At 45.9% G+C, this 132,460-nt stretch overlaps 3 protein-coding genes across 3 annotated transcripts; all 3 read left to right on the top strand.

The window, feature by feature from the left end:
- Positions 1-11,512: 11,512 nt before the first annotated feature.
- Positions 11,513-23,969, top strand: LOC120913136 (three prime repair exonuclease 2-like). The gene is made up of 2 exons (XM_040322858.1): positions 11,513-11,617; positions 22,892-23,969. Exon 2 carries the CDS (start codon positions 22,901-22,903, stop codon positions 23,564-23,566), a length of 666 nt encoding a protein of 221 aa, XP_040178792.1. The 5' UTR covers positions 11,513-11,617; positions 22,892-22,900; the 3' UTR covers positions 23,567-23,969.
- Positions 23,970-45,983: 22,014 nt separating this feature from the next.
- LOC120913134 (three prime repair exonuclease 2-like) lies at positions 45,984-59,239 on the top strand. Its single transcript, XM_040322857.1, has 2 exons — positions 45,984-46,099; positions 58,394-59,239. The coding sequence occupies exon 2, from the start codon at positions 58,403-58,405 to the stop codon at positions 59,063-59,065; it is 663 nt and encodes a 220-aa protein (XP_040178791.1). The 5' UTR covers positions 45,984-46,099; positions 58,394-58,402; the 3' UTR covers positions 59,066-59,239.
- A 15,609-nt stretch (positions 59,240-74,848) lies between these two features.
- Positions 74,849-131,706, top strand: ALAS2 (5'-aminolevulinate synthase 2). Its single transcript, XM_040322856.1, has 11 exons — positions 74,849-74,928; positions 94,134-94,329; positions 97,715-97,882; positions 104,303-104,437; positions 107,290-107,512; positions 107,859-108,043; positions 108,982-109,161; positions 116,032-116,196; positions 122,706-122,974; positions 127,206-127,368; positions 130,971-131,706. The coding sequence occupies exons 2-11, from the start codon at positions 94,152-94,154 to the stop codon at positions 131,132-131,134; spliced, it is 1,830 nt and encodes a 609-aa protein (XP_040178790.1). The 5' UTR covers positions 74,849-74,928; positions 94,134-94,151; the 3' UTR covers positions 131,135-131,706.
- The last annotated feature ends 754 nt before the right edge of the window (positions 131,707-132,460 follow it).

Here is a 132,460-nt window from a genome sequence, read left to right as displayed (position 1 = left end):
TGATTGGCAGCAATCATGGGCACTGATTAGCAGCACTGATGGGCACTGGTTGGCAGCATTGGTGGGCACTGATTAGCAGCAATGATGGGCACTGATTGGCAACACTGGTGGGCACTGGTAGCAATGATGGCTGGGAACTGACTGGCAGGACTGATTTGCAGCACTGGTAGGTGGCACTGATTGGCAGCAATGATGGGCACTGATTGCCAGCACTGGTGGACGCTGGCAGCAATGATGGACACTGATTGCCAGCACTGGTGGACGCTACCAGCAATAATAGGCACTGATTGCCAGCAAAGATGGGCACTGGCAGCAATGATGGGCACTGATTGGCAGCACTGATTAGCAGCACTGATGGGCACTGGTTGGCAGCATTGGTGGGCACTGATTAGCAGCAATGATGGGCACTGATTAGCAGCAATGATGGGCACTGATTGGCAGCACTGGTGGGTACCGATTGGCAGCAATGATGGGCACTGATTAGCAGCAATGATGGGCACTGATTGGCAGCACTGGTGGGTACCGATTGGCAGCACTGGTGGGTACCGATTGGCAGCACTGGTGGGACTGCACGGATTATCAGTGCTGATGTACCTTTTACACAAGTCGGTTATCGTCTCTCTTCTCCCTTCCTTGCGCTATCAGCATGAGGAAAGGAATGCTGATAACCGACAATTGCGCGGTCGTGCGACGCTGTACCCAAATAAAACTTGCGTTCTTTTTTCCCACAAATAGAGCTTTCTTTTGGTGGTATCTGATCACCTCCGAGGTTTTTATCTTTTGCGCTATAAACAAAAAAAACTAAACTTAAAAATATATATTTTTTGTTTACTTTCTGCTATAAAACCAATCCAATAAAAAAATGGTAAAAATTTAATTTTTTTATAAATTTAGGCCAATTTGTATTCTGCTACATAATTTTAGGGGGGAAAAAATTACCAATAAGCCTATTTTGATCGGTTTGCTCAAAATGTATAACGTCAACAAACTATGAGATATATACTGGAATTCTTATTTATTTATTTTTTTACACTAGTAATGGCGGTGATCAGCAGCTAAAAGCGGGACTGCGATATCGCGGCAAAAAATCTGACACCAACTGTCACGTTGCAGGAGCCAGTGACCCTAATACAGTGATCGGCGCAAAAAATATGCACAGTCACTGTACTAATGACACTGGCTGGGGTGATCAGCGGCTTATAGCATGACTGTGATATCGCGGCAGACAATCTGACACTAACTGTCACTTTGTGGAAACCTGTGACACTAATATAGAGATCGGTGCTAAAAATATGCACTGTCACTGTACTAAAGACACTGGGCCAGATTCTTGTACATCCGCGTAAAATTGTGCGGGCGTAATGTATCTGATTTACGTTACGCCTCCGCAACTTACACGGGCAAGTGCTGAATTCTCAAAGCACTTGCTCCGTAAGTTGCGGCGGCGTAGCGAAAAACGGCCGGCCTAAGCCCACCTAATTCAAATTTGGATCAGGGGGGCGTGTTTTATGTAAATGTACTGTGACCCGACGTGATTGACGTTTTTCCCCGAACGGCGCATGCGCCGTCCGTGGAATTTCCCAGTGTGCATTGCTCCAAAGTACGCCGCAAGGACGTCATTGGTTTCGACGTGAACGTAAATGACGTGCAGCCCCATTCACGGACGACTTACGCAAATGACGTAACTTTTTCAAATTTCGACGCGGGAACGATGGCCATACTTAACATTGTTACGCCGCACTTACGCCACCATATAGCAGGGGCAACTATACGCCGGGACAAGCCTAACGTAAACGGCGTAACTTTACTGCGTCGGCCGGGCGAATTCGCGTATCTAGCGAATTTGCACACTCGACGCGGAATTCGACGGAAGCGCCACCTAGCGGCCAGCGTAAATATGCAGTTACGATCCGACGGTGTAACACAAGAGGGACACCTTCGCGTTTTAACTCACTGAGGGCCAGATTCTCATACATTTACGTTGCTCCTGGGCAGCGTAACGTATGTGATTTACGTTACACCGCCGCAGGTTTACAGGTTTACATCCTGATTCTCAGAACACTTACCTGCAAACTTGCGGCGGTGTATCGTTAAATCGCTCGGCGCAAGCCCGCCCAATTCAAATGGGGCGGGCACCATTTAAATTAGGCGCGCTCCCGCGCCGAGCGTACTGCGCATGCTCCGTCGGGTAAATTACCTGACGTGCATTGCGCTAAATGACGTCGCCCCGACGTCATTTGCTTAGACATTTTTCCGTAAATGGCGTCCAGCGCCATTCACGGACGTCTTACGCAAACTACGTAATTTTTTTTAAATTCGACGCGGGAACGACGGCCATACTTAACATTGGTTGCCCCTCATAATAGCAGGGGGCAACCTTACGCGTCGCGTACGCTACGGAAACGGCGTAAATTCTCAGGCGTCGACCGCGCGTATGTTCGGGAATCTCGCGTACTTACCTCATTTGCATAGACGACGGGGGAAAACTACGATGCGACACCTAGCAGCGGGAAAAAAAATTGCTTTTAAGATCTGACAGCGTAAGAGCCTTACGCATGTCAGATCTAATGGGTATCTATGCGTAACTGATTCTAAGAATTAGTCGCATAGATACCCGGGGCCAGATGAGGAGTTACGACGGCGCAAATGGTGTTGCGCTGTCGTAACGCCTTTGAGAATCTGGGCCTTAGTCTTCTTCAGGGAGGGTTTGAACGACGAATAAAAGGTAAACCCGCAAGGTCGGACTTCGTCAGGGAGTGCTTTTGAACAGTAGTGATGGTGGTGAGACGGGCTTTAAACATGCTTGGGATAAACATAAATCTATAGTCAGACAACGAGGTTAATTAACCACTTGCCCACCGGCCACTTACACCCCCCTTACTGCCCAGGCCATTTTTCATCTTTCAGCGCTGTAGCACTTAGAATGACAATTGCGCGGCCATACAACACTGTACCCAAACACGTTTTTTTTTATCGATTTCTTCACACAAATAGAGCTTTCTTTTGGTGATATTTAATCACTGCTGGGATTTTTATTTAAAAAAAAAGACCAAAAATTCAGAAAAAAATATGTTTTTTACTTAGTTTCTGTCAGTACATTTTGTAACTAAGTAATTTTTCGGGTTCACTGATGTTTGCTCATGAGGCGGCACTGATGGGCACTGATAGGCTGAGCTGGTGGGCATTGATGAGGTGGCACTTATGGGCACTGATGAGGTGGCACTTATGGGCACTGATTAGGTGGCACCAGGGGCGGACTGACCATTCGGGCACTGCCCGAGGGCCCCATGCCACTTGGGGCTCCCATCAGAGTTGCCAGCCTCAGTAAAACCAGGGACAGTATGTAATAATCAGTTTTTTTTTTTAAATCCCAAGATTATAGCTGCTCCGCCTCTCCAGTACCTTCAGTGTGTGTATGTGTATTCTGTGTGTGTGTATACTGTGTGTATATTGTGTGTCTGTGTGTGTATACTGTATGAGTGTGTGTGTATAATGTGTATGTATACTGTGTGGCCCATAATCTATTGCCTGGGGGCCCCATAATCTCCTATTGCCAGGGGGCCCCATGAGTTGTCAGCCCACCCCTGGGTGGCACTGATGTGGAGGCACTAATCTGCTGCACTTATGCGCACTGATAGGTGGCACTGATATGTGGCACTGGTGGGCACTGTTAGGCGGCACTGGTGGGCACTAACAGAGGGTACTGGTGGGCACTGAAAGGCGGCATGGATAGGCGGTACTGATGGGCAATGATGGGTGGCACTGATGGGCATTGATTGACAGCAGTGCTGGGGATTAATGGGCAGCACTGATAGGTGTCACTGATAGCCAGCACTGACTGGAATTGCTAATGGGTACTGATTGCTGGCACTTGTGGGCAGTGGTGGGCACTGATTGGTGCCACTGGTGGGCACTGATTTCTGGCACTGGTAAGCAATGATGGGCACTGATTGCTGGCACTGGTAAGCAATGGTAGGCACTGATTGGTGACACTGGTAAGCAATGGTGGGCACTGATTGCTGGCACTGGTAAGCAATGGTGGGTACTGATTGGTGACACTGGTAAGCAATGGTGGGCACTGATTGGTGACACTGGTAAGCAATGGTGGGCATTGATTGGTGACACTGGTAAGCAATGGTGGGCACTGATTGCTGGCACTGGTAAGCAATGGTGGGCACTGATTGCTGGCACTGGTAAGCAATGGTGGGCACTGATTGCTGGCACTGGTAAGCAATGGTGGGCACTGATTGGTGACACTGGTAAGCAATGGTGGGCATTGATTGGTGACACTGGTAAGCAATGGTGGGCACTGATTGCTGGCACTGGCACTGACACTTACATTTTTATACTGTTCCCTGTCATGGAGAACGAGTGTAAACAAACCTCTCCCCGTGCTTCCAATGTGGCTGTCACTGATCCCTTTGTTAGGGAACGACGATCAGTGACGTCACACGCCAAGCCACGCCCCCCACACAGTAAGAATCACTCCCTTAGGTCACACTTAACCCCTTCAACGCCCCCTACAGGTTAACCCCCTTGACTGCCAGTGTAATTTTCACAATAATCAGTGCATTTTTATAGCACTGCTCGCTGTAAAAATGACAATGGTCCCAAAATAGTGTCAAAAGTGTCCGATGTGTCCGCCATAATGTCGCAGTCATGATAAAAATCGCTGATCGCCGCCATTACTAGTAAAAAAATAAATAATAAAAGTGCCATAAAACTATCCCCTATTTTGTAGACGCTATAAATTTTGCGCAAGCCAATCAATAAACGCTTATTGTGATTTTTTTTTACCAAAAATATGTAGAAGAATACGTATCGGCCTAAACTGAGGGAAAAAAAAATGTTTTATATATATTTTGGGGATATTTGTTGTAGCAAAAAGTAAAACATTTTGGGGTAGAATCAGATAGATTTGCGGATCTTTAGATCCGCGTAAATCTATCTGATTTACGTTCCGCCGGCGCAAATTTGAGAGGCTAGTGCAGTATTCACAAAGCACTTACCTCCAAACTTGCGCCGGCAGATCGTAACTCCCCCGGCGTAATTCAAATTCCGCGGCTAGGGGGAGTGTACAATTTAAATCAGGCGCGTCCCCGCGCCGATTTAACTGCGCATGCGCCGCCGACGAAATTTCCCAGTGCGCATGCTCCAAATGACGTCGCTAGGACGTCATTGGTTTCGGCGTGAACGTAAATTACGGCCATCCGTATTCGCGACCGACTTACGCAAATGAGGTAAAAATTCAAAACTCGGCGCGGGAACGACGTCCATACTTAACATTGGCTGCGCCTCCTAATAGCAGGAGCAACGTTACGACAAAACCGACTTACGCAAACGACGTAAAAAACTACCGCCGGGCGCACGTACGTTTGTGAATCGGTGTAAGTATGCAATTTGCATACTCTACGCTGACAACTACGGGAGCGCCACCTAGCGGCCAGCGTCAGAATGCACCCTGAGATACGACGGCGTAAGAGACTTATGCCAGTCGTACAGAAAGTAGATACGCCGGCGCAACTTAGCAATTACACGGCGTATCTATAGATAGGCCGGCGTAATTGCTCTCTGAATCTACCCCATTGAATTTTTTTCAAAATTTCGCTCTATTTTTGTTTATAGCGCAAAAAATAAAAACCGCAGAGGTGATCAAATGCCACCAAAAGAAAGCTCTATTTATGGGAAAAAGAGGACGCCAATTTTGTTTGGGAGCCACGTCGCACGAAGCGACGCAGTGCCGATTCGCAAAAAGGGGACCGGACCTTTAGCAACAAAATGGTCTGGGGCTTAAGTGGTTAATGTGAAAGATGATGTTATGCCACGAGAATCGTGATCTATCTTCGAAGCAAAAAAATTGTGATTCTAATTTTAACGAGAATCGTGCAGCTCTACCCAATAATGTGGCCAGTGAGTGTATATTATGTTCATGTGAATGAGCCCATTGGCCCAGATTCTCGAAGGCGTTACGACGGCGCAACACCATTAGCGCCGTCGTAACTCCTCATCTGGCCCCGGGTATCTATGCGACTGATTCTTAGAATCAGTTGCGCATAGGTACCCCTTAGATCTGACAAGCGTAAGGCTGTTACGCTGTCAGATCTTAAAAGTAATTTTTTTTCCCGCCGCTAGGTGTCGCATCGTCGCTTTTCCCCGTCGTCTATGCAAATGAGGTAAGTACGGCGATTCCCGAACATACGCGAGGTCGACGCAGCGAATTAACGTCGTTTGCCTAGCGTACCCGACACGTAAGGTTGCCCCTGCTATTAGCAGGGGCAACCAATGTTAACTATGGCCGTCGTTCCCGCGTCGAATTGAATCAAAATTACGTCGTTTGCGTAAGACGTCCGTGAATGGCGCTGGACGCCATTTACGTATACATCTAGGCAAATGAAGTCGGGGCGACGTCATTTAGCGCAATGCACGTCGGGTAACTTACCCCGACGGAGCATGCGCAGTACGCTCGGCGCGGGAGCGCGCCTAATTTAAATGGTGCCCGCCCCATTTGAATTGGGCGGGCTTGCGCCGAGCAATCTAACGATACACCGCCGCAAGTTTACAGGTAAGTGTCCTGAGAATCAGGATTTAAACCTGTAGACCTGCGGCGGTGTAACGTAGAGCTCATACATTACGCTGCCCAGGAGCAGCGCTAATGTATGAGAATCTGGGCCATTATGTCCTAAATTCCATGTGGCTCACTGTAAACATGGGTTGGTCTGTTGGGACGCGGTGTGTCATGACTCTCTGTTTACAACTAAATGCAAAGAAGTTTTGCATATATTATGCAATTTTCAGTTAATTAGGTTCCTTGTTTTGGAAATACAATAAGTCAGTCATTGCGAAAGTGACTGATCCCTCCGCCGAGGTGTTGTCAGTGAATCACCTCCATAGCGTTCATCCCAGAACCTTCTCACCAACCACAACCATGGGTGTGCCTTTTATGTAGATTGCAGTTTACGACACTTGTGTCCCATACACTATCATTAGGAAGAATTAAAGGTAAACATTCTGCTTGTGTCCTTACTTCAGCTTTTTAATTACATTTTTCTCCGCCAACCTCATCAGGTAAAAATTCTAAATCCACCAAGACAGAGGGCCAGTTTCACGTAGCGCAGCGGATCTATAGATCCGCTCGTTCTACGTGAATTAAGATCCGCTCCCGCAAGTTTAGGAGGCAAGTGGCTAATTCACAAACAACTTACCTCCAAACTTGCGACGGCGGATCCTAAATCCCCCGGCGGAATTCAAATTCCGCGGCTAGGGGAGTGTACTATTTAAATCAGGCGCGTTCCCGCGCCAATTTAAATGCGCAGGCGCCGTCCGGGGAATTTCCCGGCGTGCATTGCTCCCACTGACGTCACTAGGACATCAGTGGTTGCGACGTGAGCGGGACATGCGACGCGCGTGTTCGTGAATCGGCGTACGCAAACGACGTAGGAAAATTAAAATTCAACGCGGGAACGCCGGCTATACTTAACATTGGCTGCGCCTGATAAAAGAAGGGGTAAGTATACGACGGAAAACCGCTACGGAAACAACGTAAGAACACTGCGACGGGCCCGCGTACATTCGTGAATTTGCGTATCTCGCTGATTTACATATTATTTATCGTAAATCAGCGGGAACGCCCCCGGCGCCATCCGACAGTGTAACACATTGTAACACTGTCGGATCTAGCCCTATCTATGCGTATCTGATTCTATGAATCAGGCGCATAGATAGGATCAGTGTAAGTCAGAGATACGATGGTGTATCAGGAGATACACCGTCGTATCTCTTTGTGAATCTGGCCCAAAGAATTAGCCCTCGTGTTGAGCCACCCACCCCCAATATTGCAGCAGATAGATCGGACACATTTGGGGCAGTTCCACAGAGATCTGCACCCGCGCAGCGTATCAGAGATACGCTACGCCGCCGTACCTTACCTGGCTTTAGTTCGAATCCAGGAAGATTTTGCGCCGTAAGTTACGGCGGCGTAGTGTATTTCTGGTGGCGGAATTCAAATTGGCGATTAGGGGGCGTGTTTCATTTAAATGAAGCGCGTCCCCACGCCGAATGAACTGCGCATGCTCCGTTTCTAAATTTCCCGCCGTGCATTGTGCTAAATGACGTCGCAACAATGTCATTTTTTTTAACTTAGACGTGAATTACGTCCATCCCGATTCACGGACGACTTACGCAAAAAAAAAATATTCAAATTTCGACGCGGGAACGACGGCCATACTTAACATGGCAAATCTAACTATACGCCGCAAAAAAGCAGCTTTAACTATACGTCGCAAAAAGCCGACTAGAGATGATGTAAGAGAATGCGACGGCCGCGCGTACGTTCGTGGATGGTCGGAAATAGCTAATTTGCATACCCAACGTGGAAAACGACGCGAACTCCACCCAGCGGACGCCGAAGTATTGCATCTACGATCCGAAGGCGTACGCCTGTCGGATCTAACCCAGATGCCGTCGTATCTTGGTTTGAGAATTCAAACTAAAGATACGACGCGGGAAATTTGAAAGTACGCCAGCGTATCAGTAGATACTCCGGCGTACTTTCTCTGTGGATCTGCCCCATTTGACACTATTTTGGGACCATTCACATTTATACAGCGAACAGTGCTATAAATATGCACCGATTACTGCATAAATGTGACTTGCAGGGAAGGGGTTAAGACTAGAGGGCGATCAAAGGGTTAAATGTGTGCCCTAGGGAGTTATTCTTACTGTGGGGGGAGGGGGACTGACTGGGGGAGGTGACCGATCTGTGTCCCTCTGTACAAGGGACAAACCATCGGTCTCCTCTCCCTGACAGGATTTGGATCTGTGGAGTCCTAAGATTGGCCAGGGAGGAGAAGCAGGAAGACATTAGCGAATATTAATTTGCTAATGTCACACAAGTGGGTGGGCTCAGGGCACAGCGAGTCCATCCTTTTGAGGCCAATTAGAGCCTCAAGCTCTATTCATGTGCTTAAAAACATTGAAATCCATGTGTCCGATGTCGTGCATGTAGATTAGGGACTGGGCGCATGGATTATGGGGGCAGTGCCTCTGTGCCCCTAATGGCCAGACCACCACTGGTCCCAATACTTTTGACAATATAGTGTATGATAGAACTGATTGAAAAATAAACAACAAAGTGTTGTATGATGGAAAAGAATAAAATAAAAAAATATGTATGTAAAGATTAGACATGTGCACACTGAAATATTTTGTTTTGGAATTTTGTTTCGTCCGAAAAATACATTTATTTACTTACTCCCGAAATTTGTTTTTATTTATTTTGTTTCGTTAAAAAATGCATTCGTCCGAAAATCCGAATTAATTAAGGTTGAATCTGTCATTGAAGACTTATGGTGTCTGTCGAAATGCTCTAAGAAGATTCGATGGAGCAGCTAAACTGTACGACGCCGCGATCTTACATTTCTGGTCAAATGTTCCGCCTACAAGCTATAGAAGAATTCTAATGTATGACTAGTGTAGCACTACCCCCGAAGGAGCTGCTGGTTTGTTTTGGGCGGCATGTTACCTCGTGTTTCTTCGATGTCTAGGGGTGTTTGGTGAAAGTTGTAGTAACGGAATGTCCACCACAGGTGTCTTTTTCTGTGTCTTTTTCTGTGTCTAAAGATAAAGGGCCGGATTCAGCAAGAATTTACGCCGGCGTATCTATAGATACGCCGCGTAAATTTAAAGCTGCGCCGCCGTATCTTCTTTCTGTATTCAGAAAGCAAGATACGCCGAAATTAGGCTAAGATCCGACTGGCGTAAGTCTCTTACGCCGTCGTATCTTAGGGTGCATATTTACACTGGCCGATAGGTGGCGCTTCCGTCGTTTTCGGCGTAGAATATGCAAATGACCTAGATACGCCGATTCACAAACGTACACGCGCCCGGCGGAATTTTTTTACGTCGTTTGCGTAAGGCTTTTCCGGCGTAACGTTGCTCCTGCTTCTATGAGGCGTACGCAATGTTAAGTATGGACGTCGTTCCCGCGTCGAATTTTGAATTTTTGACGTCATTTGCGTAAGTCGTTCGCGAATAGGGCTTTGCGTAAATTACGTCCACGTCGAAAGCATTGACGATTTGCGGCGGAATTTCGAGCATGCGCACTGGGAGTCTTTCACGAACGGCGCATGCGTCATTTAAGTGGGGTCATGTTTTATTTACATAAAACACGCCCACCTCTAGCAAATTTAAATTTGTCGCGCTTACGCCTTCTGATTCATTCTACGCCGCCGCAACTTACGGAGCAAGTGCTTTGTGAATACTGCACTTGCCCGTGTAAGTTGCGGCGGCGTAGCGTAAATAACATACGCTACGCCCGCACACACTTACGGCGGGCTACTTGAATCTAGCCCAGTCTATATAAAAAAGTCCCAACAGTCCACAGAGGATCTGTGCTTAGTTCTCCAAGATGTTTGGAACAACCTACCTGCCGAATTCCTCGAAAAACTGTGTGCAAGTCTACCTAGAAGATCTGATGCTGGTTTGAAGGCAAAAGGGTGGTCACACCAAATATTGATTGGATTTGGATTTCTCTTCTGTTCACTGAGGGCCAGATTCAGAGAAGAGACACGACGGCGTATCTCCTGATACGCCGTCGTATCTCTGAGATACGATTGTCGTATCTATGCGACTGATTCATAGAATCAGTTACACATAGATAGCCCTAAGATCCGACAGGTGTAACTTGTGTTACACCGTCGGATCTTAGGCTGCAATTCTAGGCCGACCGCTAGGTGGCGAGGCCATTGCGGTCGTCGTAGAATATGCAAATGACTAGTTACGGCGATTCACGAACGTCCGCGATGCCCGTCGATCTAAATTTACGTTGTTTCCGTAGCGATATGCGTCGTAAAGTTAAGGCTGCCTCCTAGGTGGTCTACCAATGTTAAGTATGGCCGTCGTTCCCGCGTTGAAATTTTAAATTTCACGTCGTTTGCGTAAGTCGTCCGTGAATGGCGCTGGATGCCATTTACGTTAACGTCAAACCAATGAAGTTCCTTGCGATGCAATGCACGTCGGGTAATTTGACGGACGGAGCATGCGCAGTACGCTCGGCGCGGGAACGCGCCTAATTTAAATGGTGCCCGCCCCATTTGAATTAGGCGGGGCTTGCGCCGAGCGGATTTACGTTACACCGCCGCAAGTTTACAGGTAAGTGCTTTGTGAATCAGGCACTTACGCTGTAAACCTGCGGCGGTGTAACGGAAATGGGATACGTTACGCCGCCGCTGCGCAACGTAATTCTTTCTGAATCTGGCCCATAATTTCTATTTTGTTGATAAAAATAAACTATTAACACTTCTATTTTTTAAAGCAACTTTAGCATCTTCACACCTGCCTAAAACTTTTGCACATTTGTGTCTATACGAAAACACTCCACGTCCTAAGGAAATGAAACTGAAATTGCATGATATAAAACAGAAACTGATTTAATCTCAGATCACGAGAGGCTCCTACTGCTTGTGCGTCCCGTCCAGAGGGCGTGATCATGAGGCTGTGCTGTGCTCCGTCCTATAGGGACAATGGGAGGGAGTGACTCACTCGCTTTATAAAGCTGTCCCAACATGTTCGAGGAAGGACCACAGCTACTGAACCGTCGTATCAAAAACAGTCATATCAGGTATGTCTATGAAGATGTATGTATGTAACCTGTGCGTGATCTGTGTGTTGTATTGTTTGTAGTCTAATATACAGTAATATATATATATATATATATATATATATATATATATATATATATATATATATATATATATATATATATATTTATATATATATATATTTATATATACCAGTAAATTACAAAAGTGAGGACACCCCTCACATATCGGGAAAAAAAAATATTCTATCTTTTCATGTGACAACACTGAAGAAATGACACTTTGCTACAATGTAAAGTAGCGAGTGTACATCTGTTTAACCCTTTCATGACTAATCCTATTTCTGACATTTGGTGTTTACAAGTTAAAATCTGTATTTTTTGCTAGAAAATTACTTAGAACCCCCAAACATTATATCGTTTTTTTTATAGCAGAGAATCTAGAGAATAAAATGGCGATTGTTGCAATATTTTTTTGTCACGCGGTATTTGTGCAGCGGTGTTTTAAACGCAACTTTTTGGGAAAAATTAACTATGGATTTAAAAAAAAAATGAAAAAGTAAAGTTAGCCCAATTTAAAAAAATAAAAAAAAGTTAGCCCAATTTTTTCGTATAATGTAAAAGATGATGTTAAGCCGCGTAAATGGATACCAAACATGTCACGCTTTATAATTGCACGCACTCGTGGAATGGCGACAAACTACGATACCTAAAAATCTGCATAGGCGACGCTTTAAACTTTTTTTTACGGTTACTAGGTTAGAGTTACAGAGGAGGTCTAGTGGTAGAATTATTGCTCTCGCTCTGACGATCGCGGCGATACCTCACATGTGTGATTTGAACACTGTTTACATATGCGGGCTCCACTTCCATATGCATCTTCTTTGCTGCGTGAGCTCGCGGGGAGAGGGGCACTTTAAATTTTTTTTTTTCCTTATTTTTTTTTTTTTTTTTATAATATAAAATTCTATTTTTAAAAAAATTTAAATTTTGATCACTTTTAATGCTGTCACAAGGAATGTAAACATCCCTTGTGACAGTGATAGGTGGTGACAGGTACGCTTTATGGAGGGATCGGGGGTCTAAAAGACCCCCGATCCCTCCTTTGCACTTCAAAGTATTCAGATCGCCGAAAACGGCGATTCTGAATACTGTGTATTTTTTTAAATTCGGTGCCATTGGCAGCTGAGTAACCCGGAAGTGACGTCATGACGTCGCTTCCGTGTTTACATTGAGGAGACTGGATGTAAGCCGTTTACAGCTTTGTTCTAGTCTGGGGCTAGGCACTGGAGGTGGCGGATTGAAGATCGGGTCTCCCGGTGAGACGGGAGGCCGGTCAGAGCGGCGGGAGGCGGGGGGGGGGGGGTGGCTACCCCTCCCACTCCTCCGGTATAACAACTGCTCTAAACAACGGTACTGGGATGATGCCTGCAGCTGCGGGCATCATCTCGGTATAACCCCCGAAAGCCGAGGACGCATATATGCGTACGCTCGGCTGGGAAATGGAAAACAGTGTAAATTTGCTGTCCTCTCAAAATAACTCAATGTCTAAACCTCTGGCAACAAAAGTGAGTACACCCCTAAGTGAAAATGTCCAAATTGGGCCCAAAGTGTCAATATTTTGTGTGGCCACCATTATTTTCCAGCACTGCCTTAACCCTCTTGGGCATGGAGTTCACCAGAGCTTCACAGGTTGCCACTGAAGTCCTCTTCCCCTCCTCCATGATGACATCACAGAGCTGGTTGTCGGCGTGAGGAAAAAAAACAAAACGATTACCGAGCTTTGTTTACATCATGTGATCAGCTGTCATTGGCTGACAGATGATCACGTGGTAAGGGGCCGGGACGCATGGATCTGGTGTACCACAGCAAGCTTTTGGAAACAATCAGACTTCATCACTTCCTGTTTGCTAAATGATCTATTGGTAACCGTTCACTGTTGACTCTAGCCTGATCTAGAATGTATACAGAGTAGCTGATGTTTAGTCATGTGTTCCTATATAGACAATGACACTGTGCTTCGGGTGAAGAATAGAAAACCTGCATTGTTTTCCGTGTATTGTACATGGTTCATTAGGCTCTGTGTAAAAGTTACAACATCAGGTCAGGTTACAATTCATTTCTGTGACCCCACTAGGAAGATTTTCCATCAAGTATTGCCCCTGTGACCCCACTAGAAAGATATTGCCCCTGTGACCCCAGGACAAGAAATGGAAACAAATAGGTGTCAATGTGACAAGAAAAATGCAAAAACAAACAGTTATATCCTACTAAGTCATCAGCTCTCACTATCAATCAGATCTTCTTTCCAGATGTAAAGAACATTTTTGATTCTCCTGGAAAGAAAATTGAATGTTCTCAGGCTATATTCTCTGCAATTTGAATGTGGGAATGCAGAAAATACAGCATTATGGCCACTAGATGGCATAGAGGAGCATATGTATTTCCTATGATCGTCAGCACCAGCTAGTGGCCATAATGCAGTATTTCCTGTTTTCTCTCAATCGAATTGCAGAGACTATAGCCTGAGAGCATCCCATTTTGCCAAATCCGCACAGAATGAATTGACACACAGCTTCAAGAGCTAGACAAACAACTATATGGATTATTTTTTTATTTTTTTTTATGAACACACTTTTAAGTATTTTTAGCTGGATTCAGGTAGAGTTAGGTCGGCCTATCAGTAGATACGCCGACCTAACTCGCAATCTGCGCTGACCTATGTTTAAGTGTATTCTCAAACAGAGATACACCTAAACCTATCTAAGATAGGACGGCTTGCGCCGTCCTATCTTAGGGTGCAATATTTAGGCTGGCCGCTAGGTGGCGCTTCCATTGCGGTCGGCGTAGAATATGTAAATCACTAGATACGCCGATTCACGAACGTACGCCAGCCCGACGCAGTACAGATACGCCGTTTACGTAACGCATTATCAGGCCTAAAGTTATTCCATCAATGAGTTGGAATAGTAATGTTAAAGTATGGACGCTGTTCCCGCTTCGAAATTCGAAAATTTTACGTTGTTTGCGTAAGTTGTCCGTGAATAGGGATTTACGTAGTTTACGTACACGGCAAAATCAATAGGCCGTGCGGCGGACTTAGCCGCAATGCACACTGGGAAATGTAGGCGCACGGCGCATGCGCAGTTCCAAAAAAACGTCAATCACGTTGGGTCAAGCCTAATTATCATAAAACACGCCCCCTCAGCCGAATTTGAATTAGGCGCGCTTGCGCCCGCCGCATTTACGCTACGCCGCCGTAACTTAGCAGGCAAGTACTTTGTGAATCATGTACTTGCCTAGCTAACTTACGGCGGCGTAGTGTAAACACGCTAAGCTACGCCGCCGCAAAGTTAGGAAACCCTATGTGAATCCAGCTATTTAAGTTTAATATTACCTCAAACCTCCCTTGCAGTTTTACACTTGTCCTTGAACCAACAAGATCTTAGCTCAGGGGTGCCCAACCTTTTGAAGCGCAAGGGCCACTTAAGTACCTTGGTAACCAGTCGCGGGCCACAATGAGCAGAGCGGGCGGATGAAGGGTTGCGACTACTCTATAGGCCCTCCGATCCACCCAAATGTAAGGGGACAAATTCCTGTCTGTTTTTCGGATTGGAGGTAGGTGGGGGTAAACGGACATCTGTCGCTCTATAGAGGTGAATTGAAGGTCCCATTTGGTCGGGCTGATCCTGTGAAAAGGGCCTAATGCCGCGTACACACGATCGGAATCACAACGGAATTCCATTGGAAAAATATAGAACATGTTCTATATCTAAAGTCCGATGGAATTCATCGGAATTTCCGATGAAAAAACTCTGATGGGGCTACACACGATCGGAAAATCCGATGGAAAAAGTCCATCTGACTTTTTCCGTCGGGCATAAGACTGCTTTCACACTGATGTGCTACGGTTTACCCGCACCCACTGCGTCTACCCTGCGGGTTAGCTGAACTTTGCCATAGTCTCCGCCTGTGGAGAAAGCATCGGCTTATGGTGCCCTGCTCCGCAGCCGCTTTCTTCCTGAACCTGCGATCTGGGCTTGCCAACCCGCCATTCCAGAGCAGGAGGTCGTGGGCCACATCAGAGGGCTCCGCGGGCCACAGGTTGGCCACCCCTGTCTTAGCTCTATGGCAGGGGGTCTCAAACTGGTGCCCCTCCAGCTGTTTGCGAAACTACAAGTCCCATCATGCCTCTGCCTGTGGGAGTCATGCTTGTAACTGTGATGCCTAGTACACACGATCGGTTTTCCTGTCGGGAAAACTGCCGTGTTTTCCTTTGGCCGGGAAAACCGGCCGTGTCTATGCTCCTTAGCAGTTTTCCCAACAGGAAAACTGCGGTTTAAACAATGGCCCGGATTCAGGTAGAGCGCATGCTCCGTCGGGAAACTTTCCCGACGTGCATTGCGGCAAATGAGGTCGCAAGGACGTCATTTGCTTTAAAGTGAACTTGAATGGCGTCCAGCGCCATTCACGAATCACTTACGCAAATTACGTAAAAATCGAACGTCGCAACGCGGGAACGTCTGGTATACTTTAGCATTGGCTGCCCCTGCTATTAGAAGGGGCAGCCTTAGGCTAAACACACCGTACGGAAACAACGTAAATTGCGTACGCAGGGCTCGCGCAACATTGTGAATCGGTGTTAGTATGCAATTTGCATACTATACACTGAGCACAATGGGAGCGCCCCCTAGCGGCCATCGCAAGAATGCAGCCTAAGATATGCGTGGCATAAGAGCCTTATGCCACGCAGATTTTAGGCTGCAGTCGTTGTTACGATGTTCCTGAATCAGGAGCATTCGTAACGCCGGAGCAAGTAAGCAATTGCGCTGTGTAACCTATGGTTACGCAGGCGCAATTGCTTCTTGAATCCGGGCCAATAAGAACATGTCTCTTTTTTCTCACCGCGGATCGCAGCGTTTTTTCCCCCGCAGTTTTCCTATGGGAAACACTGCTAGGGAGCATACACACCGCCGGTTTTCCGCACCAAAGCTCTCCTGGCAGTTTTCCTGTCGGGAAAACCGGCCGTGTGTACAGGGGAAAAGGGACCGAACTGGTTCTCGGTTTTCCCGATGGTCTTTTGATCGTTGGGAAAACCGATCGTGTGTACTAGGCATCAGCCTTGCAATGCCTCATGGGACTTGTAGTTTTGCAACAGCAGGAGAGCCGACACTTTGAGACCCCTGATCTATGGTCTCCTTAGCTAAAGGGTGAACTCTTTATAGGATTAAATGGAGATTACAGGAAACCTACGCAGGGTTTTAGATCCATAGAATAACGACAGCAGAAACGGAAGTGGTCCATCAAGTCTGCCTTTTTTTTCATTTATGTTTTAGTTTTTTTAACATTGTCTGGATACAGCTCTACGTTTTACTACCCAACAAAGAAGATTTTTTCAAACTTGATAATTATTGTTTACTTATTTTTAACCTTTATTGTAAGGCTGCCAAACCCATTATCAACATAACGCAACTATTAATAGATTTTACGAGGTGATGACTTGCATAAGTAAGCTTAGAATATTTTTTTTTGGGGGGGGGGATTATTTACTCTTTAAACACTTTAAAATATACTACGTCATTCGATGTTTGTACATGGTAAAAAATCCTTAGAACTTTGGCAGTTACAATGGTTTTAACTAGGGTTGCACCGATACTGGTACCGATGGCAATACTAGGCATTTGCACGGTTATCGGTACTCGTGCAAATGCACCAGTACCCGAAACCAATACCTACTGGCTCAGTTCTTTCAGCTGTCAGCTGGATTTTCCGGATAACCGCGGAAATGAAGAAATGAATGCAGGCAATTATTGGTTGTTAAGCAGCGGGCCCGCCGTGTCCTTCACAACCAATGACATTTCATCTGTCCATGGGATTCCCCTCCCTGCTGCCTCCTCCCCTCCCGCCAGCTGTCACTCCCCTGTCCTAAAGCACAGAGAGCAGCACCATCTAAGTGCAATATGACTGCAATTTCATGTATAAAAGCAATTTCCGCATAAATGATCATGTTCATACGCTCTACTCTCGGGGTGGTAGCTGCTGGTGTGTCGGTGGCCAGAGGTCCCAACGCTTCCTGGTAAACTCAGAGACACTCGGGTGCACTGATGACGTCACTTTGAAGCCACCAGCGCCTCTGGCCACTGACACACTAGCAGCTCCCACTCGAGAGTACAGCAGATGAGCAACACATTCATCATTTATGCTGGAATTGTTTTTAACCACTTTCTGCCTGGCCTATAGCAGATTGACGGCCGGGAAGTGGTTCTGTTATCCTGACATGGCGGCACAGCTGCTAAAAAGTGCCCATAAGCTGCCAGTCAGTGCCCCATAAAAAAATGTATGACAGTGCCCATCACAGTGCCAATAAGTGCCAATATCAGTGCCAGTCTGTGCCCATCACAGTGCCCAGCAGTAAAACCTCCCAGTACCTCATCATCAGTGCTGCCCATCAGTGCCAATCAGTGCCTCCTGTCAGTGCCCATCACAGTCGCCTGTCAGTGCTCATGACAGACGCTAGTCAGTGCCGCCTATCAGTGCCCATCAGTGCTGCATATCAGTGCTGCCTATTGGTGCCCATCAGTGTTGCATATCAGTGCCACCTATCAGTGCCCATCAATTCTACATATCAGTGTCTCCTCATCAGTGCCCATCAGTGAAAGACAAAACAACATTTTATAACCGAAAAAAAAGAAAAAACATTTTTTTTTAGTTTGTTTAGCATAAAATAAAGACCCGAGTGGTGATCAAATACCACCAAAAGAAAACTCTATTTGTGGGAACAAAATGATAACAATTTCGTTTGTGTACAGTGTAGGACGACCATACAATTGTCATTCAAAGTGCGACAGCGCTGAAAGCTGAAAATTGTCCTGGGCAGGAAGGGGCGGAAGTGCCTGGCATTGAAGTGCTTAACCTTGTGAGTGTATTTCTTACCGGTTATATATTAAATTGCGGTCATACTGCACTTAGATGGTGCTGCTCTCTCTGTCCTTTGTGTTCCCCGACTACCTTCTAGCTACCCACCTTGACCTCACTTATCCTCCTACTTCCCCCCAGCTTGGATGGTGGATGGACATTTTATGGTTACACAATCTGGTCACATTGCTATAATCTTTTTATTTGGACTATAAACAGGAGGATTTATGAATAAATGGTTGTGGAACGAATCATTTGAGTTTCCATTATTTCTTATGGGAAAATTTTCTTTGATATACAAGTGCTTTGGATTACAAACATGTTTCCAGAACTAATTATGCTCACAATCCAAAGCTTTTCTGTAGAAGTTTGAGGGAGTCGTGACACATGGTAAGGGACACAGGTATCCAATACTGCATGTAATATTGCAGGCCAATAAAAAACGGCAGAGTCTGCAGAGCTGGAAAGAAGTAGAGGTAGAACCGCCACAAAGATGAGTAATGCCGCGTACACACGATCATTTTTCGGGTTGTAAAAAACAAATAGGTAGATTCAGAGACAATAGCTTAACTTTGCGGCGGCGTAGCTTACCCTGTTTAGGCTACGACGCCGTAAGTTAGCTAGGCAAGTACATGGGGGCAAATCCTCAAAAAACCTGCCTAACTTAACTTTTAGCAGTTAAGTTACACTGGCGGAAAATTTCTACCTAAGTGCCCGATCCACAAAGCACTTACCTAGAAATATTCGGCTGTGTAACTTAAGTGCCTCCGTCGCAAGGCGGTCTTCTCATCCAGGGGGGGATGACAATTTAAATGAGGCGCGCTCCCGCGCCGGACGTTCTGCGCATGCGTGTGACGTCATTTTTCCCGAAGGGCAGCGCGCGAAATTATGTTACGTCGGGCTTTGTGGATTGCGACGGGACAATAAAGTTGCGTCGGGAAAAAAAAAAGTTACGCGGCGAAAAATAAAATTTGAAATTTAAAAAAAAAACGCGGCGATCGAAAAAAAGGTATGTTTTTACAAGGTGTTACTAGTTTACACCTTGTAAAAGCATCCCTAATTTTACGCATGCAAAACGTAACTTACGCAGAAAACACAAAGCTAAAAAGCTTTGTGGATCTGCCTAAGTCCTCATTTGCATACGCAAAGCGGCATTTCGACTCAAAATGCCCCCAGCGGCGGATGCGGTACTGCATCCTAAGATCCGACAGTGTAAGTCTATTACAGATGTCGGATCTTCTGCCTATCTTTGGAAAACTGATTCTGAGGATCAGTTCCAAAGATAGGCACAGGGATACGCAGGCTGAACAGCAGTTCCGCCTGCGTATCCCTTTTGAGGATTTGGCCCATGATTCTCAATGTACTTGCCTGCTAAGTTACGTCGGCGTAGCCTAAAGCGGGCGGGCGTAAGGGCGCCGAATTCAAATGTGTGGAAGGGGGCGTGTTTAATGTTAATCAGGCTTGACCTTACATTTTTTACAATTTTTTGTTACTGCGCATGCGCCGGGCGCCTACATTTCCCAGTGTGCATTGCGGCTAAGTACGCCGCACGGGCCTATTGATTTTGACGTGGACGTAAACCCCGATTCACGGACGACTTACGCAAACGACGTAAAAAATTCGAATTTCGACGCGGGAACGGCGGCCATACTTGACATTACTATTCCAACTAGGGCCTAGCTCTAACTTTACGTGGCCTATCTCTTACGTAAACGGCGTAAAAGTACTGCGTCGGCCCGGCATACGTTCGTGAATCGGCGTATATCCTCATTTACATATTCTACGCCGACCGCAATGGAAGCGCCATCTAGCGGCCATCCAAAATATTGCAATCTAAGATAGGACGGCGCAAGCCGTCGTATCTTAGATATGTTTAAGCGTATCTCTGTTTGAGCATACGCTTAAACATAAGTCGGCGTAGATTCTGAGTTAGGTCGCTTATCTACTGATACGCCGGCCTAACTCTTTCTGAATCTACCTAAAAGTTTTTTAAAAATGTCATTTAAAACGATCGTGTGTGGGCTTCAGAACATTTTTCGGGGTTCAGAAAAACAACAATTTTTTTTTCGAAAATGCTCTCTTTTTTTCACGACGTTTTAAACTATGTAGTTTTTCAGGTTGTAAAAAATGGTCGTGTGTACGCGGCATACGATCTCTTATTTTACATGGATTTTTTGTCTTGCTTTTTTTGTAAGCTGTGCAGTCCACTTTAAAATTAAAGAGCCACTATACATTTTATTCTTCAGCTAGGTACCTTAGCTAAAACATGCTTTGAATGGTTGTGGGTTGTATTCTGCTACTTTAAAATAAAGAGTATTCCCACCCCACAATTTTATATTTTCAAAATGCTTTCAGTATTGATAAGCTTCTAGAACCCTTACACACTTATCAGTGTTGGTGCAGTTCTTTTCTGTTTTTTATTGACAAGGAAGATCAATAGACTATTGCCCATTATCTTGTCCTACGTCATAGGCTGGGGTTCCCTTCTCCACCCTCTGTGTCACCTATTACAGGGTTTGACAAATTTGCTTGGAATCTAGGAGCCAGCTAAAAAAGTTAGGAGCCAGAAAACGCACCCCGTCCCGACGAGCTCGCGCGCAGAAGCGAACACATATGTGAGCAGCACCCGCATATGTAAACGGTGTTCAAACCACACGTGAGGTATCGCCGCGATTGGTAGAGCGAGAGCAATAATTCTAGCCCTAGACTTCCGCTGTAACTCAAAACATGCAACCTGTAGATTTTTTTAAACGTCGCCTATGAAGATTTTAAAGGGTAAAAGTTTGTCGGCATTCCACGAGCGGACGCAATTTTGAAGCGTGACATGTTGGGTATGAATTTACTCGGCGTAACATTATCTTTCATTGTCAGCTTTGTGAAAACGAGCTGGAACTAGGTAGGAAGATTTCTTTACAAGTAGGGGCTGTGAAGGAAAAGGAGGGGGGCTGTTTGTATACAGGGAGGGACTAGAGGTTTGCGTGTTTACAGATTTGTGTATGTGTGACATATATATATATATACACAGGTGGGGGCTGACAAATATACAGGTGTGAGGGGGGCTGGCATATATACAGGTGTGTGGGGGGCTGACATATATACAGGTGTGGGGGGTCTGGTGGGGATGACATATATACAGGTGTGAAGGGGACTGGCATATATACAGGTGTGTGTGTGTGTGGGGGGCTGTCACATATATACAGGTGTGAGGGGGCTGGCATATATACAGGTGTGTGGGGGGCTGACATATATACAGGTGTGGGGGGTCTGGTGGGGATGACATATATATAGGTGTGAAGGGGGCTGGCATATATACAGGTGTGTGTGGGGGGGGGGCTGACACATATATACAGGTGTGAGGGGGCTGGCATATATACAGGTGTGGGGGGCTCACATATATACAGGTGTGTGGGGGGCTGACTTATATACAGGTGTAGGGGGGTCTGGTGGGGCTGACATATATACAGGTGTGATGGGGGCTGGCATATAAACAAGTGTGTGTGTGGGGGGGCGCTGACACATATATACAGGTGTGTGTGGGGGGGGGGGGGGCTCAAACAGGGCTGTCTTAATGAGAGGGCACACCTGGGCACTGGGGCCCTAGCTGCATGGGGGGCCCCTGCACTTTCCCCAAAGCAGCTGGTCCTTGAGCCCACGCTGCCCCGTAATTGGGGGCCCCATGATGGCACTGAGAGTGATAGATACACAGGGGAAGCAGTCTGCCTCCTACCTACTTGGTGTCTGTTTACCTGCATTGTCATCATTGTAGGGGCCCCAGAGCATTACTTTGCCCAGGGGCCCGTGATGCTATAAAGACGGCCCTGGGCTCACATATATACAGGTGTGAGGGGGCTGGCATATATACAGGTTTGGGGGGCTGACATATATACAGGTGGGGCTTACATATATACAGGTATGAGGGGAGGGCTGACATATATACAGGTGTGGGGGTGCTGACATATATACAGGATTGAGGGGGCTGACATATATACAGGATTGAGGGGGCTGACATATATACAGGATTAAGGGAAGCTAACATATATACAATATTGAGGGGGGGGGGCTGAGTGCGTACAGGTGAGGTGGCCAGTGTGGGGATTTGGTGCGATGGTCTGTGGGCAAGCCCTAGGGAATGGAATAGGGGGTCGGGGGTGGTTGAGGAAGGCCTAAAGCTGTGTATGTTGCCCAAATTTTTCTGATGGCTGCCCTGTGGAATGATGTCACTACCTTAGTTAACAGGCAACATTTTCTTATTAATTAATTCAAAGGAGCCCCTGGCTGCAGAAAGAAAGGCCCCAACAATAAGGGACACTTGCGTAATGCACGTTATTGTGTACCTTTGTGCTGTCAATTTTATTAATCCTGTCAAAATTCTTTCTCTAGGACACCGTAATGGGCAGCTTGGTGAAAACATTCATTTTCCTAGACCTGGAAGCTACTGGCCTTCATGGAGATCATCCCAAAATCACAGAGCTTTGCCTGGTGGCTGTCCATGTGTCTTCACTGAAGAATCCAACAACCAATGACTCAGGGGAGATCCAGCTACCTCGAGTGTTGGACAAGCTTTGCCTTTGCGTAGATCCAGGAAAGCCCCTCACTCCAAAAGCCTCTGAAATCACTGGTCTGGACAATGAGCTACTGAGATCCTGTGAGAAGGAAACATTTGATGAGAGCCTCATCAACACCGTCATCCAGTTTATAAACCGTCAGGCTCAGCCAGTTTGTCTGGTGGCCCACAATGGCTTTAACTACGACTTTCCCCTACTGAAGACTGAGCTTCATCAACAAGATCATGACCTCTCCAGCTCCATCTTGTGTGTGGATTCTCTTCAAGCCTTCCGGTATCTGCATAATGAAGAGAAACCGAAGTCAGAGAATGTCAAAGGGCAGTTTTCCCTAATAGAAATTCACCGACAGTTCTTCGGCAGGGAGCCCAACTTTTCCCATTACGCAGAAGGGGATGTGCTGACCCTAATTCTTGCCTTCATTTGCAAAGCAGACCGTCTTCTGGAGGTAGCCAATTACAAGCGATGGGGAGACGTCCAACCAATGTACTAATGGCTTACCTTGTTTAAAGGACCACATTGCCACTAATTTACTCTCCCTTAATTATGTGATTCCATCCATGTTCTAGACTTTTCCCCCTTCCACTAGTGTGAGATTTGTGCTTAAAGTGGACCTATATTTTAGAAGTGAAAACCTGATTGATTGAAAAATTAACTGTGGCTAAGCTGTACATTTTGCCTTGAATGTCCCCAGAGTCAATGCCTATCCTGATGTGTGACTGTGCCTGGGCACATCTGCTCCTGTAGTCCCAAAGTAGCATGCATATCTTCAGTGTGCGATCATCTCAGGCATATCCCACCCTCTTGCCATACCATTTGTGACGGATCTCGGATACCCCAGGTGGGCACATCCGCCAGACCTGTGTCTCCTGTCCTCCAAACGCACCCGCAGCCTGCAGATTCGCCATAACCAGCCCTTAACCCCTCAATCGTGAGACAAGCCACACAGGTGTTGAGGGTTAAACATGCAGAGAATAAACTATTTATTAAATACAAAACATACACTTTTACACACAGTTAGGGACACTCCCCTTAGGCTTGTCATAGAGGGGAGGGGGTAGGGGACAAGAAAGAACCAATGGGAACGGAACACTTGTACATTGAAACAGACTACAGTTAAACATAAAGGGGTGGATTCAGGTAGGGGCGCGCAATGAAACGGCGGCGCAGCATATCGTATTTACGCTACGCCGCCGTAACATACAGGAGAAAGTGCTGTTTTTACGAAGCACTTGCTCCGTAAGTTGTGGCGGCGTAGCGTAAATGGGGCCGGCGTAAGCGCGCGGAATTCAAACGTGGAAGGGGGGGCGTGTTTTATGTAAATGTTTGATGCGCCGTCCGTGTACATATCCCAGTGTGCATTGCTTCCAAGTACGGCGCAACGACGTATTGGTTTCGACAGTAAATTACGTCCAGCCCCATTCACGAACGACTTACGCAAACGACGTAAAAAATTCAAATTTCGAAGCGGGAACGACGTCCATACTTAACATTGGCTGCGCCTCCTAATAGCAGGAACAACCTTACGCCGAAAAAGCCTAACGTAAACGACGTAAATACATTGCGATGGGCGTACGTACGTTTGTGAATCGGCGTATCTAGGAAATTAGCATATTCTACGCCGACAACAACGGAAGCGCCCCTATCGGCCAAAGTGATATTGCACACAATTCTACTCCGCCGCAATCAAGTTACGTCGGTGGAGGAAGCCTATTTTTACAGCATAACTGCCTTTGTGAATCGGCGTAACGAAACGCCGACGCAGATTTGAAATTACGGCGGCGTATCTGGGGATACGCCGCCGTAACAGGTACCTGAATCTACCCCAAAGGGATTATGGTAAGCAGGCAGCCTCTCAATACACATCCCCTGCGGAGAGATGTCTCCAGTCCAGACCATTGTCTATGTGCCATTTACCAACACAATTAGACACAGCAACAAGAGGAGGGGGGGGGGGGGGGGGGAGAAGGGATGTAGCATTACATTACATTATCTCAATGCCAGCTTGTCCCCAGGCCTTCAGTCTCTTCTGGGCCATAATCTGTGGGTAGGAGGCCCGCCCAAAGTCCCTTCCAAAACACACAGTGAGGCCTCGTACACAAGACCGAGAAACTCGACGGGTTAGGCTTGTCGAGGAACTCGACAAGCTTGCTTTGCGTACACACAGTCAAACCAAAATCTCCTTGTTCTCAAACGCGGTGACATACAACGGCAGGGGAAGTTCGATTCCACTGGCTAAACCCTTGGGGCTGCTTTTGCTAATTTCATGTGTTTGCGTGTTAAATAAAAGTTTGGTAAGAGACATTTGCACTTTTCAGTCTGTTACAGCTTTAAAAATGTGTTATCTCCATTACAAATGCTACTTTTACTCCCGTCTCATACTTTAATCTGAGCGAGCGCGGGTTTCTTAGCATACAGACGTCCGAGTTTCTCGTTGAAAACCAGCCCGACCAGAAACTCGACGAGCCAAATCAGACTCCCGTTGAGAAAATAGAGAACATGCTCTCTTTTTGGCTCGTCGAAGTTCTCGACAATTTCCTTGACGAAAATGTACACACGACCGGTTTCCTCGGCAAAAAAATATCTACCAGCAAGTTTCTTGCTGGTTTTTGCAGAGAAACTCGGTCGTGTGTACGAGGCCTGACAGTGGGTCCTGTCACACCATTCAAACAGCAGTCTTCAGTTTATCAGATCACAAGTCCTGACACAAAGAAGCAAAAAAACCTTGCCTCTGCCAAAATGGGTGCCTGCACATTTTTTTTTGTTTTTTTTTAACCATTAACCACTTAAGGACCGGACCAATATGCTGCTAAATGACCCAAGGGGTTTTTACAATTCGGCACTGCGTCGCTTTAACAGACAATTGCGCGGTCGTGCGACGTGGCTCCCAAACAAAATTGGCGTCCTTTTTTCCCCACAAATAGAGCTTTCTTTTGATGATATTTGATCACCTCTGCGGTTTTTATTTTTTGCGCTATAAACAAAAATAGAGCGACAATTTTGAAAAAAATGCAATATTTTTTACTTTTTGCTATAATAAATATCCCCCAAAAACATATATAATTTTTTTTTTCCTCAGTTTAGGCCGATATGTATTCTTCTACCTATTTTTGGTAAAAAAAAAATTGCAATAATCGTTTATCGGTTGGTTTGCGCAAAATTTATAAATTTACAAAATAGGGGATAGTTTTATTGCATTTTTATTATTTTTTTTTTTTTTACTAATAATGGCGGCGATGAGCGTTTTTTTTCGTGACTGCGTCATTATGGCGGACACTTCGGACAATTTTGACACATTTTTGGGACAATTGTCATTTTCACAGCAAAAAATGCATTTGAATTGCAGTTTGGGAGTTAACCACAGGGGGCGCTGTAGGAGTTAGGAGTGTAGGAGTGTGTGTTTACAACTGTAGGGGGGTGTGGCTGTAGGACTGACATCATCGATCGAGTCTCCCTATAAAAGGGATCACTCGATCGATGCAGCCGCCACAGTGAAGCACGGGGAAGCCGTGTTTACATACGGCTCTCCCCGTTCTTCAGCTCATGGGAGCGATCGCGACGGAGCGGCTATAAACGAAGAGCCGCGCCGTCGTCCCTGATCGCTCCCCGCGGGAATCCGACCTCCGCATGTAGCGGGGGGGGGGTCCCGATCGGACCCCCGACCCGCGGAAAGGCAGGGACATACAGGTACGCCAATGTGCCTGTACGTGCCATTCTGCCGACGTATATCTACATGCGGCGGTCGGGAAGCGGTTAAATGTGTTTTTAAATTATGGCTTGGCTAACTGTTTGCAATTTGCCTGGCCACATAAATTTGCCTGGATCAACATCAATTGCCCCACACGATCGGAATTTCCGAGAACGGATTTTGTTGTCGGAAAAATTTGAGAACCAGCTCTAAAAAATTTTGTTGTCAGTAATTCCGACATAAAATATCCAATGGAGCCTACACACGGTTGGAATTTCCGACCAAAAGCACCCATCGAACACTCGTTGTCGAAAAATTCCGAGCGTGTGTACACGGCATTAGAGTATGCAGTTTATTACAGCTACCGGAGTCATCTTGTAAATTCTAGTCATCTTGTAAATTATAATTTAGGGCTGCAACTTATGATTATTTTCATTGTTATTATTATTCATAATTGTTTTGATTAAATCGGATAATAACCTTAACAAAAGTGTGGTGTATAATTTAGTTAATATGTAAAGTTTAAAATAAAAGGAAATGTATTCTAAAATATCTCTATGCAGTGGTAAATATAAATAAATATAAATACCCAGTGGTAACATACAAAAATTATATAAATACATTTATAATATAATAATTATAAATAACCAACTATATGGTTAGGGAGCAAAATCTCGAATCCACTCTGAGAATAACAGACAGAAGAGAAATATACTGAGCTAGATTCAGATAGATCAGCGGATCTTTAGATCCGTCAAATCTATCCGATTTAAGATCCGCCGCCGGAAGTTTTAGTGGCAAGTGGGTAATTCACTAAACTCTTACCTCCAAACTTGCGGCAGTGTATCTTAAATCCCCTGGCGGGATTCAAATTCCGCGGCTAGGGGGAGTGTAGCATTTAAATCAGGCGCGTCCTCGCGCCGATTTAAATGCGCATGCGCCGTCCGCGAATTTTCCCGGCGTGCATTGCTCCCAATGACGTCGCTAGGACGTCAGTGGTTTCGGCGTGAGCGTAATTTGCGACGAGCGGTTTTGTGAATCGGCGTACGCAAACGACGTAAAAAAAAAATTTGACGCTGGAACGACGGCTATACTTAACATTGGCTGCGCCTCATAGAAGCGGGGGTGAGTATACGCCGGGAAAACCACTACGTAAACGTCGTAAACAACACTGCGTCGGGCCCGCGTACGTTCGTTAATTGGCGTATCTCGCTGATTTACATATTTCTCAGCGTAAATCAGCGAGAACGCCCCCAGCGGCCATTTTTAAATTGCAGTTAAGATCCGACGGTGTAACACAGTTACACCTGTCGGATCTTAGGCATATCTATGCGTAACTGATTCTATGGGCCAGATTCACAAAGAGATACGACGGTGTATCTACAGATACACCATCGTATCTCTGACTTACACTGGTCCTATCTATGCGCCTGATTCATAGAATCAGATGCGCATAGATAGGGCTAAGATCTGACAGTGTTACACTGTGTTACACTGTCGGATCTTTTTTTCAATTTAAAAATGGCGCCGGGGGCGTTCCCGCTGATTTACGATAAATAATATGTAAATCAGCGAGATACGCAAATTCACGAACGTACGCGGACCCGTCGCAGTGTTCTTACGTCGTTTCCGTAGCGGTTTTCTTTTATCAGGTGCAGCCAATGTTAAGTATAGCCGGCGTTCCCGCGTCGAATTTGAATTTTCCTACGTCGTTTGCGTACGCCGATTCACGAACACGCGCGTCGCAAGTCCCGCTCACCTCGCAACCACTGACGTCCTAGTGACGTCAGTGGGAGCAATGCACGCCGGGAAATTCCCCGGACGACGCATGCGCATTTAAATCGGCGCGGGAACGCGCCTGATTTAAATATGACACTCCCCTAGCCGCGGAATTTGAATTCCGCTGGGGGATTTAGGATCCGCCGTCGCAAGTTTGGAGGTAAGTGGTTTGTGAATTAGCCACTTGCCTCCTAAACTTGCGGGAGCGGATCTTAATTCACGTAGAACGAGCGGATCTATAGATCCGCTGATCTACGTGAATCTGGCCCTTATGATTCAGTCGCATAGATACGACCGGCCTAAGTCAGAGATACGACGGTGTATCAGGAGATACACGTCGTATCTCTATGTGAATCTGGCCCACTGTCAAGTCAAAATCTCGTTGTTCTAAAACGTACGACGGCAGTATAAAGGGGAAGTTCGATTCTACTGGCGCCACCCTTTGGGCTGCTTTTGCTAATCTCGTGTTACTGCGTGTTAGTTAATGTTTGGTGAGAGATTTTAATTGCTGTGCCCTTGGGTGGCAATCAACACCCTTAATAAATATAGTGCCACATCCTTAGTAAATGTTTAAGAGATATGGTAGAAAAGATGGACTTTGTAGGCACTACTTAGCAATGTAAAAAAAAATATTTTTAATAATCTATAAATATAATACACTTCAAGGATGCCAAATGCATCCAAGAAAATATATAAAACACTTAATAAAATACAAATGTCAAAATATAAGACCAGGTGAGACAACCACGGGTATACACTTAGATTGTTGTTAACTCTGTCGCCAACCAGATATGACGCATAAGGTTGATGTGGCCCGCGTCGGCACCGTCAAAGTCTTGACATATGTGAAAGTTGCTCAAATGTTGCTCAACAAGTTTCGCGGATCGTAGCCGCTTCCTCAGGAGCTTTTGAACTACAACATAGAAAAAATAACATGTAAAGACAGAAATTATATTAAGACATATGCTAATGACAGATCCACAATGTTGTGATCATGAAACAGCACTGGGTAATTAGTAAGGTACACTCACCAATCTTAGTGGTGTTTTTGAAGAATATCCACCGTGATCGCATGCTTAGCCAGCATAGGAAGCTATTGTTCCATAACACCCGGCCGGGTGAGAGAAGATGGATTGTTGCAAAGCCCAATGCTACCCGATGTACCCCCTTGTGCACCAGCTGAACCAATCCCAGGCCACAGTGCACTGATGCTGTGCCAAATGGAAGCAATTAAGCACCAGTCCACACTTATTAATCTGAAGTTTCAAGGTGTCTGCCTGTGTTTTGTTTGAAAGATCAACAACACGTCAGCCTGTGATAGCAAGTGGGTGTGGAACCCTTTTTGTAATATAAGTACTACTACTCAGAACTGGACATTTGCTACACTTGAGGTTGTTTTTTGCACTTATGGATCATCTCACAATTTGTTTTTTATTTTGGTTTCTTATTGATACCCTTCTGAGTGTGTATATTTGGTATCAAAATGAGCAGATAATCACTCTATTATAAGGGGTTCATTTATACAGTGGAACCTCAGTTTGCGAGTAACGCGGTTAACGAGCGTTTCGCAATACGAGCGCTGTATTTAAAAAAAAAAAACTAACTCTGTTTGTAAGTGTTGTCTCGCAAAAACGAGCAGGATTTAGGCCAAAGCGGTGTGCAGTACCGCATTTGGCCTGAGGTGGGGGGGGGCGCCGGCACCGATCGCAGCCGATCAATGCTGTCAGAAATGCACGGAAAGGCCTGAGTACAAATCGGCTGACCTCTGCAAACCTCGGGAACAATTTCTTCCCGAATTCAGCCGAGGTGTCCTCTGGCCTTTCCGCCCATTTCTGAGACTCTCCGGTGCCCCCCCACCTCTGGCCGCATGTGGTTTTGCATGCCATTGAAGTCAATGCAGAACAAATTATTTTAGTTTCCATTGACTTCAATGGGGAAACTCGCTTTGATATGCGAGTACTTTGGATAATGAGCATTCTCCTGGAACGGATTATGCTCGTATACAAGGTGTTTTTTCACCTTAATGCATAGGATGTATTAAGGTGAAAAAAACAGGTAGGTTTACAAGCCCTTTAAGACTAGAATTTGGCCACATAGGCTTTAAATATATATTTTGGGGTAGATCCACAAAAGGATTACGCCGGCGTATCTACTGATACGCCGGCGTAATTTAAAATTTCTTGCGTCGTATCTTTGTTTTGTATCCACAAAACAAGATACGACGGCATCTGGGTTTGATCTGACAGGCGTACATCTTAGTACGCCGTCGGATCTTGGATGCAATTTTTCGGCGGCCGCTAGGTGGCGTTCCCATCGAAATCCGCGTTGAGTATGCAAATTACCTAGTTACGGTGATCCACGAACGTACGTCGGCCCCGCGCATTTTTTTACGTCGTTTGCGTTCGGCTTTTTCCGGCGTATAGTTAAAGCTGTTGTTATGAGGCGTACTCAATGTTAAGTATGGCGGTCGTTCCCGCGTACAATTTTGAATTTTTTACGCCATTTGCGTAAGTCGTTTGCGAATAGGAATTTGCGCAGATTGACGTCACCGCCGTAAGCATTGGCTTGTTCCGGTTAAATTTCGAGCATGCGCACTGGGATACCCCCAGGGACGGCGCATGCGCAGTTAAAAAAAAATGTTGTTTACGTCGGGTCACAACGTATTTACATAAAACACGCCCCCATTACATCCATTTGAATTCCGCGCCCTTACGCCTCAAGAGATATACTACGCCGCCGTAACTTACGGCGCAAATTCGTTGAGGATTCAAAACAAAACAAAGTAAGTTACAGCGGCGTAGTGTATCTTAGATACGCTACGCCCGGCGCAATAATGCGCCGTTGTACGAGGATCTACCCCTTTATGTTTGTTACCCAATGGAATACCAATACTAATGCACTTGTTTAATACATCTTTTAAACACTGATTTGTCTTGCGTGCTTTGTTACAAAATATTTGGTCCCATTGAGTGTCGTGCAGTAAAGATCACAAATTATTGAAGTTATTTTTTTAAAATGTAAAATTCTTTTCATACCAACATGCACTTCTTTCCTGTAATAAATAGAGAATGTGATTACACCATGATCACTATTACCCAAGTTGTCTCTAACTTGCACATCTGTAATAAGCTCTGTATTGTTTGAAATTAATAGATCCAACAGAGCATTTGTACTTTAAAAATTTGAACCCTGGTTTAAATTTTTTGCCAAAAAGAATACGGTTGGTTACGAAAACGCTAATACAGTCGAGTTCCTTGTAAATAAACATGGTAAACATTACAGTGGAACCTTGGATTGTGAGTAACGTGGTCAACAAGCGTTGTTGCAATACGAGCACTGTATTTAAAAAAATCCTAACTCGGTTTGTGAGTGTCGTCTCGCGAAACGAGCAGGATTTAGGCCAAAGCGGTGTGCAGTACCGCGTTTGGCCTGAGGTGGGGGGGGGCGCCGGAGCCAAGCGGAGCCGAACAGCGCCGTTCGGAAATGCACAGAAAGGCCCGAGGACAACTCGGCTGACCTCTGCAAACCTCGGGAACTGAGTCTTTCCGAGGTTTGCCGTAGTCGAGGTGTCCTCAGGCCTTTCCGCCCGTTTCCGAATGCTCTCTGGTGCCCCCCCACCTTTGGCCGCATGCGGTTTTGCATTCCATTGAAGTCAATGCGGAATGATTTATTTTCATTTCCATTGACTTTAATGGGGAAACTCGCTTTGATATGCGAGTACTTGGGATTACGAGAATTCTCCTGGAACGGATTTATGCTTCTAATCCGAGGTTCCACTGTACTTCATAGAAGTCAATTCCCAGCTGAAGGTGGAACATATTGTGACTGAGGAGATGACAGATGTTGGTCCATGCCCAGATCCATGTAGCAGAAGGAAAGAATTTGCCTGAGCTTGGCCTGAAGCTGGAAAATATCCGAATCAATGGCTGTGCAATTCAGTGTAGAGTGACTACTGAAGATCCAGCTCGTGGATTCCAGCCTGACACTGGCAGAATTGAGAATTGTGAGTACGGGACCATTTATTTACAAGAAACAAGAGAGTGAGGGGATTTCAGTTTGCTTCCCATTCACACGAAGATAGGTGAGGATTATCCCACTAATGAGGAGATGAGTGAGGAGTGGAGTTGTTTAATCGTGTTCTCAGGAGACATTGGCAACGTATCCTATTTACGTTACGCCTCCGCAACTTTGACAGGCAAGTGCCGTATTCTCAAACCCAAGTTGCGGCGGCGTAGCGTAAATAGGCCGGCGTAAGCCCGCCTAATTCAAATGTGGATGATGTGGGCGTGTTTTATTTAAATTACATGTGACCCCGCGTACTTGACGTTTTTTACGAACGGCGCATGCACCGTTCGTTAAAGAATCCTAGTGCGCATGCTCGAAATTACGCCGCAAATCGTCTATGCTTTAGACGTGAACGTAACTTACGTACAGCCCTATTCGCAAACGACTTACGCAAACGAGTGTAACATTTTCAAAATTCGACGCGGGAACGACGTCCATACTTAACATTGGTACGCCGCATGTACGCCTCATATAGTAGGGGTAACTTTACGCCGGGAAAAGCCTAACGCAAACTGCGTATCTGTTCTGCGTCGGCCGGGCGTACGTTCGTGAATTCGCGTATCTAGCTGATTTACATATTTCTAGGCGTAAATCAGCGTACACGCCCCTAGCGGCCAGCGTAAATATGCAGTTAAGATACGACGGCGTAAGAGACTTACGCCGGTCGGATCTAATACAAATCAATGCGTAACTGATTCTAAGAATCAGGCGCATAGATACGACGGCTCAGACTCAGTTACGACGGCGTATCTGGAGATATGCCGGCGTAACTCGTACGTGAATCCGGGCCATTATCTCATTTATATTTACACAGAGGTGAGCAGGCACTTTATTTGGTGGAGGATTGTCACATTGGGCCAGATTCACGAATATTTACGGCGGCGTAACGTATCCCCGCAAGTTTTTGGCGTAAGTGCTTGATTCACAAAGCACTTGCCTGTAAACTTGCGGCGGCATAGTGTAAAGCCGTCCGGCGCAAGCCCGCCTAATTCAAATGGGGCGTGTACCATTTAAATTAGGCGCGTTCCCGCGCCGAACGTTCTGCGCATGCTCCGCTAGGAAATTTCCCGCTGTGCTTTGCGCAAAATTACAGCGCCCCGACGTGTTTTTTGAACGGCGACGTGCGTAACGTACTTTCGTATTCCCGGACGTCTTACGCAAAAAAAAAAATTTGAAATTCGACGTGGGAACGACGGCCATACTTTAACATGGCTGGTCTAAATCTAAGCCATAAAATAGCAGGCTTAAGATTGCGACGGGAAAAACCGACTAGCGACGACGTAAGAGAATGCGACAAACGCGCGTACCTTCGTGGATCTCCGTAAACAGCTCATTTGCATACCCGACGCTGGAAAACGACGCAAACTCCACCCAGCGGCCGCCGGAGAATTACACCTACGATCCGAAGGCGTACGAAGCCGTACGCCTGTCGGATCTTAGCCAAAAGCCGTTGTATCTTTGTTTGTGAATGACAAATAAAGATACGACGCAGCAAATTTGAAAGTACGCCGGAGTATCAGCAGATACTCCGGCGTACGTTTTCTGTGAATCTGGCCCATTGTTCTTATATTGAAGGATAAATTACAGAGGAAATTAGAAGAATTAATTCACAGAGGACATTACCCATTTATTAATTTGTTTATTTTTTTAATTCACTATATATAAATTATTTTGTATTATTGCTGCTGCGCTACACTCATGTATATAATCTACAAAGTATTGACTCAGGTACTGAATACAAATGCAAGCCACACTTTTCACCTACAGTGAAACTTAGGTTTGAGAGTAACTTGGTTTGGATAAGGCTGCTTGTAGCGAGGGACCCGTATCCTCTAAAAAGAGAACCAGGTCATCCGCATATAGGGCCGTGGTTTCCGTTATGCTGCCTACTCCAAGTGTAAAGCTATTGCCAATGACTCCATTAGGAGTGCAAAGAGTCCCAGGGAAAGAGGACAACCCTGCCTGGTGCCCCTGGACAACGGAAAGACCTCCGACACCCTCCGACACTCGACTATTGAGTCTAAGAGCTGCTACCGGGTGATCATAAAGAACTGATATGCATTTCAGAAACACTGGTCCAATCCCCATACGACCTAGAACATGTTTCATATACTTCCATTCAATGGAACCAAAGGCCTTCTCCAGGTCCAGCAACACCAGAACTCCCCCAGCCCAATCTGGGTATGGGGGGAAAACTCTGCATAGATTGATATCCGTAGCTTTTTGCAGGATGAATCCTGTCTGATCTGAGGAAATTAAAGGAGTTCTCTGACCTAAAAGTTTTAACCCCCGCTGTGCCCGGGCTGTAAAAAAATAGAAAATAAACTGTCACTTACCTGCCTACGATCCCCCGTTGTTCCGATATCGCCGTCCCGTTCTCCGGTCCCGGGCCCCTTCCGCTTCCTGTGTGTCGGTGACTCATAGTGCGCTCAGCCTATCAGCGGCCGCAGCAATGTCCCGTCGCGGCCACTGATAGGCTGAGCGCACTATGAGTCACCGACACACAGGAAGCGGAAGAGACCGGGACCGGAGAACGGGACGGCGATATCGGAACAACGGGGGATCGTAGGCAGGTAAGTGACAGTTTATTTTCTATTTTTTTACAGCCCGGGCACAGCGGGGGTTAAAACTTTTAGGTCAGAGAACTCCTTTAAATACTGAAGTACCTTAGTAAGTTTAGTGGAAAGCATTTTGGTTAGTATTTTCAGATCCATATTTAGTGATGCATTGGATGGTATGAAGAGCAATAAAGGGGGTCTTTATCGGGCTTAGACAATAGTACAACATGGGCATCATACAAGGACGTTGGCAAACTCTCTGCCTCCAAACACTCACCATACAGTCGCAGCAGCTTTGGAGTAAGGAATTCCAGGTTATGTTTATACCATTCAGCCCGTAGCCCATCAGGGCCCGGTAACTTGCCATTTGGAAATGAGCCAATAGCAGCTGCCAATTCTTCAGCCATAGAAGGAGTATCAAGCAATAGGAGCATCAAGCTGGATGCCAACTGAAACAGTGTAAGGGCTTACCTTGGCTGGAGTCCATATTGCAGAGTTGTATTCTCACCCTTACAAATACACACAGCCCACGGTAACAAAGTAAGAAGACACCTGGGCTGTGAGTCTGTGCACGGGGGCTTGACAGGGATTTGCCAAAGGATGGTCAAAGTTAAGCCGTGGTCAGGGATTTCAGAATTCAGAATACACGATAAACATAGTCAGGGTCAGAAGCCGGAGTCAGTCTTGTAGCTGAAACAAGAGCACAGGCATACAGGTACACAGGAACCTTTGGCAATGACAGGACAATCACAATGAACTGACAACTCCCTCAGAGTGAGGCAGTGGTTTATACCCTAGTTGATTGGGTAATCTGCCTCAGCTGGACCAGGAGAGACAGGTGCAGATTGCAAGGAAATCAGCACATCATTCAGAACCACCTTAGCTGGAAAGTAAGCAGAAACCCAAACTGAGGAGTGGCTCAGAGGTAAAGAACCGAAGCAGTAACAGAGAGGTCCCAGGTTCAATACCACCCAGAGCCACTTGGGGCACGACCACGCCTCGCCGTCTGCTTGGCACGGTTGGGACCGTGACAAACAGGCAGCGTAGAAACCTGGAGTGGAGCCAACAAATCCTTTAATTGTGATTCCTCATATTGGGGGATACGGGAGTAAAGTAAAAAATAGTAAGATACAAAGGCCTGTAAAATATTATCACTATCTCTCAACAGGGTGCCCTCTGGGGAGTAGACACAGGGGATTACTGTATTTTTCCGGCTTTTTGTCTCCCTTTTCAAACTAATATTTGGCCCTTTTCTGAAAAACACAACGCGTAAGATCCTGGTAATGAACAAAAATTTCCCTCCTAACCATCTGCAGTTCCGCCAAAGAGGTTGGAGAGGACGACTCTGCATGAAAGCAGGTGCAATTTTGTTCCCTAGCCTTTAGATCCTTCGTAGCCTGGTTATGCTCTGCCCTAGGGGCTTTCATCGCAGAAATGTAAGTTCCCCTGATTGTAGGCATCCCACCCTACGGGCAAGGCAGCCGAGCCCTCGTTGTCTTCCCAGTACTCCGGCAAACGCGGTGAGACCAAGGAACTAATTGAGGGATCTGCCAACCACCCTGGATAAAGCTTCCATATGTCAGGCCCAGTTTGAGGAGCCAAAGACAGTGGGCCAGATTCTCAGAAGAGTTACGACGGAGTATCTCAGGAAACACCATCGTATCTCTGTTTTTTGACCCGCGTATCTATGCTAGTGATTCCTAGAATCATTTTCGCATAGATACGCTGAAGATCCGACATCTGTAAGTCACTTACACTGTCGGATCTTAAATGTAATTCGCCGCCGGCCGCTAGGTGGCGTTTATGTTCAGGTCTCATTTGTTTATGCAAATGAGCCTGATACGCCGATTCCCGAACGAAATCGCGTCGCGTAACAGTCGCTTACGTCGTTTGCGTAAGCGTAAGGTTACCCCTGCTATATGAGGGGTAACCTTACGCCAGTCCGACGTATGCCATGTTAAGTATGGCGTCGGGTCCACGTCATCTTTTCCCGTCAGGTACATCGTTTTACTAAGTCGTTCTTGAATACGACTTTACGTCAATGACGCACACGTCGGCGTCATTGACGTTTTCCGTCGAGAACTGGAGCATGCGCACTGGGCTATTTTAAGCCCGGCGCATGCGCAGTTCGAACGGCACGGGGGCGCGCTTAATTTATATACAAGCCGCCCCCTTGGAATTACGCGGGGATACGCCGTGCCAATTACACTACGCCGCCCCAAACTACGGAGCAAGTGCTTGAGGAATACGGCACTTGCTCCTGTAAGTTGGGGCGGCGTAGTGTAAATGGCTTACTCTACGGCTGCGGGAAAACTACCAGAATCTGGCCCAGTGTTATTTGTAGCGGAGTGTGGTCAGAGATTCCACCAGCTAAATATGTGGCATCAGTGATACAAGGTAGCAAAGTCGAGTTGGCGAAAGCCAGATCGATCCTGGCGGAAGAAGCCAACACGTGGGAAAGGTAGGAATACCTCCGCACTGCAGTATTCCTCCAGCGTCAGACCTTGGTCAGCTCCGCAGCCTCAGCCCAATGCTTAAGGTCAAGGTTCTGTGCCCTGGAAGGATTAGAAGTATCCAACCCATAATCAATAATGTTATTAAAATTCCCGCCCAGAGGATTTTAAAGTGGGATTCCGGGCATAATTTTTTTAGCAAGCTAAAATTAATCACATTAAATAGTCCCTAAAACATATTAATAGCTCCCCAATCATTCCAGAAATCATTACAAACACTTGCCTTATATCCTCCAGCTCATGTTGTGGCCGTATCCATCATATGTGTGGGGGGCATGTGAAGCCCAGTTCCTTTTCTCTTCCTGGTTTTCAGGGAGAGGTGCATGCTGGGCGATTTTTAGGCACAGTAATGCCCAGAGACTCCTGGGAAATTAGTGTCATCATTTCCCAGGAGGCAATGGGAACTTAGGACAGCAAGTTGAACCACCTAGGACCAGGAACTAGGCAGATTACGAAATCTGCCTAGTAACAGCCAGATAGAAGTAAGTAAACATTTTTTTTTTTTTTTACATTTTTTAGAGCCAAGCTGTTAATAGAAAGTTCATTTTTAGGGTGGAACTCCGCTTTAAGAAGGAGGAAGAGTCTACAGGAGCCTGTGCACTGCACCAGAGGCGTCCCTAGGGGGGGCCCTGACCCCCCCAACATCATGCTGTGCCCCACCATGTGCCCCCCCAAAAAAAAAAAATTTTTTTTTTTTTGTTGCAATTTTGGTATTTTCCCCCCCGAGAGGGAGAGCGTCCCCAGTCAGCTCTGCGGGGAATTCCTCCCCCTCCCTCTGCTCGCCGACACTGCATAATGCGAGCGCTCACACAACCAGATATTCTAGCCTGGACCGTGTTTAAGTGTGTGCACTGCAGACTGCAGTACACTGTAATCACTGAACTACATTATCTCCATCCCTTCTCTCCCCCATCTGTCTCCCTCCCCCTCTCCTGTTCTTTCAAAACATTCACAATTTACTTTCACTTTCAGTTAGGCAGATAATATATGGTGCAAATTTCTTTCCTGCATCCACAGATTGCAGGAAAGAAACTTGCATGATTCCCCCATCAACAGACAGTGGTGACAGGGGAATATCCCTCCTGCCCAGCAATTGTATTCTCCCGACAAACAGTGATTATCACCAGTGGCTATACAGCAACCACTAGTGATAATTATAAGAGAATCTGCTCATTAATGGTTCAAATCTCAGTTTCTGCTGAACCAGCTGAGATTTAAACTGTCTATGGCTGGTCTTAGCTCTTAGGCAGCCCATACATTGATTAGCACTGTGGAGTGTCGGCTTCCTGGCGGGATTGGGCATGTGGGATTTCAAACACACCCGAGCCCATCTCTATTGGTTGTAGACAGTGGAGCTCCCTGCAGGTTGCTTAGCAGCAGTGGACCCTTCTCTGACATGCTGATCGGGATGCAATCCAGGTGATGCTCTTAGTCAAATCCTAGTCATAAATATCAGTGATTTTATTGATCAAAGCCCACACTTTACAGGCCTAGAGCCCACACTTTACAGGCCTAGAGCCCACACTTTACAGGCCTAGAGCCCACACTTTACAGGCCTAGAGCCCACACTTTACAGGCCTAGAGCCCACACTTTACAGGCATAGAGCACACACTTTACAGGCATAGAGCCCACATGGCTGCTGATCATACGGTTGATTATATTTATGTGGTTGTACTCTTGATGCTAATAAATACTGGCCCAGATTCAAGAAGCAATTGCGCCCGTGTAACCATAAGTTACACGGCGCAATTGCTTACTTGCTCCGGTGTAACGAGTGCTCCTGATTCAGGAACCTCGTTACACCGACTGCAGCCTAAAATCTGCGCGGCATAAGGCACTTATGCCTCACAGATTTTAGGCTGCATTCTTGTGCTTGCCGCTAGGGGGCGCTCCCATTGTGATCAGCGTGTAGTATGCAAATTGCATACTACCACTGATTCACAAGCTTGCGCGGGCCCCGCGCAAGCCAGGTACAGAGTTTCCGTACGGCAACTTTAGCACAAGGCTGCCCCTTCTAATAGTAGGGGCAGCCAATGCTAAAGTATAGCCGGCCTTCCCGCGCCGTGAAATTTGAATTTCACTGCGTTTGTGTAAGTGATTCGTGAATGGCGCTGGAAGCCATTCACGTTCACTTTGAAGCAAATGACGTCCTTGCGACGTCATTTGCCACAATGCACATCGGGAAAGTTTCCCGACGGAGCATGCGCTGTACGCTCGGCGCGGGAGCCGGGCTTACGCCGGGCAAATTTGCCGGCTCGCCCTCGTAATTCACGGAGCTACTGCTCCGTGAATCGAGGGTAGCGCAAATTATTTGCGGGGGCGCAGGGCAAAATGGTTGCCTTGCTCCCCCGCAAATAAAGCGCAAATCTACTTGGATCTGGGCCACTGTGTTTATTAGATCTGACTGGGAGCATCACCTGGATCACATCCCGATCAGCATGTCAACAGAGAAGGTTATACAGCATTACTGCTGCTAGGTGACCAGCTGGGGGCTTGGCTCTCTATAACCAATAGTGCCAGCCTTCCCCTGCATGCACCCATAATGTCACCAGCACTAGGTCCTAATAGACTGCCGCCGCTGCCAAGGAGACAGATGCCAGACCAGCTCTGTAAATAGCAGGGACAGGACAGCTGGGGATCCCCACTGTGGCAGAACACCAGGGCCCGGTGGCAAGACAACCTTTGCAACCCTGATAGTTCTCCCACTGCTTTGGACCCTTATATTTTCTTGGTGTGCTGGTGACATATATCTCTTGTTTTCTGCCACCCTGGGGGCCCAGTATAGTAGGAAGGGAGCTCACTGCAGAACATGTGAAAGGGCCCATAGTGGGATCGTAGTAAAGGGCCCCAGGATATATATATATAATTGCATTTTATAGTTGGCCCCCCTACTTTTGTCCCTGTCCCCCCATGTGCCCCCCCTAAATATGAAAGCTGGAGACGCCACTGCACTGCACCTATGGTCTACTGCACCTATGGTCTACTGCTTGCAACCCATCACCTCCTGGGTTCAGACACACTGGCTGTCATTTGCTATTTTTTGGAATAAAATTGTTGAAATGTTCCTGTGGTGTGCAGCCGTTTATTTCTTCCTATTGATCATCGTGGCGAGCCGTGGCTTACACCCAGCACATTTGGACTGTAGTGACTGCTCGCCTGGAGCGCTGTCTTCCTTATTTGAATCTTTGGCAATGTTTGACCATTCTTCTAGAAGCGCATTTGTGAGGTCAGGCAAGGATGTGGACGAGAAGACCTGGCTTGCAGTTTCTGCTCTAATTCATCCCAAAGGTGTTCTGTCAGGTTATGATCAGAACTCTGTGCTGGGCAGTCAAGTTCCTCCACCCCAAGCTCGCTCATCCATGTCTTTATGGACTTTGCTTTGTGCCCTGGTGCGCAGTCATGTTGGAACAGGAAGGGGTCATCCCCAAACTGTTCCCACAAAGTTGGGAGCATGAAATTGTCCGAAACATCTTGGTACGCTGACGCTTTAAGAGTTCCCTTCACTGGAACTAATGCACACGATCGGAATTTCTGATGGAAAAAGTAAGACGGACTTTTTCAATCGGAAATTCCGACCGTGTGTATGCCCATCTGAGTTTTTCCATCGGATATTCTGATGAATTCCATGTGAGTTTAGCTAGAGAACATCTCTTTTACTCCGATGGAATTACGGCGGAATTCCGATGTGAGTTTGGTTGGACAAAGGTCCGATTGTGTGTACGGGACTTTAGGGGCCATGCACAACCCCTGAAAAACAACCCCCGTTCCACCAAATGATTTGGACCAAAAAAGTATCATGGACAGTACTCAGTTGTTTTTTGACTGAAACATTTAATTGTCATGAACTTTTATGCTGGGCGGTTCTCAACACTGAACCCAAAGCTTTGCTATCCATCGTTCATAATGACCACCAATCACTGTGGCACGATGGTACACTTGAGCTCACAGAAATGTGTCCCTACCACAAAACAACTTGGTTGCTCTTGCTCCCCGAACAATCCTCCTGTGACAGTGTGCCTTTGTTGGAACGGTCATTTGACCACTTTTACCCTTCAAGTCTGTAGACAACTTTTCACCTCAGGTTGAAGCCATTGATCAGCAATGTACATACTAAACTCTCCCTTTTCTAAGAAAAGGAAACCACTGTAACTTGCAATAAACAGAACAGAAACTGATTGCATCTCAGATGATAAGAGGTTTCCTACTGCTTGTGTGTGCCATCCAGAGGGCGTGATCGTGAAGCTGTGCTCCTTCCTATAAAGCTGCTCCAGCATGTTCGCGGAAAGTTCACAGCTACTGAACCGTCATATCAAAAGCATTGTTATCAGGTCCTTGGGGTCTAGGGTGGGTTTCTTTAAGATAGGTCGGATTATGCCCTCTTTCAACTGCGAGGGCACTATGCCTTCCTTGAATGATTGGTTGATAAGCTGCGTGATAGGAGGTGCCAAGATGTCAGCGCATTCCTTCAGCAGTTTAGTGGGGATGATATCATTTGGCGCTGTGCCGTTACGCAAAGTACCAATGATATTCTTTGTGGCATGGATAGAGATGGGTTCCAGCGTAAACTTACCTAATTGTGGTGAATTACTGCAGGTATTGTATGGATAATTATGGGGGGGGGTTGGGGGGGGGGGGGTTTTGCTGAATGCTTTCCCCGGATTCCCTCGATTTTATTAATGAAGTTTTTCAGGGAGAGGTGCATGCTGGGCAGTTTTTAGGCACAGTAATGCTCAGAGACTCCTGGGAAATTAGTGTCATCATTTCCCTGGAGGCAATGGGGTCTTAGGACACCAAGTTGAACCACCTAGGACCAGGAACTAGGCAGTTTACGAAATCTGCCTAGTAACAGCCAGATAGAAGTAAGTAAAATGTTTTTATTTTTTTACATTTTTTAGAGGCAAGCTGTTAATAGAAAGTTCATTTTTAGGGTGGAACTCCGCTTTAAGAAGGAGGAAGAGTCTACAGGAGCCTGTGCAATGCACCTATGGTCTACTGCACCTATGGTCTACTGCAGTGGCGGCTGGTGCTCAACATTTTTGGGGGGGCGCAAAGGAAAAAAAAATTGCAGTCTCACTGTGCCGAAACGCAGCCACTGTTACATGCCATCAAATGCAGCCACTGTGCCATCAATTCGCACCACTGTGCCATGCCATTAAACGCAGTCACTGTGCCATGCCATTGTCACCACTGTGCCATGCCATTAAACGCAGCCACTGTGCCATCCATTGTCACCACTGTGCCATGCCATTAAAACGCAGTCACTGTGCCATCCATTGTCACCACTGTGCCATGCCATTAAACGCAGCCACTGTGCCATACATTGTCACCACTGTGCCATGCCATTAAACGCAGCCACTGTGCCATCCATTGTCACCACTGTGCCATCCATTGTCACCACTGTGCCATCCATTGTCACCACTGTGCCATGCCATTAAACGCAGCCACTGTGCCATACATTGTCACCACTGTGCCATGCCATTAAACGCAGCCACTGTGCCATACATTGTCACCACTGTGCCATGCCATTAAACGCAGCCACTGTGCCATCCATTGTCACCACTGTGCCATGCCATTAAACGCAGCCACTGTGCCATCCATTGTCACCACTGTGCCATCCATTGTCACCACTGTGCCATCCATTGTCACCACTGTGCCATGCCATTAAACGCAGCCACTGTGCCATACATTGTCACCACTGTGCCATGCCATTAAAACGCAGTCACTGTGCCATCCATTGTCACCACTGTGCCATACATTGTCACCACTGTGCCATGCCATTAAACGCAGCCACTGTGCCATACATTGTCACCACTGTGCCATGCCATTAAACGCAGCCCCTGTGCCATACATTGTCACCACTGTGCCATGCCATTAAACGCAGCCACTGTGCCATCAATTGTCACCACTGCCATCCATTGTCACCACTGTGCCATGCCATTAAACGCAGCCCCTGTGCCATACATTGTCACCACTGTGCCATGCCATTAAACGCAGCCACTGTGCCATCCATTGTCACCACTGTGCCATCCATTGTCACCACTGTGCCATGCCATTAAACGCAGCCACTGTGCCATCCATTGTCACCACTGTGCCATGCCATTAAACGCAGCCACTGTGCCATCCATTGTCACCACTGTGCCATGCCATTAAACACAGCCACTGTGCCCTTTAATGGTCCCCACTGTGCCCTGTAAATTGCGTCCCCCCCCCGCCCGGCACTTACCTTTACTGGAGTCAGGCATCCACGTCCCACGATGTCTTCTCCCGCCCTCGATGACTGACAGGCGTCTCAGCCAATCAGGTTACAGGTAGCCAGAACCGGCCAACGTGATTGGCTGAGACGCCTGTCATCTTATTCAAGGGGCGTACAGTCTGTGCGCTCCGAGAATAAGCTTCCGGGACCCGAGGGCTGTATTGGGAAAGCCTATCAGAGCCGTTGGCTTTGATAGACATTTCCCTACAGCCAACCAGCTGGCGTTATTTAGATGGCCGGACATTGAGCGCCGACCATCTGAATAACAGCTGCAGCGGCGAAAATAACATAGATTCGTGCAATGCATGAATCTATGTTATTTCACTCACTGGTCTACTGCTTGCAACCCATGAGTCACCTCCTGGGTTCAGACACACTGTCTTTGTTGGCTGTGATTTGCTATTTTTTGGAATAAAATCGTTGAAATGTTCCTGTGGTGTGCAACCGTTTATTTCTTCCTATTGATCATCGGTGGCGAGCCGTGGCTTACACCCAGCACATTCGCACTGTAGTGACTGCTCGCCTGGAGCGGCGTCTTTCTTGTTTGAATCTTATGGCAATGTTTGACCATTCTTCTAGAAGCGCATTTGTGAGGTCAGGCAAGGATGTGGAGGAGAAGACCTGGCTTGCAGTTTCTGCTCTAATTCATCCCAAAGATGTTCTGTCAGGTTATGATCAGAACTCTGTGCTGGGCAGTCAAGTTCCTCCACCCCAAACTTACTCATCCATGTCTTTATGAACTTTGCTTTGTGCACTGGTGCGCAGTCATGTTGGAACAGGAAGGGGTCATCCCCAAACTGTTCCCACAAAGTTGGGAGCATGAAATTGTCCGAAACATCTTGGTACGCTGACGCTTTAAGGCCCCGTACACACGACCAAACATGTATGCTGAAACTGGTCTGCGGGCCAGTTTCAGCATACATGTTTGGTCGTGTGTAGGCGCGAGCGGGCCGAATTCCAGCAAACATTTGCCCGCCGGGTCTTTTCCCAGCAGACAAATATTCCTGGACGTGTTTTAAAACTGTCCGCTGGAATCCTGCCCGCTCGGACATGTACGGTCGTCAGTACAGACCTACCGTACATGTCCGAGCGCCCGCCGTCCCTCGCATGCGTCGAATGACTTCGACGCATGCGTGGAAGCCTTTAAATGGCAGGCCCGCCCACGTCGCCGCGTCATCGTCGCGGACACGCCCCGCGTAGTGTTTACGTGCGGACTTCTGTACGATGGTTAGTACAACCATCGTACAGAAGCCCTCTGGCAGGCATGTACGGTGAAAACGGTCCGACGGACCGCTTTCATCGTACATGTTTGCTCGTGTGTACCGGGCCTAAGAGTTCCCTTCACTGGAACTAATGCACACGATCGGAATTTCCGATGGAAAAAGTAAGACAGACTTTTTCAATCGGAAATTCCGACCGTGTGTATGCCCACCTGAGTTTTTCCATCGGATATTCTGATGAATTCCATGTGAGTTTAGCTAGAGAACATCTCTTTTACTCCGATGGAATTCCGTCGGAATTCCGATGTGAGTTTGGTTTGACAAAGGTCCGATTGTGTGTACGGGACTTTAGGGGCCATGCACAACCCCTGAAAAACAACCCCCGTTCCACCAAATGATTTGGACCAAAAAAGTATCATGCACAGTACTCAGTTGTTTTTTGACTGAAACATTTAATGGTCATGAACTTTTATGCTGGGTGGTTCTCAACACTGAACCCAAAGCTTTGCTATCCATCGTTCATAATGACCACCAATCACTGTGGCACGATGGTACACTTGAGCTCACAGAAATGTGTCCCTACCACAAAACAACTTGGTTGCTCTTGCTCCCCGAACAATCCTCCTGTGACAGTGTGCCTTTGTTGGAACGGTCATTTGACCACTTTTACCCTTCAAGTCTGTAGACAACTTTTCACCTCAGGTTGAAGCCATTGATCAGCAATGTACATACTAAACTCTCCCTTTTCTAAGAAAAGGAAACCACTGTAACTTGCAATAAACAGAACAGAAACTGATTGCATCTCAGATGATAAGAGGTTTCCTACTGCTTGTGCGTGCCATCCAGAGGGCGTGATCGTGAAGCTGTGCTCCTTCCTATAAAGCTGCTCCAGCATGTTCGCGGAAAGTTCACAGCTACTGAACCGTCATATCAAAAGCATTGTTATCAGGTGAGTACAGCATGTTTGTGAAGATATATGTATGTGTGTGTGGTATTGTGTGTGGTCATTATATATATATATATATATATATATATATATATATATATATTATATATATATAATGTATAGTACAGACCAAAAGTTTGGACACACCTTCTCATTCAAAGAGTTTTCTTTATTCTCATGACTATGAAAATTGTAGATTCACACTGAAGGCATCAAAACTATGAATGAACACATGTGGAATTATACAGAACAAAAAAGTGTGAAACAACTGAAAATATATTTCATATTCTAGGTTCTTCAAAGTAGCCACCTTTTGCTTTGATTACTGCTTGGCACACTCTTGGCATTCTCTTGATGAGCTTAAAGAGGTAGTCACCTGGCGCAGCACCCCATCACTCTCCTTCTTGGTCAAATAGCCCTTACACAGCCCGGAGGTGTGTTTGGGGTCATTGTCCTGTTGAAAAAATAAATGATGGTCCAACTAAACGCAAACCGGATGGAATAGCATGCCGCTGCAAGATGCTGTGGTAGCCATGCTGGTTCAGTATGCCTTCAATTTTGATTAAATCAAAAACCAGCAAAGCACCCCCACACCATCACACCTCCTCCGCCATGCTTCACGGTGGGAACCAGGCATGTAGAGTCCATCCGTTCACCTTTTCTGCGTCGCACAAAGACACGGGGGTTGGAACCAAAGATCTCAAGTTTGGACTCATCAGACCAAAGCACAGATTTCCACTGGTCTAATGTCCATCCCTTGTGTTCTTTACCCCAGACAAGTCTCTTCTGCTTGTTGCCTTTCTTTAGCAGTGGTTTCCTAGCAGATATTCTACCATGAAGGCCTGATTCACACAGTCTCCTCTTACCAGTTCTAGAGATGTGTCTGCTGCAAAAGGTGGAAGAACCTAGAATATGAAATATATTTTCAGTTGTGTCACACTTATTTGTTATGTATAATTCCACATGTGTTCATTCATAGTATTGATGCCTTCAGTGTGAATCTACAATTTTCATAGTCATGAAAATAAAGAAAACTCTTTGAATGAGAAGGTGTGTCCAAACTTGTGGTCTGTACTGTGTGTGTGTGTAATATATATATATATATATATATACACAGTGCTGGGACAAGGTCATTTGGTGCCCAGGGCGAAGATGGCAAACTGCGCCCCCCCCCCCCCCAATTATCGTTACCGTTTATCATCACCATTGTCACTGATACTAAGCATTTGCAAGAGTACTTGCAAATGCTACAATATCTAGAACCAACACTTTCTATGCGATTTGAGCTCATACAAAATTAATGGGCTCAAATCGCACTGTAAAGATCCACATGTTATTTGAACAGGAATGTGGTGCGATTCTTGTCTGAATCACGTGCTGTTTCTCACACCGCTCCTGTGTGAACCTAGGCTTGTCATAATGACTTCAGCCTGGGTTCACACAGGAGTGGTGCAGGGAAACCACATGTGATTCACACAGGAATCGCACCACATTCCTGTAGTTCTTTAAAGTGCGATTTGAGCCCATTAATTTTGTATGGGCTCAAATCGCACCGCAAAGGTATTGGCAACTGGTATCAGCGAGTTCTTGAGCACAAGTATTGTTGGTACAAAACAGGTATTGGTGCAACCCTAGTGTGTACCCAGCTTTAGACAATGTGTCAGGTTGTTTAATGGAATCAAAGACAAAGCTCCTGGGCAAACAAATCTGCATAGGTGAGAATAAAGATAACAGGGAAAACATTTGTCACTGTTAGTACTCATGAACAAGAACACTATACTGTAGGTATAGCATACACTATACAATCTGATTGTACAATCTCTTTTAGATTTATGAAAACTTTGTAATATATGGACAACCTAAACAATTAATTTAAAGCGGGGGTTCACCCTTAGAGGGCACTTTTTCCCCTTAGCTTCCTGCTCGTTTTGTCTAGGGGAATCGGCTATTTGTTTTAAAATATGTGCAGTACTTACCCGTTTACGAGATGCATCTTCTCCGTCGCTTCCGGGTATGGGCTTCGGGAATGGGCGTTCCTTCTTGATTGACAGGCTTCCGAGAGGCTTCCGACGGTCGCATCCATCGCGTCACGATTTTCCGAAAGAAGCCGAACGTCGGTGCGCAGGCGCAGTATAGAGCCGCACCGACGTTCGGCTTCTTTCTGCTACGAGTGACGCGATGGATGCGACCGTCGGAAGCCTCTCGGAAGACTGTCAATCAAGAAGGAACGCCCGCTCCCGAAGCCCATACCCGGAAGCGACGGAAGAAGATGCATCTCGAAAACGGGTAAGTACGGCTCATATTTTAATACAAATAGCCGATTCCCCTAGACCGAACGAGCAGGAATCTAAGGGGAGAAAAAAAAAATTTAATAAATGGGTGAACTCCCGCTTTAAGTAGTATCCAATCAGGCAGGCCTTTGTACTACATAGTGTTGGTGGTAGATCCAAAAGATATTGTACAATCAGATTGTATAACGTATGGTAAGCTGGAGGCTGGCCATAGATCGTTTTTATTTTCATGTGATCGAAAAAAAATAATGAATCCCTCCAATTCACACAACTAAGGTGGATGAGGGAATCTCTTCCGCTGAGACATCGATGTCGGTGCTGCAAATCTAAGGGAACATTCCTGCTGGTTGGAGAGAAGTTAATCATTAAATTGATGTCTCTTTAAAGCGGGGGTTCACCCTTAGAGGGCACTTTTTCCCTTAGATTCCTGCTCGTTTTTACTAGGGGAATCGGCTATTTATTTTAAAATATGATCCGTACTTACCCGTTTACGAGATGCATCCTCTCCGTCGCTTCCGGGTATGGGCTTCGGGAATGGGCGTTCCTTCTTGATTGACAGGCTTCCGAGAGGCTTCCGACGGTCGCATCCATCGCGTCACGATTTTCCGAAAGAAGCCGAATGTCGGTGCGCAGGCGCAGTATAGAGCCGCACCGACGTTCGGCTTCTTTCGGCTACGAGTGACGCGATGGATGCGACCGTCGGAAGCCTCTCGGAAGGCTGTCAATCAAGAAGGAACGCCCGCTCCCGAAGACCCATACCCGGAAGCGACGGAAGAAGATGCAGCTCGAAAACGGGTAAGTACTGCTCATATTTTAATATAAATAGCCGATTCCCCTAGACCGAACGAGCAGGAAGCTAAGGGGAGAAAATTTTTTTTTTTACAAATGGGTGAACTCCCGCTTTAACAAGAATGACTACAGAAGGATTGAAACTTGTCCGGTCCTTGCTGGAGCCGTTACATTTCCATCCATCTATGGGCAGGTTTAGTAGCTCCTGTTTTCTTATGCCTGGGGGGCTCACTAAGCCTCCATGTACACGAGTTCCTTAGGGCCCATTCACATGTGGTGCAGACATGTGTGTCCTCTCTTATCAGCACAGGGATGTACGGGCATTGTGTGCCATCTCTGTGCCAGCGTCCCATTCACGTCTATTGGGACCCGCACCTGCATGTCATATTAGGATACAGAGGCTGAGTCCATGCAGCCCCATGTCCCAGTAGATATAAATGGGGTGCTGGCACGGGGATGCACACAACACCTATGTACCCCCCCCTGCTGATAAATGACAGCCCTGCATGGGAGATGCATGTGTGCACCCCTTAAGAATGGGCCCTTACTAAAAATAGAATCTGAAATAACAGTTGTCTCCACAGCAATTAGCAGTGATATGAAGCCTAAAAGTCAGTTACTGTTACCTGAGTAGAGACAGGTTCAGCAGCACAGGCAGGAGAGTCCATCACTCAGTTTGGCTGTGCATGTAGAGAGGAGGGGGTCCAAGAGAAGGGCACAGGAGACAAGGGGGGGTCACTATACAGAGCAGGATATGCAATTAGCGGACCTCCAGCTGTTGCAAAACTACAAGTTCCATCATGCCTCTGCCTCTGGGTGTCATGCTTGTGGCTGTCAGTCTTGCTAGGCCTCATGGGACTTGTAGTTCTGCAACAGCTGGAGGTCCGCTAATTGCATATCCCTGGTCTACAGCAAGGAGAGATAACACGAGGCTGGGGGGTGGGGGGGTGGGCCCTGTGGAGATCTCCCACAGACATCGGGACAGTGTGAAAGTGAAAGCAGGAGAGAAATGACTGGAGAGGGGGGAGAAGCCAATGTCCAGGAGAGGGAAAGTTGTAAAGTTGTACACTGAATCAGGACAGGGCTGATACCTTCCAAAACTCACGTGCCCTGCCTGCTCTACTACTGTTGCCGAAAGACTAGTACAGTGTGCTGTGCACTGTGCAGGCAGGGGGGCGGGTGCAGTGCTACGATCTACGTGCAGGGACAAAGCCGCTCTCTGCCTGTGTTACATTCTGCAGCATTATCTGTAATGGGAAGTGCTGTACCCGGCAAACTGCGCCCCCTTCTCACACTAAATCATCCCGCCCTGGGCAGCTGCCCCTCCCGCCCACCCCTAGTACCGGCCCTGTATATATATATATATACACACACCGTGTTTCCCCGAAAATAAGACATACCCATAAAATAAGCCCGTAGCAGGATTTCTTAGCATTTTTTCCACAAATACCGCTTTCTTTTGGTGGTATTCGATCACCTCTGCGGTTTTAATTTTTTTCGCTAGAAACAAAAATAAAGCGTAAATTTTGAAAAGAAATTCAATATTTTTAACTTTTTGCTATAATAAATATCTCCAAAAAATATATAAAAAAAAACATATTTTTTCCTCAGTTAAGGCCAATACGCATTCTTCTACATATTTTTGGTAACCAAAATCACAATAAGCGTTTATTGATTGGTTTGCACAAAATTTATAGCGTCTACCAAATAGGGGATCGTTTTATAGCATTTTTATTATACTTTTTTTTTTCTAGTAATGGCGGCGATCAGCGATTTTATATCGGTACTGCGACATTATGGCGGACACATCGGACACTTTTGACACTATTTTGGGACCATTGTCATTTTTACAGCGAACAGTGCTATAAAAATGCACTGATTATTGTAAAAATTACACTGGCAGTGAAGGGGTTAACCAGGAGGGGGCGCTTTAGGGGTTAAGTGTGTCCTAACTCCAGTCAGTTCATAATGGGGATCGCAGACAACCCCATCAATGCTGGGGATTATTACATAACCTAGCAACACTGCTGGGGATTATTGTTGCGGAAACTGCCGCAAATGCTGTGGGTTATTATTGCATATTAAATTATCGAATTAAACCTAATTTAATTCGTATTGTTCTAAGCATTTTATTATTTTGAAATTACACAGACTCTTCCTTCACACCCTGGCGGCGGCAGGGGGGGGGGGGGGCAGTTTTCCATCTTAGCCCTGGGCACCGGATGACCTTGTCCCGACACTGTCCTTTATAATTGTAACAATAATATTTAATTCATTCTAGTTCTTCTTGTTCAGCTGCGTTTTTCCTGTTTTTTTTTTGGGGGGGGTGATCAGAGAGAGGAGGGGGGGGTGACACAGTGAGAGGAGGGGGGGGGTGACACAGAGAGAGGAGGGGGGGGGTGACACAGAGAGAGGAGGGTGGGGGGGACACAAAGAGAGGAGGGGGGTGACACAGAGAGAGGAGGGGGGGTGACACAAAGAGAGGAGGGGGGTGAGACAGAGAGAGGAGGGGGGTGACACAGCGCGTTTTTCCTGTTTTCACTGTACATGTTTTGCAATGCAATTGTTTGTTCTCATTTTACGTTTTTGGAATTTCTATATTACTAACAATAGTTCCTATTATTTACAAGAGGATGAGGTGACAGCTCTGTAAAAATCATAAATATTGGCAAGAGAAGATAATATACAGTGGGGACAAATTCACTCAGCGCTGTTAGAGCCGGTTCACACTTCCGCGGCACGACTTCGGGGGCGACTCGGCAAGGCGTCCTGAAGACGACTTCAGAGGCGACCTGCAAAACTACTTCTGTATAGAAGTCAATGCAGGTCGCCCCTATTAGAACGGTTCCATTGCATTGAATGGGACGCGACTCGTCAGGTGGCTAAGCCGAATGAGCCGAACGACGAGTCGCCCCCAGTGTGAACCAGCTCTTACCCTTTTCAAAAAAAATTAAATAAAAGTAAAAAATAAATAGTAAAATGTCTTTAAAATAAAAATAAATAAGTAAACAGTCTTCATACCAAGGCTTCTTTAGTACCGTGTTTCCCCGAAAATAAGCCCGGGTCTTATATTAATTTTGGTAACAAAAGACACAGTAGGGCTTATTTTCGGGGTAGGTCTTACCATGTAATGTGCTGTCTTCTCTCCCCCGCTCTCTCCCTGCCTGACAGGAATCCCCAGTGTAAACCGAGTTCAAATGCTTGTAAAATCCTATAATCCACTCTATTACAGTATTATATAATGTACAATGTGTGTGTTTCTGTAATATAATTGTGCCAAATACCTTCGTTATAGCGCTTCTGTGACCCGCCAGAGCTCTCGTCCCCACAATTATATTACAGAAACACACACATTGTACATTATATACTACTGAAATAGAGTGGATTATAGGATGTTAAATTTTTTTTAAACTAGGGCTTATTTTCGGGGTAGGGATTATATTGTAGCCCTACTGGAAAATAACGCTAGGTCTTATTTTCGGGGTAGGTCTTATTTTCGGGGAAACACGGTATTAGGACTTAAGACAGATCCACAACTTTGCTGACCGGAACGCTTGCTCATGGCTGGAGACTCTATTAGCCGGATTCAGAAAGCACTTACGCCGACGTATCTTCTGATAGGCCGCGTAAGTGCACTGATGCGCCTGATTCTTGAAATAAGATACGCATGAATTTTGGCTCCATCCGACCGACGTAAGTCTCCTACGCCGTCGTATCTTGGGCGCATATTTACGCTGGCTGCAAGGGGCGCTTCCATTGATTTACGCGTCGAATATGCAAATGACCGAGATACACCGATTCACGAACGTACTTGCGCCCGTCGCAGTAGTATACACCGTTTACGTAAGGCGTACGTCTGGCGTAAAGTTATTCCACCTATAGGAGACGCATCCCATGCAAAGGTATGGACGACGGAACAGCCGTCGGATTTCACGTCGTTTACGTAAGTCGTACGTGAATGGGGCTGGGCGTAGGTTACGTTCACGTCGTAGGCATTGAGCCGTCGTATCTTAGGGAGTATATGCAACGTGATTCTGCGCATGCGCCCTTCGTTCGGCCCTTCATTTACATGGGGTCACGGTTAATTTAAATGTATCGCGCCCACTACCTTCCTACTTTGAATTAGGCGGGCTTACGCCGGCCAATTTACGTTACGCTGGCGCAACGTAGGGAGCGAGTGCTTTGTGAATACTACTCTTGCCTCTCAGGCCCCGTACACACGACCGAACATGTCCGCTGAAACTGGTCCGCGGACCAGTTTCTGCGGACATGTCCGACCGTGTGTACGGCCTAGCGGACAGGTTTCCAGCGGACAAAAGTTTCTTAGCATGCTTAGAAACTTGTCTGCTGGAAACCTGTCCGTCGGACATGTCCGATGGTTTGTACGACCGATCGGACATGTCTGCTGGTTATGACGTATAACCAGCGGCCCGAAATCCCACGCATGTGTCGAATTGATTTGACGCATGCGTGGAAGCATTGAACTTCCGTGTTAGAGAACGTCGGTGTCTTCTACGTCACCGCGTTCTCTGTCCGCGGGGATTTTGGTCTGATGGTGTGTACACACATCAGACCAAAAGCTCCCAGCAGACATGTCCGATGAAAACGGTCCGCGGACCGTTTTCATCGGACATGTCTCCTCGTGTGTACAAGGCCTCAGAGTTACGTCGGCGTAGTGCATATGAGATGCGCTACGCCCGCACAAAGATGCGCCGAGCTACATGAATCTGGCTGTCTGTGTATATTTAAAAAAAGTTTGCATAGATGTTAATCCATTTAAACTGCAGGTAAATTAAATACTTGGAGAACAGGTTAGGTGACCCTATAATATCCAGCACCTCATCCCTGATAAATAAATGGTAACAACAGGAGGATGATTAGGATTATGACGGTGCCAAAAACAAAAAGGATACAGTAGTATATAAAAAAATATATAATTTAATTACATGGAACAAATACAGGGTTCAATAAAAACATTAGCAGAGCATAATATACTGGTATATCATGTTACTAATTACTGGTGTCCATATATTGGATGGTGGTCAATAAAAGATGTCATCTCCCGACATGTTTCGCCAACTTTGGCTTCCTCAGGTGTGTTTTTTGGACCACCAGTTTCCATATAGCTCTAATAATGGTAAAATCATATACATATTAATAATCAGTTATAACACACAAACCAAACAAAAAGAGGAAACAAAAAGGAAACCATATACGATTATTGGTAATTGCTCTTTTTGTTTGGTTTGTGTGTTCTGATTATTAAAATGTAATAAAATTATATATTTTTTATATACTACTGTATCCCTTTTTGTTTTTGGCACCGTCATAATCCCAATCATCCTCCTGTTGTTATCATGCAGGTAAATTAGTTCTGGGCCATTGGGGCACAATCAAATGTTCTCAGGCTATATTCTCTGCAATTTGAATGTGTGAATGCAGAAAATACACCATTATGGCCACTAGATGGCCACCAGATGGCACTAAGGATAGTCAGTGCCATCTAGTGGCCATAATGCAGTATTTTCTGCATTTACTCATTCGAATGACAGGGACTATTTTGCCAAATCCACACAGAATGAATTTACATGCAGCTTTGATGGACAAACAAATATGGGGGTTTTGTTTTATAAATACACCCCTCAGGTTTTTTTAACTGTAATCCTACCTCCAACCTCCCTTTCAGTCTTAAGCCTCGTAAACACTAATAGCTAGATTCAGGATGGCGAGCGCATAGTTGCGGCGGCGTAGCGCATGGCATTTACACTACGCCGCCGTAAGTTAGCGAGGCAAGTACATGATTCACAAAGTACTTGCCTGCTAAGTTACGGCGGCGTAGGGTAAATCGGGCGGGCGTAAGGGCGGCTAATTCAAATTCGGCTGAGGGGGCGTGTTTTATGTTAATGGAGCTTGACCTGACGCGATTGACGTATTTTACGAACGGCGCATGCGCCGTCCGCCTACATATCCCAGTGTGCATTGCGGCAAAGTACGCCGCGTGGTCCTATTGATTTCGACATGGACGTAAAACCCTATTCACGGACGACTTACGCAAACGACGTAAAATTTTCAAATTTCGACGCGGGAACGGCGGCCATACTTAACATTACTATTCCAGCTATTTGATGGAATAACTTTAGGCCTGATAATGCGTTACGTAAACGGCGTATCTGTACTGCTTCGGCCGGGCGCACGTTCGTGAATAGGCGTATCTAGTGATTTACATATGCTACGCCGACCGCAATGGAAGCGCCACCTAGCGGTCAGCCTAAAAATTACACTTTAGGATACGACAGTGTAAGACACTTACGCCGCTCGTATCTGAGCCTAATTTAGGCGTATCTGGTTACCAGAATACGCTTAAATTAGCGCCGACGCAAATTCAGACTTAGGCTGGCGTATCTACTGATACGCCAGCCTAAGTCTCTCTGAATCTAGCTATATCAATATAACTAAACTATTATTCAATTTTATGAGATGATGACTGGTATACTGCTTGTAAGCTTAAAAACAAACATTTTTGGGGGGTGGGGATTATTTACTTTTTAAATACTTTAAACGATAGTGGGCCAGATTCACAGAAGTGACACGACGGCGTTTCTCTAAAACGCCGTCGTATCTCTCAGAGTATCTATGCGACTGATTCATAGAATCAGTTACGCATAGATAGCCCTTAGATCCGACAGGTGTAATTGTCTTACACCGTCGGATCTTAGGATGCAGTACCTCGGCCGCCACTGGGTGGAGTTTGCCTCGTATTCCAGCGTCGGGTATGCAAATGAGGTTTTACGGCGATCCACGATGGTTTTTCGCATTCGTTACGTCGTTGCTAGTCTAGTTTCCCGTCGCAAAGTTAGTCGTCGTTTTACCTGCCCTAACTTTACACAGCCCATGTTAAAGTATGGCCGTCGTTCCCGCGTCGAATTTAAAAATAAAATTTTCTTGCGTAAGACGTCCGGGAATACGAAATGACGCTACGCACGTCGCCGTTCGAAAAAATGACGTCACTTCGCGCAAATCACGGCGGGAATTTCAAAACAGAGCATGCGCAGTAGGTCCGGCGCGGGAGCGCGCCTTATTTAAATGGCACACGCCCCTTTGAAGGCCGCCGGCGTAAGTTTTCACGCAAGTGCTTGGTGAATCAGGCACTTGCGATGAAAACTTGCAGCGGTGTAATGTATATATACGATACGTTACGCCGCCGCGATTCTACGTGAATCTGGCCCCGTATGCCATTAGATGTTTGCACATGGTAAAAAAATCCTTAGAACTTTGGCAGTTACAAAGGTTTTCACAAAAGTGCAAGGGGGTTACGCCTATAGAGTCGAAGGATGCTAACATTTAAAGCAACCATGTCAACATACAAAGGAAATCAAGATGAAAGTTCCTTGCTTTCAACAGTTTCTGGACTGTTGGGTATCAGAGTACCACGCCACGGGCTGAGGTTCCTTTCTCCATCCTCTATGTCACTGCTGAGTCCTGTAATGACCTAGAAGTTGGAGAAAGGAATCACGGCACGTGGTAGGGGACACAAGTATCTAATACTCCAGGAAATATTGAAGGACAACGAGATTGGTGGAGGTAGCAGAGCTGGAATAAAGGAGAGGGGGGACCGCCAAAAAGAGGAGTATAAGAGCTTCACTTTTGCATTTGACCCTTTGTTGAAAGGCTTCCAACACCCTTTGTCTTGTTTTGTTTTTTTGTAAACTGAGCAGATCAATTTAAAATAAAAGTGCTAAAAGCAACAAATTTACTGTATATCCATAATGTACTTATGCAGAAACACAGTTGACATGCAGGCTGCCATTATTGATGGATCCTTTTATCTGTGGATTAGAGTTGGGTCGAAACCCCCCCCCCCCCCCCCCCGGTTTGGTTTGCCCCAGAACTCTCAAACATCGCAAAAGTTCAGACCCGAAACTCCGAACCCCATTGAAGTCTGTGGGACCCGAACCTGAAAAATCAAAAGTGCCCATTTTGAAGGCTCATATCCAAGTTATTGACCTTAAAAATGGTATGGGTGCCTGAATACTGCCCTGGGGCATATGTATCATGCAAAAAGATTTTAAAGGAGCAGTGATTTTAATAATGCTTAAAATTAAACAATAACAATTAATTTAAATATAGTGCCTGTTGGAGGTGTCCCCTTAGTCTGCCTGTAAAGTGGTGCATCTGTACTGTGTATACTGTAGAACCCTCTGCAGCAAAACTGACACATATGAATGGAAAAAAAAAACATTTTTGTGCACTCGGAACAAGATTCGAGATTTTTGGGATAAATTCTGGTGTCTCTTTGGCAGACTTTGGAGGGAAGCAACACATTTTTGCACCAGAGTGAGCAAGCCTTAGGTGAAGAAGGTGAATTATAGTACACTCAGGCCAAGATTAACAATTTTTTTTTAGATTAAGTCAATGACCTCATCATCATCATCCCCTCCTTTCTCGTTATCACTGGACACAGATTGGCAATACGCTGTGGCTGGGGGCAACATGACCGGCAATTTATTGTTTACCAGTGTTCTCCCCTCATTGTAGGCTCATGTTACTCCCTTCCTCTACCCCAGAAATATCATCAGAAAAAAGTAATGGCTGTGCATCCTCAAGAAGCAAGTGGCTAATGCTGTGTTCAATTAACTCAGCTGACTCCTCCATGCATGATGCTGAGGCTATGGCAGGAGTAGCTGTGGACAAGGAGGCAGAATAATCTGCTCTGGCAGCTGCGGTGGACTGCATACTAGTCTCAGCTTGGGTGATGGAGGATGAGGATGGTTTAGCAAGTCAGTTCACCACCTCCTCTAAATGCTGTGGGTCTCCCCGCAGGCATGTAGTCCCAAGGGAGGGGGCGAGCACACTGACTAACCCCCAGCCAGAACGGCTCGGATGATGGGGGCAAGCTTACTGAGGAGGAACAGGAAGTGAGAAATTCAGACAAAGAAAAACAACATTTAGAAGGGAAATCGAAGGAAAAGGTAAGTGAACCAACAATGCACTAGCTTAAAGGAACCAATTTAGAAAATAAAAAACAAACCTTTACAACCCCTTTTAAAGGATCATGTGGTTGCATAAAGTAATGCCCTAACAGTAAGGGACACTTGATTTATTTATTTTTTCTGACTGCACAACAGCTTTAAATATTCTTACATTAATCAGTTAATGCATTTTAATGTATACCTATGTACTTCCAATTTTATTAATCTTGTAAAAAATCTTTCTCTAGGACACAGTGATGGGCAGCTTGGTGAAAACCTTTATTTTCCTAGACCTGGAAGCTACTGGTCTAAATGGGACCCGTCCCAAAATCACAGAGCTTTGCCTGGTGGCTGTCCACGCATCTTCACTGAAGAATCCAACAACCAATGACTCAGGGGAGATCCAGCTACCTCGAGTGTTGGACAAGCTTTGCCTTTGCGTAGATCCAGGAAAGCCCTTCACTCCAATAGCCTCTGAAATCACTGGTCTGGACAATGAGCTACTGAGATCTTGTGAGAAGAAAACATTTGATGAAAGCCTCATCAACACCGTCATCCAATTTATAAACCGTCAGGCTCAGCCAGTTTGTCTGGTGGCCCACAATGGCTTTAACTACGACTTTCCCCTACTGAAGACTGAGCTTCATCAACAAGATCATGACCTCCCCAGCTCCATCTTGTGTGTGGATTCACTTCAAGCCTTCCGAAATCTGAATAGTGAAGAGAGACCGAGGACAAAAAGAAGCAAAGGGCAGTTTACCCTTAAGGGAATTCATGAACAGTTCTTCGGCAAAGAGCCTAACATTTCCCATAGTGCAGAAGAGGATGTGTTGACCCTCATTCTTATCATTCTCAAAGCAGACCGTCTTCTAGACGTAGCCAATTACAAGCATTGGGGAGAAATAAATAAAATGTACTAATGCCATACCTTGTATATAGGACCATGAATTTTACATGGTCGCCAAGTTATTCCATGCATATTTTACCTTTTTCAATAGCGGCATCTGTGCTTAACCACCTCAGCCCCGGAAGAATTTACCCCCTTCCTATCCATAGGACTTTTTGCGATTTGGCACTGCGTCGTTTTAACTGACAATTGCGCAGTCATGCGATGTGGCTCCCAAACAAAATCTATGTCCATCATTTTTTCCCACATATAGAGCTTTCTTTTGGTGGTATTTGATCACCCCTGCGGTTTTTATTTTTTGCGCTATAAACAAAAATAGAGCGACAATTTTGAAAAAAAACAGCAATATTTTTTACTTTTTGCTATAATAAATATCCCCAAAAAAGGTATAAAAAAATGTTTTCCCTCAGTTTATGCCGATACGTATTCTTCTACATATGTTTAGTAAAAAATCGCAATAAATGTATATTGATTGGTTTGCGCAAAAGTTATAGCGTCTACAAAACAGGGAATCATTTTATGGCATTTTTATTATTATTATTTTTTACTAGTACTGGCAGCGGTCTGCGATTTTTATCGTGTCTGCGACATTATGGCGGACACGTTGGACACTTTTGACGCTATTTTGGGACCATTGTCATTTATACAGCGATCAGTGCTATAAAAATACTGTGTAAATGACACTGACAGGGAAGGGGTTGACCACTAGGGGGCGAGGAAGGGGTTAAGTGTGTCCTAGGGAGTAATTCTAACTGTGGGGGGGGCTACCAGTGACACGACAGTAATCACTGCTAAATGCCTTGTTTACATAGGCATTTCCCCCGTTCTGCAGCTCCGTGACACGATCGGTGGACACCGGCGGACATCGAGTCCGCGGGCACGGTCACAGATCTTGCGACAGGGGCCACACGGCGGCAAATTCAAAGCAACGTATCTGTACGTTGCTTTGCGCAGCCGTGACATTCTGCCGACGTGTATCCACTGGCAGCGGTCGGCAAGCGGTTAAAGTTGACCTATTTTTGAAAAGCGAAAACCTGATTGAAAAATGAATTGTGGCCAAGCTGTGCCCTGGTAATATACATTTTGCCTTGAACTTCCTCTGAGAAATGCCGATCCTGATGTGTGACTGTGTCTGGGTACTTCTGCTCCTGTAGTCCCAAAGTTGCATGCAAATCTTTAGTGCGAGATCATCTCAGGATCTTCCCATACCATTAAAACAGCAGACTTCAGTTCATCAGTGCTGATATGAAGAAGCAAAAAACGCTACCTCTACCAAGATAGCTCCCATCGTTAAATGTGTTATTAAATTACTGTTTAGACAACGGTTTGCAATTATGCCTCGTACACACGACCGGGATTCCCGATGGAAAAAGATCTGTCTGAAATCCCGGGGGGGGGAAACCGAGAACCTGCTCGGTAACTTTTCCCCCGTACATACGAGAGGTTTTCCCGTCGGGAAATAAAAAATAAAAATATATAAAAAATGTTTTTTATTTTTTTATACAAAATAAATAAAAAAAAGGGGATTGCCATCCGGGCCCCTTACAGGTGTACTGCCTGTACCCCCCTGATGGCGGCCCTGACTCCATCTAAGTGTTCAGAAATTGGAGGCAGGAGAGACATACTTAGGGCCCTTTCACACGGTGCGGATCAGTAATGATCCGCCTCCGTGTGTCCGTAAGCTCAGCGGGGATCGCTCCGTATATCCCCGCTGAGCCGTCGGATGACAGGGCGGTCTCCGCACACTGTGCAGGGACTGCCCTGTCTTTTCTCCGCTCTCCCCTATGGGGGGATCGGATGAACACGGACCGTGTGTCCGTGTTCATCCGATCCGATCCGCAGACGGAAGAAAAAATAGGACATTCTTCCGTCTGCAAAATCGGATCTTTGCGGAGGCGGGTGATTACGGGTGTCAGAGGATGTTCATCCGCTGACACCCGCAATCACATAGAGACCAATGTATGTCCCTTTTTCATCCGCAAACAGATGGATGAAAAAGCGGACATACGGTCCGCACGTCTGAAAGGGGCCTTATGCCTAGTACACACGATAGGATTTATCCGCGGATACGGTCCTCCGGACCGTTTCCGCGGATAAATCCTCTGAGGATTTTGATCCGATGGAGTGTACACACCATCGGATCAAAATCCGCGCCGAATTACCATCGCGATGACGTGTCGCGCCGTCGCCACGATGATCATCACGGCGACGTGCGCGACGCTGTCATATAAGGAATTCCACGCATGCGTCGAATCATTACGACGCATGCGAAGGATGGGTTCGGCCGGATCGATCCGGTGAGTCTGTACAGACCACCGGATCGATCCGCTGGAGCCGATTCCAGCGGATAGATTTCTTAGCATGCTAAGAAATTTTTATCCGCTGGAAATCGGTCGGCCCGAAATATATCCGCGGATAAATATCCGCTGGATCGTACACACAATTTCAGCAGATTGATCCTCTCGTGTGTACGGGGCCTAAGAAGGATGGGAGCAAATATTTTAAGGCTTATGCTAGCCTTCTGATATAATGATAATTTTAATAATAGCCTACAGAAATCGCGTATGCCAAACAATCATTTCAATCAACAAACAAATGCTTCAAATCTGTCCAAATTGATGATGATTTGTGATGCTGGGGATCATACCAATGAAAAGCTCTATCCCCAATTACTCTGTAATACACAGTAGTCCAGCCTTTCTCCATCTTTTAACCCCAAAGGAATCCTTAAAATAATTTTCAGGACCCAGGGACCCCCTGCTAAAAATGTATTTATTAGTGATCAATGGAAAAAAGGCACCTCACATTGGTGGCCACAATGCCACCCTTACAAGATTTGTATTGTCATGCCACCGGCTTTGCCAAGCGGTGTTTCACCCAAAACCATGCAGATAGGAAGTGAATCAGTTGCAGTTCAAGGAACCCCCCCCCCCCCCCCCATCAACCTCTGGAGGAACCCTGGTTGAGAATAGCTTCAGTAGTGGCTAGAAGAAGGGAGCCATAGAGTAACCCTCTAAACTTCTTTAGACGTCATCACAGAATATTAAACATCTTTGCCATTGACCCTATACAAAACCAGCAGAAGAGAACAGGAAGTAGCAATAGACTTTATACAAGAATTACCTAATGTACATTTCTATTGATGGGCAGTTCTGGGAAAGAACCACAATGGCTCCTATGCTAATTTCTTTAAACTAGAAAGTTGTGCAATGACCATTAAACATAACAAGGAGAATTTTTGAATCAATGAATGATTTCTGTGTGAAATTTTGTTCTCTATTTGTATATTATTTTGCATTTATTGTCTGATCAATTTTTGTTCTTGTTTATTGTTCGTTGTTTCAGTAGTGCTTGACAAAAAAACTCCTGAAGAAGCCAAATCGAATAGCGAAACATGTAGAGAAATTTGTCTGTATGCATATCTAAAACCATATTTTACTGTATGATGAATTTTATAATCTATTTTCAATTATGTATAAATACAATTTATTTTTGATATTCTTTGTGTTGTTCATGCACCTGAAAAGTCCCATTTCAAATTTCTTCATATTTTTCTATCAAACATAACAGTTTGTAATGACATTTTGTAATGAAAAATAAAAATATCTAAAGTAGTTTTTACACAATTTATAAGGTTTAAAAACAACAAAGGTTCATCCAATTCAACCTATGTGTGTGTATGTGAGTGTGTGATTTTTATTCTCTAACAATTCCCATAGCCCTATATATTCTGCTTCCTGAGGAAGACATCTAAAAGTCTTTTAACCACGTAACCCCTGGACCATATTGCTGGTCAAAGACCAGAGCACTTTTTGCAATTCGGCACTGTGTAGCTTTAACAGACAATTGTGCGGTCGTGCGACGTGGTTCCCAAACAAAATTGGCGTCCTTTTTTCCCCACAAATAGAGCTTTCTTTTGGGCGGTATTTGATCACCTCTGCGGTTTTTAGTTTTTGCGCTATAAACAAAAATAAAGCGACAATTTTGAAAAAAATTAATATTTTTTACTTTTTGCTGTAATAAATATCCCCCAAAAATATATAAAATATATAAAAAAAAATTTTTTTTTCCTCAGTTTAGGCCGATACGTATTCTTCTACCTGTTTTTCGTCAAAAAATATCGCAATAAGCGTTTATTGATTGGTTTGCGCAAAAGTTATAGCGTTTACAAAATAGGGGATAGTTTTATGGCATTTTTATTAATATTTTTGTTTTACTAGTAATGGCGGCGATCAGCGATTTTTTTTCGGTACTGCGACATTATGGCGGACACTTAAGACACTTTTGACAAATTTTTGGGACCATTGGCATTTTTATAGCGATCAGTGCTATAAAAATGCATTGGATTACTATAAAAATGCCACTGGCAGGGAAGGGGTTAACACTAGGGGGTGAGGAAGGGGTTAAGTATGTTCCCTGGGTGTGTTCTAACTGTAGGGGGGAGGGTGGACTCACTAGGGGAAATGACTGATCGCTGTTCATACATTGTATGAACAGACGGTCAGGCATTTCTCCCCTGACAGGACCGGGAGCTGTGTGTTTACACACACAGCTCCCGGTCCCCGCTCTGTAACGAGCAATAGCGGGTGCCCAATGGTGATCGCGACCGCCGGGCACGCGCGCAGGAGTCAGGAGCGAGCGGCCACTTCCCCTGCCGACGTAGAGCTACGGGCTCCCGCGCAGGAGAGCCAACCTGCCGCCGTAGAACTGCGGCGGCTGGTCGGCAACCAGTTAAAGTTGTTGACACTCTGCTAGTAGAACTTCCTGGGGGAGGGAGCTCTATACTTTTACTGCTGTAACAGCAAAGAACCCTTTTCACAAACTAATGCCACGTACACAAGATCGGAATTTCTGACAACAAATGTTCGATGTGAGCTTTTGGTTGGACATTCCGACCGTGTGTAGGCTCCATCGGACATTTGCTGTCGGAATTTCCGACAACAAATGTTTGAGAGCTGGTTCTCAATTTTTCCGACAACAAAAGTTCTTGTCGGAAATTCCGATCGTCTGTATGAAATTCCAACGCACAAAAATCCTACGCATGCTCGGAATCATTGAACTTCATTTTTCTTGACTCGTCACGCGTTTCTTGACGTTCGGAATTTCCGACAACATTTGTGTGACCGTGTGTATGCAAGACAAGTTTGAGCCAACATTCCATCAGAAAAAAAAACACGGTTTTGATGTCGGAATGTCCGATCGTGTTTACGCGGCATAGGGTTGAACCTCCTTTCTTCTATCCTCAAGTTGTCGGCACATGTCATCTTCTGGTACCTTAAGACCCATAGATGGGTCCAAATTTGTCTAGTTCCACAGGGACCGGCCAAATTTCAATCCTTCAGTGGCCATTCTGAATCTAGAGAATTTAATCTAATGATGAGCCTCTTTACGAACCAGCTTCTTGGAAATATTTATTTTGATCGACACTACAATCAGCTGCAGCGCTGATCAGTGTATTCTGGCAGTGGAGGGGTCCCCACAGTCAGATTATAACCTAGCTTGGAAGAAAGGGGGAATCCATTCAGTTTTTTTTTTTTTGATCAGCCCTCTGGCTGATCAAATAAATCTGATCCATGTATGGCCAGCCTTAGAGTAAACAGTTTATTACAGCTACTGAAATCACCTTGTGCATTGTAATGATATCCCCTCTTAAGCACTTCCTCTCCAGAGTGGATAAATATTAAATGGAGAGCGTGTCCCTTCTACTTTGTACTGTTTAAAAGCCTGTGTTTTCTCATTTATTTGCTATTTAAGACTAGATTTGGGCCACATAGGTTTTAATTTAGTTCTTTTTAAGTTTGTTACCCAATGGAATACAATGACTTGTTTAATACATCTTTAACCCTCCTCTTATGTTTGCTTTATGTTACTGTCCATGATGTTAACGGGTCGGTTTTGACCCGTGTCTTAAATCAGCCATAAAATACCCTCTGAACAATTATTTATCATCCAATTTGTTTCTTACCTCTTGGTTACCTTGTTAGGCTTCTTTATCCTTGAAAAGATTGGTTTTAATATTTTTGGTGTGACCCCTTAGACCTTTCTTTTGATAGCATACCTCTCATTTTCAAATTTAAAAAATGGTAAAATAAATCTCAGCAACTCTGAAATGTATTGGTCCTATGTTTCTTTACTTTATTTAGAGAAGCAGACAAGCAGGCAAAGAGACAGGCCCCTCCCTAAATACAGCTCACAGGGTTGAGAGGTGATTGGCAGTCAGTGTTACTAAGCAGAGAGAGTGTTTATGATTTCAGTTTTGGCACTTATTAGTGTCCTATAATCCTATATTATAACTGGGTCAGAATTGACCCTAACACCATAAACGTCTTAATTTTCACCACAGTATTTTATAATTTAGTGAAAAGGATTATTTTTCTATTACATTGTTTAAATAGAGGTTCCTGACAGTAAAAAAGTAAACAAATCTTGATGCAATAAACAAATTTATGTGATACTTATAGACATTCAAAACCTGAAAACGGGTCGGTTCTGACCCTAACACAAGAGGAGGGTTAAAACACTCGATTGCCTTGCGTGCTCTTTGTTGCAAACATTTGGTCCCAATGAGTGTCATGTAGTAAAGATCACAAATTATTGAAGTCATTTTTTTTTTAATGTAGGAGTTCTTGTCTTACAAACATGCTTTTCTTTCCTGTAACTTATGGCAATTGTGATTACACCATGATCACTATTACCCAAGTTGTCTCTGTGCACATCTGTAATAAGTTCTTTGAAATTAATAGATCCAACAGAGCATTTTTCCTTGTTGGGGCTTCCACCATCTGTTTCTGTTTCAATTATTTTTATTACATTTTTATATAGACAAAAAACATTACATATCATTCAAAAACGTATATACAAATTAGGGTTGTCCCAATACCGATACTAGTATCGGTATCGGGGCCGATACCAAGCATCTCCCTGAGTACTTGTACTCAGGGAAAATGCTCCGATACTTCACCCGATACCTGACTGTCCCAGTATACTCCTCCAGTTCCCCCATCCGTGCTGCTGCTGTCCCCCTTCGTTCTGCTCTCCCCCTCCATGCTCCGTGTCCCCCCCCCATGCCGCTGCTGTCCTCCTCTGTTCAGCTCTCCCCCTCCGTGCCGCTGCTGTCCTCCTCCGTTCTGCTCTCCCCCTCCATGCTCCGTGTCCCCGCGCCCCCCCATGCCGCTGCAGTCCTCCTCTGTTCTGCTCTCCCCTCCATGCCGCTGCTGTCCTCCTCCGTTCTGCTCTCCCCCTCCATGCTCCGTGTCCCCGTCCCCCCCATGCTGCTGCTGTCCTCCTCTGTTCAGCTCTCCCCCTCCGTGCCGCTGCTGTCCTCCTCCGTTCTGCTCTCCCCCTCCATGCTCCGTGTCCCCGCCCCCCCATGCCGCTGCAGTCCTCCTCTGTTCTGCTCTCCCCTCCATGCCGCTGCTGTCCTCCTCCGTTCTGCTCTCCCCCTCCATGCTCCGTGTCCCCGTCCCCCCCATGCCGCTGCTGTCCTCCTCTGTTCTGCTCTCCCCCTCCATGCTCCGTGTCCCCGCTCCGTGCTTGGTGTCACCCATCTTCCATGTCCCCCTCTGTGCTCAGTGTCACCCTCCATGTCCTCCTCCGCCCCCTCTGTCAGGATGGAGAGCGGCGGTAGGAGCCGCTAAACACGGCTCCTACCTTTTCTGAATGAACAGAGTCAGTGATCACTGACTCTGTTCATTCATATAACTGAAACATCGTAACCTGTGTTTATGATGCTTCAGTTTATGAATGGAGAGGAGCCTCTGTCTCCTGTCCATTAATTTTCAGTGCAGCTGAGAAAGTGACAGGGGAATCTGTGTCCTTAGTCCCTTTCTCTGTCTCCAAGGGGAGATGTCAGAGGTCTGTAAAGACCCCTGATATCTTACCATAGCCCCCCAACAGGGCTAAGAAAAAAAAATTGCAACAAATAATAAAAATAACAAAAATAATTAATTGTAAAAAATACAAATTAAAATAAAAAACACACTAAGAAAGTATTGTAAAAAACAACAAAAAATAGTGAAAATTTCAAATTGTAAAATAAAAATAAAAAACTGACACATGACATTAAAAAAAAAAAAAGTATCGGTAATCGGTATCGGCGAGTACTTGAAAAAAAGTATCGGTACCTGTACTCGGTCTTAAAAAAGTGGTATCGGGACAACCCTAATACAAATCATTCAAAAACATGAGAATGGATCGCTCCTACAATATATCTGCTTCATAAAAAATGTCTGCAGTAAGGTTAAGAAATTAGATACCTTTGTTGAGTGTGCAGTTCCATGTACCCTATGAATATCAGTATAATTAAAATTGCCCATAATAATAATAATAATAGCAATTTCACCATTCTTCCCATCTATTTCAGTCAGTGAAAGAAGCTGAGACTCTTCCTCATCCTTTATGTTAACCACTTAAAACCCGGACCATTATGCAGGTAAAGGACCCGGCCAGTTTTTGCGATTCGGTACTGCGTTGCTTTAACTGACAATTGCACGGTCGTGTGACGTGGCTCCCAAACAAAATTGGTGTCCTTTTTTTCCCACAAATAGAGATTTCTTTTGATGGTATTTGATCACCTCTGCGGTTTTTATTTTTTGCGCTATAAACAAAAAAAGAGCGTCAATTTTGAAAAAAATGCAATATTTTTTACTTTTTGCTATAATAAATATCCCCCAAAAATATACATAAAAAATATTTTTTTCCTCAATTTAAGCCGATACGTATTCTTCTACATATTTTTGGTAAAAAAAAAAAATCGCAATAAGCGTTTATTGATTGGTTTGTGCAAAAGTTAAAGCGTTTACAAAATAGGGCATAGTTTTATGGCATTTTCATTAATTATTTTTTTTACTAGTAATGGCGGTGATCAGCGATTTTTTTCATCACTGCGACATTATGGCGGACACATCGGACACTATTTTGGGATCATTGTCATTTTTACAACGAACAGTGCTATAAAAATTCACTGATTACTCTAAAAATTACACTGGCAGTGAGGGGGTTAACCAGGAGGGCGCGCTGTAGGAGTAAAGTGCGCCCTAAGGGAGTGTTCTTACTGTGGGGGGGCGTGGCTGTGCGTGTGACGTCACTGATCGTCGTTCCCTAACACAGGGAACAGACGATCAGTGACAGCCACACTAGGAAGCACTGGAAGAGGTTTGTTTACACTTACCTCTTCCCGTTCTTCAGCTCTAAGACCCGATCACGGGACACCGGCGGCGATCAGGTCCGCTGTTCCCGCGGGGAGGGTCACTGAGAAGAGGACCGGGTCGCGAGCACGCCGCCGGCGGCATGCTGCGGGACCCATGGCTGGGCTCTTAAAGGGAACGTACATGTACGCCCTTGTGCCCAGCTGTGCCATTTTGTCGATGTATATCGCCGTGCGGCGGTCCTCAAGTGATTAATGGGCCTATAAAATGCTCCTACAAATATTTTACTATTTGTTGCCCTCCTATGGAGTTCCAGCTATACTGACTCTACACTATCACAGTTCTACGATAGGTACTGGGTCTAAGTCCAGAGCTCTTGATGGCGGAGATGGGTTTTGCTGTGTGTTAGTACTAGATCGCGGTACTCAGTGTCGCCCCACTAGGAGGCGTTGGGCCCAGTAGGTGCACTCTGGCCGGAGCGCTTCTTCCTTCTTGTGCGGGGGGCTCAAAATCCTCCGTAGCCCTGGGACTTTGGAAACATGGGTTCAAATAAGTGGTCGATGGTCCCATCGTCCGATAAAGACTCCAGATCGGAGGAGTTACACTCCTCCACAGGCGGGTAGTGACACGCCTTGGATGGGTCTCTAGGCCAGTCCGGTAAACAGCGGGCAGGCAGGTCTCGACTGCGGGAGACCTGTGCGGGGCCCTCTTTAACAGCAGCATGCCACACAGAGACCACATTAGCTGTGGTGGCCTCCAGTAAGGCTTCGGCCTGCGTGCTGGTCACGCTAACCGCGTGACCAGTCGCTTACCTCCGGGGAGCGGGATGGCGAGGTAGCGGAAAGCGGAAAGCAAAGTCAGAGTAGACGAGACAGCGAAGAACTCAGCATCAATAGCCTCCGACTCAACGATCTTCACAGACGGGGAGGGTTCCGGCCATGGGGTCTCCTCCTCCGTGGACACAGTCCCAGAGGTCCAGTCCACCCGGTACTCCCGAGGAGCTTCAGTGGGTGGCAGGACCTGGAAAAGGTAGACCCGGCACTTGTGGCACCGGGCGAAAGGCAAAATACGTACGGCCAGCTCCGTACAGCGAGGGCAGGATAGTCCTAAGGCCTCCAATCCTCTGCTGGAGTACAGGAAAAACTTTCCATCCATCTTCATCCGGATCCCCGTGTCAGTGAGGGGTACTCCGGCAATAGCAGACATGGTGGAGACTCCTGGGACAGTCATCGGGAGTCTCAATCGCTGGGAAACTACGAACGGCAACGAGGGAGCGGACATCTCACACGTGGTCTCTCTCTCTCTCGTAGGCGGGTAGCAATTGCTGGTTTGGCGCAAAACTTCGCCCCACGTCTCACGCAGGGGTGGGTGACTCCACCCACTTGAAAGACTTGTCTGGACACGTTGCAGGCACGCACTCCGCTGCACGTATGCCCAGACTTTGGCTACCTGAGGTTAACTCCTTCTTCACCACACAGTTCGACATACGACAACTCCTTACTCTCAATAATAAAATAACTCACAGTTCCGTTGCCAGAGGTAACAGCCGAATCCCGGACGAGCCCCCACGTGTAGCGCTACCCCCTCAGGAGCCGCTGGTTAGATTGGGACGGCATAATTGTGTTACCTCTGTGATGTGTCTAGGGGTGATGACGATGATGAGAGCAATGACGAAATGTCCAGACAATTGGTTGACATTTTCTGTGCCTTTATTTTGGGCCCAACATGACCAACAGTCAACATGAGGTAGAAAGAGAAAGGTTGGTGAAAAGGAGAAAACTTTGCAGATTCAGGCTATGGATAAAAGAAGCAGTCCTGCCTCCAATGATTATTCTTGCTTCGTCGCCACTCCACCCGGATTGGGTATAGTGCCCCTGGACAGGTCCCTCTCACAGGGCTGGCAGCCAGGGTGTCACTCGGAACCACTGAGAAGGAACAAGTCTCTGCCACTGACTTGGCTCTAATAGAATTAATATTAGTAAACAGCCTCTGCCACCGGCCCAGTACTCAGGAACATGAATAGTAGAGCGAATCCTTTCAGTCAATAATTTTCCTGAATCTCCCTCAGGTAGATTTCCTATATTTGGGGCCACCGACTGACAGTTTTCGGTCACCCAGATCCCCGATGGTTCTGTCTGAGTCCTATTGGATCACCTGCCTCCGGGCTCACCTCAGACCGACTCCCCACCGAACAGCACAACTCGCTTGTGATCTTCTTAATAAGAGATGGGGGACCCAGTAAGTCACTGGGGCCCCTTTGCAGCATCAGTTGCTCTGGGCCATGAGGACCCAGAGTCAGGAACTCCGCGTAGCACGTGCGCCCCGGCCTGGTAGGCCATATCGCCGGGGCCCGTGATGTGCGCACACCCTAAAGGTGGGTGCCGCACCTGGAACCAGGAACCCGCGAAGACCCCACAAAATGGCGTCCGCCACAGAAATACCCTCCCCCAGCATGCCCCGCGAGGGAAACACTCCTCTGATTGGCTGCTGGAGAAAAGGCGCCTCCGCCCTGGACCCCTCTGGCGCCACCTGCCATCCAGATATGGAACTACATCTCTGGAGCACAGAATGACCCACAGGACAATCCAGGGCTGGCAACAGCCAAATTTAAACAAATCAACATGGATGAGAGCAAGTAACTCTCTCATCCCACTAAATTTGACATAGCACCTGTACTGAAAAGTACACAGGCGCTACACAAGTAACGTAGTTAACGAGCATTTGGCAATATGAGCACTGTATTTTTAAAAATCCTGACTTGGTTTGCAAATGTTGTCCCGCAAAATGAGCAGGATTCAAGCCACATCGGTGTGTAGTACCGCATTTGGCCTGAGGTGGGGGGGGCTCCGGAGCCAATCAGAGCTGCTAGGAGCCGAACGGAAATGCACGGAAAACCGCAGAAATACTCCGTTCCCGAGTCTTTCCGAATCGTTTCCGAGGCTCTCCGGCGCCCCCCTCCACCTCTGTCCACATGCGGTATTGCATGCCATAGAAGTCAATGTGGAACAAATTATTTTCGTTTCCATTGACTTTAATGGGGAAACTCGCTTTGATATATGAGTACTTTGGATTACGAGCATTCTCCTGGAACGGATTTTGCTCGCAATCCGAGGTTCCACTTGTGTGTATATATATATACATATATATAAATATATATATTTTTTTGTATTAAAATGTATTAAAGTACAAAAGAATAAAAAAAACGTATGAAAGTGTATTGTGACCATTTTATTCTCCAGGGCCTCTGTTTTATATATATATATATATATATATATATATATATATATATAATGGGGCAGATCCACAAACGAATTACGCCGGCGTATCTATGGATACGCTGCGTAATTTCAAAGTTCCCCCGTCGTATCTTTGTTTTGTATACACAAAACAAGATACGACTGAATGAGGGATCGATCCGAGGTGGCCTTTCCGTCGAATTCCGCGTCGAGTATGCAAATTAGCTAGATACGGCGATCCACGAACGTACGTCCGGCCGGCGCATTTTTTTTTACGTAGTTTCCGTAAGGCTTTTTTCGGCGTATAGTTACCCCTGCTATATGAGGCGTATCCTATGTTAAGTATGGTCGTCGTTCCCGCGTCGAATTTTGAAAATGTTACGTCGTTTGCGTAAGTCGTTCGCGAATAGGGCTTTGCGTAGAATGACGCCACCGTCGTAAGCATTGGCTTGTTCCGGTTTAATTTCGAGCATGCGCACTGGGATACCCCCACGGACGGCGCATGCGCAGTTGAAAAAAAACGTAATTTACGTCGGGTCAAGACGTATTTACATAAAACACGCCACTATCACATACATTTGAATTGCGCGCCCTTACGCCGCCTAAGTTACGCTACGCCGCCGTAACTTACGGCGGAAATCCTTTCAGGATACAAAAAAAAAAGCTGTAAGTTACGGCGGCGTAGCGCATCAGAGATACGCTACGCCGGACCGAGGAATGCGCCGCGCTACGTGGATCTGCCACATAATGTTTGGGGGTTCTAAGTAACTTTCTAGAAAAAAAAAAAAGTAAAAATTTTATTTTTTTGTAAAATAACAAACATGTTATACTTACCTCCACTGTGCAGCTCGTTTTGCACAGAGTGGCCCCGAACCCTGTCTTCTGTGGTCCCTCGGCAGCTGTCTCGGCTCCTCCTTGCAAGAGCTTTCCACCTTCATGCGAGCGATGGTGGAAAGCTTTTGCGGGCGCGCTCCCGTGATACAGCGGCGGGCATAGCCGCCGACTGTATCTCTCGGCTCCGGCACGCCGCGTCATCGGATGTGATTGACAGCAGCGCCAGCCAATGGCTGCTCTGCTATCAATCCGTCCAGCCTAGCCAATCAACGGCCAGGCTGGGAACCGAAGAGGATCACGGGGACGCGCGCGGGACTTTCGAGGGGTCAGGTAAGTAAAACGGGGGTTCTGGGGGGACCGGTATCATCGGATGTTTTTTCACCTTAATGCATGGGATGAAAAAACATTTACCTTTACAACCCCTTTAATAGAAAAATAGGAAACCTCCATATACTGAGCCCTATAGCTACAGTTGATCCAGAGGAAGGCAATTATTTAGAATTGCTCATTATAATAATGTGCTATAATAAGATACATATTCAAATAAAAGAGATAGCAATGGTCTTGTCTCCAAGTTTTGCAGCGCGGTACTGTCAGAGGCGTTGCTAGGGGGGTGCGGTCCGCACCGGGTGACACCCGCTAGAGGGGTGACACCATCCCGTTTTTTTTTTTTTAGCTGACATGCCCAGCCTGCCCTGGGCAATCCCAGCCTGCCCTGTACCACCCCAGCCTGCCCTGTACCACCCCAGCCTGCCCTGTATCACCCAGCCTGCCCTGTACCACCCCAGCCTGCCCTGTACCACCCCAGCCTGCTCTGTGCCACCCCAGCCTGCCCTGTATCACCCAGCCTGCCCTGTACCACCCCAGCCTGCCCTGTACCCCCCCCCCCCCAAACAGCCCTGTACCACGCCAGCCTGCCCTGTACCACCCCAAACTTTCCCATGCCACCCCAACTTGCCCTGTGCCACCCTAACTTGCCCTATACCACCCCAATCTGCCCTATGCCACCATAACTTGCCCTATACCACCCCAACCTGCCCAATGCCACCCTAACTTGCCCTGTACCAACCCAACCTTTCCCATGCCATCCCAACTTGCCCTATGCCACCCTAACTTGCACTATACCACCCCAACCTGCCCTATGCAACCCTAACTTGCCCTATACCACCCCAAACTACCCTATATCACCCCAACATGCCACCTTGACCTGTCCTATACAACCCCACTACACCAACCTGCCACTATACCACTCTATACTACCCTAACCTGCCACTATACTGCCCTATACTATCATTTACAGGGGCTGGTTTGGGGTGCGCCCCGTGCCCGTGCGCTGCCTGCTTGGTGCTGGGCAGCCTAGACAGAGGGGGGGTGACACCATGTTTTACCGTGACACCAACCCTAGTGACGCCACTGGGTACGGTTCTAATGCTGCAGTTAGGAATATAAACGATTTTCCCATAGCTCGCTATGTAACCACAGACACATTACCGGAGGATTCGACCCTTTTATAGGGTTTAAAAATCTTATCAATCAAAAAGTCACTTTTACATTATTCTGCAAAAAATGAATACACACCGTGGGGCATATTCTTAAAGATCTGAGGCGGCGGAACGTATGTCCTTTACGTTACGCCGCCGCAAGTTTAAGTGGCAAGTGCCTGATTCCCAAACCACTTACCTGTAAACTTGCGGCGGCGGCGTCGCGTAAAGTCCACCCGCGCAATCCCTCCTAATTCAAATGATCCTGGTAGGGGGCGTGGATCATTTAAATTAGGCGCGCTCCCGCGCCGATCGTAATGCGCATGCTCCGTCGGGTAAATTACCCGACGTGCATTGCGCTAAATGACGTCTCACGGACGTCATTTGTTTTGACTGTAACGTAAATGGCGTCCAGCGCCATTCACGGACGACTTACGCAAACGACGTTAAATTTTCAAATTTCGACGCGGGATCGACGGCCACACTTAACATTGAGTACGCCACCTAGGGGGCATGTTTATCTTTAAGCCGCGTATCGCTTACGGAAACGACGTTAAAACACTACGGCGGGCAAGCGTACGTTAGAGAATCGGCGTGACTAGTCATTTGCATATTCTATGCTGACCGCCACCTAGCGGTCAGCGTAAATATTGCAGCCTAAGATACAACGGCGCAGGCCGTCGTATCTTAGGCATGTTTGAGTGTATCTCAGTTTGAGAATACACTTAAACATAGGATCGGACTTACGTCGGCGTATCTGCTGATACGCCGGCGTAAATTATTTGAGAATATGGCCCCTTGTGAAGTGCACATTGCTGTTTTTCCAATTTTACCTAATCAGCAGCTCGCTGCCACAAAACATTCAAACATACAAAAAAATTCTGAGGGTGGATCTATCCTTTAAAGAACATTTTTCTTTATCTTTCGTCCAAATTTCACCCACCCATAACAATGACGCCATCGTTTTTTTTTTTTAAAGGTTAACCCTTCCATTGCTACTCTGTTTACAAGAGCTGATGTCTTATCTGAGCTTCCACTTTCCCCCCCCCCCCTTCTTTTAAAAGTTGTGAAACTCAATGGGCCAATCACAAGTGTCTGTGGGAGGGGCCAAGTCACTCCTCCACCGACTGCCCCGCTGATGTTCATCACTTGATGTTCGTCCTCAGTGCAGGGCAACAGGTAAGGAAATTTACTGACTTTCTATACAAATCGGTGAACATTTCATCCGAGATTTTACAGACTGTGCACTAGGCATGCATGACATAGGACAAGGTTTCAAAATATTTTATTTCCTCTTTATCTTTACAAGTTGTATGTTGTAATCCGGCATTTGTAACAGAGATGTTTAGAATTTTTTTATGTTACGATATGTGAAGAATAACAGACATATACAGAGTTGGGGCTCTAAGGCTGACCATACATTATACAATCTGATTGTACAATCGCTGTATAATTAGAGTTACCCAAACTATGTAAGCTAATTATTCATTATCATTTTTTTTATTTTTTTTTTCATTAAAAAAGCAGCAATATGGTCCTTCCTAAAGCTCACTATGGGCCATATTCTTAAACAAGTTACGTAGGCGTATCAGCAGATACACCTACGTAAGTTCGTTTCCTATGTTTAAGTGTATTCTCAAACTGAGATACACTTAAACATGCCTAAGATACGACGGCTTGCGCCGTTGTATCCTAGGCTGCAATATTTACGCTGACCGCTAGGTGGCGGTCAGCGTTGAATATGCAAATGACTAGTCACGCCGATTCTCTAACGTACGCTTGCCCGCCGTAGTGTTTTTTTTTTTGCCCGCCGTAGTGTTTTAACGTCGTTTCCGTAAGCGATACGCGGCGTAAAGATAAAGATGCCCCCTAGGTGGCGTACTCAATGTTAAGTGTGGCCGTCGATCCCCCGTCGAAATTTCAAAATTTAACGTCGTTTGCGTAAGTCGTCCGTGAATGGCCGCTGGACGCCATTTACGTTACAGTCAAAACAAATGACGTCCGTGAGACGTCATTTAGCGCAATGCACGTCGGGTAATTTACCCGACGGAGCATGCGCATTACGATCGGCGCGGGAGCGCGCCTAATTTAAATGATCCACGCCCCCTGCCAGGATCATTTGAATTAGGATGGCTTACGCGGGTGGACTTTACGCGACGCCGCCGCAAGTTTACAGGTAAGTGGTTTGTGAATCAGGCACTTGCCACTTAAACTTGCGGCGGAGTAACGTAAAGTACATACGTTCCGCCGCCTTAGATGTATAAGAATATGGCCCTATTGATTTCGATCAAAAGGATGTAGTACAAGGGCCTGCTTGATTGGGTACAAAGGGCCAGATTCACAAAAGGGATACTCCGTCGTATCTCTGTTTCTATCTATACGACTCATTCATAGAATCAGTTACGCATAGATATCCCTAAGATCCGACAGGTGTAATAGTTTTACACTGTCGGATCTTAGGATGCAGTACCGCGGCCGCCGCTGGGGGGAGTTTGCGTCGTAAACCAGCGATAGCGGGTATGCAAATTAGCTCTTACGGCGATCCACGAAACTTTTTCCCGTCGTTACGTCGCAAAGATAGGGCACCTTTTACAAAGTGTAAAATTAGTACACCATGTAAAAGTATACCCGTCTTTCGCGCGTCACTTTTGAATTTTTTTAAACATTTTTTTTTTTCCCGGCGCAAGTCTTTTTTTCACGTCGCGATTCACAAAACGTCGGCGCGTCGTAATTTCGCGCAAAGCACGTCGGGAAATTTGCGTCGGGAGCATGCGCAGTACGTCCGGCGCGGGAGCGCGCCTAATTTAAATGGTACCCGCCCCATTTGAATTGGCCCGCCTTGCGCCGGACCGATTTAGGATACAACGCCGCAAATTTCCAGGTAAGTGCTTTGTGGATCGGGCACTTAGCCAGAAAATTTGCGGCGGTGTAACCTAAATCGGTTAAGTTACGTTGCGCCCGGGCTACGTGAATCTGGCCCAAATTGACTGGATAGTTTAGGTAGATCCAAAAAAAAAAGTTGGTTGTACAGAGACAGAGTTGTACGGTCAGATCGCAACGCGTAAGGGGAGCCAAAATAATTTGCATGTTTATGCTGGTATATAAAGTCCCCTTTTTTTGTGTTATGGGAAATACATGTGAATGTGGCCCTGTGATCGATGACAGGCGAGAGGTTGACTGATCGATAGGAAACGTTATCAGAGTGAATAATTTCGGCAGCATCAGTCTAACGCCCGTCATTAAATCTGGGAAACAAGAGCCGTTATATTATGGGATCGCTCTGAACATTCATCTACCTCCGACACTTTTTCTGCACCTTTTATGAGAACGTTGATCCAGTCTCGTCTCCCCGAAGGAGCTTACAATCTAATAACCCCACTGCAGGCATACCGAGGAGTAGGGGCTGGAAGCCAAATAAACTAGTTTTATGGATATGGGAACCCTACATAATGGCCACAATGGGTCAGATCCACGAAGAAGTTACGACGGCGTATCTATTGATACGCCGCGTAACTTCTATTTTGCTCCGGCGTATCTTTGTTTTGTATCCACAAAACAAGATACGCCTGAAGCTGGGCTAGATCCGATGGCGTACGTCTTAGTACGCCGTCACATCTAAGGTGCATATTTACGCTGGCCGCTAGGTGGCGCTTCCGTCGATTTCCGCGTTGAGTATGCAAATTAGCTAGATACGCCAATCCACAAACGTACGTCCGGCCGGCGCATTTTATTACGTAGTTTCCGTAAGGCTTTTTCCGGCGTAAAGTTACCCCTGCTCTATGAGGCGTATCCTATGTTAAGTATGGACGTCGGGCCAGCGTCGAATTTTGAAAATTTTACGCCGTTTGCGTAAGTCGTTTGCGAATAGGGCTTTGCGTAGAATTACGTTCACGTCGAAAGCATTGGCTTGTTGCGGGTTAATTTGGAGCATGCGCACTGGGATACCCCCACGGACGGTGCATGCGCCGTTCAGAAAAAACGTCATTTACGTCGGGTCAAGACGTATTGACATAAAACACGCCCCCATCTCATCCATTTGAATTGCGCGCCCTTACGCCGACACAGATACACTACGCCGCCGTAACTTACGGCGCAAATTCTTTGAGGATACGGAAAATACGCTATAAGTTTACGGCGGCGTAGTGTATCTGAGATACGCTACGCCAGACGGAACAATGTGCCGCGCTATGTGGATCTGGCCCAATGGGTGTACTTCCATTATTATATAATATAATTTAATATCACATTTAATAAATTATAATAGAATATAATATCACATTTATAAAATGTATTTTATTATATTATATGTTATATTTTATTATATGTGATATTATATTTTATATTATATTATATGAGAGGTTATCTTATAACGTAACATCACATATAAGATAATTTCAAATATAATATCACATAAAATAGAATATCTAATATGATATAATACAATATCACATATAATAAAACATAACATATAATATAATAAAATATCACATGTTATTATATGCTTTATTATATTTCATAATATATTATACATTTATGTGATGTTATACTATATGTGATACTATATTATATTTTATTTGCTATTATATTTTATGTGATATTCTATTATATGTGATGTTACATTATATTTAATTATATGTAACATTATTTTATATTACATATATTATATATGTTATAATATAATATAACATCAAATAAATAAATTATAATATCACATATAGTAAAATGTTATATATAACATCACATCAAATATAACATTACCTATAATAAAGTATATTATAACATGTGATATTGTATTATATGTTATATGTTGTCTTCTATTTAATATGGGATATTATAAATTATATTTGATAATATATTATATGTGATGTTATTTTATAATATAACCTCACATAGAATAGAATATATAATATAAATATCACATAGAATAAAATAGAACATATAACATCATTTTTTTTTTTTTTTTTTTTTTTTTTTTTTATTTTTTTTATTTTTTTCCGCCTCAGAGAACTATCAGGATACTCAATCAATTTGCGTTCAATTCGCAGTCTCCTTAGTTCGCATCATGGTTGGAAATTTTTTTTTTTTTTTTTTTTTTGTAATTGCAAAAGTGCTTTTTTAAATATATGTCAATAAATATACAAAAGGAGAGAAAGGAAAAAATACTTAAATACATAAATAGATACATTAGTTTCCCCTAGCCGAACAAACCCTCATCCCACCCTCAAGCCACCCCCAACCCTTATCCCCACCCTCCCACCCTCCCCTATCTCCGGAATTCTGTCTCCTATTGAATCACTCTTTGCCCGTTAACCTTCCTACACTATATCATCCTATCTATATACCTTGGTGCAAGTTTAAAATTAGCCCAATCCTGCCATTTTCGTTTAAATCCGCCTTCTCCTTCCTCTCCCATGTACCTGAGCTGTTCAGCATAATATATATCATTAATTCTGCAAAACCAGCTCTTCTCTGTCGGGCTCATAGGGTCCTTCCATTGTTTGGGGATCAGACTCTTTGCTGCATCTAGTACATGGGGAAGTAAGGTTCTCATGTACTGTTTAGTTGACATTTCTGTCCCATGAAACAAGCAGACCCATGGATCAGGAGGTATTTTAATTCCGGTTATCTCCTCAATTACTAATAATACATTATTCCAGTATGTTTTAATTTTTGGGCAGGTCCACCATATATGTGACATAGTGCCCACTTCAAGACAGCCCCTCCAACAATATTTGGAGGTGTCGTCTTGATAACGGTGTGCTATGGCCGGGGTTATATACCATCGTGCTAAACACTTAAAGTTCATTTCGATCAATGCACAATTAAATGAAGTCGTATGCGTCTTTTTTAATATTTTCCTGACCTCTGTCTCGGTTTTACCCGTTCCCAATTCCTCTTCCCATTTATTAATATAAGGAGGGAAACCGGGGTCTTTCAATCCCATCAATATTTTATAAATTGCGGAGATCGCGCCCCATAACATCATTTAATATAAAAGAAATACCTTTTATAAATGTGATATGATATATCATATTATATAAGATTATATTAAAATATATCAATCAATTGTATGTACTATTGTACATTCTATGTCGGCCTGCATGGCCCTGTTCCTGTTTACAAATAAAAAAATAATAATAATATATCAATCACAAATATCAAATAAAATATAATATAGTATAATATAATATACAGTAATAACACAAGTAATAATATATCACATATAATCTAAATAAAACAATGTAACATATATAAAAAGAAAAAAAAAATCAGTAGGGAGAATTGGAATCCTTTGTAAGGCTCCATTCACATCTATGCGACAAAACGCCCGACGCCGGACGCTTCTGCCGCTAGAGGGGAGAATTCCCATTGCTGTCTATGGAGATGGTTCACATCTCATAGACGCCGAACGCCTGTCGCCTGAAAAAAAGTCCCGGACCCTTTTTTTCAGGCGACATTGGCGTTCGCCCATTGACAGCAATGGGAAGAATCTTAAAAAAAAAAAAAAAAAAAAGATACACACTCGCGGCAAAATACGCCGCGTACGCCGTACGCCGCTGTCGCATTGATGTGAATGCAGCCTTAGGGCCACAGCAGGTGTGCTGACCTTGTGGCATATAAGGAGTTGGCAGGCAACCCTACAGCACCTACCAAAACTGGAATATTAGTTTTGGGTGGACAGACCCTTTAAATGCCTTGCTCGTTAGTTACCCCGGTTACAGTCTGTACTGTGCGTATTCTGCCCCTTGCTTGTTTTTCTGGTAGTCAGCAGGTTTTCCTGAAAGTTCTACCAGAAGCTCTTTCTTATCAGTATATTTGCTACATAAGAAGAAAAAAAGCTGCTTTCCTAAGCAAGCCCAGTCCTGCCCAGATACAGATGACGTAGTGCATGTTTACTAGTTCTGTAGCATTAAGGCTAAAATAACGAGGATGGTCACTTTTATATCATAGTAGTAATGCCATATCAAAAACGCAATCTATATTTGGGGCGATGGAATTCCATGGAGCAGGTAGCCGAGACTCTACAGCAGGGGTCTCAAACTGGCGGCCCTCCAGCTGTTGTTAAACTACAAGTCCCATGAGGCATTGTAAGGCTGACGGCAGAGGCATGATGGGACTTGTAGTTTTGTAACAGCTGGGGGGGCCACCAGTTTGAGACCCCCTGCGTCTACAGTATAAGAAGAATCTTGGGTTAAAGTATTGAGTTCCATTTTCACCGGGAACCAAAGAACATGACGTAGTGAGAGATACTGGACCATTAAATTGTATTTCCAGGCAAAACCTTTTTTTTTTTTACATTTTGGACAGAGCGGGGGAAGGGTTAAACCCTTGGCCGGGTTTTTATCGCTATGTCCCCGCTTTCGTAAGATACTATTAGCTGGATTCAGGTATCCGTGCCTAACGTTAGGCAGGCGTAGCATATCTCATATACGCTACGCCGCCGTAAGTTAGAGAGGCAAGTGCTGTATTCACAAAGCACTTGCGTCCTAAGTTAAGGCGGCGTAGCGTAAATGTGCCGGCCTAAGCGCGCCTAATTCAAATTGTGAAGAGGTGGGCGTGTTTTATGCTAATGAACCGTGACCCGACGTGATTGACGTTTTTAACGAACGGCGCATGCGCCATCCGTGGACGTATCCCAGTGCGCATGCTCCAAATTACGCCGCAAAGACTTATTGATCTCGACGTGAACGTAAATTACGCCCAGCCCCATTCACGGACGACTTACACAAACGACGTAAAAATTTAAAAATTTGATGCGGTTCCGACGTCCATACTTAACATTGGCTGCGCCATCTTTTTGGTGGAATATCTTTAGGCCTGAAAACGCCTTACGTAAACGGCGTATCTTTACTGCGACGGGCAAGCGTACGTGAATAGGCGTATCTCGCTGATTTACGCATTCTAGGCGTAAATCAGCGTACACGCCCCTAGCGGCCGGCCTAAATAGACAGCTAAGATACGACGCGCCGGCGGTCGTATCTTAGCTAGATTTAAGTGTATCTCAATTTGAGAATACACTTAAATTTACGACGGCGCAGATTCAGAGCGTAACTCTCGGCGTAACTCTCTCTGAATCTGGCTATATATATATATATATATATATATATATATATATATATATATTACTCATATATAAAAAAAACATATATAAATACCATATTTATCGGCATATAACACGCACCTTCATTTTAAGTTTCAGGAAGAAAACAAACATTTTAAATAAAGAACTTTGAAGCAAAAAAAGGGTCAGTGCCCATCAATGCAGCCTGATCAATGCCCATCTCAGGGAGGGGGGCGGGATGAGTGCCGTCAGATTACATACAGCGACAATCTCTTGTTTACTCGGCGTCCTTTTTAATACAAAGTCCCGCCTCCTGGACCGGCTTCTAAAAAAATGGCCGCTGGGGGCGTTCTCGCTGATTTACGGCGAGAATATGTAAATCAGCTGCCAATTCACGAACGTACGCGGGCCCGACGCAGTGTTTTTACGACGTTTACGTAAAGGTTTTCCCGGCGCATAGTTACCCCTGCTTCTATGAGGCGCAGCCAATGTTAAGTATGGCCGTTTTTTTTACGTCGTTTGCGTACGTCGATTCACAAAACCGATGGACACAAGTTACGCTCACGCCAAAACCAATGACGTCCTAGCGAAAATTGCACGCCGGGAAAATTTGCGGACGGCGCATGCGCAGTTAAATCGGCGCAGGGACGCGCCTGATTTAAATGCTACACTCCCCCTAGCCACGGAATTTGAATTCCGCCGGGGGATTTAAGATACGCCGCCGCAAGTTTGGAGGTAAGTGTTTTGTGAATTACCCACTTGACTCTAAAACTTGCGGCGGCGGATCTTAAATCAGATAGATTACGCGGATCTAAAGATCCGCTGATCTATCGGAATCTGGCCCACAATTTGCAACCGATTTGCACGGTGAAAAAGTGCGTGTTATACGCCAATTATTATTTCATTATTACAGTATGTAGTTTCTATATTGTATTTGATTTCTTCGCTCCCTATGTGCTTTTACAATGCTACAAGCCGGTGTTATACCTGAATGAGGTCCAGTGTTTGTCCTCTGATCCTTGTAATATATCGGACAGTTACGTCATTCTTACTGCTCACCACCAACAACTGGAACTTGAGTTCCTCTTGAGCAAGGAGTGTATTCATCTGTGAATAACAGAGCTCAGGCTATGCTCGGCCAATCACGTCCAGTGTAGAAAATGACCAGGTAAGGACTTTATATAAATTGAGCAATGTAGAAGAAATGCCCTATAAGAATAAAATACAATGCAGGGCTAGAAATGACAGCAAAAAAAAAATGTTTATTTGCTGGTATGGTGGGACCTTACTTCCAGTGCGTAATGTCACTTTCAAGAAAATTCCTCTCATTTCCTGTTGTGTCTACAGAACAGGAAGTGAAGGGAAATTTCCCTTATTGGGACAGAACTGGACAAAGAAGCATTTTAACCACTTAAAGCGGGAGTTCACCCGAAAAATGTTTTTTGAACATTAGATTGAGGCTCATTTTGTCAAGGGGAATCGGGTGTTTTTTTTAAAACGAAGCAGTACTTACCGTTTTAGAGAGCGATCTTCTCCGCCGCTTCCGGGTATGGTCTTCGGGACTGGGCGTTCCTATTTGATTGACAGGCTTCCGACGGTCGCATACATCGTGTCACGAGTAGCCGAAAGAAGCCGAACGTCGGTGCTGCTCTATACAGCGCCTGCGCACCGACGTTCGGTTTCTATCGGAAAATCGTGACGCGATAGATGCGACCGTCGGAAGACTGTCAATCAAATAGGAACGCCCAGTCCCGCAGCCCATACCCGGAAGGGGCAGAGAAGATCGCTCTCTAAAACGGTAAGTACGGCTTTGTTTTTAAAAAAACTACCCGATTCCCCTTCACAAAATGAGCCTCAATCTAAGGTTAAAAATTTACATTTCCGGGTGAACCTCCACTTTAAGGGCCTTGGCTGTTTTTCAGATTTGGTGTTTACAAGATTAAAAAAGTTTTTTTTTGCTAGAAAATTACTTTAAACCCCCAAACATTATATATATTTTTTTCTAACACCCTAGAGAATAAAATGGCGGTCATTGCAATACTTTTTGTCACACAAGATTTGCGCAGCGTCCTTACAAGCGCACTTTTTTTGGAAAAAAATCACCTTTTTTGAATTAAAAAATAAGACAACAGTAAAGTTGACCCAATTTTTTTTTTATATTGTGAAAGATACTGTTACGCCGAGTAAAATGATACCCAACATGTCACGCTTCAAAACTGCGCCCGCTCGTGGAATGGCGTCAAACTTTTAACCTTAAAAATCTCCATAGGCAACGTTTAAAAAATTCTACAGGTTGTATCTATTGAGTTACAGAGGAGGTCTAGGGCTTGAATTATTGCTCTCGCTCTAACGATCGCGGCAATACCTCACTTGTGTGGTTTGAACACTGTTTTCATATGCGGGCGCTACTCATGTATGCGTTCGCTTCTGCGCGCGAGCTCGTCGGGACGGGGCGCTTTAAAAAAAAAAAATGTTGTTTTCTTATTTATTTTATAAATTTTTATAAAAAAAATAAAAAATAAAATAAAATGGGTCACTTTTATTCCTATTACAAGGAATGTAAACATCCCTTGTAATAGAAAAAAGCATGACAGGTCCTCTTAAATATGAGATCTGGAGGTCAAAAAGACCTCACATCTCATATTTAGACTTAAATGCAAAAAAATAAAAACATTTTTTGTCATTTGAAAAAATGACAATTAGAAAACATTGCTTTAAGAAGCATGGGCGGAAGTGACGTTTTGACGTCTCTTCCGCCCTGCTATGCTATGGAGACGGGTGGGGGCCATCTTGCCCTCACTCGTATCCCAGCCGAGGAGAGAAAAGGACCCAATCGCCTCTGCCGACGGCTCCAGTAGGCGGCGGGAGGGGGGGGCCCTCTCCCGCCGCCGATAGCGGTGATCTCGCGGCGAATCCGCTGCAGAGACCACCGTTATCGTTTACAGGACCGCTCAAAGAAAAGATGGATATCTTGGTTGTGGCAGCAGCTGCTGCCGTTACCGAGATATCCATCTTTAAAGTACCAACGTATATGTCCCCTCTGAAGCGTCTCTTCTCCAGGGAGAATACATTTTGCGCTTGCACTGGTTCCTCGTAATTGAGGTCCTCCAGTCCCCTTATTAATTTAGTTATCATTCTCTGGACTCTCTCCAGTTCCAGCACATTCCTTTCTGAGGACTAGATCCGCATTAAGACTAATAGCCTTGATGTGGAGGGACCACCTACAGCCCACCAGAGTGGAGGAGAGAAGAGGACAGCACTGGAGCTCGCTAGAGCAAGATGTAAGGTAAGTACTAAAGTCCCTTCCTCTCCCCGCGCCCCCTTGCACCTAATAAGTATTTAGGTGGACCCACTGCAAGTCCCCCCCTCCCCGGAGCTGGGCTTTACCCTTCCCTGCTCTATCCAAGTCGAAAACAAAATGGGCTTGGCCTTGGATCTACTTTCAGTTTTGGTGAAATGTCTAAAGGCTTAGTCACATGATCATGTGATCGGCTCTTGGGTGCCATTCATAGTAGGGGAACCCGGCAATGAAGCCTGTTCTCTACTGCACATTTGTAAAGCGCGCGGAACTCTCTTATTGGCCCAGCACCAAAAAGCAGGAAGGAGGAGGGCTGAACTTCTGACGTACCTCGCCTCGGTGAGGTCCGACGGAAGTGGGGACGGGTACCTGTCCAAAATAAGTACCCCCCCCTCGAAAGGTGCCAAATGTGGCACCGGAGGTGGGAGGAGACCAATAAGCGGAGCTTCAACTTTTTCCTGACAATCACAAAAACATGATTTAGCAAGCATGCGGTGGTGCCAATAATGCTTAATGGCACCCCCATGGATCTGCCAATACCCGTGTTTTTGGGTGCTGAAACACATGGTTGCGTTTCGGTGCAGCACGATTTTGCAAGCGAATAAAGGTCTTCTTCAATGCATTTCTTACGTGTAGGGAAGTTCTTTGAAGGGAATGGGATATGCTACATGTGGAAACGCACACGCATTTTGTTGCGCCTACATGGTGTGAGTAGAGCCTTAAAGAGAAGGTCCAGCCTGGGGAAAAAAAGTAAAAGTCAACAGCTACATATGCAGCTTCTGACTTTTAATATTCGGCCACTTACCTGTGCAGGGAAACCGCAATGTCGACACCCCAGCCCATCTTCAGTTCGATTCCCGGGTGCTGCTGCCATCATTCCTGGTAAGGGAAGGTGGCAGTTCGGCTTCACAGCTGGTTCCCCACTGAGCATGTGCGAAACACACTGCGCTTTCTAATTGGCCCGGTGGCGGTTGAAGGAGGAGGGGGGCCGAACTTCTGGGAGATCGGGCCGCTGCCCCGTCTCAGAAAGTGGGGTAGGAGACCTGTCGAAAACAGGTCCCAGCCCCCCCCCCCTGAAAGGTTGCAAATGTGGCACCGGAGGGGGGGGGGGGAGGAAACCTATAAGCAGAAGTTCCACTTTTCGGTGGAACTCCACGTTAACTCCTTCCCTTCAGTACAGATGGCACAATCAAGTGGCCAGGCCTTCCGACATGCAGCTGGCATTGAGGGGAACCTGGGGCAGCATTCTATCTAGGAATGGGAACACAAAGGTAACCCTTTGGCTTTGTGGTTGGCACTTCTGCCTTGCAGCACTGGGTCCCTGGTTCATATCCAGGTCAGGATAGTATTATCTGCATGGAGTTTGCATGTTCTCCCTGTACCTGCGTGGGTTTCCTCCGGGTACTCCGGTTTCCTCTTACACTCTAAAAAACATGCTGGTAGTTTAATTGGCTCTGGTATGTGAATTTATGTATGTGAGATAGGGACCTTAGATTGTAAGCTCCTTGGGGGCAGGACTGATAGTGCTGTGTAAATTGGTGACAATATATACATTTCTAAAATTGAATCATGCCCCATGCCGTTAGTCTATTATAGCGTACCCCAACCCCCCCCCCCTCCCAGGTCCTACCAAAGCAATGATCAGCTTTCTATGGAGCTCTGCATACTGTAGTTTGTGATCTGAGCCAGGACCAGCTGGGTGTGACTCTACAATGTCCACAGATAACACCCCATGCATGCGTTATCTCTTATATACACCCTGCATCTGCTAGATAGTCCTACCTACTCAGCAAAACCAGGACGGGGCATCAGATCTGAGTGTCCTGTACAGCAATGTCCTAGAATGATGGCTCATCACTCAATGAATCATTGCTACAATTATACTGTATTTTATAAAGACCTAAAAATTTGCAATAAAATAAAAATCTGCAGTTCCATTTACATTAAAAAACTAAGTGTCTCCTTCACCAAACACCTCCACGACACCTCACCCGCTCCTAACAAACTTAAAGCGGAGTTTCAGCCTTTTGGTGTTTATTAAAAGTCAGCAGCTACAAAAAGTGTAGCTGCTGACTTTTAATAAACAGACACTTACCTGCTCCACGGTCCTGCAACGCGGCCACCCGGAGCTCTGCTCCTCTCCCCCCCTCTCTGGACGGCGCCTCCATTCATAGTGTGGGCACCCGGTCGTGACAGCTTTCGGCTTCACGGCTGGGCTTTCACTGCGCATGCGCGAGTCGCGACGCGCTCTATGAGTGGACAGGCGATCTCCTGGGACCTGTTGCGTGCCCCTGGAGATCGCCTAAAGGGAGGGCCTAAGGCGAGAAGAGAAGACGCCGAGGTGGTCCCTGGGCGGAAGGAGGACGTGGGACAGGAAGTCCCACTCCTACTGAAACCCCCACTCCCCCCAAAAAAATGACATGCCAAATGTGGCATGTAAGGGGGTGAGGAGTGCTTAAAGCGGAAGTTCCACTTTTGGAGAAGTACGGAGAAAGCTTGTTTGGTTGTACTTCTCCTGTGGATCACAGGAGTGCAGTTCGTTCTGCACTCCTGTGACCCGTTTTCAGCAGACAACGGGCTGAAGCACGCTGACGGCTGACGTCACAGTGCCGGTGGACCAGCACCTGCTGAAAGCCTGAGCCGGCCGCTCCTGCCCCCTCCACAGCCTGGTGCTGCAGAGAGTCCTGGTGGGGGTTAAGCAGAGAGCCAGTGACTGACAGTCAACAGCTCTCTGCTGAAGGAGCTGTGAGAACCGAGCGATCAGGGGTGTTCGATCACTCAGTTCTCAGTGTTCCCTAAGCACCCTGTGAGCTGAAGGGACTAACGCTGGTATCACAACATACTTAAAACCACGGCATCTGGCATCAGGTTCCCCTATACATATTCAGCTCGGGATTCCCCCGAGCACCGTTAAGAGGACCGTCCGCATTGGACTCAGTGAATTCACTGACCTGCTGCACTCTTGCCCTTAAGTCCCATACCTGGGACACCGTGTGTTTGAGGTCAGTCGGAGCCATCCCTCCCTTTCTCTCTACCCCTAGGACCCTATAATCGGCTCTGGGGACATCTAGAACCCAAAATTTGAGGGTCAATTTTCTAAACCTTTGTTTACTACAAACGAGAGAAAAAAAGCTTGTAATCATACACTCCTGTGGCCCCTGATGAAGGTCTGTTGCTCCATCAACAGACCAGAAACGCGTCGGGCAATTCTCCACTGCTCTCTACAGAGTGTTTTTTAATTTATTTTGTATGTTGTTGTCACAAGGTTTATTTTTTGTTTTTTTCTGGGTTCCACACACGGAACGTGCGTCCCAGGTGTCACTCTATTATATTCTTTATGTTTTTAATTTCTGACTGTTCCAGAAGACTCTTGTAATCCAACATCCAGAATTATTCTGTAAACAAATGTCAACCCATTTTGGTTTAACCACCTAATAAAATTTACATATCTTTACTGGAGTCTGGCCTTTAAAGTCCCATCTGGGGGTAATCGTTTTCTTTCAGTTCTCAGTGTTAGAGCTGGCGGGGGACAGATTTTCAGAGAATAGGTGCAGGAACTCCCCTTTTCCAAGTCACCCCTTCTGTCCGCCCCTACCCACCTCCGAGCACTGTTCCTTGGTTCCACCCCCTACCCACCTCCGAGCACTGTTCCTTGGTTCCACCCCCTACCCACCTCCGAGCACTGTTCCTTGATTCCAACCCCTACCCACCTCCAAGCACTGTTCCTTGGTTCCACCCCCTACCCACCTCCAAGCACTGTTCCTTGGTTCCACCCCCTACCCACCTCTGAGCACTGTTCCTTGGTTCCACCCCCTACCCACCTGTGAGCACTGTTCCTTGATTCCACCCCCTACCCACCTCCAAGCACTGTTCCTTGATTCCACCCCCTACCCACCTCCAAGCACTGTTCCTTGGTTCCACCCCCTACCCACCTCTGAGCACTGTTCCTTGGTTCCACCCCCTACTCACCTCTGAGCACTGTTCCTTGGTTCCACCCCCTACCCACCTGTGAGCACTGTTCCTTGATTCCACCCCCTACCCACCTCCAAGCACTGTTCCTTGATTCCACCCCCTACCCACCTCCAAGCACTGTTCCTTGGTTCCACCCCCTACCCACCTCTGAGCACTTTTCCTTGGTTCCACCCCCTACCCACCTGTGAGCACTGTTCCTTGATTCCACCCCCTACCCACCTCCAAGCACTGTTCCTTGATTCCACCCCTTACCCACCTCCGAGCACTGTTCCTTGATTCCACCCCCTACCCACCTCCGAGCACTTTTCCTTGATTCCACCCCCTACCCAACTCCGAGCACTGTTCCTTGATTCCACCCCCTACCCACCTCCGAGCACTGTTCCTTGGTTCCACCCCCTACCCACCTCCAAGCACTGTTCCTTGGTTTAACCACCTACCAAGACCACCCCTTTTAAAAAATACAGAAGCAAGTAAATTTGTATGAAACTTGTTATAGATAACAAAAAAAGCAGTAAAATCGATCCCCTGCAGCCAGCAACAATAGATCCTCCCCAGGAAAAAAGGACCACCCACACTGTTAGCCGTGTTTTTAAATAGCGTTTATAGGCGTTTTTATTTTTATTTATTTTTTGTAAAAATACTCCCTATAATGTAAAAACGCGACTAAGCGCTGTTTTTTTTTTTGGGCATTTTTCATTTTTACAGCTCCTGGATGCACAGGCTGTCGTTTTTTTTTTTTTTTTTTTCTACTGTTCCTAAATGCTTATGCCTCCAAAAACACCTCTGACAGTTTATGTGTATGGACACATAGGCCCAGATTCACAAAGCACTTACGCCGACGTAAGTGCCAATGTGCACCGGCGTATGTGTGCGGCAGACCCACGAACCAACATGCACCTAAAAACAGGCTACACCCCGCCGGCGTAGGGTGGGCGCACATATGGGCTGGGCGCATGTTGCTGCTCCCATTGATTAGCCATTCAAACATGCAAATGAGGGATATACGCCAATTCACGAACGTGCGTGTGCCCGGCGCATGCTACGCGAGATGCGCGTAAGTTGTACGTCCGGCGTAATGTTATTCCCCATAAATGACGTGCAACCCGGCAACAGACATGCACAGGTCTGCACCAGGGAACACAAGCCGGCGTATTGTGCGTTGGACGTATGTCTGGCTGGGCGTACGTTATGTTCATGGCGTACGCGGTGATCCGACGTAGCTTAGGCAGTTGTGCCGTGTATGTGTCCATGTCACGGCGCATGCGCAGTTCGTGACACGTACCTGTCTGGCGCTCGGCCCATCATTTGCATGGGGTCACGCCCACTTCCACCTACGCCGGCGTGCGCCTTCGAAACCTACGCCACTCTGGCGCAGCGTTGGGAGCACTGGCTTGCTGAATGCAATGCTTGCCTCTCCGCGCTACGTTGGCGTGGCGTACAGTGTTTGCTCTACGGCGGCGTAATGTGCGCCTTGCTCTCTGTAAATCTGAGCCATAGGGTAACATGGAGGGGCATTTAGAGGCAGTTAAAAAAAATGTCAGACGCCACTAACAGCAGCTGTAAAAAAGAAGCTGAGAGAAGCATGCAAGGTGTGGTAAGAAAACGCAACCAATCAGAATCCACTTTTCATTGTTTCCTTATTGCTGTAAACTGATAAACATTCAATATGATTGGTTTTGGTTGGTACATTGTACAATCTTCTTAAGTATCTCAGATCTTCCTGCAGCCCTTCATTCGTTCCCCTTTTTACTAGTGACCCCTCGTGTGTGACCACAAGCAGGATTTCCTCAACTACTACTTGTGTTTTCCCAATGAGTGAGATTACAACAAATCACTTAACTGTTACTCAAGGAAAGTCATTTACACATCGAGCAACGGCTGATTATGTCACCACTACAACCTGATCTCCGAAGGTCGCTGAGACAGATAGGAACAGGAAAATAAAACCCAAAATCAAACATTTGTTATATTGCAGCTCATCACTTCTTAGATGTAACGGCTTAACTACTTTTTTTTAATCAGGTACGGTTCACACTAGTGTGATGCCAGACATCGCATGTGATTCGCACCGCATTGCTGTGCACATCACAAGCGATGTGATTTCAACCATACAAACTGTATGGCTGAAATTGTCGGCCTTTTTTTGTTTAAAGCGCAAAAGATACAGAACCAGAGAGGTGATCAAATACCACCAAAAGAAAGTGGGGGAAAAAAAGGACGTCAATTTTATTTGGGTACACCGTCACACGACCGCGCAGTTGTCTTGCAAACATTGGCCTGGTTAGGAAAGGGGGGTAAATCTTCTGAAGGTCAAGTGGTTAATATCGTTTGAAAGCATGCATACAGATTTTCCAGGACCAAGGCCAGTGCTACCACTAGACAGCTGCCTAAGGTCCGAGGTCCGAATCACAAGTCTGTGCCATGAAAGATAATTGTACGTGTCTACTTTCCTTTTTTTGGCACAAGCCACACTCTCTGGCACTTTTCTTACTGTTTCCTCCACACACTCTCTGTAAATGTCCCCATTAGTGTTCCCCCCTTACACCAGGGACCCCTACCAAAGTAATTCATTACATTGGGTGCCCCCATCAGACTAGCCCCATAAGTCAGTTGCCACCGTCAGAGTATCCCCTTATATCAGGTGTCCCCATCAGAGTGCCCTCTTACATCAGGTTTCTTCATCAGAAGGCCCCCTTACATGTGGTGTCTCCCATTAGTGTGCCCCCTTACATTATTTGCCCCCAGAGTCCCCCCTTACATTATGTACCATCATCAGAGTGCCCCTTTACACCAGGTGTCTCCATCACATCAGTTGTGTCCATCAGAGTGCTCCTTTACATTAGGTGTGCTCATCAGAGTTCCGATTTACATCACGTGACGCCATCAGAGTGCCTCTTTACATCAGGTGTTCCCATCAGAGTGCCTCTTTACATCAGGTGTTCCCATCAGAGTGCCTCTTTACATCAGGTGTTCCCATCAGAGTGCCTCTTTACATCAGGTGTTCCCATCAGAGTGCCTCTTTACATCAGGTGCCCCACCAGAGTGCCTCTTTACATCAGGTGCCCCACCAGAGTGCCTCTTTACATCAGGTGCCCCACCAGAGTGCCTCTTTACATCAGGTGCCCCCATCACAGTGCCTCTTTACATCAGGTGCCCCACCAGAGTGCCTCTTTACATCAGGTGCCCCCATCAGAGTGCCCATTTACATCAGGTGTCCCCACCGGCATGCCCCCTTAACATAATATGTGCCTATCATCATGCCCCTTTAACATAATATGTGCCCATCACTCTGCCCCCACTAACATATGTGCCCATCAGCATTCCCCTTTAACATAAAATAAGGGGCATGCTGATGAACATATTTAATGTTAAGGGGCACTCTAATGGGCACATTTTATGTTAAGGGGCACTCTGATGGGCACATTTTTGGTTAATGGAGACTCTGATGAGCACATTTTATGTTAAGGGGTACTCTGATGAACATATTTATTGTTAAGGGGCACACTGATGGGCACATTTTATGTTAAGAGGCACTCTGATGGACATATTTAATGTTAAGGGACACTCTGGAGAGCACATTTTATGTTAAAGGGCACGCTGATGGGCACAACAAAATATGCCCATCAGCGTGCCCCTGAACATTAAATATGCCCATCAGTGTGCCCCTTAATATTAAATATGCCCATCAGTGTGCCCCTTAACATAAAATATGCCCATCAGAATGCCCCTTATTTTATGTTAAGAGGCAAACTGATGGGCACATCTTATGCTAAGAGACACAATGATGGGCATTTTTAATATTAAGGGGCTCTCTGATGAGCACATTTTGCTGTGCCCATCAGAGTGTACCTTACATTAAATGTGCCCATCAAAGTGCCCCTGTAAACACCCCACATAACTTGCGGCACCCAGCTCTCACTCAGCGATCACCCCTATGGTAACAAACAGCAGGGGGCGGGGGCGTGCACTTGACGTCATGGCTTACCTCGCAGCTCCGGCCGGGAGCTACGAGATAGTAAGCATCAGGAGGGGGGCAGGCGCACACGCAATGTCATTGGTTGCAGGGCGCTTGCGGTCCCGGCAACCAATGCCTGCTGAACGGAGCCGTGGGGATGTGGCGCTATACACTGGTGGCCTGACGGTCCAGACACGAGCGTCGCTCGGTCCGTGTTTGGACCACGGGCCGCCATTTAGTGACGGCTGTTATAGAGGGTTTACTTCCTCTTTAATAATAATAATAATAATAAATAACAATAATAATAAAAAAAATATTAGTAGTATTATAATTTATTAATTAATTTGTTCCGTTCCATCCGTTTAGATGCAGCATTCGTTATTTCGGATAATTCGTAACTTTGGATAAATTCGTATTCCTTACGTTCACTAACAGAAAAATTTTAAAGGAAATTCCAATACCTGTAATTTAATAGTTCGTTATTTTTAATTAGTTAGTTATTCTTTCAAATTTTGGTATTTGACATATAATCACACACATAGGTTGGACTTGATGGACTTTTTTCAACCTCACCTACTATGTAACTATGAAGAAAGCATATCCCTCTATAGTGTGTACTTGTCTCAATCCAGAGCAGAAAGAGTCATTTATTTCTGCTGCTTTCTTCCTCTGCTATCAGCAAGAAAGAAAAATAAAAAGGTGAAAGGAGAGGGAACCCCAGCACACAGCCTGTGATTGACAGCCTCAGCTCTGTTCCTTTTTGGAAATGGGGGGGGGGAGGTGTCCCTTCCCTCCAATCAGCACTCAGACCTCTTCTTACTGAACTCTGTAGTGCGTAGCTCCCCATTCCCTGCTTTCTGAAAGCTCAGACAAGCTGTACAAATTCTAGACTTTGAATGAGAGAAAATAAGTGTGCACATAAACAGGTACAACTTATCTAGGAGGATTTGAGCCATCTCTGTGTACCACCAGAGGCCAGTCACTTCACTGGGTATATCTAAGGGTTTACAAGCACTTTAAAATGTATGAAATTAGTATTCACCAATGCTGCAATTCATGGTTTTCCCTCTACCCACAATGTCTACTTTTTCCCCCAGATACCCTGATATTTGAACATGGCTTCTTTCATCAAACTCTGTCCCTTCTACACCCGGGACCCCTCAGTGTTCCTGCGGGTAGCTAAACCCATCATCCTGCGCAGTGCAGAGCGCTGTCCAGTCTTGGTGTCACGTGCCTTGTCCACTACTGCAGCTAACCAGCAGAGGTCCAAAGACTCCACACCATCTACTGGAAGTAAGTCACAATGCTAGAAATTGGGTGGACGCTCTTTTGATAGCTGATTAATATTTTTTCAATGAAGACCTGTAAATTATATACTGCTAGTACAGGGGGCTGGCCGCTTCAGGGCCAGAGAGATAGATTATAATAGAAGAGATCCCGCTCTATTTTTTTCAACAACAGATTAGTTATAATAAAGAATGTACCAATGAATGGTTTATGCTGGTCATGGTCAAAACCTAGAAACGGTCAAAGAATACACGGGGCCAGATCCACAAAGGAGTTACGCTGGCGTATCTATTGATACGCCGCGTAACTTCTAGTTTGCTCCGGCGTATCTTTGTTTTGTATCCACAAAACAAGATACGCCTGAAGCTGGGCTAGATCCGACTGGCGTACGTCTTAGTACGCCGTCGGATCTAAGGTGCATATTTACGCTGGCCGCTAGGTGGCGTTTCCGTCGATTTCCGCGTCGAGTATGCAAATTAGCTAGATACGGCGATCTACGAACGTACGTCCGGCCGGCGAATTTTTTTACGTAGTTTCCGTAAGGCTTTTTTCGGCGTATAGTTACCCCTGCTATATGAGGTGTATCCTATGTTAAGTATGGACGTTGTTGCCGCGTCGAATTTTGAACATTTTACGTTGTTTGCGTAAGTCGTTCGCGAATAGGGCTTTGCGTAGAATGACGTTCACGTCGTAAGCATTGGCTTGTTGCGGGTTAATTTCGAGCATGCGCACTGGGATACCCGCACTGGGATACCCCCACGGACGGCGCATGCGCCGTTCAGAAAAAACGTCATTTACGTCGAGTCAAGTAAAATTAACATAAAACACGCCCACATCTTTAACATTTGAATTCCGCGCCCTTACGCCGACAGATTTACGATACGCCGCCGTAACTTTAGAGGCAAGTGCTTTGTCATTTGCCTCTCAAAGTTGCGGCGACGTATCGTTAATACGATACGCTACGCCAGACTAAAATTACGATACGCTACGTGGATCTGGACCACTATGTATAAAACAAAATTGTTGTGGAGGAACTCAAGTGTCTCACACAGAGCCCTGACCTCAACCCTACCGAACACCTTTGGACTGAATTAGGAAACCAACTGCGAGCCAGGTCTTCTCACCCAACACCAGCACATGGCATCACAATGGGGCTCAAAGTCACTCCAAAATCCAGTGAAAAGGGCATCGTTTTGGATTAGAATGTCCAACAAGCTTGTATAGGTGAGATGGTCAAGTGGACACAAGCTTGTGGCAGTAGACCGCTCAGTTCTCAAAGCTAATACACCAGAATATGGATCTTATCCCCCCCCCCCCCCCCTGTTCTCAAAGCCAATACACCAGAATATGGATCCTATACAGCTTAGTTCTTAAAACTAATACACCAGGGTATGGATCCTATACCCCCCAGTTCTCAAAGCTAATACACCAGGATATGGATCCTATACCCCCCAGTTCTCAAAGCTAATACACCAGGATATGGATCCTATACTGCCCAGATCTCAAAGCTAATACACCAGGATATAGATCCTTTACCACACATTACTCAAAGCTAATACACCAGGATATGGATCCTATACCACCCAGTTCTCAAAGCTAATACACCAGAATATGGATCCTATACTGCCCAGATCTCAAAGCTAATACACCAGAATATGGATCCTTTACTGCCCAGTTCTCAAAGCTAATACACCAGAATATGGATCCTATACCGCCCAGATCTCAAAGCTAATACACCAGAATATGGATCCTATACCGCCCAGATCTCAAAGCTAATACACCAGAATATAGATCCTTTACCGCCCAGATCTCAAAGCTAATACACCAGGATATAGATCCTATACTGCCCAGATCTCAAAGCTAATACACCAGAATATGGATCCTATACCGCATCACAATGGGGCTCAAAGTCACTCCAAAATCCAGTGAAAAGGGCATCGTTTTGGATTAGAATGTCCAACAAGCTTGTATAGGTGAGATGGTCAAGTGGACACAAGCTTGTGGCTGTAGACCGCTCAGTTCTCAAAGCTAATACACCAGAATATGGATCTTATACCCCCCCCCCCCCCCCCCGTTCTCAAAGCCAATACACCAGAATATGGATCCTATACAGCTTAGTTCTTAAAACTAATACACCAGGGTATGGATCCTATACCCCCCAGTTCTCAAAGCTAATACACCAGGATATGGATCCTATACCCCCCAGTTCTCAAAGCTAATACACCAGGATATGGATCCTATACCGCCCAGTTCTCAAAGCTAATACACCAGAATATGGATCTTATACCGCCCAGATCTCAAAGCTAATACACCAGAATATGGATCCTATACCGCCCAGTTCTCAAAGCTAATACATCAGGATATAGATCCTTTACCACACATTACTCAAAGCTACTACACCAGGATATGGATCCTATACCACCCAGTTCTCAAAGCTAATACACCAGAATATGGATCCTATACTGCCCAGATCTCAAAGCTAATACACCAGAATATGGATCCTTTACTGCCCAGTTCTCAAAGCTAATACACCAGAATATGGATCCTATACTGCCCAGATCTCAAAGCTAATACACCAGAATATGGATCCTTTACTGCCCAGTTCTCAAAGCTAATACACCAGAATATGGATCCTATACAGCTCAGTTCTCAAAGCTAATAGACCAGAATATAGATCCCATACCGCCCAGATCTCAAAGCTAATACACCAGAATATGGATCCTTTACTGCCCAGTTCTCAAAGCTAATACACCAGAATATGGATCCTATACCGCCCAGATCTCAAAGCTAATACACCAGAATATAGATCCTTTACCGCCCAGATCTCAAAGCTAATACACCAGGATATAGATCCTATACTGCCCAGATCTCAAAGCTAATACACCAGAATATGGATCCTATACCGCCCAGTTCTCAAAGCTAATACACCAGAATATGTATCCTTTACCACACAGTTCTCAAAGCTAATAGACCAGGATATGGATCCTTTACTGCCCAGTTCTCAAAGCTAATACACCAGAATATGGATCCTATACCGCCCAGATCTCAAAGCTAATACACCAGAATATAGATCCTTTACCGCCCAGATCTCAAAGCTAATACACCAGAATATGGATCCTATACCGCCCCGTTCTCAAAGCTACTACACCAGAATATGGATCCTATACCGCCCAGTTCTCAAAGCTACTACACCAGCATATGGATCATATATCGCCCAAATTTCAAAGCTACTACACCAGGATAAGCCTTTGAAAAATAGTTGTAAAGCTGAAAATAAAAATTCTTATCCTTGTTTGAAGTTTCTTGAACTGAGCCGATAATGTACTGTATATTCTACAATATTTGTTTTTGCATATATCACATAGAGTAAAATGTGTACATTTTTTTTCAGTCTCTTATGGAGCCTCCAACAGACGCACCCTGGCTCAAGCAGCTCCACAAGCTGCCACCGCCAGTGCCAAGTGCCCCTTTATCGAGACCGAGATGGAGAAGGATGAGAGTAATATTGTCCAGAAGGCAGGGCCTGAAGTGCAGGAGGATCTTAAAACCTTCAAAACTGGTATGTACTGTCCATAGCTCCCAAGTGTCCCTCTCTTAGGTCTGATTAATAGACCTGTGTGAAAGATGCACTATTAAAAAAAACACAACTGCGTTTTCAGCTACAAAATATATTTTTTTATGCAAAACCTACATTTTCCCGATGTGCCTAAGGATGTAACTCTAGTCATAGAAGGCCATGTGACTGATATGGGGCCCAAATGCACAAGAGACCCGTAATTGTCTGGCTACATGGTTATTTATTTGGGTAGAAATAACATTTAAAATTGACATATCATTTGGAAATTGTATGAATACGCTATTTTGTATCACTAGAGAAGCTGCCTTCAAAAATTGTAATTGGAGACAAGAAGAAAAGAGATTTAACCTCTGTAAAAGGAATGGCTTTTTTATGTGGAAAAGACTTTCAGTGGGAAGCCAATTTTAAAGATTGGTTATACAGTAAAACCTTGGATTGCGAGCATAATTCGTTCCAGAAACATGCTTGTAATCCAAAGTACTTGTATATCAAAAAATGTTTTTTTATAGGGTATAAAAGAGAAGAGTCACCTCTAAGTGTAGCAATTAGTTGCTAAATGTTGTACCTTCATTAACCACTTAAGCCCCGGACCAATATGCTGCTAAATGACCCAAGGCGTTTTTACAATTCGGCACTGCATCGCTTTAACAGACAATTGCGCGGTCGTGCGACGTGGCTCCCAAACAAAATTGGCGTCCTTTTTTCCCCACAAATAGAGCTTTCTTTTGGTGGTATTTGATCACCTCTGCGGTTTTTATTTTTTGCGCTATAAACAAATAGAGCGACAATTTTGAAAAAAATGCAATATTTTTTACTTTTTGCTGTAATAAATATCCCCCAAAAACATATATAACATTTTTTTTTCCCTCAGTTTAGGTCGATGCGTATTCTTCTACCTATTTTTGGTAAAAAATATCGCAATAAACGTTTATCGATTGGTTTGCGCAAAATTTATAGCGTTTACAAAATAGGGGATATTTTTATTGCATTTTTATAAAAAAAAAATTTTTTTACTACTAATGGCGGCGATCAGCGATTTTTTCCGTGACTGCGACATTATGGCGGACACTTCGGACAATTTTGACACATTTTTGGGGCCATTGTCATTTTCACAGCAAAAAATGCATTTAAATTGCATTCTTTATTGTGAAAATGACAGTTGCAGTTTGGGAGTTAACCACAGGGGGCGCTGAACGTTTTAGGCTACGCCTAGTGTGTGTTTACAACAGTAGGGGGGTGTGGCTGTAGGTCTGACGACATCGATTGTGTCTCCCCTATAAAGGGGATGACACAATCGATGCGCCGCCACATTGAAGCACGGGGAAGCCGTGTTTACATACGGCTCTCCCCGTTCTTCAGCTCCGGGGAGCGATCGCGACCGAGCGGCTATAAACGAATAGCCGCGGGGGGGGGGGGGTCCCGATCGGACCCCCCACCGGCGTCTAGGCAGGGACGTATATATACGTCCTTCTGCCTGTCCGTGCCATTGTGCGGACGTATATAGTCGTGCGGCGGGCGTTAAGGGGTTAAATGTAACCATATTCCTACTCTTAGACCCGGTTCACACTGGGGCGACACGACAGGCGGCTCAGTCCCATTCAATGCTATGGAACCCTTCTAATAGGAGTGACGCAAGTCGCTCTGACTTAGAAGAAAGGTTCCTGTACTACTTCGAGGGCGGCTCGGGGCGACCTGCATTGACTTCTATGCAGACGTCGTTTTCCAAATCGCCTCTGAAGTCGTCCTCAGGACGACTTGCAGAGTTGCCCCTGAAGTCGTGCCGCTGCTATGTGAACCGACTCTTAGGCCCCATACACACGAGAGGATTTATCCGCGAATACGGTCCAGCGGACCGTTTCCGCGGATAAATCCTCTCGAGGATTTGTGCGGATTTCCATGCGATGGAGTGTACTCACCATCGCATTGAAATCCGCGCCGAAATCCTCTGGCGATGACGTGTCGCGCCGTCGCCGCGATTATGACGCGGCGACGTGCGCGACGCTGTCATATAAGGAATTCCACGCATGCGTCGAATCATTACGACGCATGCGGGGGATCCCTTCAGACGGATGGATCCGGTGAGTCTATACAGACCAGCGGATCCATCCGTTGGGATGGATTCCAGCGGATAGATTTGTTTAGCATGTCAGCAAATATTTATCTGCTGGAATCCATCCCAGGGGATAAATATCCGCGGAAAAAGATCCGCTGGCGTGTACACACCATAGGATCTATCCGCTGAAACCCATTTGCTGGGATTTTTCAGCGGATGGATTCTATCGTGTGTATGGGGCCTTAGAGGCTCCTCTCTTCTCTATACTCAGTTGTGACATGACGCTACTCTTATATCAAGACATCGCTTGTATATCAAGGCAACATTTATTAAAACATTTTGCTCATCTTGCAAAACGCTATCAAACCAGGTTACTCTCAAACCAAGGTTTTACTGTATAAAAAATGTAAATGCATGGAATATAATTGCCAATAATGTAAGTAATAACACTGTAGAGTGTTGGTCCAGGGAATATTCGATTGCCCTAGAGGATCATGAAGGATTTCCCTCGTTGGAGCAAATTGGACCATCGTTAAGGTTTTTTGCCTTCCTCTGGATTAGGGATGAGCTGAGTTCAAACAGAACCCCTGAAAAGCTGTTACATGATTGCTTCCCTGCCTTGCATGTAAGCAAAGGGGTGGGGATTCTGATTTACCTAATATGTCCAATGGTCATATTTGGTCAATGCCATTGACATAATATGTCCATGTCGCCATATTAGGTCAATGGCATCACAAGCATCCCTGCCCAGGCGAAATTTCAGCTTTCAGCACTGTCACGCTTTGAATGACAATTGCGTGGTCGTGCGACGCGGCTCCCAAACAAAATTAATGTCCTTTTTTTCCCACAAATAGAGATTTATTTTGGTAGTGTTTGATCATCCCTGCAGTTTTTTTTTTTGCGCTATAAACAATAAACCAAAAAATTAAGCGACAATTTAGAAAAAAACACAATATTTTTTACTTTTTGCTATAATAAATTTTTTCCTCAGTTTAGGCCAATTCGTATTCTTATACATATTTTTGGTCAAAAAATAAATTGCAATAAGCGTATAGTGATTGGTTTGCGCAAACAATATAGCACCTACAAAATAGGGGATAGAATTATGACATTTTTTTTTATATTTTTTTTTTTACTACAAATGGCGGCGATCTGCGATTTTTGTCAGGACTGCGATATTGCGGGGGACACATCGGACACTTTTGACACATTTTTGGGACCATTCACATTTATACAGCGATCAGTGCTATAAATATGCACTGTCGCTGTATAAATGTGACTGGCAGGGAAGGGGTTAACACTAGGGGGCGATCAAGGGGTTAAATATGTTCCCTGCTAGGTGATTCTTACTGTGGGGGGAGGGGACTGACTGGGGGAGGTGACCGATGGTTGTCCCTATGTAGGGACACACCATCGGTCTCCTCTCCCTGACAGGACGTGGATCTCTGTGTTTACACACAGAGATCCACGTCCCTGGCTCTGTGACTGCCGATCGCGGGTGCCTGGTGGACATCACGGCCACCAGGCACAAGCATCGGCACCTGAGTGACGCGGCGGGCATGCGCGCGCCCCCCAGCGGCGGGAGGCCAGAGGCCGTATATTGATGGCCTCCCGGCATTTTAGAGCCACCTTGTGGCCGTAAAAAGTCGATGGGCGGATGAGAAGTGGTAAATGATGACATTCACATTTTTACTTGCAGTTAGATGTTTTCATTAGGTTATATTTTACCCTCCAAAAGAAAATGAATTACAAGAAAAGCCATGTTCTGTGAATCATCGTGGGTCTGATTTAATCTGAGGATCAACCTTGAAATTAGAGGGGCGATAAAGCACTATCATGTGTATTCACAAGGTTGCAAACTATTTATCGGGAAACTTTTTTAAACATTATCACATACTGGAAATATGGTTTACATTAGGCAGGCCATTTTCGCATACTGTATATGGAAAATATAGTTCCCACTCTGACCACACAAGGTCATCAGATCCTCATGGTGATTGAATAGCTATGCACATACATACCCTAACCAGGTCCTCTTGATGCAAAGCATCAGGCCCCGTACACACGACCGGTTTTCTCGACAGAATCCAGCAAGAAACTCGATGGGAGACGTATTCTGCCGAGAAAACTGGTCGTGTGTACACTTTTCGCCGAGAAACCCGTCGGGAAACTCGTCGAGCCAAATAGAGAGCATGTTCTCTATTTCCTCGTTGGGCAATGGGAACATTTAGCTCGACGAGTTTTCTGACAGCCGAACAAGGCTTTAACGTTGTCCTGATCCTGCGACGGCTGCGGGTGATCTCCAGCGATGAGAAGATCCAGCGACGGGTGACCTCCGCTCCAGCGATGAGAAGATCCATTCATCCGGAGCGCAGCATCCCCGACCTCCTCTCACCGCTGGACACAGCCCAGCGAATGACGCGCTGAAGCTGTGACGTTACTTATATAGAGGAGGCAGGGCCACCCGTCACGTGACCCTGCAACCTCTGACGTACCCTCTGCTACGTCACTGGGGAAGCCCAGGAAGAGGGAAGATTCTGGGCTTCCCCAGTGACGTAGCAGAGGGTACGTCAGAGGGTGCGGGGTCACGTGACGGGTGGCTCTGCCTCCTCTATATAAGTAATGTCACAGCTTCAGCGCGTCATTCGCTGGGCTGTGTCCAGCGGTGAGAGGAGGTCGGGGATGCTGCTGCGCTCCGGATGAATGGATCTTCTCATCGCTGGAGCGGAGATCACCCGTCGCTGGATCTTCTCATCGCTGGAGATCATCCGCATCCGTCCCAGGATCAGGACAACGTTGAAGCAGGAAGCCGGGAACGAGTGGATTATCACCGCTGGAGTTTTTTTTTTTTATTAATAAAGGACTTTATTCTACGGTGTGTGTGTGTGTGTGTTTTTTTTTACAAGACTTTACACTTCCTTCGTGAAATGGTAGGGGTACAGTGTACCCCATTACCATTTCACACAGGGGGGGGTCAAGATCTGGGGTCCCCTTTGTTAAAGGTGTCTTCCAGATTCTGATAAGCCTCCCGCCCGCAGACCCCCACAACCACCGGGCAAGGGTTGTGGGGATGAGACCCTTGTCCCCATCAACATGGGGACATCCTCCCCATGTTGAGGGCATGTGGCCTGGTGCGGTTCAGGAGAGGGGGGGGCCGCACTCTGTCCCCCCCTCTTTTCTGCGGCCGGCCAGGTCAACGTGCTCGGATAACGGGTCTGGTTATGGATATTTAGGGGGAACCGCACGTCATTTTTTTTTTAAATTGACGGCGGGGTTCCCCTAAATATCCATACCAGACCTAAAGGGTCTGGTTATTGAATTTGCGGGGACCTCCGCGCATTTTTTTTTTCTAAAAGTCCGTGTCCCATTGACTACAATGGGGTTCGGAGTTCGGGTTCCCGAACCCGAACTTTTTTTTAAGTTCGGGTTCGGACCCGAACCTGAACATCCAGGTGTCCGCTCAACTCTATTTATTGGTTAGCGGAAGGAATAGTGCCCGATCATTGGTGTCAGCGGGGGGAATAGTGCCCCATGGTTGTGTCAGTGGGCAGAATAGTGCCCCATCATTGGTACTAGTGGGAGGAATAGTGTCCCATCATTGGGTGTCAGTGGGAGAAATAGTGCCCCATCATTGGTAGTAGTGGAAAAGATAGTGCCACATTATTGGTGTCAGTAGGAGGAATAGTGCCCCATCATTAGTATTAGTGGGAGGAATAGTGCCCCATCATTAGTATTAGTGGGAGGAATAGTGCCCTATCATTGGTGTCAGTGGAAGAAATAGTGCCCCATTTTTGGTGTTAGTGTAATAAATATTGCCTCTTTTTTGGTATTAGTGGGAGAAATAATACCCCAAGGACCAGATAAAGGCTAACAAAGGGCTACATCCAGCTATTGGGCCACAGTTTGGAGACCACTGATTTAGTCTATAAACCTCATCCTAATCCATCTAGTCTATTAGCCTCGCCCCAAGAATCAGTGCAGCGGTTTCAAGTGCTGTATCATCCTTTACTAACAATGGTGGTAGTAATCAGTGGCGTACTAAGTAGTGGGCAGGAGGGCGGGCCGCACCGGGTGCCACACACTGGGGGGGCGTCAGGCCGGCGCCCCCCTCCGCAACTGAAGAGGACCTAGCGCTAGCGGAGACAGCGGGCGGAATGGAGCGGTGACAGGCAGCCAGGGCCGGTGCTACCATACGACTAGGCAACAGCTCGGCAACCCCCCCCCCCCCCCCGCGCGCGCGCGGCTGTCCACTCGCTCTGACATGTTTGCAGCACCCCCCCCCCCCCTCTCCGTTCTGCTGCTGATGCGTGTATACTAGTGTCCTAGTAATGAGACATTTCTTCTTCCAGATGTTATCAGTTCTCTCCTGTATGAAGTCCAGTCCAGCCTGAAGAAGAAGTTCCTCGGTACTCCAGTGAAAAAAGTAAACCTTGGAACTGGGGCCCCTCTCACCCCCACTCATCTGATCAAAGAAAACATGACAGGTACAGACCAAATGTATTTAAAGGGTCACTAAAGGAATTTTTTTTTTTAGCTAAATAGCTTCCTTTACCTTACTGCAGTCCTGGTTTCATGTCCTCATTGTTCGTTTTTGCTTTCATGTTGCTGTAAATCCTCTCTGTTTTGGACACATCCTGGTTGCCTGTTTCCTGATAACCACAGTGCTGGGAGATTTCTCACGGTGGTCACTAATGTGATTATTGTGTGTAAAACGAAACTGGATTGGTGCTGAGGAGTTTTAGACAAAGTATCACTGCTTTCTATTGGCTGACTGCCCTCTAGTGGCTCTCTGTACATCAGAGAACCAGCAAACAACAGCAAAAACGAAACTACACTGCAGGCACATTATATGATTGTTTTTTTTATCAATTTTTAATCATTTTTAAAAGGAATCAGTTAACTATTATGTCTCTATGCCCTGTAAACAGTCATTTCAGCAAAACAATTTTTTTCCTTTAGTGACCCTTTAAAGTGCTATGCTGCATGAATATGTAATTGTATGTTACACCTTGTAGCTTTATGTAAAAACAAATATTTTTTATGATGCCATGATTTTGAAAGAAATATAGAACGGCTCTGCTAAAAACGGGAAAAAAAAATTGCACCACTTGTTTTATAAAGCATTGTGCTGCATTGTGCTAAAGAAGAGGCACACTCAGAATGAACAGGCTGCATGTTTATTTTTTATAAATGCATATATGTTTTACTCAAGTGTTTCCCATTTATCATTCACATCAATATATCCTAGTAAAAAACATTCCTCAACTGAAGAAGCAAAGAAGTTTCACCACTCTTCCATCTCCTGAAGATAGGACGCCTGCCCAGAAATAACCCTGTCCATGCTCTGTGTACACCAGGGCCCAGATTCAGGTAGATCCGCGCAATATTTGCGTGGGCAAAGGGCAACGATTTTTGCTCTGCGCCCACGCAAATATTTCGATTTGCCCGCGATTCACGGAGCAGTAGCTCCGTAAATTGCGCGGGCGCTATGCTAATTAGCCCGGCGTAAGGGCGCCTAATGTAAATGATCCCGCCGGGGGCGGGAATCATTTAAATTAGGCGCGCTCCCGCGCAGAGGGAACAGCGCGTGCTCCGTCGGGAAACTTTCCCGACGTGCATTGCGGCAAATGACGTCGCAAGGACGTCATTTGCTTCTAAGTGAACGTGAATGGCGTCCAGCGCCATTCACGAATCACTTACGTAAACGACGTGAAATTTAAATTTCACGAGCGGGAAGGGCGGCTATACTTTAGCATTGGCTGCCCCTGCTACAGCAGGAGCAACCTTGCGCTAAAGTCGCCGTACGGAAACTCCGTACCTTGCGTGCGCAGGGCCCGCGCAACTTTTGTGAATCGGTGGTAGTATGCAATTTGCATACTATACGCCGATCACAATGGCCGCGCCCCCTAGCGGACAACGCAAGAATGCAGCCTGAGATATGAAGGCATAAGGAGGCTTATGCCTGTCATATCCTAGGCTGCAGTCCGCGTAGCGATGTTCCTGAATCAGGGGCATTCGCTACGCGGGAGCAAAACAGCTATTGCGCCGCGCAACCTATGGTTGCGCGGGCGCAATAGCTTCTTGAATCTGGGCCCAGGAGTCTCCAAACTTTCTAAACAAAATGGCCTATTTACTGTTCTTTACCATTTGTTTGAGGGCCAGACTGTAGCCAGTAATGCCCCGTACACGCGATCGGAAATTCCGACAGCAAAAGCCTGATGTGAGCTTTTGAACGAAAATTCCGACCGTCTGTATCGGACTTTTGCTGTCGGAATTTCCACCAACAAAGGATTGAGAGCTGGTTCTCCAATTTTACGACGGAAAAAATTCCTATCGTAAATTCCGTTCGTCTGTAGCAATTCCAACGCGCAAAATTCCGACGCATGCTCGGAAGCATTGAACTTAATCTTCTCGGCTCGTCGTAGTTTTGTACGTCACCAAGCTCTTGGCGGTCGGAAGTTCAGAGAACTTTTGTGTGACCGTGTGTATGCAAGCCAAGTTTGAGCGGAATGCCATCAGAAAAACCATCCAAGGTTTTTCCGACGGAAGATCCGATCGTGTGTACGCAGCATAAGAGTAGAAAATGCCCCAGCATTAGTGGGAGTAGACATGTCTCAAGATTGATGGTTGGGGGGGGGGGGGGTTAAAAATTACATAGCACCCATGGTCAGTAGGAGGAGGAATACTGCCCCATTGGTGGTATTAGTGGGAGAAATGATGCCTCATCATTGGTGTCAGTGGAAGGAATAGTGCCCAATCATTGGTGTCCATGGAAGAAATAGGGCCCCAATGTCGGCATCAGTGGAAGGAATAGTGCCCAATCATTGGTGTCCATGGAAGAAATAGGGCCCCAATGTCGGCATCAGTGGAAGGAATAGTGCCCAATCATTGGTGTCCATGAAAAAAATAGGGCCCCAATGTGGGCATTAGTGGAAGGAATAGTGCCTCATCAGTGAAAATTGAAGGATTAGTGCCTCATATCAGTGGGAGGAACAGTGCCCCAAAGGGTCGTATAAAGGTAAGCAAAGGGCCACATCCGGCCTGAGGGCCGCAGTTTGGAGACCACTGGTGTATACCATAGAGAACAAGCAGCCGCACACTGATGAGGTCACTTAAATCAAATCAACTTTGTCCCACAAGACACATTGATGGTTGCACATCATACATCTAAGCCCGTACAGGTCAATGCGTCATAGAGAGACATTGGTATGTTTTGTCTGGTGGAATAAAGTTAATGTGAATTTACCTAGCTTCAATGAGTAACCCATGTTGTCTACCACCGTTACCATGAATTAGACTGTATGTGCATTCCTGACCCCATACTGTGCCCTCTTAGGTGGAGCTGCCTTCGGCTACGATGAGTTCTTCGACCGGAGGATTGAGGAGAAGAGGCAGGACCACACATACCGGTTGTTCAAAACTGTGAACCGCAGGGCTGACGCCTACCCATTCGCTGAGGATTTCTCTGACCTCCAGGGCAACAAGAAGGAAGTGTCCGTTTGGTGCAGCAATGACTACCTGGGCATGAGTAGGCACCCTAAGGTGCTGCAAGGCATTGCGTGAGTACTGACGTAATAAAGTAGACCTTTAAACTGAAACGGAAGCTTCAGGCAAATATTTAGTGTGATTCCGTAGTTTGCTCATGTAGCTCTAAGGGCACTTGGGTTCCAGTCATTTTTGGCCATCCTGGCCACTTCTAGCTAGAACTCATCTAAAAAATTCCTGTGTCAGGTCTGAGCCAGAGCTTACCCAAGAGGTAACTTTTCCCAGGAGGCAGCACAGACCTTTAACTAGCTCTTTCTTGTAGCTTATTGTACCAGCTTTTCCTATGAAAATAGTAAGGCACTGCCTCTGCTATACAAATCAGCCATTCACATTCTCCAAAAACACTATTTCTGCCTTCAGGGAGACTCTCAAGGATCACGGAGCTGGAGCAGGTGGGACCAGGAACATTTCAGGCACCAGCAAGTTCCATGTGGACCTGGAATGTGAATTAGCAGACCTGCACAATAAGGATGCGGCTTTGCTCTTCTCTTCATGCTTTGTCGCCAATGACTCCACTCTGTTCACATTGGCAAAGATGCTACCAGGTAAGTGCAATAGTAATCACCACTTTATCCAGCCAATAAATGTACCATTATAGGAAGACAACATTAAAACCCCTCATTGGGGAGCCATAGGTTACCATTCCTAGGCACTGGAGAGTAGGGATGTTCCGATACCACTTTTTTAGGACCGAGTACAAGTACCGATACTTTTTTTCATGTACTCACCGATACCGATACTTGTTTTAAAATGTGTCCATGTGTCCCCAAATGCAGCCTTGTGTCCCCAAATGCAGCCTTGTGTCCCCAAATGCAGCCGTGTGCCCCCAAATGCAGCCTTGTGCCCCCAAATGCAGCTTTGTGTCCCCAAATTCAGCCTTGTGTCCCCAAATGCAGCCATGTCCCCAAATGCAGCCATGTCCCCAAATGCAGCCATGTGTCCCCAAATGCAGCCATGTCCCCAAATGCAGCCATGTCCCCAAATGCAGCCATGTGTCCCCAAATGCAGCTTTGTGTAAGTCTCCAGAGAAAGCCCCCCCCCCCCCTCGCCGCTGTCTAGTTGATCATCGCGCGGGGAACATAACAGCTTTCATTTCAATAGCTGTGTGTTCCCTGCTGCGCATCGTCCTATATAGCCCCACCCCCTTGTCCGGGCACTTTGATAGACAGATCACCCGTCCAATCCTGGGAGACTGCTCTGCTCTTCGCCCGCTCTCCTCCTTCCCTCCGCCCCCTCAACGCCCGCTCTCCGCCCCCTCTCAGCCGAAAAAGAAAAGTATCGGGTGAAGCATCGGGAGCATTTGCGTGAGTACAAGTACTCGCGCAAATGCTCAGTATCGGTCCCGATACCGATACTAGTATCGGGACAACCCTACTGGAGAGTGTTGAAGATCCCAGTTATATGATTTGTAGTAGGAATATATAACCTCTCTATCCTGATGGGGTACTTCGAATTCTATTGAAAATGTTGGAATTGTTTGCAGGTTGTGAGATTTACTCTGACGCCGGAAACCACGCCTCTATGATCCAGGGCATCCGAAACAGTGGTGTGGCAAAGTACGTTTTCCGCCATAATGACCCTGAGCACCTTGAAGAACTGCTCAAAAAGTCAGACCCGAAGAAGCCAAAGATTGTTGCATTTGAGACTGTCCACTCTATGGATGGTAAGTCCTCAGTCTTCATATTGGTATTATTGTTGTCTGCATGGACATCTAAACTATTATAGTGTTAGAGAAGTAGAGGCGGCTCTAGGCTTTGTGAGGCCTTAGGCAAAAGACTTGACATGGGTCCCCACTCACACCCATGATGGGAAAAATAATTAAAGGACAAGAGCCTCTTCCCCACAACCCTGGCTGGTGGTTGTGGGGGTCTGCGGGCAGGGGACTTATCTGAATCTGGAAGACCCCTTTTAACAATGTGGCCCCCAGATCCAGCTCTTTAATAACTAAGGGGCAGGGGCCACCCGGTGATGTCACCAGGTGAACCCTCCCCCTTGTGACGTCATTGACTGAGGGCATGCTATGTCATTGATGTCACAAGGGGTGGTGTCACTGATATTTACTGGTTGTTAGGGACGTTGGCGGCCATTCTCTTGAGTCAGGGCTCTTAACGCTGCCTGAGCACATCAGCATTAAAGGGGTTGTAAAGGTTCGTCTTTTATTTTCTAAATAGGTTCCTTTAAGCTAGTGCATTGTTGGTTCACTTACCTTTTCCTTCCATTTCCCTTCTAAATGTTTTTTTTCTTTGTTTGAATTTCTCACTTCCTGTTTGTCCTCAGTAAGCTTCCCACCATCATCTGAGCGGTGGAAAGTCATTTAGAACAGCTTACTGAGGAGGAACAGGAAGTGAGAAATTCAGTCAAAGAAAACAAAGAAAAAATACATTTAGAAGGGAAATGGAAGGAAAAGGTAAGTGAACCAACAATGCACTAGCTTTAACCACTTCCCGACCTCCTCATGTACATTTACGTCGGCAGAATGGCACGGACAGGCACAATCACGTACCTGTACGTCCTCTGCTAGACGTGGGTGGGGGGTCCGATCGGGACCCCCCCCCCCCGGTACATGCGGAGGTCGGGTCCGCTCGGGGAGCGATCCGGGACGACGGCGCGGCTATTTGTTTATAGCCGCTCCGTCGCGATCGCTCCCCGGATCTGAAGAACGGGGAGAGTCGTGTGTAAACACGGCTTCCCCGTGCTTCACTGTGGCGGCGCATCGATCGGGTGATCCCCTTTATAGGGGAGACTCGATCGATGACGTCATTCCTACAGCCACACCCCCCTACACTAGTAAACACATACACAGTGATCCCTAAATGTTACAGCGCCCCCTGTGTTTAACTCCCAAACTGCAACTGTCATTTTCACAATAAAGAATGCAATTTAAATGCATTTTTTGCTGTGAAAATGACAATGATCCCAAAAATGTGTCAAAATTGTCTGAAGTGTCCGCCATAATGTCGCAGTCACGAAAAAAATCGCTGATCGCCACCATTACTAGTAAAAAAAATAAAAAAAATAAAAATGCAAAAAAACTATCCCCTATTTTGTAAACACTATAAATTTTGCGCAAACCAACCGATAAACGATTATTGCGATTTTTTTTACCAAAAATAGGTAGAAGAATACGTATCGGCCTAAACTGAGGAAAACATTTTTTTTATATATGTTTTTGGGGGATATTTATTACAGCAAAAAGTAAAAAATATTGCATTTTTTTAAAAATTGTCGCACTATTTTTGTTTATAGCGCAAAAAATAAAAACCGCAGAGGTGATCAAATACCACAAAAAGAAAGCTCTATTTGTGGGGAAAAAAGGACGCCAATTTTGTTTGGGAGCCACGTCGCACGACCGCGCAATTGTCTGTTAAAGCGACGCAGTCCCGAACTGTAAAAACCCCTTGGGTCTTTAGCCAGCATATTGGTCCGGGGCTTAAGTGGTTAAGGAACCTATTTAGAAAATAAAAAACAAACCTTTACAACCCCTTTAAGGTCCGCTGGCTCTCAAAACTGGGGTAATGCATTGGGTTAGTTAGACGGGGGCGAGGCCCCTGTGAGTGTGAGGTCTTAGGCGATCGCCTAATTTGCCTAATTAAAGAGCCGAATCTGTAGAGAAGTTATCATTGTCACAGGTCCTTTCATAAAAAGGAAAACATCAAAAGGGCCAACTTCCATCAAGAACCTATTCTTTTTTTGTTCATTTGTAGCAACTCAGGCCTACTGGGTGATAAGTCACAAATAAAGTAAACAAGGCAAATAATTGCGCTAAGGGGAAAAAATATTTAAATTGATATAGAAATTATGATAAATTATGTTAAATCAATAACTCCAGCTGCAACACCTACAAACACGTGATATACATGTAAAACAGAACAAAAAATCGAAACAAAGGTTTGCGCTAGTATTACCACCTAGTGAAGTGTGTAATTATTCCATAAATAAATATGTGACTACACCAATAAATTCCTAGAGGAAGAAAAAAAGTATGCAAAAATAAATAAATGAATAAATAAATATAGATGTCAATGTCCCAATCGGGCTAAAGCTGGCACACCTGGAACAATTGGCAAATGTAAATTGATATATATATATATAAATCCTGTTTGAACAGGATCAATATCACACCAAAGGCGTTAACCTTGTGCAACCGTGTGAAAGCAGTCCGCAAAAAAATGAATGTGACATCAGGTAAATCACAATAGTAAGCAAGGTAACATGTGTTTTTAAAAAAACAATGGGGTAGATTCACGTACGGGCGCGCATAGTTACGGCGGTGCAGCGTTTCGTATTTACGCTACGCCGCCGTAACTTACAGGAGCAAGTGCTGTATTCACAAAGCACTTGCTCCGTAAGTAGCGGCAGCGTACCGTAAAAGGGGCCGGCGTAAGCGGGCGTAATTAAAATGTGGAAGGGGGGCGTGTTTTATTTACATTTTTGATGACCCGACGTGATTGATGACCCGTCCGTGTACATATCCCAGTGTGCATTGCTTCCAAGTACGGCGCAACGACGTGAACGTAATTTACGTCCAGCCCTATTCGCGAACGACTTACGCAAACGACGTAAAAAATTCAAATTTCGAGGCGGAAACAACGTCCATACTTAACATTGGCTGCGCCTCCTAATAGCAGGAACAACGTTACGCCGGAAAAGTCTTAACGCAAACGATGTAAAAAACGAACGCCAGGTGCGCGTACGTTCGTGAATCGGCGTAAGTAGGCAATTTGCATACTCTACGCAGAAAACTACGGGAGCGCCACCTAGCGGCCAGCGTCAGAATGCACCCTAAGATACGACGGCGTAAGAGACTTATGCCAGTCGTATCTTAGGCTACAGTCGGCGTATCAAGCTCTCTGAATACAGAAAGTAGATACGCCGCGTAATTTCTAAGTTGCGCCGGCGTATCTATGGATACGCCGGCGTAATTGCTCTCTGAATCTACCCCACTCATAATAATTAAAGGACGTCTGTGAATCAGATAAGAAGTCCCAAGGACCACATATGTGGTGAAAAACATAAAAAGTCCCGATCCAACTGACATCCACTGTAGCAGGACGATTAGCAGAAGTAGAAATCCACCACCAATTAGAATTGAAGTTGGTATAGGAGGAAGGAAGGAATCCCAAAGATCACACCAACAGGACAAAGGTAAGTATATGCTCTTACCAGATCACCATGAGTTTTAGGCGTATCGATCCACCGATCGGATGTACCAGGAACTGTAAACTCCCACGCTTCCAGATGCTTCTTGCAATGTAACCAAACGCCACCTCTCTCCGCTCCACTCAAAGGTCTCAACTCACAGGCTCCATCTTCCAATGGGGTACCCAGGAGGAAAAAATTGAGGGCTCGAGATCGTGAGGTACCGTTTCTGTAGCCAGAAACACACTACATGCATTTAAAATTGCCGGCATAAAACATTAAAACAGAGAACAAAAATAGAGCAAAATCGTACGCCCGTGCTTCCGGGTCACGTACAGCGCGGTGACGTCAGTGCGTAGCTCAGCCCTGACATGTTTCGACGTAAAAGTCGTTATCAAAGGGCACGGGCGACACAGCACTGAAACGGAGGAGGGAACCAATCCCGCACAGATACCACGACCCGCGCCAGATTGCCGAACCCTCCACCCCTGTAGATTCCATAGCCGGCTGAAAACAAATCCACCTCCATCACTTTGGTTTCCGTGCGTTCCCACAATGGAGACATTTCTACACCTATTACACTGCCTGTCACAGTATATGTGCGCAAAAAAGCAACACTTATAGGCAGTTATCATTGACCATTCAACATATAAAAATAACAATAACAATAAAAAACAATAAATATAAATGCATATTAATTAGTGGATTCCTATTATGCAATCCACATTAGAGGTTGACCGATATATCGGCCGATATTTGGCCGTTTTGGAGAAATCGGCATCGGCCGATTTTTATCCAAATTAGGCCGATATTTTATATGGCCGCTAGTAGTGCCACGGATCCAGAGCTAGGCCGAAGCCGCGGCCTTTCCTGATGCTGTGACCGCGGCGGCAATCTGCGGATTGCCGCCGCGGTCACAGCATCAGGAAAGACCGCGGCTTCGGCCTAGCTCCGGAGCCGCGGCCATCTTGGTACACCCAGCGCGGCGGCCCTCCTCTCTGTTTACGCCCACAGAGGAGGAGGGGCCTGCACTCGTGGGACACACACCGCTCTTTGGTGTCTGTAGCGGTAGCCGGGGGGGGGGGGTGTCTATACTGGAGGGAGAGGGGGTCTGTACTGAGTGGGGGCGACACCATATTTTTTTGCACCAGTGCCACCTGCCAGTGCCAATTAGTGCCACTTGCCATACAGTGGCATCTGCCAGTGGCAATACCAGTGCCACCATCCAGTGCCAATTAGTGCCACCTTCCACCCAGTGCCACCTGCCAGTGCGATCCAGTGCCACCTACCAGTGACAACTAAAGCCATCAGTGCCAACTGCCAATGCCATCCAGTGCTAACTATTGCCACCTGCCAGTGCCAATTAGTGCCACCTGCCAGTCAGTGCCAACCAGTGCCACTTGCCAGTGTCACCTGTTAGTGCCACCTGACAATAAGTGCCTTCTGCTAGTGCCATCTTCCAGTGCCACCAAAAAAAAAAAATCGTCCTAAAATATCGGCCGCAAAAATTGGCATCATATATCAGCCATCGGCCGCCCAGATTTCTAAATATCGACATCAGCATCGGCCAGAGAAAAACCCATATCGGTCGACCTCTAATCCACATATTACATCAACACAGTGGGCCGGATTCAGATAGATTAGCGGATCTTTAGAGGCTAGTGCATGATTCATAAAGCACTTACCTCGCAAACTGCACCGTCGGATCCTAACTCCCCCCGGCGGAATGCAAATTCCGCGGCTAGGGGGAGTGTACAATTTAAATCAGGCGCGTTCCCGCGCCGATTTAACTGCGCATGCGCCGGGGCGGAAAAGCCCAGTGCGCATGCTCCAAATGACGTCGCTACGACGTCATTGTTTGCGGCGGGTACGTCGTTTGCGGCCATCGGTATTCCCGATCGCGGTACGCAAACGACGTAGAAAATTTAAAAAATCGGCGCGGGAACGTCGGCCATACTTAACATTAGCTACCCCTCATAGAAGCAGGGGTAGCTATCCGCCGGAAAAACCCGAACGCAAACGACGTAGAAAACGAGCGACGGGCGGGCGTACGGACGTGAATCGGCGGTTTTCCTCATTTGCATATGCGACGGGTAAAAAATCGCGACGACACCTAGTGGCCGGCGGGAGATTACAGCCTAAGATTCGACTGGTGTAAGTCACTTACACCAGTCGGATCCAAGGGAGATCTATGCGGAACTGATTCTTATGAATCAGTCGCATAGCTCCGACGGTGGGATCTCACAGATCCGACCGTCGGGTCTCACAGATACGACGGCGGATCAGGAGATCCGCCGTCGTATCTATTGATGAATCTGCCCCAGTATATTCGCATTTACTAGCACCATCTAGTGGATGAAGATAGATAAATCACAAATCATTGAGCAGAAATAGGTTCAAGGTACATTACAGAATGTTTGCCCAATACGGCCATTTTGGGTCACATCGAGGATTGTTGGTGTGTGTTTGTACGCCGCTCCAATACTCTAGCTTAGGGTTCAAGATCCTGCGTCATTTTTTATTGCTGTGTCCACGAGGTCTCAAAGTGATGCAAGTTAGGATTTTTCCTATTATCATCATAACAATGGATGCTTTTCTGCCACTGGCCATTCATATATCCAAATATATTTAGTTTAGACCAGCCTTTCTCAGCCTTTTAACCCAGAATAATTGTCAGGTACCAGGGGACAATTACCAAAAACAATTCATCGGGAGTCAATGGCAATATTGCCTCTTACATTGGTGGTCAGTAGTAGAATGAATGATCTCCCTATAGTGGTGGACAGACTGCCACCCTTACAGACAGCGCAAAAAAACAATTGGTGGCATGATCCTAGAGATATGCAGGCATCATCAAATGGGAGGTCAGTCAGCCACAGCTCAAGGAACCCTCTGAAACTTCAAGAGCAGGGGTCTCTAAACTTTTTTAAACAAAGGGCCAGTTTACTGTCCTTCAGACTTTAGGAGGACCAAACTGGCCATAGGGAGTAGAAAAGTCAGTGGGAGAAATGGCGCCCCATCATTGGTGTCATTGGGAGGAATTATGCCCCATCACTGGTGTCATTGGGCCCCATTGTTGGTGTCATTGGGAGGAATTGTGTCCCATCACTGGTGTCATTGGGCCCCATTGTTGGTGTCATTGGGAGGAATTGTGTCCCATCACTGGTGTCATTGGGCCCCATTGTTGGTGTCATTGGGAGGAATTGTGTCCCATCACTGGTGTCATTGGGCCCCATTGTTGGTGTCATTGGGAGGAATTGTGTCCCAAGGGTCAGATAAAAGCAAGCAAAGGGCCACAGTTTGGAGACCACTGCTCCTGAGAAACCCTGTTTGGCAATGGGTGGATTAGACCACCCCCAGAGTCTCATTTATGTTATCCTGTCTTCACATTCAGGTGCCATCTGCCCCCTGGAAGAGATGTGTGATGTGGCACACAAATATGGAGCCATGACATTTGTGGATGAGGTGCATGCAGTGGGTCTGTATGGGGCTCGTGGTGCAGGTGTCGGAGAAAGAGATGGAGTCATGCACAAGATGGACATTATCTCTGGAACACTGGGTAAGCCAATGCTGCTGTGTATGTGTTTTGTTTGTTTTTTGCAGTTACATTGGTCCAGCTTGGATAGGCTTGCGGTTGCACCATGGTATTTCAATACAAAATCCCCCCCTTTGGGGTTTAACAACCCCCCCCCCCAAGGCTTTCTAGGGGTGGCAGGATCACCTTCTAAGGCCTGGATTCACGTACGAGTTACGCTGGCGTATCTCCAGATACGCCGTCGTAACTCTGAGTCCGAGCCGTCGTATCTATGCGCCTGATTCTTAGAATCAGTTACACATAGATTTGTATTAGGCCCCGTACACACGACCGGATCTATCCGCTGAAACTGGTCCGACGGACCAGTTTCAGGGGACAGATCCGGTCGTGTGTAGGCCCGAGCGGACAATTGTCCGGCGGATCGGACAGTTTCCAGCGGATAAAAATTTCTTAGCATGCTAAGAAATCTGTCCGCTGGAAACCTGTCCGTCAGACGTGTTCGGTCGTCTGTACAGACTCACCGGACACGTCCGACCGACCGCCATCCCTCGCATGCGTCGTACTGATTCGACGAATGCGTGGAAGCTTTGACGTTCAAGGGCTGCCCACGTCGCCGCGTCATCGTCGCGGCGGCGGCGTGGCCACGCCCCGTGTATTGTTTACGCGCTGATTTCTGTCTGATGGTGTGTACAACCATCAGACAGAAATCCGGCAGCGGACGCAGCGGATCTGTCCACTGAAAACGGTCCGACGGACCGTTTTCAGCGGATAGATTCGCTGGTATGTGCGCGGCCTTAGATCCGACCGGCGGAAGTCTCTTACGCCGTCATATCTTAACTGCATATTTACACTGGCCGCTAGGGGCGTGTACGCTGATTTACGCCTAGAAATATGTAAATCAGCTAGATACGCGAATTCATGAACGTACACTGGGCCGACGCAGTACAGATACGCCGTTTATGTTAGGCTTTTCCCGGCGTAAAGTTACCCCTGCTATATGAGGCGTACATGCGGTGTACCAATGTTAAGTATGGACGTCGTTCCGCGTCTAATTTTGAAATTTTTACGTTGTTTGCGTAAGTCGTTCGCGAATAGGGCTGGGCGTCATTTACGTTCACGTCGAAAGCATAGAAGGTTTGCGGCGTAATTTCCAGCATGCGCACTGGGATTCTTTCATTCTTTCAAAAACGTCAAATACGCGGGGTCACGTGTAATTTAAATAAAAAACGCCCACATCATCCACATTTGAATTAGGCGGGCTTTAGCCGGCCTATTTACGCTACGCCGCCGCAACTTACGGAGCAAGTTCTTTGAGAATACCGCACTTGCCCGTCCAAGTTGCGGAGGCGTAACGTAAATATGATAAGTTACGCCCGCTCAAAGATACGCTGCGGCGGTACGTGAATCTGGCCCTAAATGTCTGTCAGCCCCTGCTTTACTGCTCTATGAAATAGAACCAGCCAGGAAAACCATCAAGTAGGTTGCCAACATCCGTAAACTTGATAAGAAGAAGGTAGTAACCCCCATTATTATACTGGGTCTTTATAGGCAACTGGGAAACCTAAAAAACGTATTTGTACAAAAAATATAAAATTAAAAAGTTTAACAAATACATTTAAATACAATATAGGTTTCCTTGCAGACTATTAAAATGTATCACAAATGAAACAGCTAAATAGTGTCAACATATACATAGGGCCATATTCTTGTATATTTTAGGCGGGCGGTAGCGTAAGCCATTTACACTACGCCGCCCCAACCTACAGGAGCAAGTGCTGTATTCCCCAAACACTTGCTCCGTAGTTTGGGGTGGCGTAGTGTAATTGGCCCGGCGTATCCCCGCGTAAATCCAAGGGGGCGGCTTGTATTTAAATTAAGCGCGCCCCTGATTCGAACGAACTGCGCATGCGCCAGGCTTAAAATAGCCCAGTGCGCATTCTCCAGTTCTCGGCGTAAAACTTCAATGACGCCGATGTGTGCGTCATTGACGTAAAGTCGTATTCAAGAACGACTTAGGGAAACTACGTACCCGACGGGAAAAGACGACGCGGACCCGACGCCATACTTAACATGGCGTACGTGGGACTGGCGTAAGGTTACCCCTCATATAGCAGGGGTAACCTTACGCTTACACAAACGACGTTAGCGACGATTACGCGACGCAAATTCGTTCGGGAATCGGCGTATCAGGCTCATTTGCAAAAACAAATGAGACCTGAACGTAAACGCCATCTAGCGGCCGGCTGGGTAATTACATTTAAGATCCGACAGTGTAAGTGACTTACACTAGTCGGATCTTAAGCGTATCTATGCGAAAATGATTCTAAGAATCACTCGCATAGATACGCGGGCCAAAAAAGAGAGATACGACGGAGTATCCTGAGATACTCCATCGTAACTATACTCAGAATATGGCCCATAGACTTTAATAACACTGGGCCAGAATCACATAGAGATACGACAGTGTATCTCCTGATACGCCGTCGTATCTCTGAGTTCCGTCGGTCGTATCTATGCGCCTGATTCATAGAATCAGGTTCCGCATAGATCTCCCTTAGATCCGACAGGTGTAAGTGACTTACACCGTCGGATCTTAGGCTGCAATTCCAGGCCGCCCGCTAGGTGGCGTTTCGTTTTTTTTACGCGGCGAATATGCAAATGAGGATTTCCGCCGATTCAGAAACGAACGACCGCCCGGCGCATTTTTTTTTATGTCGTTTGCGTTCGGCTTTTTCCCCTGCTATGTGAGGGGTATCCTATGTTAAGTATGGCCGTCGTTCCCGCGCCGAGTTTTGAAATTGTACGTCGTTTGCGTAAGTCGATTCAGAAAAGAGCTGGACGTAAGTTACGCTCACGTCAAAACCAATGACGTCCTTGGAGCAATGCACGCTGGGAAAGTTTACGGACGGCGCATGCGCAGTTCGTTCGGCGCGGGGACGCGCCTGATTTTAATTTTACACACCCCTAGCCGCGGAATTTGAATTCCGCCGGGGGATTTACGATACGCTGCTGCAACTTTAGAGGCAAGTGCTTTCTGAATAAAGCACTTGCCTCAAAAACTTGCGGCGGCGTAACGTAAATCAGATAGGTTACGCCGATCTAAAGATCCGCTGACCTATCTGAATCTGGCCCAGTATCTCCTCTCCATCCCAACGCGTTTCAGGAGGAATTCAATCCTTTCTTCAGGGGTATTCTGAGAGAGAGTCACCGCATTTCGTTTCATTCGTGATGATGAGCAGCGCAAGCTACAGCCACTGAAGTGTATAAAAGCAGAATTGACTTTTGCCATATGATGGAGATATTAATGCGTACCCACATTCAGGGCCCAATATATGATCCTTGCAAGGGTCGCCCAGCCGAGCTTGACAAAAAAAACAATCTTCTAGTTGGTGTCAGGCTGAACAGAACGGGGTGTCACCGCAAACAGGGCAGAAGTGTTTTTTATGCAAATACAATTTTTGGTTTTCCAGTTGCCTATAAAGTCCCAGTATAATATTGGGGGTTAATACCTTCTTACTGCCCTATAAAAAGCAATCTACCACTGATTGCTTTTCAGGGGGCAGAGAAGACTGTCCCCTTTGCGAAAATAGCCCTTATATAGCCCTTATATAGTAAGGCTGCCATTGCTATACCATCTTTTTAAAAATACTACTAATCTTTGCTCAGCAGTTGCTGAATAATGTGCTCTGACGTGTGTTGGTTGCCATGTACCCCAGCCTCTGGGTGGGGCAGATATCTGCGTCCAGGGGCCTTATCGGTAGTCGTCAGTGCAGACTGGGTGTGTTCACAACAAGCAGGACCCAAATCAGCTGTGCTGAGCACTGGCCGCCATATACCACTATATACTATGCCTGACATTTACTAGGGGTATAAAAACAAAGTCCAGTTATGTTAAAGGGGAGTTTCCATCCCAAAATTTTTTTTTTCATTATTGTGCTCATTAGACCTAAAAAAAGAAAAAAAAAGAAACATTTTTACTCATCTGGAAATGCCTGTTGCTATGCGGTCCCACGAAATCTGCCTTTGGAATCACCTAGGATTCTGACATCATCTCCCTCTAATGCTCCTGGGAAATGTGTGTCATCATTTCCCAGGATGCAGTGCGCTGTCCAATTATCACTCCCCATCCAAGACTTCCAGGAAGTAAGTGCTTGTGGGCTTCACTTTGCGATTCGGCACTGCGTCTCTTTAACTGACAATTGCGCGGTCGTGCGACGTGGCTCCCAAACAAAATTGGCGTCCTTTTTTCCCCACAAATAGAGATTTCTTTTGGTGGTATTTGATCATTTGCGGTTTTTATTTTTTGCTCTATAAACAAAAATAGAGCGCAATTTTTTACTTTTTGCTATAATAAATATCCCCCAAAAATATATATATATAAAAAAAATGTCCTCAGTTTAGGCCGATACGTATTCTTCTACATATTTTTGGTAAAAAAAAAAACGCAATCAGCGTTTATTGATTGGTTTGTGCAAAATTTATAGCGTCTACCAAATAGGGAATAGTTTTATTGCATTTTTATTAATATTTTTTTTTCTAGTAATGGTGGCGATCGATCAGCGATTTTTATCGTGACTGCGACATTATGGCGGACACAAATCGGACACTTTTGACACTATTTTGGGACCATTGTAATTTTTACAGCGAACAGTGCTATAAAAATGCACTGATTACTGTAAAAAATTACACTGGCAGTGAAGGGGTTAACCATGAGGGGACGCTGTAGGGGTTAAGTGTGACCTAAGGGAGTGATTCTTACTGTGGGGGGGGCGTGGCTGGGCGTGTGACGTCCTATGACAGGGAACAGACGATCAGTGACAGGCTCACTAGGAAGCACGGGGAGAGGTTTGTTTACACTTACTTCTCTGTGACCCAAACGCGGGACACCGGCGGCGATCGGGTCCGCTGATCCCGGCGGGGACGGTCACGCTCACCACCCACAGCTGGGATCTTAAAGGGGACATACATGTACACCCTTGTGCCCAGCCGTGCCATTTTGCCGACGTATATTTTCGTGCGGCGGGTCCTCAATCGGTTGATTTGCAGAGATTTTCTTTCATATCCCGTTTGGCTATGGGACAGGAAGTGAAGGAAAATCTCCGCAATAGGACACAGATGGGGGAAACAAAATCTATCCAAAATGAAAAAAAAAAAAGCTTTGCATACAGTTCTACTTAAAAATAATTATATGGGTAGTAGAGTCAACCTAGCCACCCAAAACGCAGAGGGGTCTATACACATATTTATATATATATATATATATATATATATATATATATATATATATATATATATATATATATATATATATATATATATATATATATATATATAAATACTGTGCATATGCCTTAAGCATTCACACAGCTGTCATGAATGTATCAAATGTGTTTATTTACAATGATTGGCAGCGCCATCTAGTGGCCATAATATTGTATTTCCCCCGATTGTGGTTTTTCAGTTAAATACTGCATTAGGCCTCTAGGTGAAGCTAGCAAATAAACATTATTAGCCAGATTCAGATACAAGAGTGTATCTGTCGGCGGGCGTAACGTATCTCATATACGTTACGCCGCTGTAAATTAGGGCGCAAGTTCCGTATTCAGAAATAACTTGCGCCCTAAGTTACGGCGGCGTAGCGTATGTGGTCCGGCGTAAGCCCGCCTAATTCAAATGTGGATGGATGATGTGGGCGTGTTTTTTTCTAAATTTAGTGTGACCCCACGTATTTGACGTTTTTTACGAACAGCGCATGCACCGTTCGTGAAAGAATCCCAGTGCGCATGCGTCGGATAGAATGCCTAAGATACGCCGAAAACTGCCTACGACGTGACGTAACTTACGCACAGCCCGATTCGCCTACGACTTACGCAAACGACGTAAAAAGATAGGCCTGTTCCGACGTCCATACCTTGCATGGGCTGCGCCACCTAGGGAGCAGCTTTGTCTTTACGCCGGCGTATCTCTAACGTAAACGGCGTAACTAATTGCGACGGGCGCACGAATGTTCGTGAATCGGCGTATCTGGCTCATTTGCATATTCAACGCTGCAAACAACGGAAGCGCCACCTAGCGGCCAGCGTAAATATACACCCTAAGATACGACGGCGTAGGAGACTTACGCCGCTCGTATCTTAGCCTAATTTAAGCGTATCTGGTTTCCAGAATACGCTTAAATTTACGACGGCGTAGATTCAGAGTTACGACTGCGTATCTACTGATACGCCGCCATAACTCTCTGTGAATCTAGCCAATTGGACACATTACGGTGATTATACACGATTGATGTGTGAAGACTTGAGGGATTCGCACAGCAAATAAATAAAAATTGATCCCATGGTGTATTTTGGGTGTGCTTGGAAGGTGGAATGGGGCTTCAAGTTTCATTGCTGCTTATATAGAGAGAGTGATGTGTAGGTGACCCTTTATATGATACTTTATGGAGAGATAAAGAATACTCAAATACTTCTATAGACAGATGGTTTTGTCACTTGAAACATGCGCTATTCAATTCTCCATTCTTTACTCTTCAGGAAAGGCCTTTGGCTGTTTCGGTGGCTATGTAGCAAGCAGCGCTTCACTCATAGACACAGTGCGTTCTTATGCCGCCGGATTCATTTTCACGACCTCCCTCCCTCCCATGGTGCTGGCCGGAGCTTTGGAGTCTGTGCGTGTCCTAAAGAGTGAAGAGGGGCAAGCTCTCCGACGTGCCCACCAGCGTAACGTCAAGCACATGCGCCAACTCCTAATGGATGCTGGGCTGCCCGTCATCAACTGCCCGAGCCACATCATCCCCATACGGGTGAGTTGATATCTGTACTTGCCAAATATTCTGCAGAAATCTCCCTCCGCTGAGTCTGGCTGCAACCATTTTAACTGTGGGCAACTGAAGCTCCGTTCACGTCCTGGATTTACACAGGCACACCTCCAGATCTGCAGCTTTCATTAGCCCTCTTATGACTCCCACACCCCAGAGAGAGAGAGAGAGAGAGAGAGAGAGAGAGAGAGAGAGAGAGAGAGAGAGAGATGCATGATGTCATAAGCCTAGGCTAATGACCAGACAAGAAACAGGAAGTGGGCTGTATAAGGGATTTACTGGCAGAAAAAAATGTTTTACTATCCAAAGTTAAAACAAGAAGGGCAGAAGATTTAATAGATGGAAAGTTGAAAGAAATGACTAAGGGCTCTTTCACACATGTGGACCGTGGGGCAGATTCAGAAAGAGATACGACGGCGTATCTCCTGATACGCCGTCGTATCTCTGAGTGCGGTCGGTCGTATCTATGCGACTGATTCATAGAATCAAGTTCCGCATAGATTTCCCTAAGATCCGACAGGTGTAAGTGTGTTACACCGTCGTATCTCAGGCTGCAATTTCACGCTGGCCGCTTGGTGGCGCTTCCGTTTGTTTACGCGAGGAATATGCAAATTACTATTTACGTCAATTCAGAAACGAACGACCGCCCGGCGCTTTTTTTTTTACGTCGTTTGCGTTCAGCTTTTTCCGGCGTATAGTTACCCCTGCTATATGAGGGGTATGTTAGGCGTATCCTATGTTAAGTATGGCCGTCGTTCCCGCGCCAAGTTTTCAAATTTTTACGTCGTTTGCGTAAGTCGTTGGCGAATACGGCTGGACGTAATTTACGTTCACGTCGAAAGCAATGACGTTTTGCGGCGGATTTTCGAGCATGCGCACTGGGATGTTTTCACGAACGGCGCATGGGCCGTTCAAAAAAAAACTTCAAATACGCGGGGTCAAGCCAAATTTGAGTAAAACATGCCCCCTACATCCCCATTTGAATTACGCGGCCTTACGCCGCAACGCATACAATACGCCGCCGTAACTAAGGGCGCAAGTTCTTTCTGAATAAAGAACTGGCGCCCAAAGTTAGAGCAGCGTAACGTATCTGAGATACGTTACGCCGGCCAGACAGATGCCCTCAGGTATCTGAATCCGGCCCCGTATGTCCGTTTTTCATCCATCCGTTTTCAGATGAAAAACGGACATTCATGTATCCCTATGGGATTGCGGATGTCAGCGGATGAACATCAGGAACGTCAGGCTCCGCTATGCTCAGTTTCTACAGACGGAGGAAAAAACAATTCTTTTTTCATCCGTCTGCGGATCGGATGAACGCGGACAGACGGTCCCTGCATTCAATCGATCCCCCCATAGAGGAGAGCGGCTCAGCGGGGATCAACGCAGCGATCCCCGCTGAGCAAGCAGAGGTTTAAGGGGCGGATCATCACGGACCAGTCCCGTTTGAAAGAGCCCTGAAGGTCCGCGTTAAACTTTTGTACATGGCCATGAGACTCAGATAAAAAGCCAAATTTAGCAAAGAGAAAGCACCACATATGTCTGTACTCCGCCCCAGGAGTCTACGCTACCTTTATCCATTGGTCCTGGTGACCACTGCCCTTAGTATTAAAAGCGATGAGAAATCCAACATTTTTTTTTGTCGATACTGGAGGTGAGGCAGAATCTTCCCTCGGGGAGACCTGTAGTGGTAATAACTAAATTAGCTTGTAGGCAGATGCAGTCTATTTTCTCCCCTCTAGGTGGTGCTATTCCGCAGCAGCACTGCAGCTGGAGAGGAAGTTAGGAGGAACATGGTTCCTCTATGGTTTCCTGGGTTAACAGGAAAGTGATCCAATTAGATGTTGCTGCTGCCCCATGTGACTCGAGCAGCCATCTTGGGTCAGGCAGAGGCTCTTTAAGTCCCTGGCTCCCAGCATTTTGCAAATGTGGGAGAAAGGTACCCCTTCCGTTATTAAAACAAATTATCGACTTACATCAAGGTTAAAGAAGTAACACAGAAAAAATATTGCGCATACCCCAATAACCAAAATAAATATACTAGCTGCGTCTCAAAGATGTCATACAACATCAAACAAACATGGGGAAAAAAGGGGAGTCGCGCTTCTAAAAAATGTGAAAGGACACTGATAAGTGTCAATTGGATCAATAAAAATTAATCAGTGAAATTTATGTGATAACATAAATAGTGATAACAATATCAATACAACATGATTGACCATAGTGCAATATAAGAAAAATTGAAAAAACGGAGCCAAAGGCTTGAGCACAGTCCCAAAGTGTAGTGAAAAAAGCAGCAGTAGATCCCAAGGTGCCAAATACATCTGCGACGTAGTGATCAGTACAGACAGGAGACCTCCACCCACGGGTAACACTGACTCTTACCGCAAATCAAATTAAAATCAGCATAAACACAGATATCCAGTCTCCACTGCAGGGCCAGATTCAATCCTTCATCTAATAGTGAAGCCTCAATGGTGAATATCCCCACTTAGAATCAGCCTGATCCAGAGCTCGACACGGCAACTGTATGTAAACAGCCGGCGAAAGTAAAGCCTGAAAAGATGGAGCGGGGGAGAATAGCAAAACCTCGATCCGACAATCACAGTCGATCAGATCGTCCAACTATCAATGTCACTTCCCCATGTGTGTCCATCGAATGCGTTCTCAATTATGGATCCAATTTTTTTCCTTAAGGATGAACTTCATTAGTTGCAAACTACGCAGCACAGCAACGATCAACTGTTGACATAGACAATCCTGGAAAGTTGGAGATCTACCTTTTGTTGGGAATAAATAGCTGCTTCTTTCACCAGACTGATTGTAGACTGATCCTGCCCCTCCCAGACAGGATCGGTCTACAATCAGTCTGGTGAAAGAAGCAGCTATTTATTCCCAACAAAAGGTAGATCTCCAACTTTCCAGGATTGTCTATGTCAACAGTTGATCGTTGCGTAGTTTGCAACTAATGAAGTTCATCCTTAAGGAAAAAAATAAAAACATAAAGTCCAACAGAAGTATCAACAAAATTCGACAAAAAACAACTCTAGGGCATGACCCAAACTGCATCCAAATGAAAATAACAATCAGTGCTTACCCCATGGACCCCAAGTCTTACAGGCTGAGGATCCCCGGGCAAAAGATCATAGACCCATCTTACTGTCAGAACTATAACCTCAGCATGAGGACCAGTGTTTGAGAATTCTTGAGAAAGAAGAACAGAAAAAAGGAAAGAGAGAAAGAAACAGGAGAGCAACAGTCCAGTGCCCCAAAATCCATCTAATACCCCGTTTCCCCAAAAATAAGACCTACCCTGAAAATAAGACCTAGCGTTATTTTCCAGGAGGGCTGCAATATAAGCCCTACACCGAAAATAAGCCCTAGTTAAAAATGCTTGTAAAATCCTAAAATCCACTCTATTACAGTAGTATATAATGTACAATGTGTGTGTTTCTGTAATATAATTGCGGGGGAAGAGAGCTCCGGCGGGTAACAGAAGCACAGAGCGGCTCTATAACAAAGGTATTTGGCACAATTATATTACAGAAACACACACATTGTACATTATATAATACCGTAATAGAGTGGATTATAGGATTTTACAAGCATTTTAACTCAGTTCACACTGGGGATTCCTGACAGGCAGGGAGGGAGAGGGGGAGAGAAGACAGCACATTACATGGTAAGACCTACCCCGAAAATAAGCCCTACTGTGTATTTTGTTGGCATAATTAATATAAGACCCGGGCTTATTTTCGGGGGAAACACGGTACCACCATAACTACGTCTCCAGCGTCCTTAAATCATTAGTAAGATATCCAAGCCACGGGTCCCATACTCCATGGAATAACTTCATTTTATCCTGGACCAGTGCCGTCAACTGTTCGTTCAACATCAGCCAGGATCATTTTCGTTTTGCATTTCTTTGTTTTAACCTTTTTCTATGTAACAAAGTATAATGAATCCGCTTTTATAAATGGTATTTGGACTTGTCTAACCTTCATAAAAAAGTCCCTTGGGAAATGGTTTTATTTTTTGCTTCTTTGCAAGTATTTAGGATGGAGGCATCTGTACTAGACCAGTTGTCTTTGTTTCCGATAAACCTTCTCACCGTTGTGGTTTTAAATGAGGTTGCACATAGACAGAATAACCCAGGCAAGTAATATAGAATATGGGGGCAGCGTTTCCACTTCTCTTACTTTGTCCTGCATAACAGGTTGGTAATGCCGCCATGAACACCAGGATCTGTGACATACTTCTGTCTGAGAACAACATCTACGTCCAAGCCATCAACTACCCAACCGTTCCCCGTGGAGAAGAATTGCTCAGGCTGGCTCCCTCCCCTCACCACACTCCCGCCATGATGAGCTACTTCGTAGGTAAGGAATATTCTATAGGAGGTTATAGACGCTTCCATAACGCATCGAATATTGGTCATAATCAATAGTTGGGTCAGGATGGACCCTGGGCTGATTTAGGCTTGCTTCAAAATGTGGCATTGGACACATTTTTTTAAAGCACTCCAAATGCCAATCAAAGCACCTCTCACTAAACAAAATGGTTACCTTACAGTCCTATTCATACGTTGCATTTGCTTTTCTTGATAAATTATAACCCATGTAATTTTCTTGGTGCTTTAAAGCCTCCATAGAAGTCTATGAAAACGCTGGCTATGGAGCTTTTATCCAGAGTTATGCCGCGTACACACGATCAGAAATTCCCTGCCCTGACATTTTCCAGTGGGGACACTAGTTCTGAGGGTCTTGGGGGGGGGGGGCAGTAGAGTCCCCTAATTCGCAGGAATTTACTCTGACTTCCTGTCTTGCTATGGAGCTCGTCAGCTGACTGTTTGACAGTTTTTAGCCTCCCGACATGGCATCTGACTCTCTCTAGCGGAGATCTCAGGTGGGAGGTCTACTGTTATGATAGGACAGTCAAAACTAGAAGCAACGCAAAGCCCCCCCCAGTTGCGGAACGCCACCCGCCCACACAACTCATTGGTTGGGGTCTGCCTCCCTAGCCTCCTTCATGTGTATGGGCTGCCCCCCCCGATGGTGGCCCTGCCAGTATTATTATACCGACAGTAGTGTGGTCGCTTTATGGGGGCACTAGACTGATTTGCCTCCCGGCCCAGTCCGCCCCAAGACTGGCGCTACACTAAAAGTGTAGCGCAAGCTACGGGGACTCTTTTGGTGCTGCCCTAGGCCTGGGCCTTGTTGGCCTAGGCCAAGATACAGCATTGAGTGGGACATCAGCAGAGCTGGGGGTTACTGCTGAGCAGGGGGATCAGCAAAGCTGGGGGGTACTACTGAGCAGGGGGACCTGCTGCATTGGAGTTACTAATGAGCTAGGGATCTGCTGAGAGGGTTACTACTGGGCCCTTTAAAGCCAAAAGAAGATCAACACACACAAGGCATTTTCCAAACTTCATTAAGACCCCTTTCACACTGAGGTGCTTTGCAGGCGCTATAACGCAAAAAATTGCGTCTGCAAAGCGCCCTGAAAGAGCGGCTCCATTCACTCCAGTATGAAAGCCCGAGGGCTTTCACACTGGAGCAGTGCACTGGCAAGACGCTAAAAAAAAGTCCTGCTAGCAGCTACTCTAGGAGCAGTGTCTCCTACAGCGCCCCTGCCCATTGAAATCAATGGGTAGCGCCGCGGAACCGCCGACTGGTCTTAACCCCTTTTCGGTTACTAGCGGGGGTTAAAAGCGCCCCACTAATGCCGCAAAAATTACGGTAAAGCTCCGCTAAAAATAGCAGCGCTTTACCGCCGACGCTCCTACTGCCCCAGTGTGAAAGGGACCTAAAGCTTAAAAAAAAAAATCACGAAGCATCAAAAACGCATCAAAAATGTTGAAGCAGTAGGCGCTAAAATGTGTGTTACAAGTGTAAATGAGCCCTTGAGGTTTAAAAACGAAGATCACACCCTGGTCCTATGATTTGTGACCTATAAGCTTCCTCTCACTGACTTCTTTAGCACCATTTTCAGTGTACAAGTCATGCTGGAGTTGTCAGTCAAAAAGGATCACAAGGTACTTATAATCTGACATTTTGTGGTCTATTTATTTGAATAAAAAAAACATGCTGTATGAATGTGATGAACATAAGCTGCAATGAAAAGTTGTCATATTTTGGCTCATGTTTCCTATGATCATAGGAGCCATCTAGTGCCAGAATCCAACATGTTCCTGATGGGTATAGATCAGGAAAATAAGGCATTGTGGCCACTAGATGGCGATAACAATCTTAGAAAATCACAAAATCGACAAAATACAGCAATTTTTCATTGTGGCTGTGCAAACATTGAACAAATACAGTGGGGATCGAAAGTTTGGGCACCCCAGGTAAAAATTTGTATTAATGTGCTTAACGAAGCCAAGGAAAGATGGAAAAATCTCCAAAAGGCATCAAATTACAGATTAGACATTCTTATAATATGTCAAAAGTTAGATTTTATTTCCATCATTTACACTTTTAAAATTACAGAAAACAAAAAAATGGCGTCTGCAAAAGTTTGGGCACCCTGCAGAATTTATAGCATGCACTGCCCCCTTTGCAAAGCTGAGACCTGCCAGCATCACGGATTGTTCTCAATCATCGTCTGGGAAGACCAGGTGATGTCAATCTCAAAGGTTTTAAATGCCCAGACTCATCTGACCTTGCCCCAACAATCAGCACCATGGCTTCTTCTAAGCAGTTGTCTAAAAAAACTGAAAGTGAAAATAGTTGATGCTCACAAAGCTGGAGAAGCTATAAGAAGATAGCAAAGCGTTTTCAGATGTCAATATCCTCTGTTCGGAATGTAATTAAGAAATGGCAGTCATCAGGAACAGTGGAAGTTAAAGCAAGATCTGGAAGACCAAGAAAAATATCAGACAGAACAGCTCGCAGGACTGTGAGAAAAGCAATTCAAAACCCACGTTTGACTACCGATCCTTCCAGAAAGATCTGGCAGACACTGGAGTTGTGGTACACTATTCCACTATAAAGAGATACTTGTACAAATATGGTCTTCATGGAAGAGTCATCAGAAGAAAACCTCTTCTACGTCCTCACCACAAAAATCAGCGTTTGAACTTAGCAAATGAACATATAGACAAGCCTGATGCATTTTGGAAACAAGTTCTGTGGACCGATGAGGTTAAAATAGAACTTTTTGTCCGGAATGAGCAAAGGTACGTTTGGAGAAGAAAGGGCACAGAATTTAATGAAAAGAACCTCTGTCCAACTGTGAAGCATGGGGGTGGATCAATCATGCTTTGGGGTTGTATTGCAGTCAGTGGCACAGGGAACATTTCACGAGTAGAAGGAAAAATGGATTCAATAAAATGTCAGCAAATTTTGGATGGTAACTTGATGCCATCTGTGAAAAAGCTGAAGTTAAAGAGAGGATGGCTTCTACAAATGGATAATGATCCTAAACACACCTCAAAATCCACAGGGGATTACATCAAGAAGCGTAAACTGAAGGTTTTGCCATGGCCTTCACAATCTCCTGACCTCAACATAACTGAAAATCTATGGATAGACCTTAAACGAGCAGTGCGTGACAGACAGCCCAGAGATCTCAAAGAACTGGAAGACTTGTAAGGAAGAATGGGCAAAGATACCTCAAACAAGAATTGAAAGACTCTTGGCTGGCTACAAAAAGCGTTTACAAGCTGCGATACAAGATATTAACTCTGTAGGGTGCCCAAACTTTTGCAGACGCCATTTTTTTGTTTTCTGTAATTTTGAAAGTGTAAATGATGGAAATAAAATCTAACTTTTTTTGACATATTATAAGAATGTCTAATCTGTAATTTGATGCCTTGTGGAGATTTTTCCATCTTTCCTTGGCTTCGTTATGCACATTAATACAAATTTTTACCTGGGGTGTCCAAACTTTCGATCCCCACTTTAGACCCCTTTGTATGTTTTCTTGCGGCTTCATCCCAACTGGAGGACCTTAATAGCATCTTTGGATTTCCATTTCGCAGAGAGCCTGGTACACACATGGAAGGAAGTCGGGATGCCTTTGAAATCACCATCTGCAGCCGAGTGCAACTTCTGCCACCGCCCCCTACACTTTGACCTGATGAGCGAGTGGGAGCGTACCTACTTTGGGAATATGGAGCCGAAATACATCACCATGTACGCCTAACCACCACCACCACGTTCTGAGGCTCACCACACCCAGACCAGCGGTCTTCATGAAGCAACTCCACCAATAAACCTTTGATACCTCCAATCATCATTCTGATAGCGCACAGCAGGCCTTGCATATAAAAAATTATAGAAAAGAGAGTGGTCAGCTAGGTTCTACATGGCACTTTGTAACTTGCAGTTAAAAAAAAGGGCAGCCAGAATCTGATTGGCTGCTATTGGGAACACAGGCTTATTATCACGCTTGCTTGAATGGTGACCAGGAACCTCCTGAGCACCAATTACCGCATAGCTTCTGAAGCCCCGCCCCTTCTTTCTTGCCTGCAATGTACAAAAGTACGTAGGGGTGCATTTATATAAAATTTGTGGGGCCAATCATCCCATGAAACTGCATGTATATTTGTGTTGTGAAAATGGGGGCAAAATGTAATGTTATTTTTTTTTTTTCCTCCAGGATGATTATTATTCATTCATACAGCAATTTCGGAAAATAATCTCATTGGGCCAGATCCACAGAGAAATAGATGGGCGCAGCGTATCAGAGATACGCTACGCCGCCGTACCTTACCAGGCGGAATTTCGAATCCTCAAAGATTTTGCGCCGTAAGTTACGGCGGCGTAGTGCATCTCTGGCGGCGGAATTCAAATTGGCGATTAGGGGGCGGGTTTCATTTAAATGAAGCGCGTCCCCGCGCCGAATGAACTTTCGCATGCGTCGTCCTGAAATTTCCTGCCGTGCATTGCGCTAAATGACGTCGCTAGGACGTCATTTTTTTTAACTTAGACGTGAGTTACGTCCATCCCGATTCACGGACGACTTACGCAAAAAATAAAAAAAAATCTAATTTCGACGCGGGAACGACGGCCATACTCAACATGGCAAGTCTACCTATACGCCGCAAAATACCAGCTTTAACTATACTCCGGAAAAAGCCGACTAGAGACGACGTAAGAGAATGCGTCGGCCGCGCGTACGTTCGTGGATCGTCGGAAATAGCTAATTTGCATACCCGATGCGGGAAAACGACGAGAACGCCACCCAGCGGACGCCGAAGTATTGCATCTAAGATCCGAAGGCGTACGAAGCCGTACGCCTGTCGGATCTAACCCAGATGCCGTCGTATCTTGTTTTGAGGATTCAAACTAAAGATACGACGCGGGTAATTTGAAAGTGCGCCGGCGCACCAGTAGATATACGCCGGCGTACTCTGTCTGTGGATCTGGCCCATTAGGTCCACTAGGTGGAGCCGAGGAAGTAAATACTTGTTTACTTTGTCAACTCCCTCTAGTGGCCATAATACAGTATTTTCCCAAACCACTCTAT

The sequence above is a fragment of the Rana temporaria genome, chromosome 9, assembly GCF_905171775.1.
Source record: "Rana temporaria chromosome 9, aRanTem1.1, whole genome shotgun sequence".
NCBI lineage: Eukaryota > Metazoa > Chordata > Amphibia > Anura > Ranidae > Rana > Rana temporaria.
The sequence above is the reverse complement of the archived record's forward strand: the minus strand, read 5'-3'. Positions and strand labels throughout refer to the sequence as shown.

Excerpts from the sequence above, each read along its gene's own strand:
- LOC120913136 (XM_040322858.1), top strand. The coding sequence starts at position 22,901 with ATGGGCAGCTTGGTGAAAACATTCATTTTCCTAGACCTGGAAGCTACT.
- LOC120913134 (XM_040322857.1), top strand. The coding sequence starts at position 58,403 with ATGGGCAGCTTGGTGAAAACCTTTATTTTCCTAGACCTGGAAGCTACT.
- ALAS2 (XM_040322856.1), top strand. The coding sequence starts at position 94,152 with ATGGCTTCTTTCATCAAACTCTGTCCCTTCTACACCCGGGACCCCTCA. Across the intron at positions 109,162-116,031 it reads GACTGTCCACTCTATGGATG|GTGCCATCTGCCCCCTGGAA; the intron begins GTAAGTCCTCAG and ends CTTCACATTCAG. Across the intron at positions 116,197-122,705 it reads CATTATCTCTGGAACACTGG|GAAAGGCCTTTGGCTGTTTC; the intron begins GTAAGCCAATGC and ends TTTACTCTTCAG.